Source organism: Zingiber officinale, chromosome 7A (genome assembly GCF_018446385.1).
Source record: "Zingiber officinale cultivar Zhangliang chromosome 7A, Zo_v1.1, whole genome shotgun sequence".
In the NCBI taxonomy this organism is placed as follows: Eukaryota; Viridiplantae; Streptophyta; class Magnoliopsida; order Zingiberales; family Zingiberaceae; genus Zingiber; species Zingiber officinale.
In genome coordinates this window covers 14,790,533-14,934,711 of record NC_055998.1, presented here as the reverse complement: position 1 = coordinate 14,934,711, position 144,179 = coordinate 14,790,533, and the positions used below count along the sequence as shown (strand labels likewise).

The window sequence follows — 144,179 nt, the reverse complement described above, 5'->3', positions numbered from 1 at the left end:
GGGAGCTGTTTAACTCAGGGGGAGAATTTAAATTAAATTGCCTGTTTATTTAAGTGTTGCATATTTTTAACTTAACTTTGAACATTGATTGCCAAACATCAAAAATAGAGAGATTGTTGGTGCAAGTTGCACCAGAATCAAACCTAAGTTTTGATATTGGCAAAGGTTCAAGTTAAGTCTTGTTATAATCTAACAAGTTGACTGAGTGTGTAGGATGTTTACTTAACCGGTAAAGACCTAGTTGAAGGCTAGGTAGGAGAAATCTTAACAGATCGTGGAACCTAGGTGCAAATCCAAGTAGGTCGAGGGAACTCGAAGCTTGGCAGTGTGATCGAGAGGTCTGGAGGACCAAAGATCAAGAGAAAAGTCCTGGGGAGCCGATCAAGGCTGAGTGAAAAGTCCAAACTAGATCTGGAGAATCAAAATTTGGCATGTAGGTTAAGGTAAACAAACTGGAGGAGCGACAGTGAGGTCGAGTTCCCGAAGGGAACAACCTTAGGTCGCTGATCCAACTGAAGAAACCGGGAAGGTTTCCAAGTTGAGATCAAGATAGTTCTACTGTCTTTCTTATTGCTCTTGCTTTATAATATTATTGTTCTAACATCTGTTTTGCAGGAGATTTTTGTCTTAATACTGTTTTGCAGGTCTGGCTGGATCGGTTGATCGAACAGTAGTATCGGTCGATCGAACAGTAGTATCGGTCGACCGAACCAGGCAAAAATCAGAACAACATTAAGATTAGATCAGAACAGATCAAAGTCTGATCAAAGCTTGATCGGTCGACCGAACCAGAGGACCGGTCAATCGATCCATGGTGACTCAGCACTGGCCAGCTCATTAGCACCGATCAACAGGAAAAGGAAAAAGGTTGATCCGTCCACCGTACCAGAGGATCGGTCGACCGATCCAATCAGCATTTACACCATATTAAATGAAGATCTTGGTTGATTTAGACGAATAGGGAAATAGCCTGTTCGGTCGACCGAAAAATGGGTTCGGTCGACCGAAAAACGGGTTCGATCAAACGAACCATTCATGAGCATTTACTGTAAAAGATCAAGCCAGCTTCAGATTCCAAACAGGAAGGAAGGGAGCGGGTTCGGTCGATCGAACAGAGGGATCGGTCGACCGAACAGAGGGATCGGTCGACCGAACCTCCAGTACACCTATAAAAAGTGCTCGAAGTCAGAAGCTCTAAAGAACAATTCTGATCATCAAAAAGGTTCTTTTCTACCTGCTGCTCGTGTTCCAAGCCTTCATCAAGCTAAGCAAGCTACTTCGTTCAAAAGCACCGACCACGCCTCAACTTTTATTTATTACCGTCGGTACATTTCTTATTGCACTTAATTTCATATAAGATAGTAGGGTTGTTACTATCTTATATTCTTGTAACTGTATAATCTGCTTCTTTCTGAAGGATTTCGGAAAGAAGAGTTATAGTGATTTGCCCATCGGTGCGGTCAAGGACCGCGGGCCTTTGAGTAGGAGTCAAGCTAGGCTCTAAACGAAGTAAACAGACTTGTCTATTCTTTTTCGCTGTGCATGACTCTGTTTTTGAAAGATAAAGAAAAGTTTTAAAGCGCGATATGTTGGTGCAGCGGGGACCGGCAAGAGGGGAGTGAATTGCCTGCAAATAAAAGTTACCCTCCTCAAAGCTTTTCAACTCTAAAATAAAGCAACACTTAATAACAGAAAGAGAAGTGAAGACAGAATTTTAACCTGGTTACAACCAAGAGGGTTGTTAATTCAGGGCGATGGAAAGCGCAGTAAGAAACTCCTTCTTTGAAGGCAGAGAAGCCTTTTACACTTTGAGAGCACAGAGGTTGCTTAAACAGTAATTACAGAGTTGAATTTCATTCTGATTTGTTATCTCTAATAGCTACCCGAGACCTCCTTTATATAGGGGTTCTAGAGCTTATCACATAACCTGAACCTTCGAGATCAGGTTTGACTCGAGAGAGATTGGTCGGCCGATCCCCAGGTTCGGTCGACCGAACCTGCTGTACCTGCCCAGTTTTCCATCCAGGTGCAGTCTCTGAGGATCGAGCTTTGGTTCGGTTGACTGATCCTTATGTTTGGTCGACCGATCGGCCAACGGTCTTCAGCTGAGTTGGCCCGATCAATTTGCTCAACTAAGTCTCTGGATTAACTTCGGTTCGGTCGACCGATCAGCTTTACCAACGATCAACTTCTGACGTGGCATTAGCATTGGCGGTTGGCTGTTGATTGAGAGGGGTTCGGTCGACCGATCAGGAGGTTCGGTCGACCGAACCATTAACAAGTCAACTTCCAGTTGACTTGCTCTGGTTCGGCTTCTTTGGGTGATTTCGGCTATTCGGAATAGGCCTCACCCGAACCCAGTTCCCGGCCTTCTCCTCGAGTAGTCTTCCATCCCGGCTTTACGTCCCTCGAACAATGCGCATGTTCTTCACGCCCACCGGGTGTACTCTTCCGTAGCTCTCTCGTCCTTCGGACGCACCGAGCCCGTCGGCTCCCTTCCCGTGTCGTCCTTCTCGCTAGCTGCGTCTTCCGCTCGACTTCCTGTGCTCCTAAGCTCCTGCACACTTAGACACAGGGATCAAACACAAAGCAGGACCTAACCCAAACTTGGTTGATCACATCAAAACTATCACGGGGTTCAACAATCTCCCCCTTTTTGATGTGCATCAACCTAAGTTTAGGTTAGGGTTAAAACAAACAAATAGTAATTTAAAGAAATTACTAAACTAACAAGTCAGGCATAAATTTGCAACTTTAAAATAAATTGCAACATGAAAATTTATACCAAAAAAAATTTTAACTAACTCCCCCTAACTGACCCCTAACTGAACTTATCTTTATTCTCCCCCTTTGATCACAACAAAAAGAATTCAAAGTTAAACAGTTTCTAAGTAAAGATTAAAAAAAAATGAGTTAGGTTTAATTTAAAAAATTTCTAAGTTTTGAAAAATTTTCCAAGTTAAAATGAATTCTCAGAATTTTCAAAAAAAATCTCTAAGGAAATGTTTAAAAACTTTTCAAAGCATTATTTAATTCTAATTTTAATGCTTTAATCAGAAAGTTAATTAAATATTTTTATTTCGATATTTCGGCTTCCAGGTCGTGGCGAGGCACTAGGGCTTCTTGATTATTGGAGCAACAACCACTTCCTTAGACAAAGCTTCCATAAAGAACCTCAATGTTTAATTTTCTCACTATAAGCTTTTAACTAAAAGAGAAATTTAAACCAGTAAAGATTTTGGAACCCAATAAAGGTTCCTACCTACAGGGTTGGTTAAAAACTTAGGGGGTACATAGTTTCTTGGTATTTTCCTAAGTTGACCCTGATGCTTTCTTATGTACCAATTTAATTTTCCATATAACTTTAATTTTGAATGTGGACAAATATTTTTAAAACATGCATCAGTTTTCAATTTTTTAATTTCTAATTTTAAACCTTTATTTTCTGATTTCAAATATTCATTTTCCATTTCTACTTTATCTAATTCTTTAGAAAGAGCTTTATTAAAACGAAAGGACTGTTTAGGGTTTAGGGCACGTACCTTACTTACATCGTCTTGCGATGCTCCCCCTTCATCACAGCTTTCTTCTTCTTCTGTTGTTCCTCCCCCTTTATCTATGCTCATTTCTGAGCTAGACCTTTCTTCTAGATGATGGTTGGCCATCAGTGCTAGTCCCGAGAATTCTTCGACTTCGGATTCGGAGGACGATGAATCATCCCACGTGGCCTTTAGGTTGTATTTGGGTCGAGCTGGCTTCTTACTCTTTTCTTTACTTTTGCTCTTCAGTTTTGGGCAATCATCTTTTATATGTCCTTCTTCGTTACAATTGTAGCAACGAACCACCATTTTCTTTTGCCGGAACTTTTTCGACTGCGATCTAAATTTATTATATTTAAAAAATTTATTAAAATGTCTTACCAGTAGTGTTGCTTCCGATCCGTCGATCGAGGCTTCGGAGTCAGAAATGTTTGTTCTTGCCTTCAAAATGATGTTCTGACTAATCTTTTCTACTCCATTGGGCTCTACAACTCGAGATTCGTGAAGTTTAAAAGTAGAAAACAGATGTTCTAGAGTACTTACCTTGAAATCCTTAGAGATGTAGTACGCATCTACTAAGGAGGCCCACTCGGGAGTTCTCGGGAAGGCGTTGAGCGCATACCGGATCGAGTCCCGGTTCGTTACTTCTTCTCCGAGATTGGTTAGTTGCGTGATCAGCTCTTTGATCCTTGCTTGGAGTTGCACTACCTTTTCGCCTTGGTTCATCTAGAGGTTCGTCAACTGGGTCCGAAGGATGTCGCGCCTTGCTAGCTTCGCTTCGGAAGTACCTTCGTGAAGCTCTAGGAATTTTTCCCAGAGATCTTTCGCGGAGTCATAGCTTCCGATCCGATTTACCTCCTGAAGTGGCAGAACGCTGAGCAGGTGGAACTCAGCCTTTCCGTTGGTGACAAAATCGGCTTGCTCCTTCTTGCTCCACGTGTTTTCTTCTTTATCTTTCGGCGCTGCAAAACCATATTTCATTGTAATAAGAATATCAAAATTCGTTTTAAAGAATACTTCCATTTTTCGCTTCTATGTAGCGAAATCTCCGTCGAACTTTGGGGGGTGAATGTTCGCGCCGGCCATTGTTCTGATCTTTGTGCTTCAGATGGCGGTTCGTCCCTCTGAGACTGTTGGGCTCTGATATCACTTGTTGGTGCAGCGGGAACCGGCAAGAGGGGGGTGAATTGCCTGCAAATAAAAGTTACCCTCCTCAAAGCCTTTCAACTCTAAAATAAAGCAACACTTAATAACAGAAAGAGAAGTGAAGACAGAATTTTAACCTGGTTACAACCAAGAGGGTTGTTAATCCAGGGCGATGGAAAGCGCAGTAAGAAACTCCTTCTTTAAAGGCGGAGAAGCCTTTTACACTTTGAGAGCACAGAGGTTGATTAAACAGTAATTACAGAGTTGAATTTCGTTCTGATTCGTTGTCTCTAATAGCTACCCGAGACCTCCTTTATATAGGGGTTCTAGAGCTTATCACATAACCTGAACCTTCGGGATCAGGTTTGACTCGAGAGGGATCGGTCAACCGATCCCTAGGTTCAGTCGACCGAACCTGCTGTACCTGCCCAGTCTTCCGTCCAGGTGCAGTCTCTGAGGATCGAGCTTTGGTTCGGTCGACCGATTCTTATGTTCGATCGACCGATCGACCAACGGTCTTCAGCTGAGTTGGCCCGATCAATTTGCTCGACTAAGTCTCTGGATTAATTTCGGTTCGGTCGACCGATCAGCTTTACCAATGATCAGCTTCTGACGTGGCATTAGCATTGGCAGTTGGCTGCTGATTGAGAGGGGTTCGGTCGACCGATCAAGAGGTTCGGTCGACCGAACCATTGACAAGTCAACTTTCAGTTGACTTGCTCTGGTTCGGCTTCTTTGGGTGATTTCAGCCATCCGGAATAGGGCTCATCCGAACCCAGTTCCCGACCTTCTCCTCGAGCAGTCTTCCGTCCCGGCTTTACGTCCCTCGAACACCGCGCATGTTCTTCACGCCCACCGGGTGTACTCTTCCGCAGCTCTCTCATCCTTTGGATGCACCGAGCCCGTCAGCTCCCTTCCCGTGCCGTCCTTCTCGCTAGCTGCGTCTTCCGATCGACTTCCTGTGCTCCTAAGCTCCTGCACACTTAGACACAGGGATCAAACACAAAGTATGACCTAACCTAAACTTGGTTGATCACATCAAAACTATCACGGGGTTCAACACGATATTCACCCCCCCCCCTCTATCGCTCGCATCCGATCTATCACTGTTGACCTATGTGCAGATATCAATGAGACTTGTCAGACGCTAAGGACTTATGGGATAAAACTGAACCCCGGCAAGTGTTTGTTCAGCGCAAATAATGGTTGCTTCCTATGCTATATAGTCACTGAGCGGGGCATTAAAGCCAATCCGAGCAAGGTCCAAGCTTTGCAAGACATGCCTCCACCTCGGAACTTGAAGGAAGCTCAAAGGCTGACTGGTTGGATCACGGCGCTATCCAGATTCATATCCAAGTCATCCGATCGGAGCTTGCCATTCTTCAGAGTGCTTTTCCGAGCTACGAAATTCCAATGGGACGCCGAGTGCGACCGGGCGCTAGAAGAGCTGAAGGAATATCTAAACTCCCTGCCTGTACTAGCCAAGCCAGTTGTTGGTGAGCTACTTTGGATTTATCTATCATCCAACGAACATGTCGTTGGATCGGCTCTGGTTAGGAAGAACGGCTAAGAGCAGCAGCCTGTATATTTTTTAAGCCATATATTGAAGGACGCTGAATCTCGGTACACCGGTCTCGAAAAACTAGCGTATCTTTGATTCTCGCCGCTGGAAGGCTTCGTCCTTACTTCCAAGCGTACACAATCATCGTGCTAACTAACAATGCCCTAGTGCGAGTTCTTCTCAACCTAGAAGTATCAGGAAGGCTGATCAAATGAGCGATCGAGCTAAGCGAATTCGACATTCAGTATCAACTCCGAGCGGCAATCAAGGCTCAACCCTTAGCGGATTTCATTATAGAAGTCCAGAGTGACGAGCCAGCGATAACATGGAAGATATATATGGATGACTCGTCCACTCGGCAGGGCAATGGAATCGACATACTGCTTATCTCACCAAGGGAAGATCGGATGCAGTTCTCTATTCAGCTGGACTATCGAGCCACTAATAACGAAGCAGAGTATGAGGCGTTGACAGCCGGCCTACAGGTAGCTCAGCACGTGGGAGTAGTTAAAGTCCTCATCCATTTGGACTGCCAGCTTATCGCCCAACAGCTATCCGAGACATTTGAGATAAGCAACGCTCGGCTAAGGCTCTATGCAAGGCTTTTGAGAAGTTGAAGGCCAACTTCCAAGATGTCATTATACAGAAGATCCTCCGATCGAAGAACAAGGCGACAGATGAGTTAGCGAAACTAGCCAGTTCGTTGACGCCGATCGTCATAGGTCAACTAGTCGAACAAGTCTCGCTTGTGGCACATATCGACCGAATGGAAGGAATAACCCTCCCTAACGATTGGAGGACAACTCTGGCAGAGTTTCTGTGTTCGGGAGCTACACATGCCGATCTGGAAGAAGCCCACTTGTTGAAGAAGAGTGTGGGGCGATTCACCTTGATTGGGGGCCAACTTTACAAGAGAGCCTTCTCCATGCCCCTTCTCAAGTGCATCAGATCGGAAGACGTCGAGTACATTCTACGAGAGGTGCACCAAGGCTCTTGTGGAGGTCATCCGGGTGGTCGTGCATTAGCCCGAAAGATACTCCTGGTCAGATATTTTTGGCTGACCCTCCAAGAGGATGCCACTCTAACGGTGGTCACCTGCCTATCCTGCCAGAAGTATCACAACATGCAGCACCGACCAACCGAGGAAATGAAAGCGTCCACGGTATCATGCCCGTTCGACCGATGGGGCATGGATATCGTTGGGCCTTTCCCCACGGCGACCGGTCAGCATAAATTCCTGCTCGTCGCTGTCGACTACTTCTCAAGTGGGTGGAAGCCGAGCCGCTGGCAAGAATCACCTAGCAAATGGTCATTAAATTCGTTTGGTAGAACATCATTTGCTGATTCGGCATCCCACGTCGACTCGTATCCGACAATGGAAGAAAATTCGCCGGCCAGAAGCTTAGAGAATGGTGTGAGGGCTATGGCATCCAGCAAGCCTTCACCTCGGTAGCCTACCCTCAAGGCAACGGGCAAGCTGAAGTCACCAATCAGGAGATCCTCAGAATTTTGCTCGCTCAGCTCGACAACGTTGGAGGCAGCTAGGTCGACGAGCTCCCAGTGTGTTATGGGCCCTCCGTACAACCCCGAAGGAGGCGACCGGCGTGACCCCCTTCCATTTGGTATACGACGAAGAGGCAGTCGTCCCCATGGAGGTCGAAGTAGAATCCGATCAGGTGCATCTCTACGACGAAGGTAATATTGAACGAAGGCTTATGGAGCTCAACTTAATAGATGAAACGCGGGCGAAAGTAGCAACTCAACTAATGGTGTATCGGCAACGGATGAAACAGAACTACAATCGGAGAGTGATCCCGAGGTGCTTCAAGGTCAACGATCTCGTCTGGAAGAAAGTGAAGTCGGTTGGCGACGTTACCAAGCTTGAGACCCCCATGGGCAAGGCCTTTCAAGGTCGTGTAGAAGCTCTGTTCAGGTGCTTATTATCTGGAGGGTGAAGAGGGAAGGTAGCTCGAGAGGACATGGAGTGTGAATCATCTTCAACCGTGCAAGACTGGATGAGAGGTGCACAAGTGAATACATCAACGGTCGAGTGATGACCTTAAATGTGTGTTTCCATCAACGGTCGAGCGGCAACCTTAAACGCTTGTCTCCATCAACGGTCGAGCGGCAACCTTAAATGTGTGTCTCCATCAATGGTCGAGCGGTGACCTTAAATGCGTGTCTCCACCAACGGTCGAGCGGCAACCATAAACTCTTGTCTCCATTGATGGTTGAGCGACAACCTTAAACGTGCGTCTCCATCAACGGTCGAGCGGTGACCTTAAACATGTGTCTCCATCAACAGTAGAGCGGCGACCTTAAACGCGTGTCTCCACCAACGGTCGAGCAGAGATCTTAAACTATTGTCCCCACCAACGATCGAGTGGCAACCTTAAATGTGAGTCGTCATCAACAGTCGAGCGGCGACCTTAAACCCGAGTTGCCATCAATGGTCGAGCGGCAACCTTAAACCCTTAGCTCAATGAGAGGCAAGCATCAGCTACTCAAAAGCCTAAGTCTTCAAAATACAGTGACCATTCGACACTATTCTTCAAGACATCCCCGGGACCGGTCGGAGGTTTCTAGAATCATGATGGCACTGTACACAAAAAGGATCAGTCGGTTGGATAGAATAATTATGGATGATCAGAGTTACGCGGCCACGGGTTCATGCAATGCTCAAAGAAAAGGGCAGTCGAAAAAACATTCAAGGAGATAAAAATCGTCAGAATGGACGAGCGTTCATTAAGACTTCAAAAATTTTAGACATTTTACAGGGACCCTCGGCCTCACTCAAGGTAGTCCAGGACATCATCCAACAGCGCGACAGTGAGTTTATCCCGACTGATAATGCTTCTAGTCATAGATGTCGGCAGATGGCCACCCTCGTGAAATTGGTCGATCGTCCTATCGATGGCGAGATCAAAAAGGTGCAGAGATCGATCGATGACCTTCTCATTGAAATCATCCAAGCGGAGGTAATTCTTCTTCATGGCCTCAAAGCAGCACTGCTCAGCATCTTGATAGGTCTTCAAGGCCGCTCAGGAGGCCTCTAGTTCATCCTTGGCAGTGGCCAGCGTGGTATCCTTGGCGACGACTTGATCACGAAGGGCAGTTTCTTCTGCTGATCAACTTTTTCGCGTGACCAAGAAGTCCTCAGCTTCCTTGAGCTTTTGGGCGAGGGCATGAGGCTCCTTATTCTTAAACTTGAGGTCTTCGATGGCCCGATTCTTTCGTGCGTTAGCCGACTCGATTTTATTGTCAAAAGTGGTGACCTACTTATTAAGCCGAGCCAACATGGTGGTCTGCCCGAAGCTCTTCTCCCGTTCAACCTCGAGAGTTTATTGCTCTTCTTCGAGTTGGCCTTTCAGACAGGATCACATACCATGATGTCCACAAGAGGTCAGCGTGAGCTCCACATTCTCAGCTTTCCATCTCTTCGACTTTCGGACAAGATCACATAGCATGATAACTTTTATTCATGAATTTCCTTTAAGTGCACCAATTCTTAGATTGAAATATGTTGTAGTTGTTGGATAGGTATGTTAGGTCTAAACTTATTACTAATGTTACATAACAGATTAGGTCAAAAGCTAATTTTATGTTACTAAATTAGATCAAAAATTTATTCTTCTTGTGTTAGTAATATTGAAAATTTTATGCTCATTAAAATACAATATATACGAACAAGGCTTGGATGTATAACAAATTAAAAAATAGATTTATCCAAAATGAATATTTTACTGGAGTTGAAGATTTTATGAGCTTTGCTAAGAGTTATTTAGAATGTATGAATGGTACCGAGTTACATTGTTTGTGTAATCATTCCAAATATAAAAATAAAGTTTTTCATGATGAGGACACTGTGAAAGTACATCTTTATAAAAAAGAATTTGTTTCATATTACTGCAACTTGTATCATCATGGAGAGCCTTATTTTTTAAATCCAATTTGAACTTCAGTTGTTTCTTCATCTATCACAACTGCTCTAGGGGAAACACCATACAATGGCAATGCAATGTAATCAATGGTCCACGACACAATGAATGTAGTTGATCAATCCAGTATAGATAAAATACAACACTTGAAGTTTAACAACTGTATGACATATTAAAGGCTAGTGAAAGAGAAATGTGGGACAACATTCCATCTAGTCATTTCCAACTATCAGCTACCGTAAGATTATTAAACATCAAGAGAAAATATTATTTCTCTGAACAATGTTACGATGACATTTGTCAATTGATATTAGAGTTGCTCCTTGTTGATCACCTAATGACTGATAGTTTCTATAGTTAAAGAAATTAGTGAGGGATTTAGGTTTGCTTGTAGAGAAAATTGATTGTTGCATTAATAACTACATTATATTTTAGAATAAAATTAATTGTTGTAGGGGATCGGTGGTCGGCTAGAAGGGGGGTTGGATAGCTAGGTCACCCCCAATTTGATTGTTTTTCTACAAGGTTAGTGCGTAGCGAAATATACTAAACAAAAACAATGAGATTAGACAAAAAGGAACGCAAACGCTAACACGATTCCTTTACGTGGTTCGGAGATTGCTTGCTCCTACTCCACGGCGTGTCCTTGAGGTGGGTGATCCCTTGATCCTTCGGTGGATCAGTCCCCGGCAATCTTTGACTAGAGCTTACTCCTTCTCGGTGGAGTATAACCTCTCACAAAGCTCTCTTCCTCTTACAAGATGAAGATTTAGATTAGGAGGAAGAGAATGGCTTGGAAGCTTTGGACAATGGCAAAGGAGTGATTTAACAATAATCAGTAACCTCCTTCATGCCCCAAAGCTTCCTATAAATAAGAGGAGAGAGTTGATCAATAAATCAACTCATCTCGGCACCAGTCGATTGGTACTTCTATCAGTTGACTGGTGCTACAGTTAAAGGTAGCCAACGGTTACTTCGCAGTGCTAACGATTTGCCAACGGCTACTTACCAGTCGACTGGTCACTGCTGGCTAAGAGAATAGAATACTTTTGTTCACTCCCAGTCGACTGTATAGTCGATTGGACCAATCGACTGGAACTTCCATCAGTCGACTGGTCCCGGTTACACACTGACACTCATCCTCTTCGGAGTCGCCCTTGAAGCCCTCTTCCTCGGCCTTCATCCCTTAGATGCACCCAAGCCCGCGGCTCCTCTCCGTGCCATCCTTCACGTTACCTTGAAGTCCGCTTCCTTAGGCTTCACTTCGTTGCTCCTCGTCCGCAATCCCTCGGATGCACCATCCTTCACCGATCTCATGGACCCGAGCAATAGGATGAGCTTCCCAAGCTTAACCACACCAAGCTCCTCATGTGTGTTTCACCAAGTCCTGCATGACTCAAACACATATCAAAGTAATATGAAATTTTAACTTAAACTCTTTGACAAACACATCAAAATCTTGATCGTACCGATCAAACTTGGGTCGATTGCACCAACAATCTCCCCTTTTTTGATGTGTAGCAATATGTTTAAGTTAGGCACAGATAATAACTTTGAAAATTATAAGTAATATGTAAACATGAAGCATAAAACCCAAGCTCCCCCTTAACATATGCTCTTAACCATAATTTTTAAGTTTTGCACAAAATAGAGAAATAAAAGTTTCTGACTTAAACCTTCTCATTTCTCCCCCTTTGACACCATCAAAAATTGTACCAAACAAATACATATACCAAGGTATCAATGTGGACTTAAAAATACCCAAAACCAACTCTTGACAGTGCTGGAAAATAGCTACCAATCGACTGCCATTTGTTGCAGTCGATTGGCACATTGCCAATCCGAATTTCAGCATTCTGAAGTCAACTTCAGAAATACATAAAAAATTTTAAAAAATTTAAAAAATCATGAAATTTTAAAATATATTTCTTTTAAGGTCCTCTAACTAGGAAAAATATATTTTCATGAAAATTCATTATATTTTTTAAATTTTGACCAAATCTCAAAAATCTTGAAAACTCTTAAGTTTGTATCAAATTAAACCTTAGTTTTGCAATCATATGTTTCAACATAACTATACCACAGTAAATAATACATAGAGTTATTTTCAAAATATTTAAAATATTCAACTATGATATATGGGCAAGATGTCCATTAATTAAACATTTGCTTTCCCCATAGTTGGCCTATGATCACTAAAAATTGATACATTTCATAACTCATCAAAATGTCATAAGCATAAGTAAATTATTTGTATCATCCTAGTATCTCACATTTATGGTTAGAAAATAATGCAAGTCATTGTCAGATAAAGGTAATCTCTACTTAGCCCTCTTGATCATGAATTTCTAACAAGGCTAAATGCTCCCCCTTAAGGTCTCAAGTCAACTATTTTTCAAGGATTTGAATTATCATTTCAATGGTTGACTAACTCAAAATCCTCTAACCCTTGAGGATTGATTTTGGTACCCAATAGAAATTTTTTCTAATGGGATTAACCAAATATTCCTTGGGGATCCATTTTTTATCTATGATCTTGGTTTTTGATTGCCCCTAGTAAGTAGACAATGGTAGGTCTTTTTATTGTTGGGTTCATTGTATCCTAATCCATTTTTCTTAAAATTTATCCTTGGGCTCTCAATAATCATGTTTAGGATTTTAGAGCCAATTTCAAATTTTCTAAGGGCATTGGTAAGGTATTCTACCTTTTCCCTTAAAGCCTTATTTTCTTCTTCTAAACAATGAATCTTTTGAACTTATGGAAGAAGCATGCATATCATTGTCCTTAGAACACATGGATTCTAATTTTTCTTCAAGACAAATAATATCATTTTTCAAGGACTTATTTTTCCTTTTTACCTTGAACAAATCCTCATTTGTACTTTTAATAATCTTAATTAAAATATGAGGAGGAAGATTGTATACCTCACTTATCGAGACGTTTGAATCCAAAGTTTGACCTTGTTGGTTGCTATCCGAAACATCGTACTGGTTCCCCTGTACAAAAATTTTGTACAAGTCCTGAACCTTTCCTAACAACCTATTGTGTTCTTTAGAAATTAAATTTGGAATCACAAACAGAACTTAACATTATTGATTCCAAATTCAACTTATCTGTTCTTAGAGGTTTAGACTTGGATCACAAACGATGCTTAACATTATTAACCCAAATCCACCCATGTTACAAATTCAATTAAATATTATTTCAGAGATTGTCTTCCAAATTAAACATGGCGAGGCACTAGGCCTTCTTGGTTATGGGAGCATCCACCACTTCCTTGACAAAGTCTTTCAACGAAATTCAATATTTAATCTCCTTATTGTAACCCTAGGTTTAACCACTAAGAACAATCGAATCACAAGATCGAAAAATAAAAGAAATACAAAATCAAATCATAAATTTGAAACCTAGAATCATTAGCCTCTTGTGTTTGGTATTTCAAAATTCATACAAAGAAAACTAGTATGATGCGGAGTAAAACAACTAGTTATATCTTTCTTTGTATCTTATAAACCTCACGATCTTCTATTGTATTCCTCTTCTTATATTGGACGTCGTGTGGGTGATGATCTACCAAGACGAGAATCCATCCAAGCCTTCTTCTTCCTTTCAAGTTTCGGCCACCAACTTTCTCCAAGAGATGATGAAGTTCGGCCACCAACTTTCCTCCAAGGGATGCTAGACAAGAGAACCTCCTTCTCTTCTTCTTCTCCTTCAAGCAACCGGCCATTAATGGATCTCCACACCAATATGCCACCGGCCACCAAGAGGGAAAACAAAGGAGAAGAGAGAAAGAATAAGGGCCAGCCACCACCAAGGAAGAGAGGAGAGGAATAGAAAATGTATTGTTGTGAGGTGAGGCACCTCTACCCTTTCTTTTATATTCCTTGGTCTTGGCAAATAAGGAAAGTTTTAAATATAATTAAAACTTCCTTATATTCCTTGCCAATGATTAAAAAGGAAAGTTTTAAAACAAAAAAAATAAAACTTCCTTTTCTTCTTGTCATGGTCGGCCACATGCTTGTTTTCCAAGCAAGAAAAGATTTTAAACAAAAATTAAAATATCTCTTTTAAAAATCCCTTTCATGGATAGTTCTAAAAGGAACGTTTTATAAATTAAAATATCTCTCTTTAAATCCTTTTATGGATATCTATAAAAGATAAGATTTAAAATAAAACATAGTTTCAAGAAAGGAAAGTTTTATCAAAAAATTAAAATCTTTCTTTCACATTATAGATAACTACAAATAAGGAAATATTTTAAATCTCTCTTTTATTCCTTTGTAGAAAGCAATAAAAGGAAAGATTTTAAAAATTTAAAACTCTCTTTTAAAACTAACATAAAAGGAAAGTTTTCAACAAAATAAAAACTTCCTTTTATTTCCTTTTATGATCGATCTAAAAAAGGAAAGTTTTATATTAAAATCATCCTTTTAAATCCTTTTAATGGATCTCTATAAAAGGAAAGATTTTATAAAATAAAACTTTCTTTTGAATTCAATGTGGCAGGCCACCCTTGCTTGGGCTCTAAGCTAGGGCCGGCCACAACTTGAACCCATCTAACCTTGGTTTGGTCGGCCCTAGCTTGGGCTCCAAGTTTGGCTTGGCCGACCACCTTAAGGTGGGTAAGAAATTGGGTTTGGGTGGATATAAGACTTTATAAATAAGAGACTACAATAGGGACCAAGAGGAGGAATTGGTTTTGGTCTCCCGATGAGCTTGAGCTTCCCATGTTCGCCTACCCAACTCAAGTTCATCAATAATATCTCATTCCACTAAAGAGTTATTATTGCACTACCGCACCAATCCGATATTACTATACGGGCTCCTTCTTATCATGAGTGCATTAATCTTCCTGTATTTAAGATATAGAATGTCCACTAATTAAATGAGTTACTGACAACTCACTTAATTAATATCTAGCTCCAAGAGTAGTACCACTCAACTTCATTGTCATGCCAGACTAGGTCCACCTGTAGGGTTTACATGACAATCCTTATGAGTTCCTCAAGGGGACATCATCAACCTAGATTACTAAGATACAGTTTCATTCTATAATCAACAACACACCATATAAATAATATCATTTCCCAACTTATCGGGTCTATTGATTTAACGAGCTAAATCACACCCTTTGATAAATCAAAGAAATAAATATTAAATATACGTGCTTGTTATTATATCATGATTAATAGCATGCACTTCCATAATAACAGAGGTATTGCTCTTTTATATAGTCAGTATAAAAAGAAACTACCTCAAATGGTCCTACTCAATACACTCATAGTGTACTAGTGTAATTTATTAGTCAAGATAAACTAATACCTAATTACAATACAATCACTCTAATGGTTTGTTCCATTCCATCTTGGTTGTGAGCAGCTGTTTATAATTTATAAGGATCTGATAATATGATTTTCTGTGTGTCTTTTCACACCATGTTATCTATAATATAAATTAAATGGACAACTACACTTAGCATAAATGTAGGCATTTAACCAATGTGATTCTTATATGTTTATACAAAAAACTAGACTTTTAGTATACATTCTAACAGACCTCCCCCTTCACTTGAGCTCCCTTCTTCCTCTTCACTTAAACTCTTACCCTCTTCATTTTCGGATGAGGTGGAGGCAATGTCATCAACTCCCATTAATGCAAAGTGGGAGACATGATGTTCTTCTTCCTTCGATGATGATGGAAAATGAAAATTGATTAAGCTAGTTAATGATTTCATGTAACATATAACAAAATTGAATTATGACATTCAACTCCTTTTGTTTTATTTTTAGTATAAGCTTCGATTACAACCAATACATGGGTGATTAGCGATTCTCCTAAGACCAAAAATATAGTTTTGTCCCTTTTCATATTAACTATATTGCAAGAGTAGGAGACTACATTCATAAATTAAGGAAAAATAGAATAAATTTCATTAAGTAGATTATTAATAAGTAGCTAGTACTTTATATATGTTTTTGACTTGACTATATATTTAAACATCAACTTTTTAAATATGATGTCCTCCTATAATTTCTCTTGTAAAAGTTTTCTAGAAGTATAACCTTATAATTTTTCTGGTTTCAGAACTTTAGGACTTAGTCCCTACAATCATCAATTAGTTAGGTAAGCCTTCTCATTGTAATTTGATTCCATAACTAACTTATGTGAAATGCACCAATTGTACTTCACAATCATATACGTCGCTAGTTATAATTTTCTTTAACTTGCTCTTGTAATCTTTCGATAAGCTTCATGAAAACAATCAGTGTTTTCTAATCTTGACTTGGAATTCTAGAACCAACGTAGGCTCACTGAGCAATTCTAGAAACAAGCACCTCAAGTTGCTCCTGCTACTAAAGGTGGAGAAGATGATGATGATGATATCCCAGAGCTTGTGCCTAGAGAGACATTTGAACAAGTTGCAGAGGAGAAACAAGCTTCATAGATATGGATCATCCAACAAGTTTATACTCTGTTTTCTATGTTATAATTGCTATGTCTTGCAATTTATGATAGTAATCAGAACCAGTTATTTGGTTAGTGATGTGTATAGTTAATTTTGTAAAGCTTAAGATTGTTTAAGAAATTTATTGGGATAAATTTCTTCTTATTGATGTGTACAATTAATTTTTATAAATCTTAGTTAACATAATTTTGTAAATCTTCTTCTTTTGTACAGTTAATTATGTTTAATAAATAGACAATAGTTTTTTTTTACAAAGACAATAATTTTTAACTATTGAAAAAAGTGATTAAAGATAGCAATTCTAAAATATTGTGAAAAAAAACATCTAAAGACAATAGTTTTTAAATGTTGCAAAGCTATTATCTTTAATATTAAAAGACAATAGTTTAAAATTATTGTAAAATTGTTGTCTATCACATTCAAAGACAATGGTTTAAACCTATTGTCATTTGGTCTACTTTTAATGATAGTGTCAATTACAACCGTTTTTAAATTGCAAAGACAACAAATAAAATCCGTTATGTATAATAATGAGCATTTTTGTTATAGTGTCCATTCATTCCTAGGTCTTATTCTGATATAGTGGTAGCTGATTTTAAGATAAATTTTTGAGAAGACCCTAGAATCGAATAGCTGCTCAAACATGTCATCCAAACGGAGAATTTGAAATCTATACTAAACTATAATCTTGTTGATAGCTTGGTTGTCAACACATATACATCATAAAGCTTTTTTTTTTTTTTGCACTAGTAGAGCAGGAACTGTATATGAGCTCATGCTCTCACGGATGTAACCTTTTTCTAGCAATTCCACCTCCTTATGTTGAAATTTTCAACTTAATTTAACTGAGGTGATATGCTGATAGATTAGGCAAACTCGACCTTTGAACAAGATTAATCTAATGTTAGATATCTCTCATAGGTGGTGGGCTAGGAGGAAGATCTTCGGGCATCAATTCAAAACAAAGTCTGCTAGCATTTGTTGTATTTCGGTTGGTAAGACATCATCTTTGGCTATGACATTGTTCTAGCAAGGTAGAAAAGCAGAGACAACATCTCCATGCTCCATCTCATTTAAAAACATAAATATAGAAAAGCAAAGATGTGATCGTTAGGATCTGTCCAAAACATGATGCGTCGTCACACCAAGCGGTGGCCATCTCAAATTATTAAGGCTACCGCATACAACTTATCCGCATTTCTCATTTCTGCGGCCGCTGCAGGCTACCGTCCAGAAAGAGTTATTATCATCAACTCTTCGAACTGAGCGGTTGAGAAGGATGATAATGAAGCATTCAACTTCGATACTCTCTTATATTCTTGGCCTTTCCAGTACTTCTATTTCCCATTAATGGCAAAGTCCCACGCCCTCCCTCTCAACGAGAGAGTTTGTGTCAACAACACTCTCCAACGGCTCTCGGATGTCGTAATCCTCTCCCTCCTCCTCGCCCTCCTCGCCTATCGTCTCGCCTCGCTTCACCGCCATGGAACCACTTGGCTCGTCGCCTTCGTTTGCGAGTCATGGTTTGCCTTCATCTTGTTCCTCTATCTCAATGCCAGATGGAACCGGATCGTTTATAGATCTCACCCCCAGCACTTGGCAAACACGTAAAAAAATCACTAATATCGATCGTCAACTTCTCGATCGGTACCTTCAATAATATAGATCGCACTTTGGATGCAGGTACGGTGATCTTCCAGCCGTGGACATGTTTGTGACCACCGCCGACCCGACGCTGGAGCCTCCGATCATCACCGTCGACACGGTACTCTCCTTGCTGGCCGTGGACTATCCGGTTCACAAGCTTGCTTGCTATGTTTCCGACGACGGATCGTCGCCAGTGACCTTCTTCTCCTTCTCCGAGTCCGTGGAGTTCGCCAAGCTCTGGGTTCCCTTCTGCAAGAAGCATGGCGTGAGAGTGCGAGCGCCTTCCGTTTACTTCTCTACTACTGAACCACATCTGAACTCCTCAGCTGACTTCATCCAAGAGTGGAGGCATGTCAAGGTTTTGATCAATTAATTCCTTAATTAATTAGTGGAAATTAATTTAAATAGATCTTTAATATACTTAATGTTATTGTCGATGTATATGAATTGTTAATCATAGAATGAGTACGAAGAACTAAGTCGAAGAGTTGCATCTGTAAATAATGAGGACCAAATTCCTAATTACCACAGTAACGATGAGTTCAAGGACTTCTTCAAGATCGAGAGCAAGAACCATCCAAGCATAGTCAAGGTATCATATCATGCATATATCTGACGACTTAATTATTATCACTTAATTTCTAATTAAACCGCCATTTATTTAGCTATTTAATTATTTTATATTTGTTTGCCTCATATGAATCACTTAGATTTTATGGGAGAACAAGAAAGGATCAGAACAAGAAGGGATAATGCCACATCTAATTTATGTTGCCAGAGAGAAGAGGCCAGAGCATCCACATCACTACAAGGCAGGAGCCATGAATGTTCTGGTAACTATTAATTAATTGCATAAGATTGAACAATCAAAGATGTTCGAATTAATTAATAGAGCTTAATGATATCTAAATGAAACAAACTCAAATTCTTAAAAACACGAGACCAATTAATTTATTTTAAATTAGATTAATTTAAAACTCAGTAAATTTTGCATCACTCAGTAAACAAGGCAGGAGCCATGAATGTTCTTAAAACTCAGTAAATTTTGCTCTGTTGAAGAACCATATACGTTTACATGCAGTATCTGTTTCAGCTAAACTTACGTTACTGAATGGCAGACAAGGGTGTCAGGCGTGATGACCAATGCACCATTCGTGCTCAACGTCGACTGCGACATGTTCGCCAACAACCCACAAGTCATCCTCCATGCCATGTGTCTGCTCCTTGACTCCCCCGACGAGGTGAACAATAATGCCTTCGCCCAGGCTCCACAGCAGTTTCATAGAGCTCTCAAGGACGATCCCTTCGGAAACCAACTCGTAGTCCTCCAACAGGTCTGCTTGCATCCATCGTAGCTCGAATCATCATATAAACAAAACAATTTAAGTGCCTGCACTGATTCTCATTGTAAGAGATTAATTGCCTTCAATCTTTTCAGTCCCTTGTGCCCGGTATACAAGGTATTCAAGGCCCGTTTTATGCCGGAACACGATGCCTCAAACGGAGAAAAGTCATATATGGCGTCCCACCAAATGCCTCCAGATTTAAGAAGAACGGCGGCAGATTTATTCCTCGACTCCAATTACTGGAATGCCGTTCGAAGGACAATTCAACAGAAATGTTGTCTCGCGAAGAACTTCGGTTGTTCTACGGAAACTCTATGGAATTCATGCATTCGGCCGTTCAAATAACCGCAGGAATCAGTAGTCCTGGATTACCCGGCGACCTTTCCAGTCGTGTTGCAGTAGCTGAAATGGTTGCTTCTTGTTCTTATGAATTCAACACAGCTTGGGGCGATGAGGTATATATGCATTACATCAACAAATTTCATTATAATTTCGATATGCTAATCTCATTGCGTTTTCAGATTGGTTGGGTTTATGGTTCGATGACGGAGGACATCCTGACAGGCCTGAGGTGTCATTCCATGGGATGGAGAACGGTGGCTCTGATGCTGGACCCACCTGCATTCCTCGGCTCTTCCCCCGTAGGCGGTCCGGGGAGCTTGACGCAGTACAAGAGGTGGGCAACAGGCCTTCTCGAGATCCTGGTTAGCAAGAAAAACCCGGTAGTTTCTGTCATCACCAAAGAGCTCATGCTCCGGCAATGTCTCGCGTACTTGATCATACTTGTTTGGGCTGTGAGATCCATCGTCGAGGTCTGCTATGCTCTGCTCCCGGCTTACTGCCTCCTTTCGAACTCCACCTTCTTGCCTAACGTAAGGCACAAGCAGTTTGTTCTGTAATGCATTGCATATATAATTAACAATCCTTGAAATGTTGAAGACATCAGAAGTGGGTTTTGTTGTGGCATTGACTCTTTTTGTGACCTACAACATCTACACATTGGTAGAATACTTCCGCTACGGGTTGTCGGTGAGAGCATGGTGGAATAACCAGAGGATGCAGAGGATTTACTCGTCCGCCGCATGGCTTCTCGGCTTCTTCAGCGTGGTCCTCAAGCTTCTCGGCATCTCGGACACTGTCTTCGAGATCACCCGAAAAGAGCAGCAAAGGCCGGGCGAGGACGTGGACAACCCCGGGCGGTTCACCTTCGACTCGTCACCGGCGTTTGTTCCGGGGACCGCCGTAATGCTGGTCAATCTGTGGGCCTTCGCCGTCGGTTTGCTGCGAGTTCTCCGTACCACCGGCCCTGCCGGAGCAGTCGGACCGGGGATTGGGGAGTTCGTCTGTAGCTGGTGGATCTTGCTCTGCTTTTGGCCTTTCTTGAAGGGGCTCGGCGGGCGTGGGAGGCATGGGATTCCCTGGCCGGTCATTGGCAAGGCAATGGTGATGGTTTGCCTTTTCCTGCAGTTTTACAAAACTGCATGAAATTGTAGCTTTACACTGCATTTCAAATATATTTAAAATAGTACAGCGTTGTATTGATGCTGAATTTTAAATGTTCTTTAATACTCATGTTTATAACCTGTTTAGAAGTTCCTCCATCTAAATAAATCACTTCTCAGCGATCTGTGCATGGGTGAAATTCCTGAAATATACCTATTATTTAAAATGTGAAGAATAATACGATTATTTTTCAAGTAAATGCGAAAAAGATAAAAATGTCAAACCATATGCAAATGTAAAAAAAAGATTTTTTTTTTTTTTTTGTTTTACAGCTTTCGCATTTGGTAAATGAAAAATTAAGAATTTTATTTTTTTTGTTTGCTAAATGTGAAACTAATGTTTTTGCATTTGCTAAATGCGAAATTAATAGTTTCGTATTTACTAAATGCGAAACTATTGTTTTCTGTTCAAAGAAGCATAAACAAATCTTTTTAATAAAATTGATCTTTGATTGTAAAAATAACTGATGAAAGATGATGAGTGTATATTTATTTTAATAAATATCATATAGGAAAAGCTATCATAATATGAGGGGATCAAATTTAGCCTCATACTATATTTTACAAGGACTCCAAAGATTTATTTGAATATTCAAAATAAATCAACTCCTCACCATAATTAGAGCATCTCCAATGCAAGATTTATCAAAGGTTTGTAAAATTTAAAAATCTCATTAAAAAAGCTTTTATGATTGTGTATGTGAGGTTTGGGGTTTTTAATTCAAGAGCATATTTGATTTTTCAAACCTATTTTTTCTCTTGAAGGTGGAGCCAATAATTAATGTGGCTCTTTTAAATAATTTAAAAATAAATTATTTGATGAGCTAATTATAATTTTCAGTTTATAGATAATTAGTAATAATTAAAATTATATATTTTTTTTCTTTTAAAAATAAATATAATTGAGATAAGTTAAAAAATAAATTAACAAATGACTATAATTAAATTAAATTTATAAATAATTAAATATTAAATAAAATGATAAATTATATTAAATTAAAAATTTATTAATTTATTAATTTTTAATTATAAATAAATTAACTTAAAGATTATAATTAATTAAAATATCAAATAAAAACTATATAAAGATATTAAATGAAAAAATTGTATGCAGTTTTTTTTTTAATTGTAGAGAGGATAATAGATTTGTATTGAAATTGATGTAATATGCATGGAGCCATGCAACTACATGTGGAGAGAATTAAAAAAAAAAGCTCACCCAAAGCTTTAACGATTGGAAATGTTTCAATGAGTTTTTATAATGTTGATGTGGCATATTAGAATTCTAAAAAAAAGTTCATTCAAAACTTTAACGATTGGAGATGTCCTTACATTCCAAACACTCAAAACAAAAAATACATACAAACTCTTTAACAAGAACAATACTTCCTTGTAGACTACTAACCCCAAAACAATCAATAAACTCTACAAATAAGAAAAACACATATCATAAAACCTCTTCTTGATAAAGAAAATTCCATCTCTTTTTTCCACGAGCTGCCAAAGAATCCATATTCGTCAACCAAACAGTATCACCAAGTCATCAACCCCTTAAAAGATAGAAAAATTATGAAGTTTTATATCAAATGAATATCCCTTAGAACCTGAAATCTGAACTAAATTAAGAAAAGCACCAAAAAGAATTCCATGCACCTCAAAACAGATACATCATAAAATCTCTATAGCACCAAGATCAAATAACACAAAACAAGAATCCACTAAAATCCAAATAGCATCCAATTCCACACACAAAAGTATCCTGATATCAGCAACAAAAAAAAACCTTAAACCACCAACCCAAACCATCAATATCTCTACAATATCAACTAAAATCTGGAAACATCAAGAAAGTCCCATCAAATTTACCACACAAAACACCACCATATTCAACTTCCAACATCATCATTATTTCCAGCAAATCATAATAAAATCAGCAACAAAAGTGCATATTCAGATAAACGCCCAAGTAAATAAGCACAAGTCTATAGCAGAAATAAAATCCACCACATAAAATATCATAAACCACATAAGAACATTTGCACGTCAACAACTTCCAAGAATTCCTCAGCTTCATCAATATTTGAATCTAAATTTCTTGCAGAATAAAACAATCAGCAACTACATCACATTCATAAAAGACAAATTGCACATAATATCTACAGCAACCCACCCCTATATATTTTTACAAACCTTCCACCGAAATCCCAACCAAAACACCAACAGCAAAGAAAATCTGATCAAAATTAATATATATCCTTGCAAAGAAACCACCGGCAATAAAAGCCAGAACATATAAAGATTTCAGAATTTCATACCATAACATCACCAGCATTAATATATATCCTTGCATATTGTGTGCAATAATATATATCCTTGCATAAGTATCACTAGTAGCACAACGCCAAATTCAGATTCCACCACACCAAAAAGAAATCCATATCCGGCCACTAAAAAATCCATCAAACACACTACACATGAATTTATCCTTCTAACACATTAATGCAAAATCTGCACAAATAATCCGCTACACTAAGGAATGCTTCATGAAGCCAAAACATGATGTCGAGACATTGGGATGTCAAGAGTTAAACGTGAATGTTAGTTATGGTAACTGGTTCATTAGAGTGATTCGTTGTAAGACTTCATATAGTTATCTATAGATATGGATATGTCTGTGAAGCTCTTATTGCATCTCGACTGTAACTTTCCTTCGACTTGAGGTATACAAGTCATCTTGGTCATGGAGACTTATACTTTGACATTTTAAGCAAGTGCTTCATTACGGTGTGGACCCGGAATGATTGGGTATAAGTCAAAATGCCTGAAGATATTTAGATAGCCCACAAAGGATTCACCGCTCCTTGCGAGGAGATGTATATCCTATGGCCACTCGTTAGGATTATTACTGAAAGTCTTTGACCATAGCATCACATGTTAAGAGTACGAGACTCTTGTACACATGTATGAGTAATTTGAATCCGTAGAACAAGGAAGTATTACTTGGGCTAGGTGTGACATAGTCAGTCTAGTGGGGAAAGACACATAGACTATGTCCTGAACCAAGTGGATATAAGACGAGTGAAAGGAATAAGACACAACTCACTGCAGCTGCTGAAGGGTTTAAAATTAGTTCTAAGATCAACTATAATTTTCTAGCTAATTGGGGATCATGATGTACTACTAAGTGTCACTCATGATCGTTCTAGAATTAGGTAGTTAATTATGGATGACCAAGATGAACCGAGAACCTATTGGGTCACACGTACTAACGAGTCTCTAAAAAACGTAAAACAAGTTAAAGAATAGGATTCTTAGATCAAGAGATAAATATTTGATTAGACCATACATAAGACAAATATGACAATATTTGTCATAATAGAAGCGCAGATGAGCTACATCTTTTATGGTAGAGTTGAACCATATTTGGTTTAATCATGAATTAGTTATGAACCAACTTGATTTAGTTGTGAACCAAACCAAGGTTTAATGGGCTAATTTTTAGTTAAGGGATAATGTGTTGGATTTGAGCTTTCTAATCCAACTCATTAAAGAGGATTATATATAAATGTAATTGGGAGAGAATTAGATACAAGTTTCATTATTTGGTTGATTGACTTTTTGAAACCCAATCCTCCTCTCCCTCTCTTCTCTCTCCCACCGCCAACAAGAGGGTTCTCCCTCTTGTTGCCGTGACCACCACAAGGAAGGAAAACTCTCCCTTGTGTGCTTCTCTTCATCTTCCTCTTGATCCCTCTTCTTCGCTCATGGCTAGTAACTTCTGAAGGAGAGGCTTGTACTCACGAAATTATCTTGAGGAGCTTAGTGTGGATACGAATAGAGGTGAGGTTTGACAATATCGCTATGGTTGATACCCTTCTCATTACAGGTCATTCGTAAGGTATACCTAGCATAAATTTGTTGGTCCAGGATGCACCAGAATCGAACCTAAGTTTTAATGTTTTCAAAGGTTCAAGTTAAGTTTTGTTGTGATCTAACAAGTTGAATGAGTGTGCAGGCTGTTTACTCAACCAGAAAAGCCCTAGTCGTAGCTAGGTAGGAAAGACTTAGTAGATCGTGGTGTAACAACCACCCTTTCTTACTACTACTCTCTAAGGGCGACCGTTACCTAACTCCTACTCTACTTACTAGTGTCACTTATGCTATTATTAGCGACACTTAGATTTATCACGGTTCAGAGGGATTCCCACCGAAAAATTCGGCAGAGTCTCCCCTGTACCGGTGACCAAATCCACAATACATAAAAGATATACACAGCCACATGCGGCTGGATCACAATATTCTTCACAACCACGCATTAATAAATCATATTCTAATCAAAAACTAAACTAGCAATAAGAATTAAACTCAAAACTCTCAGAACAAAGCATAACAAGCTACAATGCACTTCAAACTCAAGCATAAACTCATGGTTTCATAATGAAAATAAGGAAAATGAACTAGACATAAACTCTAAATGAATAAGTCTTGCTAGTCCCCTCTGGATCCCTCCATAGTTCAGCCACCACACACATCCATCATCACCACCACCCTGTCGCCTCCCTTCATATCTTAGCTTTTCCTTTATCTGCAGTAGGAGGAAAGAAAACAAGATCTATAAGCGAAAACGCTTAGTAAGTACTAATCTATCTCACAAAACTCGAAATGCATAAATGAAATGCATAAGTACTGAAACTGAAATACTAAAACTATCTGCATATGCTCATGGTATACAGAAAATGAACTAGATACAAATCATACTCAGTATCAAGCAGAATAACAAGAAACTAACTATGTAAACTTAGAATTAAAGAAACTAACCATTCTTATTTATTCTAAGCATGTAACTTGTTTCATTTCTTATATCCTTGTGTTAGAAATTAATCTTTTAATTCCTATCTTTTACTCACTTCTTCTTTCTTTCTTTCTTTCTTAACTTTTCTTTTCTTTGGTTTTCTTTTCTTTGGGCCCAGGCTTAGTACCATCTCATGCGCGTTCCCTAATAGGTTGGGGTTGCGAGCCACCAATCCTAAAAGAGCAGACCTCGGTCTACCAGGGCCAAGACCTCGGAAATGGTCACCTGGATTTGTTTAACGACAAGCTCTTGGATGTCGGGTACTAGCCTCTTGCTTGACTTACTTGTTATCTTTCTTATTATCTTTTATTAAAGATTGTGGGAGTCCTTTAAATATACTTAACAAGTATGGGTGTATAATCAACTAACCATGCTATATAACAGAATAAAACAAGTAACTTAAAGCTTACTGATCATGCTATAAGCTAAACTAAATAAAGCAATTTAAAGCCTTTGAATCATACGGTGAAAACATGGCAAAGGATGCTATTTTAGTGCTTCTAAACATGCTGTAAAATCAAGTATGAAATGATTCTAATCATGCTGTAAAAACAAGTATAGAACGATACTTTAGGGCTGCTAACCCTGCTGTAAGTACATGGCAAGGATGACTACTCTAAGACTTTTAAACATGCTGAAAAATAGAATAAAACATGCTACTTTAATCTTCTACACATGCTATACAAAATAGGCAAAAACATACTACTTTAAACTTTCTAATCATGCTAGAAATAAAGCAAAAGGAAGCTAACTTTGGGCTTTCTAAGTATGCGGTAATAAACAGGTATAGGATGCTACTTTAGTGACTCCATTCATGCTGTAAAAATAGGCAAGGAATGCTACTTTAGGGCTTCTAAACCTGCTATTAAAACATGACAAAGAATACTACTTTAAGGCCTTTAAACCTGCTATACAAAATAAGGTAACATGCTACTTTAAACTTCTTAAACATGCTATAAACGAAGCGTAAAGGAAACTAATTTCTTGGCCTTCTAAGTATGCTGTAAGACAAGTATAGGATGCTACTTAGAAATTCTCATCATGCTGTAATGGAAGCAAAGGAATGCGACTCAGGTTTTATAAGCATGCTGTCCAAAATATTTACTCATCAAACTTAAGTATGTACAACATGACCCTAAAGCAAAGAGGTTCATGAACAACATACGCTCAAGAATAAATGCATACAATTCTAATTAGCACTAAACCATTCTACTTGCTCAATTAGCCTAGATGATACTTGGAGTTCCCTATGCAGGTCACGGCATAAACCCAAACCTCATGTACAGGTCACGGCAGGTATCAAGGCTCCCTGTGCAGGTCTCGGCAGCACTCGGATGGCACCAAAAATCCACCCACTTCAACCCCGCGAGCTCAAATCATGCTATACTTAGGCTTAAAACCGAAATCTACAAACCCTAATGTTAAAGGATGTTGTTCGGCTATGAACAGGGCACGGAAAGGAAACAAAACCGAGCTTACAATTCCACACGGCAAGCAAAATCCGAAAGCAACCATACAAAACGAAGCAACTCCTACCACAGGTGAGAGTAGTACTTACTCTTGTTCTTAGAACTTACAACCGAGAAGGAGGAGGTCTAGGGTTCGAGCGAAGCTCCAAATCTCGGCCTCTTCTCTTGCCCGAGCGTTTGCCTTGCCGAGAGAAGCTTGGTTTGTGAAGAACCCTTGAAGAAGAACGCTCGCCAGCCGCCGGAATGCAGCCCTAATTTCGGCTTCGCCTTCGCCCACGCAACGCCGTCGCTGCCGCACGCGAGAACCAGAGGAAGAAAAGATTTCGGGAGAAAAAGGAAGAATAAAATTAATCCCTTTTCCCTTAACCTTTTATAGCTAGGTCTAATTTTGGATTCCCATTACACTATACCTTAAACTTATTTCTCCTCATACTTGGTTAACAAAGCGTGCGCAGCCTAGTTGGTTGGCTGTATTCGGTTAGGTCGGGTTCGGCCGGAGGTCTTGGGTTCGAGTCTCACCTTCAACGATTTTTGTCAAAACTTCTTTCTTTTTGTAAACCTACTAAACGACCTCTAAAAATTACGTAAAAATATTCTAAAAATTCCTAAAAATCTCTAGAATATTTTAAAAGCATTTCCAAATATTTTTATGGACTTTTAGAACTTGAAATGGGAAAAATTGGGTCGTTACACGTGGAAGCCAGGCAGAAAGTCTAAGTGGGTCGAGAGGACCCGACACTTGACAGGGAAGATCGATAGGTTTGAAGGACCGAAGATCGAGGGAAAGTCCTAGTGGGTTGATCCAATGCTAAGAGGTAAAGTCAAAACTGGTCTGGAGGATCAATGTTTGGAAAGTAGGTTAAGGTAAGTGATACGGATGTCTTATATGGCATAAGAGAGATTACATTGAAGGTGGGGGTATTTTTGTCATTTGGCATGTTAGGGCTTTAAGGCTTTAAGTGGGGAAGCACTGTTCATCCAGAGGGGGGCCAGTTTGTGTGTTTTTCCGTCGCCAAGGAAGAGCTTTCTCCCTCTTCGCCGACACCGACGTCAGCTCCCCTCCTCCTCTCCTCTACCTCCTTTCCTCCGGGCTCTTCACTCTAGCACTGCCACTAGGAAAGGGGGGGAAGGGATCTGCTGTCGCCGCCATGGACCGAGGCAAAGATTTCTTCTTGGTCTCTGGTCGCAGTCGACGCCACCGTCTCCCTCGACGCCTCTCTCCCTCACGTACATCACTGCCCTCCTCATACGGACCACTGTCCGTCGCCTCCCATGCCGCCTCACTCTCACACATGTCGTCTTCGGTGTCGCTCGCCATAGAGGCCTGCCACGCCGGGACCAGACCGCCCCTCTCCCCTCGCCAATGCTGACGCCACTGAGGAGGATCACCGCTGCCTCTAGCGGGCTTTGCCTCCAGTGGGCGCCGCCAGCGGCCACTGCCGCCTCCTCTCGCAGTCATCATCGCTGCCTCCAGCAGCCGCCACCGAGTCCAGCGGCCACTGCCGCCACTTCTAGTGGTTGCTGCCCCCCTCCGATGTCATCTCCAATGACACTCGCTGGTCGACCCACGACCTTCGTCGGTGGTGCAGCGTCATCATTGTTGGCACAGCGCCATCGTCGCTGTTGGCTCTCCTATCACCAGATCCGACCATCCATCGCCGCCGAGCCACCGCTAATCCGTCCTTCGGGCTACTGCTATTGCACTACCTTTGTGATTTGTGTTCTTCCCTGTGTTCTATGTCTCGGCCGTCAAGCCACTGTATTTCATATCTCTATTATGATTGTGAGTTACGGGTATTATCCGGCCTGCGCGGCGTGTCTTGGCCTGTGAGTCACTGTAGTATTCCTGCTTAGGAGCCATCGTCATATTTCGGCTGACATGCCGCCTCTTGGATCCATGCTGCACCGGATTCCATGTCGCCGCCCCAGATCCGGCTCCTTGGCATCCTCACTTTCGTCCACTCTTCAGGGGCGCGACACCTCGACTCGCGTTGCGACCAGCTCATCGATCCACCAGAGGGCGCCCCCCGGGGCCAGGGTACGTCATCGTACTCATCCTACATTTATTTTATTGTTCTACCATTATTCGGGGAGTTCGTGTGCAGCGGTTGGATCTTGCTCTGCTTTTGGTCATTCTTGAAGGGGCTCTTTGGGCGTGGGAGGCATGGGATTCCCTGGCTGCCATTGGCAAGGCAATGGTGATCGTTGGCCTTTTCCTGCAGTTTTACAAAATTGCATGAAATTGTAGCTTTACACTGCATTTCAGATTAGGATTATAAATGAATCAATATAAGTTTGGTGTTCGACCTGATAAGAATTTGTTTATATTCGTTCATATTCGTTCAATATACACAACATTAATTAAATAAACAAGGTTGAACAGTTTGTTAAACTAAACAAACAAGTTTGAACATATATGTGTTCAACTCGTTAATGTTCGTGAACAATGTTCGTAAATAACGTTCGTGAATAATATTCACTAATCATATTCATTAATAAAACTTTTTTCAAAATGCTAAATAAATCATAAAATAAAATAAAACAAATTAATAAGTTTAAATTATCAAGCTCAATAACCAATCAAACAACTAAAGTTTTCAAACAATCAAACAACTAAAGTTTTCAAACAATCAAGCAAGCTGAATTGAGAGCTCGATAACATCTAAACAAACAAACCTTGAACCAAACTCAAGCCAAGCTCGAACCAAGCTCAAGACAGGCTTGAATTGAGAGCTTGATAACATCTAAACAAGTCAAGCTCAAGCCAAGTTTTAAACAAGCTCAAACTCATAAAAAATAAACCAAGCTAAGCTTAAATAATTATTTCTAAAGGTTGATTCATTTTAAGCTCGGCTCGGCTCGGTTACCTTATCAAATAAGTTTGAACATCTCAAAACTAGACTCAGCTCGACTAGTTTACAGCCCTATTTCAAATATATTTAAAGAGTGCAGCATTGTATTAATGCTGAATTTTAAATGTTCTTTAATACTCATGTTTATAACCTGTTTAGAAGTTCCTCCATCTAAATAAATCACTTCTCAGCAATCTGTGGATGAAATTCCTGAAATATACATATTATTTAAAATTGGAGAATAATACAGTTATTTTTGAAGGAGTTACCTATGTGTGCATTTAGTATTTGCAAAATGCAAAACTTAATTAGTTTTGCATTCTGCAAATGCGAAAAGGATGAAAATATTAAGGGGGTGTTTGGTTTGTTTGTATTTTCGTTTTCATTTTTAGAAAATCATATTTTACCATTTTAAAAAAATGATTTTTCTGTATTTTTTGTTTTCTTAGAAAACGCTCTCTTTTTTCTAGAAAACGAACTTAGAAAATGTAAACCAAACACATCTTTCATTTTCTCAGAAAATGAAAATAAAAAACAACATAGAAAATACAAACCAAACGCTCCCTAAGCCTTTTTCACATGTCAAGAAAAGAATTTTTTTTTGTTTTATAGCTTTCGCATTTGCTAAATGTGAAATTAAGAATTTTTTTTTTTGTTAAATGTGAAACTAATGCTTTCGGATTTGCTAAATGCAAAACTAAGAATTTTATTTTTTTTGTTTGCTAAATGCAAAATTAAGGCTTTTGCATTTGCTAAATGCGAAACTATAGCTTTCTGTTCCAAGAAGCATAAACAAATATTTTTAACAGAACTGATCTTGAATTGTAAAAATAGCTGATGAAAAGTGATGAGTAAATTTTTTTTAAAGAAATATCATATATGACAAAAGAACCATAATATGAAGAGGACCAAATCTAACCTCATACAACAGTTTACAAGAACTCCAAAAATTTAATGAATATTCAAAATAAACCAACTCGTCACCATACGTACATTCCAAATACTCAAAACAAGAAAATACTTACAAACTCTTTAACAAGAAAAACACTTCCTTGTAGACTACTAACCCCAAAACAATCAATAAACTCTCCAAATAAGGAAAACTCATATCACAAAATCTCTTCTTGATAAAAAAAAATTCCATCTCTTTTTTCCTTGAGCTACCAAAGAATCCATATTCGTCAACTAAACAGTATCACCAAGTCATCAACCCCTTGAAAGATAGAAAAATTATGAAGTTTTATATCAAATGAATATCCCTTAGAACCTGAAATCTGAACTAAATTAATAAAAGCACCAAAAATAATTCCATGCACCTCAAAACAGATACATCATCAAATCTCCATAGCACCAAGATCATATAACCCAAAACAAGAATCCACTTAAATCCAAATAACATCCAATTCCACACACAAAAGTATCCTGATATCAGCAACAAAAAAAAAACCTTAAACCACCAACCCAAACCATCAATATCTCTACAATATCAACCAAAATCTGGAAACATCAAGAAAGTTCTATCAAATTTACCACACAAAACACCACCACAACATCATCATTATTTCCAGCAAATCATAATAAAATCAGCAACAAAAGTGCATATTCAGATAAACGCCCAAGTAAATAAGCACAAGTCTATAGCAGAAATAAAATCCACCACATAAGAATATTTGCACCTCAACAATTTCAAAGAATTCCTCAACTTCAGTAATATTTGAAACCAAATTTCTTGCAGAATAAAACAATCAGTAACTGCACCACATTTATAAAAGATAAATTGCACATAATATCTACAGCAACCCACCTCTACATATTTTTACAAACCTTCCATCGAAATCCCAACCAAAACACCAACAACAAAGAAAATCTGATCAAAATTAATATATATCCGTGCAAAGAAACCACCGGTAATAAAAGCCAGAACATACAAAGATTTCAGAATTTCATACCATAACATCACCAGCATTAATATATATCCTTGCATATTGTGTGCAATAATATATATCCTTGCATAAATATCACTAGTAGCACAACGCCAAATTTAGATTCCACCACACAAAAAGAAATCTATATCCGGCCACCAAAAAATCCATCAAACACACTACACATGAATTCATCCTTCTAACACATTAATGCAAAATCTGTACAAATAATCCGCTACACTAAGGAATGCTTCATGAAGCCAAAACATGATGCCAAAACTCCATAAAATAGAAAAATTCCTGTAAACAAAAATACTCCACCAAAAACCAAACTTGCACTGCCGAATATAGCCAATCACAAGAACATAGCAACATCACACAGAGAAATAAAATCTCAACACTACAAACAATTGCATAGATCATAAGTATCATGCTTAAAGTCAATATTATGCAACGTGCACACAAATTTAACATCCTGACAAAATCTGCACAAATAATCTACAACCAGCCACAAACAATCTTCCTGAAAAAAAATTCGTAGAACAGAAACTCAACCAGGCTCCATATATCTACTTGAAAATTTAAAGTTAGTCTTATACAACTTAAGAAACACACTACTACCAATTGAAACCATCCAACATAAGTTAGTCTTTTCTCATAATACACTATTGTCCAAATAAAATTTACATTTTGCTAAGTAATAATTAGTGCCCCATCCCTAGCCTCCCATGTGTACCACGACCGATATGTTTCACTATTCTTTTTTGTTTGCGTAGAGCTATGGGGAGATCACCATGATGTTCAACGGTAGCGTCGTTTTGCTCATCCAGCTCCTTATCATTTACTTGCAATTGACTAGATCCACCATTGTGTGCATTATCATTGGTTATGCCAGAATCAAATGTTTGATCAAAAAAGTGAATTGGAGTAATAGGCGATGGACAAACTATGGGGGTCTGGGTTGGTAATGTAGTATTAGAGTGTCTACTGTTGGTACCCTAAGGTTGTTTTGATGTGATCAAATAAATTAAGTTAGGTCCTATTTTATTTAACTCTGTGTCTAAGTGTGCGGGAACTTAGGAACACAAGAAGTCGAGCAAAAGACGTAACTAGCGAGAAGGACGACACGGGAGAGAGCGACGTGCTCGGTGCGTCTGAGGGATGAGGTACTGCGGAAGAGTACGCGGGTGGATGAGAAGGAGGCGCGCAACATTTCTGAGGGACGAGAAGCCGGAGTGGAAGGTTGCTCGAGAAGGCCGGAAGTTGGGTTCGAGTGAGCCCTATTTTGGATGGCCGAAATCACCCAAGCGGATGACTCGGACCGAGGTGAGCAGCACCGGAGCAGAGGTCCTGGACTCATTCCAGACGCCTCGACCCATTCCGGGCTCTCGGAGTCCGGACACCCAAAACGGGTTCAGGCACCCGGGACCTAATTTTATCCACTTTCGAAGTGGATGTTGATCGTTACATCGGGGATAGAATTCTATCCCACTCCAAGCGCCTAGAACTCTTCCAGACGCCCCAACCAAGGCTATAAATACAGCCTTTATCCAGAAGCCAAAAAAAAAGATCAAGCATTCTTGCATTAATACTTGTACACATCTTAGTTTTCTTTTAGCTTCTCATTTTCTGTGCTTACACTACTGTAAAGAGGCTTCTTCGCCTGAAGGAGAAATAAATGTTACTCTATTCCTTAGATTAACAACCTCCCCAATTGTAATCAAGTAAATCCTCTGAACCTCTGTCTTTTTCAATTTATCTTTTATTTATGCAAGTGTTTTTTAAGTCCGAGAAAGGTTTGTTTTGTTTTGTTTGTGCAGGGCTATTCAAACCCCCTTCTAGCCGGCCAATGGGTCCTAACAAGTGGTATCAGAGCTAGGATGCTTCAGGAGGACTAACCGTAGATCGAAGCACCAAATCAATGGCTGGACCGAGCATATACCCACCGAAGTTCGAGGGGAAGTTCGCTAGCTGGAAAAAGTGAATGCAGATATTCTTTAAAACCAACTTTGAATTACTTTTAATAATGAAGTTCGGTTTTGTAGCACCCGAGGGAAAGGAAGAATACCAATGGACGAAGAAAGAGCAGGCCGACTACGTGGTAAACTGTAAAGCAGAATTCCATCTGCTGAGCGTCCTTCCGCCACAAGAAGTTAACCAGATCGGCACCTACAACTCAGCAAAGAAGCTTTGGGAGAAGTTCCTTGAGCTACATGAAGGGACGCCCGAAGCTAAGCTCGCGAGACAGGACTTACTTCGCAACCAGCTCACCAACCTATGATTTGAAAAAGATGAAACGATTGCACAACTTCACTCGAGGATTAAGGATCTCATCACCGGACTTTCGAATTTCAGAGAAAAGGTAAGCAACTGAAATTCACTAAGATACACTCTTAATGCCTTCCTTAGAAATACAAAATGGACATCACTAGTAGATGTCTTCTATATCTCTAAGGAATTAGAATCTATTACCTTAGAAGAATTATTTTTAACTTTTGAAGTGCATGAATCGAGATGTTCAGGTACGAAGGAGCCGAAGCACAACATCGCCTTCAAGGCAATGAGAGACGAACATGAGTCAGAATCCTCTCTCGATGACGAAGAAATGGTAATGATGGTAAGATGTTTTAAAAAGTTATTTAAATCAAGAAAAACTAACCATCCGTAGGGTAGAAAGAAAAAGGACAATCAAATGCTATCACTGCAACGAAAAAAGGCACGTTAAGGACAACTGCCCTAAGCTAAGGAACAAAGATAAGGACAAATGAAAGAAGTCTGTCCAAACGAACAAGTACAAGACTTTAAAGGTGACATTGGACAAAACGTCATCCAAATCGAAGGTTGAGACTTTCTCTGGGCTTGCGTTGATGGTAAGTCATCAAGACGAACACGAAGAAAGCTCTTCCGAAATGAGCATCGAGAGCATCGATGAAGGGGAGTGACATCGGAAGAAAGCAGCAGTTCAGGGGGAGCCACAAAGAACGAGATCGACAAGGTAAGTCAGGTACGATCTCTTCCTCCTGATAAAATGTTTAAATTCGTAAAATTATTATCTAAAGAGTGTTGTAAATTAGAAAAAAAATTAAAGAATTAAAAGTAATTCTAGCAAAATCTTGTCCATTAGAAGATTTTGATAAATTAAAGCTAGAAAATAACAATTTACAAAAAAAAATAAAAAACTTGAAAAATCATACATACACATATAGTACAAGTTTTAGAAGATATAATTTGAATTGGTATTTTAAATATCACAAAGAACAAATTAGGAAAATTTCAAAGAAATATGTTCCTAAAAAATATTTAATTAATTCAGTTGGCTGGAACCTATATTAGGTTCCAAAGTCTTGTTTAACTTGAACTTTAATTAGATTTAGCGCTTTCAGCGAGAAAATTAAACGTTTTAATTTCCTTATGAGACTTTGTCTAGAAAGTGGTTGTTGCTCCAATAACCAAGAAGACCTAGTACTTCGCCACAGTTTGAAAGCCAAATATTGAAATAAAATGTTTAATTGACTAACTGATAAAGCATTAAAATTGAAATTAGATAATGCTTTGAATAATTACTCAATTTTTTTTAGAAAATTCTTAAATTTTTTCTATGCAAATCTGTTCAACTTAAAAAATATCTCATTTTTTTAACTTAAAGTTTTTTAAGTTATTTTATAAACTTGTGCTTTACTAAAATGTATTTTATATGTTGCATAAATTTTTTTAAACTTAGAAGTTGTTTTCCTTAGAAAATTTTTTTCTTACATAGAATTTTTTTTTAAAAGTTTTTTTTAAGTATCAGATTTACTTTATCAAAATTTCTAAAAAAATATTTTTTGAAAATTTGTTTAACTGAGGAAATTATTGATTGTTTCACAAAAATTTTTACTTAGAATTTTTTTAAAAATTATTGTATTTTTAGTGCTATCAAAATTATTTTCAGTATTTTAAAAATCTTGATAAGTTTTTTCAAAAATATTTGAAAATCAGAGTTTTATAAATGTTACCCTTAGATTTTTTTGATACCCCATTTTTTATGTGGTCAAAGGGCGAGAAGGGAGAATTAAGTCTAGAGGATTAAGTCTAGAGGATTAAGTCTAGGAGGAGGTAGCTTAAATTTTTTTTTTTTACTTTTTGCACTTTATTGCAAAATTTAGTGTTCTAAATTTATAGTTGTTTACCCTACCTTAACTTGGGTTGCTCACATCAAAAAGGGGGAGATTGTTGGTACCCGAGATTATTTTGATGTGATCAAACAAGTTAAGTTATGTCCTGTTGTGTTTAATCCTGTGTCTAAGTGTGCAGGAGTATAGGAGCACAGGAAGTTGACCAAAAGACGCAGCTAGTGAGAAGGACGGCATAGGAGAGAGTCGACGAGCTCGGTGCATCTGAGGGACAAGGTGTTGCAGAAGAGTACACGAGTGGACGAGAAGGAGGCGCAAGGCGTTTCCGAGGGACGAGAAGCGGGAGCGAAAGGTTGCTCAAGAAGGCCGGAAATAGGATTCGGGTGAACTCTATTCCAGATGGTCGAAATCACCCAAGCGGAAGACCCGAACTGAGGCGAGCAGCACCGGAGTAGAGGGCCCGGATCGGAAAAAGTCAATCATGTTGACTTTTAGGTTCGGGTGCTCGGACCCATTCCGGGCGCCCGAAACCTAATTTTATCCATTTTCGACGTGGATGTTGACTGTTGCATCAGGGATAGAATTCTATCCCACTCCAGGCACTTGGAACGCTTCCAGGCGCCCCGACCAAGATTATAAATATAGCCTTGGTCCAGAAGACAAAAAAAAATATCAAGTATTCTTGCATCAACACTTGTACACATCTTAGTTTTCTTTTAGCTTCTCATTTTCTGTGTTTACACTGCTGTAAAGAAGCTTCTCCGCCTAAAGGAGAAATTAGTGTTACTTTATTCCTTGGATTAACAACCTCCCCGGTTGTAACCAAGTAAATCCTCTGAGCCTCTATCTTTTTCAGTTTATCTTTTATTTATACAAGTGTTCTTTTAAGTCTGAGAATGGTTTGTTTTGTTTTGTTTGTGTAGGGCTATTCAACCCCCCTTCTAGCCGGCTAACGGGTCCTAACAACTACCATGTTCGAAATTACGTGAAGAACCTCCAAGACCAATATTTGAAAAATGAGATTGAGTAGGTTGAGTTCGACATCTCCTACCACCTTGTCTTCCTCGCTGAACATTATCTATGAATCTCTTGTGTAATTGAACTTTGGTGACCAACTTGTTCAAGTACATGTGAATGCCTAATATCCAAACATTGTTGTCCTCTAGCTTGGTGCATGTAGTGGCTAGCTATGTCTCAAATTTGTGCAAAATATCCAGCATGCCTAGCATCACTGATCGCCATCAAGTCTAATGATGTGTAGAACACTCAGCACATGTTATCCATCTAACAATATATATTAGATGAATTAGTTAGTATGAATATAATAAATGTGAATTAATAGGTACTACTAAAAATGTCAAATACTCAATAGTCTCTCCATCACCTTGAAAGCCATTAGAAGAAAATCGTTGACTTGGATTTGTAATGTATATAACTGTCTGTTGCCAATACCAAGACATATATTCTACAGAGGCATGTATTGGATCATTCAATAACTCGCCATTTTCAACATGGTTAAGTGAATCACACCAATGATCAATGTACTGTTGATGCGTCTCTATCTAACTAGTGTTGGCTCTGCCACTGCGTGTCATTTTATATAATGCAACATGTTTATCTAACAGGCGAGGAATAGGGATCGGTTGATGCATACCAAATTGTCGTAAGACTCTGTTTGGTAAGTGAGCTTCAACAATCTCCCAACATATCAAATAGGTGACAGATCTCCAACATGCTCGACCTCTTGCACAATACGAAGGTAATAATTCAAGAACATGTTCTTCATACAGTAGCCAGATAAACTAAAAAAACTATTGTAGAATTTTTATTTATATGAATGTTAAGAACCAATATTATTATACCATCCTAATAAAAAACATATAGCATATTATCGTTCATTTATACATGATGAGGTTGTAGACTAGCAAATGCATCTCGATAGGCAGGCAAAACATGCATCGAAACTCTAGTCACTCCAAACTCCACATTCCACCTTAAATAAATATGGATGGAAGGTTATTAAACTTAACGCTACATATATAAAAAAATATAAATAAATAATGTAATCCATTGTATTGAAGTAAACGAACCTCGATCCATAAGGGCGAGTGAAATCGACTTCATCAGTGAGTCGGATGGGTTGAATGGTGGGTAACCGTTCCCAAGCCCACAACTAAAAGAAAATAATATATATTAAAAGAATTACAATATAATACAAGATATCATTAAGCTATATTCAATTACTTGCAATAATACTAATGGACTACATATCTCATTCGCCTTTGAATATGACGCTTTGCACAAACGTATATATAAATAGACCAAAATAGCACTCCCCCAACTCATAGATGTACTAACAGACATATCGATCAAATTGATGAGGTGATGCATGTACACAGCGCTACCAAATAAATTAGATAATAAATTACCACCCAACAAATACAAAATATGGACTCTTGCCTGAATAGATGATTCATTTGATGCATTCTCAGGTAGAGGCCTGCAGATGATATCATACAAGCACCTTAGTAGTATTCGATTATTTGATATGGCACCATCCGGAGGAGTAAAACCCATCATAGTCTCACATATATCTATCCACTCCTCTAAAGATTTGTTCATATCAGCAGCACACATAGGAGATCCTATAATTTGGAGGCCCCACAAAACCTCAACATCCTGTAAGGTAATTGTCGCCTCACCAATAGGGAAGTGAAAAGTATGAGTTTCTGGACGCCATCGCTCCACTAGAGCAGTAATAAGACCATGATCGAGTTGGATATATCCATACCGAATGACACCCTCAAACCTAGCGTCTTGTATGTGATGCATTACACGCTCTGGTATATTATCAACATGTCTCCAAAAACTACTATCGCATCTTCTTGCTTTAAGTGGACCATCCTTGATTTTCCCATAAAATAGATCCGAAGATCTATGCTCCTTGTGTAAGAATAACAAGTCTGGTATCAATGGGCCTAGATTTAAATTATAAACTCGAGATGATGTCATTTTAAACACCCTGTAAAATTTAAAAATTAAATAAACAGTATTTGATTTATTCACAACAGCATAAAGAACTGACATTAAACAAACAATATTTGTAATAAAAACAAATAAAGACAAAAGTACAGAGTCTTATACCACAGCAACACCATAAAATAGAGTATAAATAAAGTTGTACAAGATTTCAAATCCCAAATAACATAAATGTATTTGACTTACTGAGATACAATGCAAAATACTAATTCTCATCACATGGTATTCACTTACTGAGATAGATTATATTAAAAAAACATCAACTATCGACTTCATTATCAACCTTGGGGTGTTATTTTGACAATTTCTCCTGTTGTGGCCAGTTTGGTGGCACCTTCCATATCTACGAGGTTCATTAGGGTGCCTCAGATCCATCTCATTTTGAATTTGACTTTCACGTCTCCTACCCCGCCCATGATTGATCAATTTTGAGTAATCTACTTGAATCTCCCAACTTGGATTTGTCCAATAATCCTTATGACGAATAGGATAAAAATTGTCAGAATATTTTGCCATGTAAGTCTTTGTGGTGTGAACTTCATCTACAAGGTCAATAACATTATCCCCTCTATGTTGGAAAATAGCAATTGTATGTGAACATGGAAATCTATGCATTTCCCACTTTCCACATGTGCAATCTTTTTCATAGTAAAGAACTGTGTGTACATGACCACCTTTACCATTCAATTGTCTTGTTGTTACAATCTTGTACATTCCATCTGCATAGTTAAACTCATCAATGTGATGTCCTTGTGCATGTCTTTCAGCCTCCATGAATTTACTCCAATGATGTGGTGGGAGGGTTGGGAACAGTTCTATGAAATGACAGATCAATGCATGTCTTAATTAGCAACAATCTAGCCCCTCACAAAACATTGTTCAAACTCTCAGAAGTGATTGTCGTGAGACATCCCCATCGATGGTTACCATCGTAAGCAAGACGCCACCGCCTTATGTCAATATCTCTCAAATACTATCATACCACTAGATCAAGTGCCATAATCTATCTCCTAAATCTATTGAATTTCCGTCTTTGAGTAGTACTACCAATAGCCCAACAATAATGTTTCAAAGTGACATTCTTAAACTTTGTCATGAAATTACTTTGAACATGTTGAAGGAAAAATCTATGATATGCAATTGGTTCCTTCCATTCCTCTAAATTTGACATAGCATGAATAATATCATGGTGTCTATTAGAAATAACACATAATTATCTATCTTGTGCCACATAATACCTGAATTGTTTAAAAAATCAACACCAACTAGCTATAGTCTCCTCATCTACTATAGCATAAGCAACAGATAATATATGATTGTTAATTTACATCCTTAAAAACAACTATAAGCATCTTTCCTTTATAAGCCCCTCGCAAATGTGTACCATCAACACTGATAACCAGCCTACACATGTGGAATGCATCAATTGCTGGTCCAAATGCCCAAAATATATATATTTGAAGACTTTTACATTTTTAGTGCTACTTGGGTGAGGATGCCACTTAACAATAGTATTGGGATTAGAATGCTCTAAGGTTGCAATATACGAAGGTAGCCCAGCGAAATTACTTTCCCAATTTCCATAAATAATCTCTATGGCTTTTCTCCTCCCATGCCATGCCTTCTTATATGAAACATTAACATGCAATGACTGTTTAATATCAGCCTGGACATTTTTTACAGGATATCCAAGGTTTACATCAATTTGATGGATAATGTGAGACGCAATAATAGCTGAAGTCAAATTTCTATTATTATTACCACTGATGGAGCCAAGACAATTGTGTGTATTCATCCATCGAGTGATTCACCACATCTTATGCGTCTTCTTATGAACTGCACGAATACCAAAGACACGATGACCTATAATTCACAGGCCCACTGTTAGAATCTATGTCTGACGACACCACTTTGCATTTTTCAACCTATGTGTTGATTCTGCTTTCAACTACTTTAAACTCCCGATTTTGATTGATAGACCATAATGTCACGGCTTTCCGCAGTTGAGACTTGCTGTCAAATAGCATTCCTGGCCAAATTTGATTTTTTGATTCACTCCAAATATCAATATGAACATTATCTTCCCGATCTACATTGTCATCGTCATTTTCCTCCCCTATATCATTCATGAAGTGCATCACCCTTTAATTATATGGTGGAATCTCACCACGATTAAGATAAGTATCACAATCACCATCATCAGGAGAGTCATCATCCATAGGAATGCTCAAAATGTCCCCACCATCTTCAGAAGATTGAGAATGAAAATATTCACTACTCCATGCCTCATCATCCAATTGTTCCTCCGGTGGCAATGGAAAAGATATCATGGTATCATACATTGGAGATTCTACATGAGGAAGCTCAACAAAATCTTGAGATGGTAACGGAGGACCCATATTGATGTCTTCACCTATAGTCATCTGAATAACAGGTTCGGATATCAAACTTGGTACATAATTTAGTTCAACAGATCCATTAGAAGATCCAACATGAGACATTGATCTCATAAAGTTATTAAGAACCGCAACTAGCCTCGTGTGTTCGGTTGCCAATAATGCTTCCTATTGGATCGAACTTTGCAGAATTTCTTCCATCTCAACATAGATGTCAGCCCAAAAATCTGTAACTGTCTGGGCCAAATGGAATAAAATTCGTAATGACATATCATTCGTAATAAGGGTGGATCTGAATTTCCCATTTTGTTCATAATCCAAGATGATATTAAACTTAAAATGTTTTCTATCCACACCAACTTATTGACATGCAAATCTCATTTACCAACTTATCACAACTCAATTTAAGTTCAATCACTATGGTAGCGTTAGAGATAGATTGATTATACTTAATTGAACCATTCTCATATTCAATCTTAGATCCCCAAAACAAGCTCACAAGAATTGGACGTTCTAAAGCCATACTAATAAGCCAAACAACCCTAATTACATGGTATATGCAATACATCAGTATATTACCTTATGAACTATTATTTTAAAAAAAGGAAGATTTTTTAGGCCATAAAACTCACTGTTGTTAAGCTGGAGAAGAAGGCCATGACAGTTTAAGGTTTAGGCGCTTCGGCATGGCTAGATCGGACAGCTCATGGGGCGAGCGAGCACCACAAGAAGAAGAAGAAGGAGGAGGAGGAGGCTATGGTTTAGGGTTCAGACGCTTCGACATGGCTTGATCGGACAGCTCATGGGGTGGGCGGGCACTGTGAGAAAAAGGAGGAGAGGCAGTAGCAACGACGGTTTAGAGTTTATTAGGTGTGTGTATGAGACATGAGAGAAACTCAAAACTCACATTTTGTAATTACCATAATATAGATAATAAATATTTTCTATCAATATTCATGAAAATTATATAAATAACAAATTACAGCTTTTGCATTTAAGAAATGTGAAAGCTGTAAAAATTTTTTAAAAAATCTTTTTTTGGGACGCCTGCTATTTCCATCTAGTTTCACATTTGAAGAATGTGAAACTTTATTAAGTTTCGCATTTTGCAAATGTGAAACACGCACAAAGGTAACTTCTCTAAAAACAAACACATTGTTCTCCACATTTTAAATAATTGGTATATTTTAGGAATTTTTCCCGGTCTATGACGGTTTATGATACAATATGTTATGGATGGCTTCCAAGATAATACAGGATCAATATAATGGTCAAGTTGATATGGTAGTTAAAATTAAAGGGAGGTGACAGTTAGGGTGTACGTAGCTGGATAATTACTCACCTATGAGACTTAGATCCTTACTCTTCAAGGGTCAAGATCCCAACATAAGGTTGATCGGCCACAGTGTCGGTCGAATCTTAGGGACTCAGCTCCTCACTTATAGTTGAGGCACTCAGCATACAGACGGTTAACCATAGTGTCAGTCGGACCTTCGCTCAGTTCCTCACTCCAAAGGGGCAAGGCCCCCAGTATATATCTGCCTGGTCCTAGAGTCAATCGGATCGCCAGACCCAACATAAGGCCGCCAAGCCCTAAAGCCAATCGGACCTTCTGAGGCTGACCTCCCCACTTCTTCTGTACAAGTCTCTCAGCATATATATGTCTAGCCATAGAGTCGGTCAGACCTCCAAACTTAGTTTATCACTTCTCCTATATAAGTCTCTCAGCATATATCCGCCCAGCCCCAGAGTCGGTTAGATCTCTAGACTCAATTCCCCACTTCTCTTGTACAAGTCTCTCAACATATACTTGTCTGGCCCCAGAACTAGTCAGACATCCAGACTCAGTTCCTCACTTCTCTTGTGCAAATCTCTCAGCATATATTCGCTGGCCCTAGAGCCGGCCAGACCTCAAGACTCAATTCTTCATATCTCTTGGGTACGACTCCCAGCATATATCTGCCTGGCCTCATAGCTAGTCAGACCTCCAGACTTAGTTCCTAATCTCTCCTAGGCATGAATTCTAGCATATATTCACTCAGTCCCAAAATCGGTCAGACCTCTAGAGTCAGTTCCTCCTTCTCCTGTACAAGTCTCTCAGCATATATCCGTCCGACCCCAGAGCTAGTCAGACCTCCAGACTCAGTTCCCCACTTCCCATGTGCAAGTTTCTCAACATATATCCGCTCGTCCCTAGAGTCAGTCAGACCTCCAAACTCAGTTCCCCACTTCTCTTATGTAAGTCTCTCAACAAAAATATGCTCGGCCCTAGAGCCAGCCAAGCCTCCAAACTCAGTTCCTCATCTCTCTTGAACGTGGATCTCGACATATATCCACCCAACCCCAGAATCTGTCAAACCTCCGGACTCAATTATGTTGGTGCAATTAGCATCAATGGTCAAACTTGTGTTTTGATGAATGATAAATGGTTAAAGTTAGGTTCTATATGATCTGATATTTTTATCAAGTGTGCAGGAATTGATGGATTTAGAGGACCTAACACCAGACTGAAATCTAGCTAGTTCTATGGACCTGATAGTTAGTAAGAAGTCTAGATAGGTTAAGGAGTGACCCGATATCTGGCTGGAAGTCTAGCTGAGTTTACGAGACCTGATAGCTGACGAAAGTCTAATTGGGTCTACAAACCTAACAACTGGTGGGAAGACCTGGTAGATCAAAAGATAAGTCAAGGATGGCAAATGTTAAGTGAGGTAAGTCACTGGAGAAAAGTGATCCAGTGAGCACGAGTGTTGATGGGACTGTAGGCGTTAGTCCAGTTTATGTCCATTTTGAAAACCTAAACTGAGATCATGACTAGATCCTGTTCTTAGAAAAACTGGATCTTATTAATAATACTATTATATATTGTGCTAACTTTGTTTTACAGGTTCCACTTTATTTTTGGACTAATTCCTTTTTACAGGGTTAAATGGTAAAAATCAGCTTCAGATGAACAGTGTCGGAGGCACCTCGGATCCACGTATAAAGAGCCGTGGATAGGGTGGAGGCGCCCTTGAAGAGATAAGGTTTGTGAATAAGGTTTCGTGGTGCGAAGGCACTCTAGAGGTGTTGGAGGTGCCTCTGAGACACATTAGAGGCACCTTAGAAGAGCTTGGAGGCGCCCTCGTATGGATAGGAATCGAAGCTCATGGAACTGATTGAGTCTGAAATTTTTGAGATTAGATTTTAGCTTGGTGGCACCCTCCACAGCTAATAAAAGAAGGGTTCGGACAACATTGAAGACATACCTTCCACCTGAGCTACTATGACTCTTCTATTGCACCGAACACACCCTACTACTGCTGTATTATTATTCCGAGACATTCGACCATTGTCAGCATACCAACACCGACACATGAGCCCATTCAGACTCTACACTTCTAACTATTGATAATGCTTTAATATTTTTTTACATATTTCATACTTGCAAAAGTAAAGTGTACGCTGTTACACTTTCCCATTTTTTATACTTGTATTCGATTCTCTCTTTTGGCAGTTTTGGAAGACGTTTATAGTAGATTGCCCATCGATATGATCTGAGGGATCATGGGTTTTGGAGTAGGAGTCGATGAAGGCTCCAAACCAAGTAACTCCTCATGTTTGGGTTTCTTTGTTCATTAGTACTTTTAATTCCACAACACACTCACTTTTTCCTTGTTTTGAAAAAGATAATCATTTTTAAAAATAACATGATTCACCCTCCTCTCATGTGCCTCGATCCTATAAGTGGTATCAGAGCAAGTTATGCTTTAAGTTGGTACAACTACTAATCGAACAGGAGGGTTCTCTTATTTTCTTTTTCTTTAAGCCTCGTTCAATTTTAAGCTTTTCGATCTAGTTCAAATTGGTGTAATAACCTCTTTTGGACACATTTTCTCGTTGCAATATACTCTGAGTTGGTGCAACACCAATCGAGTTTTCTTATTTTTTTCATCTCCCACACTACTAATCTAAAACCTAGTCTTGGGATTTCTTTATTAGTTTGTTTTATATGTGCAAGGTTCTATTTCAAGTGACCCAAAATGAAGGTTACAGTACTGCTCACCCTCTACTTTTTAGCGGGGATGATTTTCCCTACTAGAAGAAAAGAATGGAGGTATATCTGAAGATTGATATCGATCAATGGTTCACCATTCGATGAAGATACAAGGCGCTAATAGACGAAGCAACAAAAGTACCTCTCAACCTAGAAAATTAGAACCCAAAGATGAAGAAGAAGGCACAAATTGAGTTCAAAGCTGTAAACACTCTTCAATGTGGACTAACCAAAGAAGAACATAACTCGGTCAGACCGTTCGAGAATGCCAAGGAACTCTGGGAAAATTGATCGAGCTACACGAAGACACAAGATCAAGGAAAAATAATCTGTTTAATATTAAAATGCAAGATGGAAAAATAGTGAATCAACTACATGCAAGGATCAAGGATATCCTCAATAGGCTTCACCTGATCAGCCACCAACTGGAGAATAGAGACATTATAAGGTACGCCCTAAACTCGTTTCATTGATATACATTATGGGCATCTATCATGGATGTTTATAAAGTTTATAGGAATCTTTCAAAATTAAAATTAGATGAGTTATTTTGTAAACTTGAACTCCACGAACATACTAATTCAAAACAGGTCGAGAAAGGTATGACTTTTCTTGCAGATTCTTCAAAAAAGGGAAAGACCAAGCACAAACCTAAGTCTGAATCTAACCTTGACTCAGATGAAGAGGAGCAGCTTGTGAACATGGTAAGGAAGATATTTACCAGAAAGAAGAAGGACTTCAGCAAGAAAGACCTTCAAAAGATGATCAAGCCAAACTCCAACAAGTCAAGTATCATTTTCTCCGGATGAAACAAAATGTGGCACTACAAGCACGAGTGTTCAAATCTCAAGAAGGACAAGCTGAAGAAATTCAAGAAGAAGAAGAAGGCTCTAAGGCGACTTGGGATGAGTCATCCTCGGAGGAATCGGACAACGGTGAACTATGAAGAACAACTACCTTGTTGGTTGCTACTCGAAAAACCTAGAGGTTTCACTGTACAAAGGTCTGAACCTTTTCCTAGCTACCATGTGTTCTTTTAAATTAAATTTTGGATCGCCTGCGGAACTTAACACGTTTGATCCAAAACTTAATCTATTTGTTCTTTTAGGTTTTGACTTGGATCTCCTGCGGAACTTAACATGTTCGACCCAAGTCACCTTAAGTTATTAATTCCATTAAATATTAATTTCCATAATTGGTTCCCAGTACTGACGTGGCGAGGCACATGGCCTTCTTGGATATGGGAGCAACCACCACCGACTAGACAAAACCTTTTATAGAAATCTAATATTTAATTTCCTAAAATAACTTTAGGTTAACCAAAAAGAACAATCAAATCACAAGGAAAAAAAAAACAAAAGAACACAACTTCGAAAAACATATTCGAAATACTAGAACGTAAGCCTCTTGTATTTGGTATTATTTCCATAAATAACTAGCATGATGCGGAAAAGAAAAATTACTAGTTATACCTTCTAGAAAGACCTCTTGATCTTCTACCGTATTCCTCTTCTAACCTCGGACGTTGTGTGGGCAACGATCTTCCGAGATGAGAAACCACCAACCACCTTCTTCTCCTCCCAGCTAGGTTCGGCCAACAATAAGGAAGCTTCACCAAGGAAGAAGATCAAAACACCAACCAAGCTCCAAGAGATGATAGCTTTCTCTCCTTCTTCTTCTTCTTCTCCAAGTAGTATCCGGCCATCAAAAGAGCTCCAAGGGGAGAGAGAGGTTCGGCCACCACAAGAAGAAGAGAGGGAGAGGATGATGGCCGGCCACATCAAGGAACAAAAGAGGGAGAGAAATAATAGAGGTTGTCACTCATGAAGGCACCCTCACCCCTTCTTTTATATTCCTTGGCCTAAGCAAATTAGGAAATTTAATTACAATAAAATTTCCTTAATTTCCTTGACATGATTTAATTGAGAAAACTAAAATAAAATTTCCCCAATTAAATTCTAATGGTCGGCCACATCATGAAATCAAATTAGACAAGTTTCAATCAACAATTAAAACTTCCTAATTTGTTTCCGAAAATTTTAAAATTAAAATTTCTCTTCAAAATCTCTTCATGGTTGATAAAAAGAAATTTCCATAATTTTAATTTTACAACATGTGAATAATTTTTAAAGAGAAAATAAAATATCTCACCAATCTACAAATAAGGAAAGAGATCTAATCTCTTTCTTTAATCTTTTGTAGATCTTTTACAAGAGAGATAATTTAATTTTAATTCTCTTTAATCAATTATATCTTCCACATAATAAAAATTAAAATTAAAATTCTTTTTTAATTTAATTTGGTCGACCCCTCTAGCTTGGGTTCAAGCTAGGGCCGGCCACCCCAATTTATACCTAGGTCGGCCCTAGCTTGGTTCCCAAGCTAGCTTGGCCGGCCCCCTTTAGGTGGGTATAGAAGGTGGGTATAGAAGGTGGGTATAGGTGGGTATAGTACTCTATAAATAAGAGGCTACGATAGGGACCGAGAGGAGGAATTGGTTTTGGTCTCCCGATAAAATTAAGCATCCCGTGTTCGCCCCGAACACACAACTTAATTTTATCAATAATAATTCATTCCACTAGAGAACTATTATTGAACTACCGCACCAATCCCAAATTACATTTTTGGGCTCCTTCTTATTATGAGTGTGTTAGTCTCCCTGTGTTTAAGATATCGAATGTCCACTAATTAAGTGAGTTACTGACAACTCATTTAATTAATATCTTAGTCCAAGAGTAGTACCACTCAACCTTATCATAATGTCAGACTAGGTCCACCTGCAGGGTTTAATATGACAATCCTTATAAGCTCCTCTTGAGGACATTATCAACCTAGTATCTCTAGGACACAGTTTCCTTCTATAATCAACAATACACACTATAAGTGATGTCATTTCCCAACTTATCGGGCTTATTGATTCATCGAACTAAATCTCACCCATTGATAAATTAAAGAAATAAATATCAAATATATGTGCTTGTTATTATATTAGGATTAAGAGCACACACTTCCATAATAACTGAGGTCTTTGTTTCTTTATAAAGTCAGTATAAAAGAAACGACCTCAAATGGTCCTACTCAATACACTCTAAGTGTACTAGTGTAATTATACAGTCAAGATAAACTGATACCTAATTACACTACGACCTTCTAATGGTTTGTTCCTTTCCATTTTGGTCGTGAGCTACTGTTTATAATTTATAAGGTACTGATAACATCATCTTCTGCATGTGGCACCACATACTATGTTATCTACAGTATAAATTAATTGAACAACTACATTTATCACAAATGTAGACATTTGACCAATGTGATTCTTATTTCTAGATAAATATTTTATAACAAAAGCTAGGCTTTTAGTATACATTCTAACATACCTCACACTCATGGCAATTATACTTGAGTCAGAAAGTGAGTCAGAACAAGAAGATGAGTCTGAGTATGAGTCAAGCCACGAGTTCGTACTCATTTCTGAAGTTCTAACAAGGTAAATTCTAACTTAACTGCTAAATTTTTTTAAAATTATTTTATGCATGAATAAAAAATTAACTAAACATGAAAATGAAATTAACCTACTCCTTAAGAAAATCAACACCTTAAGGAACAACAAAACTCCAAAATTGAAAATCCTAATTTAACTCAAGTTGAAAGACTTGAGAAAGAAAATTCTAATCTAAAAACCAAAATAACTAATTTAAAATAAATATTTAAAAAATTCACCACTAGATACAAGTACCTAGATATGATACTTAGATTTCAACGAGTTGTGTACAATAAATCCAAACTCGGATATAAGTCTAGCTCGATAAATAAAACTTTTATTTCATTAATAGCAAATACTAAAAAATCAACTAAAGCATAAGTTTCAAAATCTTGTCTAACCAAGAAAGTAGTGTCAAACCAATATTGCATACCTAAAAGTGAAATCCACTATCTAAAATCAAATCAAAACTTAAGCTCTAATAAATTTAACCAAAACTTAAACTCTAATAAATCAAAACCAATCTTAAAATTCAACCCTAACAAATTAAATCCAAACTCAAGCTATAATCAAATTTACTACAACTTTAAAATAAATCAACATAAACCTAAACTTAAAGCAAACCCCAAGTTCGATAATTTAGGGGGAGACACCAAATTAGTTGGCACTTCTAAAATAATAGTCTACCTAGTTGGGTAACTAGGTCTAGACTATAAAAATAATTTATCTCTTGTCCAACAATAGTACCAAGGTAGAGCAAGATAATAGTACGTTAGGAAAACTTGGTCTAGGGAGTCAAGTTAGGTAAGGCGTACCCCTCTTGGTCTACTTAGTTAAGTGGAACTAACTGAAGCTATCTCGCCACATTCTAGACTAGTTAGACTAGGGTTTCTCAGTAAGTTGATCGAATAAATAATTTCATTAAAAGACTTTGTCTTTGAATGTAGTCGTTGCTCTGATACCTAAGAAGGCCCCTGTGCTTCGTCGCTGCCTGGAAGCTAATTTTTAAAATATTTATTTAATTAACTAACGGTCAAACCTAAATCTAACACAAAGTCAAATTATCTTCCAAACTTAACTAATTTTTCTCACAAAATTATAGGATACCTTGGTTGAATAATTTGTTGGTGCGGGAAGCATCCGACGATCGAACCCAAGTTTTGATAATGGCAAAGGGTTCAAAGTTAAGTCTTGTTGTCATCTAACATGTTGAATGAGTGTTTCAGGAAAGTCCTAACTGCGGTTAGGCAAAGGTGAAAACCCTAGGGGGTGGTAACCCTAGGTCCTAGGGGCGATAACCCTAGGTGGAGGAAAGTCCTAGCTGCGGTTAGGCAAAGGGAAAACCCTAGGGGGTGGTAACCCTATGTGGAAAGCCTTGGCAGGTCGATGGCTTCAGGCAAAAGTCCTAGGGGGTGGTAACCCTAGGTGGAAAGTCCTGGTGTCGAGAACCAGGTGAAAGACTGGACTAGCCGGGGAAGCGGATGTCCAGCAGAAAGTCCGGAAGCATCGAGTGCTGAGCAAAAGTCCAGTTGATCTGGAGGATCGACTGGCAACAGGTAAATCTCCTGAGTGGAGTAGGTGAGGACGCGTTCCCCGTAGAGGGAACAGTAGGCGTCGGGTCGACCTAGGGTTTCTAGTTGGAAATCCAAAGTCAGACTCGGACAGTCTGGAGACTGTCTATACTTCATTTATCATGTTTATTGTGCTAACTTTGTGCTGCAGGATAGTGTTTAGGACTAACGTATCTTGCAGGTGCAAAGGAGCAACCTAAAGCCTCGGATGAACAGTGTCCGAGGCGCCTCCATGGAGCTTGGAGGCGCCTCGGGTGCAATAGCTTGAAGCAGGCAGAAGGCGCCTTGGAAGGTGCCTTGAGAGGGATATAAGGCGCCTTGAATGGATGAAATTCGACCAGGTCAGTTTTGATCCACGCGGAAGACCAGGCAGCATGGAGGCGCCTTGAACAGCCTTCAAGGCGCCTTGAACACCCTTTATAAGGGGGTTTCGACCAGCACTTCAATGAATCAAGTTTGAGGCTTTCCTTCTTCAACGTGCTGCTAACAAAATCATTCCGAAGCGCTGCTACAACATTCCGACGACCCGAAGCTCTGCTTTCTTCTTCTTTAAGTTGTCGGTATAACTTTATTATACTTTCTTTGTAAGAAGCTTGTAATTCTTATCGAGATTATAGTTGTTGCCCACCGGAAGCGATCAAGGATCGCGGGCCTTCGAGTAGGAGTCGATCAAGGCTCCGAACGAAGTAAAAATCCTCCTGTCTCTGTGTGCTTGTTTTGTTTTATTCCGCTGCTTAATTACTCCGATAATTCTTACGTTTCCGATAATCGAACAAAATAGCCACGAGCGCTATTCACCCCCCCTCTAGCGCGGTCTCGATCCAACATAATTACACTAGGGTGAGATGATTAGATTTAAATAAAAATTAAATTCAAATTATAATTCAAATTAAATTAACATAAAATTAAAATTAAGATTAAATTAAAATTCAAATTAAATTAACATAAAATTAAAATTAAATTAAACATAAAATTAAATTAAATTAAGATTAATTCAAATTCAAATTAAATCAAAATAAAGTTAAATTTAAACTTTAAACTTAATTTAAAGTTAATCAAACTTAATTAAACTAACTTAATTAAACCAAAGATTAATTTTGACTCCTACCTTTTGTAAGAATCCAAGTGGATATTAGATAGCGGTTGTTGACTGAGGATCACACTAAATTCATCGAACTAAAACATAAAATCCTAGGAATGGTTACCTTTGGAAATAACAACAAGCTTAAGGTAATTAAAATAGGTAACATTGAATCCGATTTCTTTATTCACAAAATATTACTTGTTGAAAATTTCAAATTCAATTTGGTTAGCATTAGTCAAGTGTGTGATTTTGACTATAATGTTAGGTTCTTATCATCTAAATGTTTAATTAAACACATAAAAAACCTAACATAAAATTAAAAAGATTTAGGCATAATAATATTTATATAATTAACCTAGCTAGCTCCTCACTTAAATGTCACTTGACACTAAAAGAGGAAACCTGGCTTGACATAGAAGATTGTCCCATACACACTTTAGGAATATCATAAAATTAAATGGGTTAGTTAGAGGTTTATCAAAATTACCTAACCTTGAGTCAACTATTTGTAATGCTTGTCAACAATGAAAATAAACCAAATTAACTCATAAACTGACTAATCAAACTTAAACCAATTCTATACTAGAATTACTACATTTAAATTTATTTAACTAACATGGAGTATAAGTCAATTAATGGCAGCCTATATTGCTTAGTAATAATTGATGACAATTCAAGATTTACCTGGATAAAATTATTAAGAAGTAAAGATGAAATATTTGAAATATTTAGTAATTTTTGTAAATAAACTGAAAATAAAAAAAATAAAAAATTAAAAGAATTAGGAACAATAATGGTGAAAATTTTAAAAATCATAAGTTTACACAATTTTGTTTAGAAAATGGCTATCACTAAGAATTTTCATGTCCTAAAACATGTCAATAAAATGGAGTAGTTGAAAAAAAATAGGATACTATAAGAAGCCACTAGAACAATGTTTAATGAATATCAACTACCCAAATACCTCTGGGCTAAAGTTGTGGTTGGATCGTCAGCACATGAGAAGGGGGGTGTGAATCACATGATTTTAAAATCATTCTTTTCTTTTTGAAATACCGAGTTTGCAATAGAAATAAAACTAAGAATAAAAATAAGATGACAACAAAAAAAGGCACACACTAACACAAGTAATTTTTTTACTTAGTTCAAAACCTTCGACGACTCCTACTCCAAGGCCTACACTCGTTGAGTACTTTTGTTGGGCAATCACTATCAGTTTAAAAATTTGAGTTACAAAATCTGAGTACACAAATTGTAAAATAAATGGTTACCAACAATAAGAAAGTATGAAAGAACTCCTTAATCATCGGTTGTCGGAGTAGCTTTTCAGGATCACCGGAGCCTTCTCGGAGCAGCGCGCAAACACGAAAGTTGTAGCAAATATTGTACATAAGCTGCTAGTCGAACCCTCCTTTTATAGCCCCATCCGGGCGCCTAGATCCCCTCCTCGGTGCCTAGACTGTGCTAACATGATGAACTCTCGTTGAAACTTCATCTTCAAAGTTTATCCATATCCGGGCGCCCGAACTCCATCGAGACGCTTAGACCGCTGACGTGGATTGGCCAATCTATTGGATCGCGTTGGTCGGCTAGAAGGGGGGTTGAATAGCCTTGCAAAAATAAAAAAGCACAATCCTTCTCGAACTTTCTTAAACTAACACTTGCATAAAATAGATAAGCAGAAAGTAAAAGAAGAGGCTCACAAAGGTTTGACTTGGTTACAACCGGAGAGGTTGTTAATCCTAGGAAAGTATCGCACTAGTACTCCTTCAGGCGGAGAAGCCTCTTACAGCAATGACACACAAAGAAATAGAAGCTAAACTACAACTGGAAGTGCACAAGTGTTAGAATACACAATTTCTTGTTCGTTGAAAGCTTCTGGACCAAGACTGTATTTATAGCCTTGGTCGGGGCACCCCGAAGGGTTCCAGGTGCCCTGGGGGATAAAATTCTATCCCGTATGCACGGATCGTGCTTTGATCGTGATCTGGATGAAATTCTGGTCTGGACGCCTCGGACTGTTCCGGGCGCCCGGAATGGTTCCGGGCGCCCGGGACCCCAAAGTCAACCTATGTTACTTTTTCGGTCTAGGCCCTTTGCTCCGGTTCCGCCCGCCTCGGTCCGGGTCTTCTGCTCAGGTTCTGTTCGCTTGGGTGATCTCTGCTATCCGAAATAGGACTCACCTAAACCCAACTTTCGGTCTTCTCGAGCAGGCTTCCGCTCCAACTTCTCATCCCTCGGAATCGTCGTGTGCTTCCTTCTCGTCCGCTAGCGTACTCATCCACAGTCTTCGTCCCTCGATCGTACCCTGTGCCGACCTTCTCGCTAGTTGTGTCTCTTGCTCCCTGAGCAGTCTTCTGCTCTGGCTTCTCGTCCCTCGGAACCACTGCACGCTTTCTTCTCGTCTGCCGGTGTACTCTTCAGCAGCGGCTCGTCCCTCGGACGCACCGCGTGTCGTCCTTCTCGCTAGCTGTGTCTTCCGCTCGACTACCTGTGCTCCTAAGCTCCTGCACACTTAGACACAATGTTAAAAACTGACAGGATCTAACTTAACTTGTTAATCATACCAAAACAATCTTGGGGTTCCAATAATCTCCCCCTTTTTGATGTGAGCAACCCAAGTTAAGCTAGGGTTAATAGACATAAAAAATAAAAAAACTAATACTATAATAAAGTATAAAAAGATAGAAAAAAATTATAGGTCTACCTCCCCCTAAACTTATTATTTTCCTTCTCCCCCTTTGATCACATAAAAAATGGGGTTACGAGAAAAAATCTAAGGGTTAAAACACGGGAAGCTTAATTTCATCGGGAGACCAAAACCAATTCCTCCTCTCGGTCCCTATCGTAGCCTCTTATTTATAAAGTGTTATACTCACTCATACCCACCTTCTTACCCACCTTAAGGTGGCCGGCAAAGCTTAGCTTGGAGCCCAAGCTAGGGTCGGCCAAACCAAGGTAAAAGGTGGTCGGCCCTAGCTTGAACTCAAGCTTGGTGTGGCCGGCCAAATCAAATTAAAAGGATTTTATTTTATTAAAAAAATTTTTATGTGAAAGTTATGATTTTAAAAGAGAGTTTAAAATGTAAATCTTTCCTTTTATAGTTTTCTGCAAAAGATTAAGAGAAAGGTTTGATATCTTTCCTTATTTGTAGTTAAAAGGAAGATTTTAATTTTTGATAAAACTTTCCTTTTTGTAACCATGTTCATGATTTAAAAGAGAGCTTTAAAAATTATAAATCTTTCCTTTATAGTTTTCTACAAAAGATTAAGAGAAGGATTAGATATCTTTCCTTATTTATAGATTGAAAGGATATTTTAATTTTAGAGAAAACTTTTCTTTTTGTAAATCATCCACATGTTTGAATAGAGAGATTTTAATTTATAAAATTTCCTTTTATAACCTACCATGAAGGGAAAATTTATAGTGAAATTTTTATTTTAAAAATTTCCGGAAACAAATAAGGAAGTTTTAATTTTGTGTTTAAAACTTGCCTAAATTGGAGCTCTTAAGGTGGCTGGCCATAGAAGGGGTTAAAAGGAATTTTTATTAAATTTTCCTTATTAACCAATAGAAAGGAAAATAAAGGGAATTTTAATTATAATTAAATTTCCTTATTTGCCATGACCAAGGATTATAAAAGAGAGGGTAAGGGTGCCTTCATAGGTGACAACTCTCTTCTATTTTTCCTCTCTCTTTTCTTCCTTGGTAGTGGTCGGTCATATGATCTCTCCATCTCCTCCTTTTCTTCCTCCTTAGTGGCCAAACCTCATCAACCTCTAGGAGCTTGTTTTGGTGGTCGGATCTAGCTTGGAGAAGAAGAAGAAGAAGGAGGAGGTTTTGTTTCCTAGTTTTCCCTTGGAGCTTGGTTGGTGGCCGAGATTTATAATCTCTTGGAGAAGGATTGCTTGGCCGAATCTTGGTAGAAGGAAGAAGAAGGGCTTGGATGGTTCTCATCTCGGTAGATCGTTATCCACACAATGTCCGGGATAAGAAGAGGAATACGGTAGAAGATCAAGAGGTTATTGCTTACAAAAAAAAGTATAACTAGTAATTGTTTTCCGCATCATACTAGTTTTCTTTGTATGAATTCCAAACACAAGAGTCTAGTGATTCTAGATTTTCTGATTAGATATTCGAAGTTGTGTTTCTTTTATTTTGTTTTTTCGAATTTGTGATTCGATTGTTCTTTTTGGTTAAACCTAGAGTTATATAAGAAAATTAAATATTAGGTTTCTTTAAAAGGCTTTGTCTAGACGGTGGTGGATGATCTCATACCCAAGAAGACCTAGTGCCTCGCCATGCAGTCCTGGAAGCCAATTATAGAAATTAATATTTAGGGAGTGTTTGGTTAAATGATGGGAATGACTATGGGTATGGGTTTGATAGTAGGGTGGAATGGGAATAGGAATGGAAATGAAACGTATCAAGTTATATGGGTTTGGTTGATTCCCATAAATCTGGTAATCATTCCCAAAATGTGATTCCCAAACTCATAATCCAAACACTATCTTCTACTATCATTTCATTCCCTCATTCCCAAACTCATCAACCAAACACCCCCTTAATTGAATTTATAACATAGGTGGATTTGGATCAATAATGTTAAACATCATTTACGATCCAAGTCTAAACCATTAAGAACAGATAAGTTAAATTTAGAATCAATAATGTTAAGTTCCGTTTGTGATTCCGAATTTAATTTCTAAAAAACACAATAGGTTGTTAGGAAAGGTTCGACACTTGTACAAAATTTTTGTACAATGGAACCGGTACGATCTTCCTAGGACCAACCAACACCGGTAATTTTCTCGGTTTCAGATTCTTCTGACGATGGCTCAATGCCCATCGAGGAGTCGGCTTTAACCTCAATTGGTTCTTCGTATAGTTTCAAGAACTTTTCCCAAAGTTCTTTTGTGCTTTTGTATTTTCCGACTCTGTCGAGATCCTTGGCAAGTAGTACGCTTAAAAGGCAAGACTCAGCCTTACCGTTTGTTATGAATTTGTCCCATTGCTCGTCAATCCATTGATGCTCTTCAAGTTGTTTTCCTTCTTTGCTTTTGGGCATATCAAAACCATATGTCATTATTAATAACAAATTAAAATCAGTTTTAAAATAAACCTCCATCCGTCGCTTCCAAAAAGTGAACTCCCCCTCGAACGTTGGTGGGTAGATGTTCATTCCAGACATCTCATTGCTTCAGTCAGTGGTTAGTCCTTCTGAGGCGTCCTTGCTCTGATACCACTTGTTGGATCGCATTGGCCGGCTAGAAGGGGGGTTGAATAGCCCTACAAAAACAAAAAGCACAACTCTTCTCGAACTTTCTTAAACTAACACTTACATAAAATAGATAAGCAAAGAGTAAAAGAAGAGGCTCACAAAGGTTTGACTTGGTTACAACCGGGGAGGTTGTTAATCCAAGGAAAGTGTCGCACTAGTACTCCTTCAGGCGGAGAAGCCTCTTACAGCAATGACACACAAAGAAATAGAAACTAAACTACAACTGGAAGCGCACAAGTGTTAGAATACATAATTTCTTGTTTGTTGAAAGCTTCTGGAGCAAGGCTGTATTTATAGCCTTGATCGGGGCGCCCCGAAGGGTTCCAGGCGCCTTTGGGGGGATAAAATTTTATCCCCTACGCACGGATAGTAGTTTGACCGTGATCTGGATGAAATTTTGGTTCGGGCGCCTGGGACCCCAAAGTCAACCTATGTTGACTTTTTTGGTCCGGGCCCTTCGCTCCGGTTCCCCCCGCCTCGGTCTGGGTCTTCTGCTCTGATTCTGTTCGCTTGGGCGATCTCTGCCATCCGGAATAGGGCTCACCCAAACCCAACTTCCGGTCTTCTCGAGCAGGCTTCCGCTCCGACTTCTCATCCCTCAGAATCATCGCGTGCTTCCTTCTCGTCCGCCAGCATACTCATCTGTAGTCTTCGTCCCTCGGTCGCACCCCGTGCCGACCTTCTCGCTAACTGCATCTCTTGCTCCCTGAGCAATCTTTCGCTTCGGCTTCTCGTCCCTCGAAACCACCGCATGCTTCATTCTCGTCCGCCGGTGTACTTTTCCATAGCGGCTCGTCCCTCAGACGCACCGCGTGCCGTCCTTCTCGCCAACTACGTCTTCCGCTCGACTACCTGTGCTCTTAAGCTCATGCACACTTAGACACAAGGTTAAAAATCGACAAGACCTAACTTAACTTGTTGATCACCCCAAAACAATCTTGGGGTTCCAACATAATCGTCATGTTCCAAATTATCTTCTGGATGAACTTTGCTGGTCTAGGCACCTGTGCATGCTCTAAGCGCTTGACCATCCTAGTGCCTACTTGGTCTCCCTTGAAGCTCCTTATCGAGGCCGTCGGAGCAACTCTGAGCGCCTAGACCTCCAGGCGCCTAGATCTCCAAGCACCCGGACAAGCTTTGAGCACCTAGAGCTCTATTTTCTAGTCGCTTCTTGCTTTCATTCACCTATACCATAGAGTTAGAAAGACAAATGATGCATGCCCGCAAGTGCATGGGTGTTGTCAAGTAATAAAAGATTATCAATCTCACAAGAACTACTTATAAGCACTAATAATTCCTCACGACGAATTAGCTAAACAATCGAGGGTTGAGAGTTATGTACTAAGAGAGGAGAAGTAAAGTGAGAAGAGAAAGAGAAAGAGGAAAGGTATTGGAGAACTTGGCTTGAGAAATGTTCCAGGGGTTCGGTTTTATTGTGATGTTAATCGAAGTAGCATGGATCACCTATCGCCTATCCTCTATTCCTATGGACTTGAGGAAGTTAGATTCATATTGTACACTACTGAAAGAAATCCTATGAAGTCAGGTAACGAGATACCCCTATCACTAGGGCTCCTCGGTCATAAATCACAAGAACACACTAGCACTCATTAACATAGAAATAAAAACTACAATTATGTCCAATTCTCTACTTCCATGTGGAGAATTACTTCTTCTTTCAAGGTAATGCTATAGACGTCCAATAACAGGATAGCCTTGTTACTATGGCCCCTCGATCATAGATTTAGGGCATTCCCTCTATGAGATGAACAATTCTACATAAATATTCAATCAAGCATGTGAATTTAGCTCAAGAACAATTCATACACATTAGATAAAATAGATACAAAGCATAGCAATGTCATATAGATAGAAAATTGGCATATCCATGAGTTCTTACATCAATCCACATCACAATTACTCCCTTAATCCTAGAACATCAGATCTACTCCATAACACAGAGGAAAGAATCCAAAGACATAAGAATTAAAAGCATCCAAACCTAAACTACAAGAAGAAGGGAGAGGAAGCTTATTCGATGCATTGAGTAATCTTTGGATCCAATCCTTGCTCCTGGAGTTGATGAGATGATGAAAATGGCTTTGGATCGATAAACGGAGGGTAGAGAAGGTGTAGATCGAAACCAAGATTAATCTCCCAAAGGGAGAACCTTCCTCCCCTTAGAAAGGGGAAGGGACCCCTTTAAATAGTGTTGGGCACAGGCCTGGCACAACTCGTGCCATCGTCGTGTGCCATCCACATGGTCAACCTCTGCTTGGCCTCTAGTCAGGTAGCATGACCGTGTGGATTCACACTGTCACAATCTTCTTGTCCTCTAGAAATCTCGCACGGCCGTGTGAGATCACACAGCCATGCTCTTCTTGCTCTCTAGAGATCTCACACAGCCATGTGATGTAGGATCGAAAAACGCTAGAGGGGAGGGGTGAATAGCACTCGTGGCTAATTCGTTCATTTCGTAAGTACGCAACGGAAATAAGAGAGGCAAACAAAACACAAACACCAAGGATTTACTTGGTTCGGAGCTTGTGGCGACTCCTATTACAAGACCCGCACGTAAAAGTACTTTCGATGGGCAATCACTATAGCTTCAGAAAATTACAACTTTAAATTACAATATTAATGCACTAACTAAAAGTATACCGACAAATAAGGCAGGAGAAATAAAGGCTTCCGATTGTCAGAGTCGAGTTACGACTTTGTCGGATCATCCTTTGAGTAGCACACGGAAGAAGGATTGTAAGTTTATGTTATCTTCCTACTGCTACTTGGACCAGGCTTAAATAGCCTATTGAGGGCGCCTCCAACCTCCATAGGAGGCGCCTTCAAGCCAAGGGTTATCCCCTTTTCCATGATGCCGATAACCTCCCCCTAGGTTAAAGTTGACCAGTTTGACTAAGCTTGAATTGGCTCAAACTTGAGTCTTGATGTCTAAGTTTTGATGTTTGACAGTATACGAAGATTGCTGGTGCAATTGTCTATTTGGGAGATTGATGGTCAAAGGTTGACCATAAGTCAAGTAGGTCAAGGTTGACCGAATATTTGATTGGGAAAGTCTTGGTGAGTGAAGTCAAACAGATGGAAAGCCCTAGTGAGTGAAGCCATGTAAATGGAAAATCCTAGTGAATGAAGCTAGATAGATAGAAAGTTCTGGTAAGTGAAGCCATGCATATGGGAAGTCTCGATCAGTGAAGTCGGGCAGTGAGTAAGTCCTGATGAGTGAAACCGTGTAGTTAAAAATTCAGGTGAATCAAAAGTTGACCAGACACCTAGTATTTGAAAGTTCAAATGGGTCATGAATAACTGAACACTTGGCACGAGAAGAAAAGTCTAAGTAGGTCAAATGATTGGCCGGACACTTAGTGGAGAAGTCCCAACTGGTCAAGGGTGACCAGATGCTAGGTAATGAGGAGTTCAAACATGCCACGGTTGATCGGATGTTGGGCAAGGAATCCTAGAACTCATTTAGGAGCTAGGGTTGCCAAATAGATTAGGGCAATCGATTTAGCATATCTTAAATGATTAAGCTTTAGCTTAATCGCTTAAGGCTCAAAATCGCGAGAATAGAAGGGTGTTGAATCGCTTAGAGTAAGTGATTCAGCAGGCCATAAGCGATTAAGGCAATTGCTTAAGAAACCTTCTGTTTAAAATAGAAGTTGAGGTAAGTGATTAAGAACGGCGTTTCTCGCGATCGAGCATAAGGGAGCGGAATCAATCAAGCTAATCGATTCATCCCTTCTTAAGCGATCAGGGTGATCGCTTAAGGTTCTTTCTGTGAAGAAATAGAAAGGTTGGTAAGCTATTAAGCAAAGTTGCTTAATTACTTACGTCCTTGTAGCAATCAAATAGAAAGGAGCATAATCGATTAGGGTAATCGATCATGCCTTGCTTAAGAGATTGGGGCACTCGCTTAAGATTCGAAAATATGGTCATTCTATAGGTTCAAATTGAGTTGCTGACGTGGTAAGCAATTAGGAGAATGCCTAATCGATTATGGTGCCCAAAGAAGCCCTAGAAAAGGGTTTTCGTTGTAGTTGTTCATGAGATTCTTCTCTCCACTTCTTCATGACAACTCATCGCCAGTTCTTGGGAGCTTAGGGTTGAAGTGTTGTTGCATTTCCAAACTTACAAGAGACTTCTACATCAACAAGAGATTAGGCAAGAAGAGGTTTTTCACTTGTAATCTTGTATTTACTTCTTACATTGTATTATATTCTTGTTGAGTGTGTTGAGAGTGTTGTATGAAGTTTCTCCACCTTTGGAGTGTTTCTGAAAAGGAGTGTTTTTTATAGTGGAGAGTGTGCTCATGTGTGCATCCTTGGATTAGTCACTTCGTTGAGGTGGATACTAAGTAAATCCTTTATATTAGCATTGGTGGAGTATTTGTTGGAGCAATCTGGGTACCCTAGGTTTTGATGTTTGGGCAAAGGTTTAAGTTAGGTTTATTATTGTATTTGATATGCATTGTGAGTGTGCAGGATACAGGTACAACAAGGAAAGTCCAAGGGTGAGTCTTGGCGGTATAAGTCCAAGCATGTAGTCTTGGCGACGTAAGTCCAAGTGTGACTTGGCAATGGATGAAGTCCCGGAGGCGTGACCTCTTGGAAAAGGAAGACCCGACAACAATGACAAGGCTGATGGAAGCTCCAGAAGGCAAGACGTGAAGGATGGGGAGGCATCCGAGGGACGCAAGACTGATGGAGGAGGCTAGAAGGCTAGGTCTAGGTTGGTCGGGCGAGAACGAGTGCTGAGTGAATGTACTCAGGGTAAAATCCCAAAATTAGGGTTTACTGTAGCAGCACTGTAGAGTCACTGTAGCAGTACTGTAGTAGTCGACTGGTGGTTTCATCAGTCGACTGGTGTAGTCGACTAGTGCAGTCGACTGGTGCAGTCGACTGGTAGCGAACAGAGGGTTGGTATCGAGCCGTTGGGCTGCAACGGTCAAATTTCCACGAAGGACAGTCGACTGCATGTTTTGGCAGTCGACTGGTAGGCGGAGTTTTCTAACCCGTGGCCTATATAACCAAGCATTGGAAGCTTGGTTGAAGTTGACGAAATTAGTGGTGGTTAACCCTAATTAGAGTCTCCTAGTGCACAAGTGATCTAGCGTGCTTGTACAAGGTTGTGGCGAGGTTTCTCCACTCACAAGGAGCTACACGAGCTAGCCGGAGGTTTTCCGGGGAGTCATCCACCGACGGATCGGGATCGTCCACCTTACGGACAGCCGTGGAGTAGGAGCTTCATCTCCGAACCACGTTAAACAACGTGTCATTGGGTTTGCTTCTTGTTTATTGTTTTCTAAGGTTAGCTTTGATTTTGTTTGTTAGTATTTTTGTTTCCGCTGTGCACTAACAAGCGTAGGAAGCGACGATTTGGGTGAGACGCTATTCACCCCCCCCTAGCGAACGTCAAGGTCTCAATAAGTGGTATCAGAGCGAGGCCGCTCTTCTACGGACTAACCGCTGATGTGCGTAGATTATATACTCTTTTATGCATGTTTTTACGCACATTTACATACTTTGAGCATGCTTGATCTATGTATTTTTATACTTCCAGCTTTCCTTTTAGCATATTTACTCTTTTGGTTCGGAGATCTGCTTTTTGTGCATTTTCTATACACAGGAGTCGATTTGGTGAAGAATCTACATCTTTGGGCATGCATTGGAGGAAACGAAGGGAGAAAGCACCGGGCCGTGTACCTCACACGGCCCTGCACTCGTATGGAGCTCGGGTCGTGTGGAGTTTGGCACCAACAGAAGAGGAAGATGACATGGCCGTGTGAACCTCGCACGGCCGTGTCAAGATTTGAAGCCAACCAGAGCAGAAGCCTTACAGGGCCGTGTGGATCTACACGGCCGTGTGAGACTTCCAGAGACCAAGCAGGCTGTGTGGAGTCACACGGCCGTGCAGCTTTGGCAGAGAGGGAACTGGACATGGCCGTGTGAATCTCACACGGCCGTGTCATGGGGCCGTGTGGCGCCCGATTCCCTCCTCTATTTAAACCCTTCTTCATGAATTGAAAGGGGATCTCTCCCCCTTTGGGAGAAAGCAAGATTTGGTGGTATCCTCCCAATCTTGGGAGGATTTCTGGGCGATTCAAGGGGAGATCTCGACGATTTTGACTCCGGAGCGAGGATTGGATCCGAAGACGAGGCTTCTTCGTAGATAAGTTTTCTCTTTCCCCCTCTTCTTGTTTTCTTGGATTGGGGATTCAAGGAATGCTTGTAATCTCTATTTCTTCGGGTTTTCTTCCTCGATTCATGGAGTAGATCTTGTATTCTAGGATTAAGGGAGTATTTGTATGATGGATTGATGTAATCTCTTATGGATTTGCCATTTTCTTGTTTCAATGACATTATCTTACTTGTATCAATTAGATTTTGAATGATTGATGGTGATTTGTGCTTAATTCTCATTCTTGATTGATTGTTTGGATTTCTTATGGGCTTTGTAAAGATAAACTCTCACTCGATCATCCGAGGGATCCACGTGACAGGTGCAAGCCCGTGTAAGGACGTTTGAGAGATAATCTTGAAGAGGAAATAGGGATATTCAAGAGAGTAGGATGGATTTTATGATTAATTTCTTGTATCTTGATAGATTAATGAGTCGTGGGCTTCTACGTTGATATCCGAGGAAGGCATAGTAATAGGTGCACTTCTGTGTAAGGACAACATAGGTTCATGTCTAATTAATCCTATTTAGATACATTTCTCAGTCCTTAGCCGGTTGTCTATTGCAAGAGGGAACCGGCAACTTTCTACATGTTTGGCAATTGAGGGATAAGAATTGGTGAACCATTTACATTCAAGAAATCTTACAAAGAAACCGAAACTCCTAGAATCTTCCTTTATCATAACCCAAAACTCTAAACTCTTGTTTGTTGATCTTTAATATTAGATTTGTTTACCTTTACTTTGCTTTTGAAACGATTGGATAGTTGTTTAGCTAATTCGCATTGAGACATTTCTAGTGCTTATTCCAGTCCCTGTGGATACGATAATCTTTTATATTACTTGCGACATTTCCGTACACTTGCGGAGAGTAACAAGTTTTTGGCGCCGTTGCCGGGGACTGCGCTATAACATTAGGAATTATCAATTGAGTTAGACTAAACATAACATTTGTTTTCCTTTCATATTGCATAGTTGTAACTAATCATTAGATTTCTGTTTTTTTTTTTAGTTTCTTGTATAACTTTTACTTCTTGTTAATTCTTTTAATACAAATTCAATTCTACATTTTTTATTCTTCTAATTTTCTTTTTGTGTTGAATTGCTATCTGCTATCTTGTTCTTGTGTATGCGAAGATCTAACTTTGCAGGGGAATTCTTTCCTTTTGACCCTGAGATTGATAGAACTTTCCATAAAAGAAGAATTCTGCAAAGGCAAATCGAAGAACAAGAATATCTAAACATGGTGTGCAAGTCACTAGGAGATTATGGAGCTCCGAAGTCTGCAAAACAAATGGGAGCAATTGTTTACCCTAACATACAAGCAAGAAATTTTATACTCAAACCATCTTTTGTTTCCATGGTTCAGAAAACTCAGTTTGGAGGATTAGAGATTGAAAATCCTTATTCCCATTTGATGGAGTTTTATAGATATTGTTGTACTTTGAAATATGAAGAAGTTTCATCTGATATTATTCAGCTGCTTGCTTTTCCTTTTAGTCTGAAGGGTGCTGCAAAAAGATGGTACAATTCTCTAAAGTCTCAAAGTATCAGAACATGGGATGAGTTAGAGCAAAAATTCTTGACCAATATTTCCCTCCAAGGAAAACTACTTATTTGAGAAGTCAAATTTTAAATTTTAAGCAATTGGATGGAGAAAAATTGTACCAAGCCTGGGAAAGATATTCTTCTCTTCTGCAGTTATGTCCACATCATGGAATTGAGAAATGGTTAATTATGCATTTGTTCTATGTTGGGCTTTCTTTCTCAAATAAGAATCAACTGGATTTAGCATCTGGAGGATCATTTTTGAAAAAAAGTCTAGAAGAAACTTTTGAGATAGTTGGCAGAATCACGCAAAATTCCAATGATTGGGCAGAGCAAGATAGTTCATTCTTGACAATGGATATCATTAGAGGAAAGGATGATGTTGAAAAAGGTCTTATCTTGAATCAAAGTGATTTCCAAACATTATTTCCTTGGTGTTGTGCATCATTGTCAAAAGCATTTGGTGAAAAAGCATTTTCAACAGAAAAGGGGGTATGTCTTGGTGATCATAAGGAGGAAGATCTGTCTTTAGACAATGAAGAGTTGTTAGAAGAAAGCTTGGCTGAGGAGGAGACTATGTTGATAGAACAAGAGCCAGTTTTTCCAGAAATAGTACCACTTCAACTTGAACTTAAACCATTACCCTCAAATCTTAAGTATGAATTTCTTGGGCCGAATTCTACTTATCCAGTTATAATTAGTGCTCAGTTAAATGAGTTTGAAACAAAGAGACTGTTGGATGAGTTAAGGTTGCATAGAAAGGCCATTGGATATACAATAGATGATATAAAAGGGATTAGTCCATCTCTCTGTATGCATAGAATTTTACTTGAAGAGGGGTACAAGAACTCAATTGAGCATCAAAGGAGATTAAATCCAAATTTAAAAGAGGTAGTAAAGAAGGAAGTGATTAAACTACTTGATGTGGGGATTATTTACCCAATTTCGGATAGTGCATGGGTGAGTCCAGTCCACGTGGTTCCAAAAAAAGGAGGAATGACTGTTATCAAGAATGAAGAAGATAAGCTAATTTCAACACGAACAGTGACGGGGTGGCGAATGTGCATTGATTATCGGAAGTTGAATAAAGAAACAAGGAAGGATCATTTCCCTTTACCATTTATTGATGAAATGCTTGAAAGATTGGCTAAACATTCTTATTTTTGTTACTTGGATGGATATTCTGGTTTTTTTCAGATTCCGATTCATCCTCAAGACCAGGAGAAGACTACTTTTACTTGTCCTTATGGTACCTTTGCCTATCGTCGGATGCCATTTGGGCTTTGTAATGCTCCAGCCACTTTTCAGAGGTGCATGATGGCAGTTTTTTCAGATTTAATAGAGAAAATTATGGAGGTTTTCATGGATGACTTCTCAGTTTATGGGAATGACTTTGATTCTTGTTTGTCAAATCTTTCTACTGTTCTAAAAAGGTGTGAAGATACAAACCTAGTGTTGAACTGGGAAAAATGTCATTTTATGGTTAAGGAAGGGATAGTTTTGGGGCATAAAATTTCAGAGCGTGGTATTGAGGTAGATCCAGCAAAAGTGGAAGTAATTGACAAATTACTCCCACCCATCAATATAAAAGGAGTTAGGAGTTTTTTAGGACATGCTGGCTTCTATAGACGCTTTATTAAGGATTTTTCAAAGATTTCCAAGCCATTAACTAATCTGTTGATTAAAGATGTTGAGTTTTGTTTTGATAGCGAATGTATTGAAGCCTTCAATAAAATTAAGAGTGCTCTTACAATAGCTCCAGTCATTCAAGCACCTGATTGGGATCTTCCTTTTGAAATAATGTGTGATGCTAGTGATTTTGCTGTAGGAGCAGTTTTGGGACAGCGAAGAAATAAGATTTTGCATGCGATCCATTATGCAAGTAAAACACTTGATGCAGCCCAAGTAAACTATTCTACTACGGAAAAGGAATTATTGGCAGTGGTATTTGCTATTGATAAATTTAGATCTTATCTAGTGGGATCAAGAGTAATAGTATATACTGATCATGCAGCTATCCGGTATCTACTTGGAAAGAAGGACGCTAAACCTAGGTTAATCAGGTGGATTTTACTTTTGTAAGAGTTCAACCTTGAGATTTGGGATAAGAAAGGAGCTGAAAATGTAGTAGCGGATCATTTGTCTAGAATATCTCAAAAGTCAGAAAATGAGGTGGATGTTGATTTGCCTATTGATGACATATTCCCGGATGAACACTTACTAGCCTTATCAAGTGTGAAAACTCCTTGGTATGCAGATTTTGTGAATTTCCTTGCTAGTGGAGTGTTACCTCCGGTTTTTTCTCATCAACAAAGGAAAAAGTTTTTTCAGAAGTTAAGAATTATGTTTGGGATGAACCTCTCCTGTACAAGAAATGCAATGATGTGATTTATCGAAGATGTATACCTGAAGAAGAGGTTAGAGATATTTTGTTTCATTGCCATTCTTCATCCTATGGAGGACATCTGGGTAGTTCAAAAACGATTACGAAAATTCTTCAAGCAGGATTTTATTGGCCAACCTTATTCAAGGATGCTAAGTTGTTTGTTCAATCCTGTGACCAATGTCAGAGAACTGGGAATATAACTAGAAGAAATGAAACGATGTTAAATTACATTCTTGAGGTTGAGTTATTTGATGTTTGGGGAATTGATTTCATGGGACCTTTCCCTCTTTCATATGGGAATAGGTATATTCTTGTGGCAGTAGATTATGTGTCCAAATGGGTAGAAGCGGTGGCATCTCCTACGTGCGATGCGAGAACGGTTATAAAATTATTTAGGAGTATTATCTTTCCAAGATTTGGGGTGCCAAAGGCAGTCATTAGTGATGGAGGATCACATTTTATAGAGAAACAGTTTGAAAACTTACTTAGAAGATATGGAGTGAAGCATAAAGTAGCAACACCTTATCATCCTCAGACTAATGGGCAAGCTGAGATATCTAACCGAGAAATTAAGTCCATATTGGAAAAGACTGTATCTACTTCAAGGAAGGATTGGGCGTTGAAACTAGATGATGCTTTATGGGCATATCGAACTGCTTATAAAACTCCTATAGGGATGACCCCATTTCGATTAGTTTATGGTAAGCCTTGCCATCTTCCAGTTGAACTAGAATATAAGGCTTATTGGGCAATTGCAAATTTGAATATGGATTTAAAAGAAGCAGGGGAGAAAAGGAAGCTTCAGTTGAACGAACTTGATGAATTAAGGATGGATGCATATGAGCATGCTAAATCTTACAAAGAAAGGACAAAGAAATGGCACGATCAACACATTCTTCGTAAAGACTTTAATGTGGGAGATTTGGTTTTGTTGTTCAATTCAAAATTAAAACTTTTTCCTGGGAAGCTTAAGTCAAGGTGGACGGGTCCATATGAGGTAAAGAAGGTTTATCCTTTTGGAGCTGTAGATATTTGGAACAAAGATTTTGGGATAATTAAGGTAAATGGTCAACGACTGAAAAAATATATTCATGGCACGAAAATAGAAGAGGTACAAAGGTTGTATTTTGCTGAACCTCACCCTCCAGATTGAATTCTTTTAGCTAGTATAAATTCATTTTGTTGGTTTTTACTTGTTTTTGATTTTTGTTTTCAGGATTAGATGCAAAACAAAGCCCGGCCGTGTGCTATACACGGCCTGGCAAAGGTTGCAGGGAAGGGAAGTGCTGGGGCAGTGCCACCCAAACACGGCCGTGTAAAGAATCTCGAGGAGAAAGATGAATAGGTCGTGTCCCCAACACGGCCGTGCGAAGAAACCCGTGAAAGAAGATGTTTAGGCTGTGTCTCAGACACAGCCCGTGTCTGGAATCCAGAGAAGAAAGGGAAGGGGGCCGTGTCCCAGACACGACCGTTCGATGAGAAATGATCATGGCCGTGTGATATCACACGGCCTGATCCACATCTTCTTAAGGAATTAGGGCACGGGGTGGGGGCGGCACACGGCCATGTACCGCCGCTTGCTCCTTTTCCCTACCTCCCCATTTCTAAAGGATTGAATTACTTCCTCCAATTTTTCCTTCTCATTCTTCTTTAGGAGATTAGATTTTCTTCCATGGAAAATGTGATTGAGGAGACTTCGGCCATAAGAAAAGGGAAGGAGAAGGTGGTTGCAAGAAAGGAGAGGAATGTTTGCTTTAAAGGTATTTCTAATGACTTTGGTATTGTTTTCTCTAGTGATGAGCAACGGTTTAGATATTTGTCTTTATGTAAACGACCTCTTTTAGGCACTAGGTTTCTTGATGTTGAAACTTTAGAAACTTTGGGGTTTAAGGATGATTTAGTTTGGCTATTTGAAAGGATAGGATGGAGTGGTTTAGTGAACATGAGATATCCTACTTATCCTAGAATTGTTCTTGAATTTTTAAGCTCAATAGAAGTTGATAATGTTCAAGGAGGGGGGAAGTGTAAATTCCGGTTGTTTAATGAAAATTATGAATGGACGTTGGGAGATTTTAATACTTGTTATGAGTTGCCAAAGAATGATGTGTGTGTGATTTTGCCCCAATTTGAGAATTCACGTTTCTGGCAACAAATTTCTGAACAACCGTTATTTGATCCTCATAATTCCAGAGTTTGCCAAATTATCAATCCTATTTTTAAATATGCTTATTTGGTCATGAAAAACACCATATTTGGAAGGGAAGACAAAGAGGGATCGGTAAGACTTGTAGACTTGTATTGTTTGTGGGCAATGGTCGAAAATGTTCCAATTAATTCTGATTATTTCTTTCTTAGACATTTGGCAAAATTAGGGAAATCAAATTCTACCACACCTATTATTTTGGAGGGATTACTTACTCAATTGGCCTTAGTATTAGGATGTGATTTGAGTGAGTTAGAGGTGGTGGAGAGTTTTTGTACGTTGGATTTCAATTCATGTTTAGCAATGAAAATGATTAAGCATGAAGAGCATGGATTTAGTTTAGTCATTAAAAATGGTTTCCCTTTAAAATTGCCCAATCATGATTTTACTACAATTCATAATAAAGAGAATTGGTGTTTAAAGTTAGCTAGGCAACAATCTAGAGCCTTGTCAACTTTTACTCAAAAAAATGTTTCTAAGGGTAACCAAGAGATTCATAGTTTTATGTTTCAAGAACTTAATTCTGCTTTAAAGAATATTCATAGTGATTTAGATTCAACTAATGAATTTCTTGAAGATAAGAAGCTTATGGAGGAGGAACTATTCAAAAAGCTACAAGATTGTTTCAAGAGCGAAAGAGAATTGTGTGATAAGATTTCTAAAATGATGAATGCTTATAGGGCTAAAATGGAATTTCATGAAGATCTTAGAGGTTGTATGAGATTTGTGCAGGATGATATTGATAAATTGTTTGAATATCATAATTTTTTCAGAAACGAAGTTAAATGGTTTGTTAAGGATTTTGCATCTTCCTTCCCTGATTTTCCTGATCTTCCACCTCCTCCACCATACTGATTTCATCGGGACGATGAAAAGTTTAAGTCTGGGGGGGTGTCATGTATTGTTTAGTTTAGTTTTCAGTTTTTAGTTTTTGATTAGTTTTTCATGTTGGTTCTTATTTTCTTTGCTTGTTGCTTTATTTTGCTTGTTTTTGAAATAATCATGGCAAAAAAAAAAATTTGAGAACATCAAATCTTCACTTATATGCTTTCTTGGATTCAAGTGAAATGTTAGCACGATTATTGTCTCGATTCATGATGTTCGCATGATGCAACTAGTAAACTTTGTGTAGTTCTTTTTTCTATCTTGGGAAGCATTAATAAGCTAAGAATCTTATGGTGATGAGTTTTAGTTTTGGTTCAACCTTAAGGATTTTATCTTCACTACACTTGTGCTTGATGCTTGAATAGTTGATGTCATTGAAATAGTCATGATTCATCTTGTTTGCTTAGTACTTGGTTTCCATGGTGATCTCTCAACTTTCATTTTGGTTACTGGATGAGGCTCAAATCATTAAAGCTCATTTAGAAAAATCAAAATATCCCAACATGTGTGCTAAAAGTACATTTGTGAATAAGTTTTGCACAATGCAAACACTTATAAAAAAAATAAAAAAAATAAAAATAAAAAAAATAAAAAAAATAAAAAAAAAATGAACAATAAGGGATATAAAAAACAGTTGTCATGAGTGGAATCTAGCAAGTCACCCCTTTGAGACCGAGTTAGGTTACTGGGGAAATGACTGTTTAGTTTCTCTTGAGATTGAGCACACCTTTGAGACCTTGGGTTAGTTGAGAAATATGAACCAAGTGAACGGTAAGTAAGTGTCTATCACTGGTTACTTGTCTTTCACTGGAAACATTAGGAATTCAAATTTGATGACGACTTGACTAGGACATGGATTGAAACTTGAAGGGTGTTGAGTTACTTTTACACTGCGCACAAGATTCTTATGCTTGAACCATACTTTACTTGTTTCCATGATCAAGCTTGTTAATGAAACTTTTTGATAGAGTTAGGAAAGTGCACTGGGTTTTATGAATGTGTTGTAGAACATATGAATTTAGACTGCAGCATTTTGCTTGAGGACAAGCAAAGGTTTAAGTCTGGGGGTGTGATGTGCGTAGATTATATACTCTTTTATGCATGTTTTTACGCACATTTACATACTTTGAGCATGCTTGATCTATGCATTTTTATACTTCCAGCTTTCCTTTTAGCATATTTACTCTTTTGGTTCGGAGATCTGCTTTTTGTGCATTTTCTGTACACAGGAGTCGATTTGGTGAAGAATCTACATCTTTGGGCATGCATTGGAGGAAACGAAGGGAGAAAGCACCGGGCCGTGTACCTCACACGACCCTGCACTGGTATGGAGCTCGGGCCGTGTGGAGTTTGGCACCAACAGAAGAGGAAGATGACATGGTCGTGTGAACCTCGCACGACCGTGTCAAGATTTGAAGCCAACCAGAGCAGAAGCCTTACAGGGCCGTGTGGATCTACACGGCCGTGTGAGACTTCCAGAGACCAAGCAGGCTGTGGCCGTGTGCACCACACGGCCGTGTAGCATTTCCAGAGAGCAGAAGGGTTCTGGCCGTGTGGAGTCACACGGCCGTGCAGCTTTGGCAGAGAGGGAACTGGACATGGCCGTGTGAATCTCACACGGCCGTGTCACGGGGCCGTGTGGCGCCCGATTCCCTCCTCTATTTAAACCCTTCTTCATGAATTGAAAGGGGATCTCTCCCCCTTTGGGAGAAAGCAAGATTTGGTGGTATCCTCCCAATCTTGGGAGGATTTCTGGGCGATTCTAAGGGAGATCTCGACGATTTCGACTCCGGAGCGAGGATTGGATCCGAAGACAAGGCTTCTTCGTAGATAAGTTTTCTCTTTCCTCCTCTTCTTGTTTTCTTGGATTGGGGATTCAAGGAATGCTTGTAATCTCTATTTCTTCGGGTTTTCTTCCTCGATTCATGGAGTAGATCTTGTATTCTAGGATTAAGGGAGTATTTGTATGATGGATTGATGTAATCTCTTATGGATTTGCCATTTTCTTGTTTCAATAACATTATCTTGCTTGTATCAATTAGATCTTAAATGATTGATGGTGATTTGTGCTTAATTCTCATTCTTGATTGATTGTTTGGATTTCTTATGGACTTTGTAAAGATAAACTCTCACTCGATCATCCGAGGGATCCACGTGACAGGTGCAAGCCCGTGTAAGGACGTTTGAGAGATAATCTTGAAGAGGAAATAGGGATATTCAAGAGAGTAGGATGAATTTTATGATTAGCTTCTTGTATCTTGATAGATTAATGAGTCGTGGGCTTCTACGTTGATATCCGAGGAAGGCATAGTAATAGGTGCACTTCTGTGTAAGGACAACATAGGTTCATGTCTAATTAATCCTATTTAGATACATTTCTCAGTCCTTAGCCGGTTGTCTATTGCAAGAGGGAACCGGCAACTTTCTACATGTTTGGCAATTGAGGGATAAGAATTGGTGAACCATTTACATTCAAGAAATCTTACAAAGAAATCGAAACTCCTAGAATCTTCCTTTATCATAACCCAAAACTCTAAACTCTTGTTTGTTGATCTTTAATATTAGATTTGTTTACCTTTACTTTGCTTTTGAAACGATTGGATAGTTGTTTAGCTAATTCGCATTGAGACATTTCTAGTGCTTATTCCAGTCCCTGTGGATACGATAATCTTTTATATTACTTGCGACATTTCCGTACACTTGCGGAGAGTAACAACCGCCAAGAGAGCAAGAAGCTAGAGGAAGAAGAAGATGGAGTCCGAAGGACTGCTCGGATGGGATATCCGAATTCCACCTCCGTACGACAAAGAAGACTTCAATTATTGGAGGAAGCGGTTGGAGACATGGTTCCAAATGGATTGGAATTAATGGGTTGTCTTGAGTGACCCATTTGAAGCTCCTACGGACAAGAAGGGTAAACGTCTCCGACCTCGGCATTGGACTGAAGAGCAACGAGAGCAATCGGAGGCGGACAAGGAGGTAACGAGAATTTTGCATAATTTACTACCTTCTAATATTTTGTTGAGTGTAGGTGAAACCACAAATGCAAGTGATCTTTGGAAAAAGATCATTGCCTATCATGAAGACCCTATAAAAATCCAAGGAGTGGAAGAGCCCAAGGAAAATGGCTCATTGGTCCAAGAAGAGAAGGACCAATCCGATGTTGACAAGAGGTCAACATTCGAGGAGGAAAAGGAAGAGGTGGAAGAGGAGAGATCTTCCACATCCTCAAGAGATGAAGAAGTGGAAGAGTCCACATCTTCAAGTGAAGAGGAAGAAGAGAAATCCGAGGAAGAGGAGATCTTGGAAGCTCAACCCTCTACTTCAACTACCAAGAAGAGCACAAAGGACCACATCAAATGTTTTGAGTGTGGTAAGATGGAGCACTACAAGAGTAGGTGTCCTTCGCTCAAGAAGGTAAAGAAGGTAAACCCTAAACTCACTAAAGTTAATTTAGAAACTAATGTGAGTTGTAGGAAGAAGAAGAAGGAGAAGAAGCACATTAGGTGCTTTACATGTGGTGAGTGGGGTCACTACCACACAAAGTGCCCAAGGAGAGGAGAGCTCAAGAAATTGGCGCACTTGAAGAAGTGGGAGAAGAAGGGAGCTTCCAAGGTAAAAACCAAGGTATCATTTAATGAATCCATTCCGTTGACACATGATAAAAAGCATGCTAGAAATAACTCTTATCATCTTAATGCTATATATCATGAGAATAGGAGGCATGATAACCTTAAGGATAAATATATTCCTCCTTATGCTAGATTTACCACACCTAAGGTTAGGAAGGTAAATAACAACTTAGGCAATAACACCAAGGATTTTAAATATAAGCCTAAAAATAGAAATGCTCAAAGATTAAATGAAAACCCAAAATCTAGGGATTTATGGAGTGAAAATCAAGTCTTGAGGACAAGACTTGATAATTTAGGAAGGACCTTAGCAAGAATGGAAAACATGCTTAGGGGTCAAAATGAGCATAACCTAGGAAAAGTTAGACAAGAGCCATCCAATGGCGATAGGGGTTTGGGATACAAACCTAAAGCCAAGAAGGATGTGACTTCTTTTCATAGGGTTCCATATAACTATGGGGTCAACCCTAGGTGTAGAGGTCAAGTCAAAGATACTAGGGAAGGAATCCCTAAGAGTACTTTTGACAAGACAAATATGACTAAGACTTCTAAGAAGTCTAACAAAGTCACAAAGAAGGTCGCAAGGGAGGTCATCCCTAAAGTTGATCTAGTAAAGGTGACTAAGGCTCCAAAAAGACCTAATAAAGTCACAAAGAAGGTTACAAGGGAAGTTATTCCTAGAAGTGATCTAGTAGAGGTGACCAAGGCTTCTAAAAAGCCTAGAAAGGTTCTTAGGAAGGTATCTAGGGAAGTCATCCCTAGTGAGTACCTAGAGCATCCAAGGAGCACCAATAGGTTGTGGGTTCCTAGGAGCATATTCTCTACACCCTAAATAGATTTAGAGAGTGTCAACTCCAATTCGAAGGGTATTTAACCCAAACTTGTTAAAGTTGACACTTGAGAGCATTTTCAAGGTTATTGTTAACCTTTGAAAATGAAAAGGATTGTAGGGTTACTCTTTGAAAGAGTAATATATGTGTCAAAATTTGAGGAGTTAAATATAATTTAAATTGACACACTAGAGAGAAGCAAAAGTAATGTCAAATTTGGAATTCGACATTTTCTTATGGAATTAAGGGAAATGCAAACCTTAATCCAAATTGTCACTCTTGGAAAGAGTAACATGTGCCAAATCTTAAGGAATTATGTTTGAATTAAATTGGCACAATGTGGAAAAACATAAGAAATACCAAATTGGGGTTTTGGTATCTTCTTAGGATAATTAAAGGAAAATCTAGGCCTTAATGTAAGATGTTTACTCTTTGGAAGAGTAAAATGTGTTAAACTTTAAGGTTTTGAACTTAATTTAAATTGACACATTTAGAAAAGGATAAGAAATGTCAAGTTGGAGTTTTGACATTTACTTAGAAGGTTAAAGGTGAATCTAAGTTTTAATTTGATTTCATTTACTCTTGGAAAAAGTAAAATGTGTCATACTTTGAGGAATTTGTTTAACTTAAAATGGCACAAATTTAGAAAGAAATTAAGGAAATGTCAAGTTGGGGTTTGACATTTTCTTGATAAAATTAGGCAATCTAGGGTTAAATTTTGAGTTAGCTAGGGTTAAGAATACTTAGATAGGTAATCTAGGTAAATTTTATTTATGCTAACTTGCCATGATTGTTTGCCCATCATATGTCATGACATCATATTTAGCATTCACATTTTATTATGAAAAATACAAAAATACCATGTCATGTCATACATATATCATGTAGCTATAACATGCTTTGCTTTTGAAAATTACTTATTTTGATGTATGTCATTAATCATCATGAAGTATGTCAATTTCCTTGTAATTAAGGACAAAAGACATTTATTATGTATGGAAGTGTTCCAACAAGAGGGATCATATCAAGTGACATCCTAGATGGATGATCATGATTTTTACAATGCCTAGACAGAGATGCATGATCCCCTAGTTTAGGGCAAGACCAAATATACATCTCACAAAGAATTATAAGGTGACTTGTATGTATTTTAATACACGTTAGATACAAGTGAGATGTTAAGATGGTGAACAAAACTCAAGATGATGATCTAGTGCATCTTGTTGAGTTTTAGGTTCATCAAAACACATAGTTATGTGTCTTCCAATCATTGAGAAAGCTAATATACAAGTCATGTGCATTGAGCCCAAAGAACGTGGTTGGATATTGGTTTTGAAAATGATTTCAAAATACTTTTGAAAAACCTTGGTGAAGACTATCTTTTGATAGTAATCATCATTGAAAAATTAGACACAAATTAGGAGAAAACATTGAAGTTTTCAAGAGTTTTCAAATTTGTGTCAATCTTTGAAAATAGGAAGTATTTTCATAGAAAACTATTTTTCCCTGATAAAGTATACCCTAAATAATGTTTACATGAGTTTTCATGATGAAAACAAGTATGGATTGGTTAAGAAAAACCAAAGTGAAGTTTCGGTTGAGGTTTAGTTTCATTATTGAATTTTGAACCTCCAAACTTCGAGTTTTGGTTTTCCTAATTATTTAGGAACCCCAAGTCATTGTTGGTGCAATGATGGAAGTTTGACCATATTTTTAGGGGGAGTTACGCTTTGGAAACATAAAAATCTTTTCCAAGACCAAAAGGAGGTCAAGTGTTAAGGTAGCACATGACATTGGTATGAGAGGTGTTACCAAGGACAAGGGAGAGTCATCCAAGGCCAATAAGAAGGAATATGCTAGGGTAACATATAATTATAGCAAGGATGAGGTGTCCAAGATTAAGGACAAGAAGAAATTAATCAAAGACAAGGTGTCTAAGGTTAAGAAGGTGAGTTTTGTAGGCCAAGTATCACCCGAGGTGCACTGAAGTGGCCTAGCCATAGTGGATGAGTCACCAAGGGAGGTGACTAAGGTTAAGATTCCTAAGGTTAGGAAGAGCCTTTGGGACCCATGGTAGATGGGTTATCAAATGTGCCAAGTGGTTAGGAGACGAACTTAAGTCTCTAACATAGTGGGTTGGCACAATTGAGTTGAGTTTCATGCATAGAAATATGAATTGGGTTCATATTGCATGAAAATTAGTTTTTGATGTATAGATGCCATATAAACTAATGCTAGTGATGCATTATGGTTTAGTATGGGCAGATACATCTAGAGGAAGTCAAAACTAGGACTTTAGGTCAAGGTTTAATTGAACCATTTAGCTAGTTTTGAATTTTGTGTCAATCTTGGGATCTGTGATAGATATATTTATATATATATTTTTCCCAAGTAGATATTGATATAATAGACCTCTCCACAAAATTTGGGAATTTTTGGAGGTCTGTGGAATTTCTGGCGCATTTCTGAAGTTGGCCAGAAAAGGTTGATTTTTTCATGAATAGTGTACCAATCGACTGATACAGTTACCAGTCGACTGGTAACACTGTTCACGAGCACAGAATGTCTCTGTAAGCTCGTTTTCATGGGGGCAGTCGACTGGTACTTCTTGCAGTCAACTGATACGGTCTGAAAATATTTTTCAAGCATTAGAAAATGACCAAAAGAGTGGTGAACATGTATGTAATCTTATGGGGGATTAATACATGATGTTTATGGTCATTAGAGGTCAAAGAGTCCAATAATTGAGATATTGTTGGAGCTCTTTTTGATGTATGGCAAAGGGGGAGAAGTTTAGGTTTAAGTAGGAAACTTACATACCTTTGCAAGAAATCCTAGCTCAAGGGGGAGCTTAGGTGAAGGGGGAGCGATTGCTCATTTATTAGCAAAAGGGGAGAAGTTTACCTTTGCAAGAAATCCTAGCTCAAGGGGGAGCTTAGGTTCCATGATTTATGCATGTGTAGATTACATATATTTATTTGCATATGTATTGCTATATTGTTTCCCTAACTTAAACGGGTTGCCAAACATCAAAAAGGGGGAGATTGTTGGAGCAATCTGGGTACCCTAGGTTTTGATGTTTGGGCAAAGGTTTAAGTTAGGTTTATTGTTGTATTTGATATGCATTGTGAGTGTGCAGGATACAGGTACAACAAGGAAAGTCCAAGGGTGAGTCTTGGCGGTATAAGTCCAAGCATGTAGTCTTGGCAACGTAAGTCCAAGTGTGACTTGGCAATGGATGAAGTCCCGGAGGCGTGACCTCTTGGCAAAGGAAGACCCGACAATAATGACAAGGCCGATGAAAGCTCCAGAAGGCAAGACGTGAAGGATGGGGAGGCATCCGAGGGACGCAAGGCTGATGGAGGAGGCTAGAAGGCTAGGTCTAGGTTGGTCGGGCGAGAACGAGTGCTGAGTGAATGTACTCGGGGTAAAATCCCAAAATTAGGGTTTACTGTAGCAGTACTGTAGCAGTCGACTGGTGGTTTCATCAGTCGACTGGTGCAGTCGACTGGTAGCGAACAGAGGGTTGGTATCGAGCCGTTGGGCTGCAACGGTCGAATTTCCACGAAGGGCAGTCGACTGCATGTTTTGGCAGTCGACTGGTAGGCGGAGTTTTCTAACCCGTGGCCTATATAACCAAGCATTGGAAGCTTGGTTGAAGTTGACGAAATTAGTGGTGGTTAACCCTAATTAGAGTCTCCTAGTGCCCAAGTGATCTAGCGTGCTTGTACAAGGTTGTGGCGAGGTTTCTCCACCCACAAGGAGCTACACGAGCTAGCCGGAGGTTTTCCAGGGAGTCATCCACCGACGGATCGGGATCGTCCACCTTACGGACAGCCGTGGAGTAGGAGCTTCATCTCCGAACCACGTTAAACAACGTGTCATTGGGTTTGCTTCTTGTTTATTGTTTTCTACGGTTAGCTTTGATTTTGTTTGTTAGTATTTTTATTTCCGTTGTGCACTAACAAGCGTAGGAAGCGACGATTTAGGTGAGACGCTATTCACCCCCCCTCTAGCGAACGTCAAGGTCCCAACAAGTGGTATCAGAGCGAGGCCGCTCTTCTACGGACTAACCGCCAAGAGAGCAAGAAGCTAGAGGAAGAAGAAGATGGAGTCCGAAGGACCGCTCGGATGGGATATCCGAATTCCACCTCCGTACGACAAAGAAGACTTCAATTATTGGAGGAAGCGGTTGGAGACATGGTTCTAAATGGATTGGAATCAATGGGTTGTCTTGAGTGACCCATTTGAAGCTCCTACGGACAAGAAGGGTAAACGCCTCCGACCTCGGCATTGGACCGAAGAGCAACGAGAGCAATCGGAGGCGGACAAGGAGGTAACGAGAATTTTGCATAATTTACTACCTTCTAATATTTTGTTGAGTGTAGGTGAAACCACAAATGCAAGTGATCTTTGGAAAAAGATCATTGCCTATCATGAAGACCCTATAAAAATCCAAGGAGTGGAAGAGCCCAAGGAAAATGGCTCATTGGTCCAAGAAGAGAAGGACCAATCCGATGTTGACAAGAGGTCAACATTCGAGGAGGAAAAGGAAGAGGTGGAAGAGGAGAGATCTTCCACATCCTTAAGAGATGAAGAAGTGGAAGAGTCCACATCTTCAAGTGAAGAGGAAGAAGAGAAATCCGAGGAAGAGGAGATCTTGGAAGCTCAACCCTCTACTTCAACTACCAAGAAGAGCACAAAGGACCACATCAAATGTTTTGAGTGTGGTAAGATGGAGCACTACAAGAGTAGGTGTCCTTCGCTCAAGAAGGTAAAGAAGGTAAACTCTAAACTCACTAAAGTTAATTTAGAAATTAATGTGAGTTGTAGGAAGAAGAAGAAGGAGAAGAAGCACATTAGGTGCTTTACATGTGGTGAGTGGGGTCACTACCACACAAAGTGCCCAAGGAGAGGAGAGCTCAAGAAATTGGCGCACTTGAAGAAGTGGGAGAAGAAGGGAGCTTCCAAGGTAAAAACCAAGGTATCATTTAATGAATCCATTCCGTTGACACATGATAAAAAGCATGCTAGAAATAACTCTTATCATCTTAATGCTATATATCATGAGAATAGGAGGCATGATAACCTTAAGGATAAATATATTCCTCCTTATGCTAGATTTACCACACCTAAGGTTAGGAAGGTAAATAACAACTTAGGCAATAACACCAAGGATTTTAGATATAAGCCTAAAAATAGAAATGCTCAAAGATTAAATGAAAACCCAAAATCTAGGGATTTATGGAGTGAAAATCAAGTCTTGAGGACAAGACTTGATAATTTAGGAAGGACCTTAGCAAGAATGGAAAACATGCTTAGGGGTCAAAATGAGCATAACCTAGGAAAAGTTAGACAAGAGTCATCCAATGGCGAGATATCATCGAAGAAGCGAGCAAGCTATTGTATGACTTTGATTAGATCTGTCTTCGTTGTCTGGATATGATGTTCTTAAAATGACTCTAAACAAAAATATCTTGTATGGTAAGAGTAATGCATCGAAGCCAACTATACGAATAAAACACCGGTCAATTGAACAAATGTGGCGAAAAAGAAGTATATTTTTTACTCTTCCTTTTTCGGAGTTTAATTTGATCATACATAATTTGGATCCCATGCTTATTGAAAAAAATATTTGTGACAATATCCTTGATACACTTTTAAATGATCCAACCAAGAGCAAAGATAATGTTGACGAGTGCAGAGCTTTAAAAATTTTAGGCATTATGAAACAATTATGGCTGCAAAAACAACTAGATGGTACTTATTATTTTCCAACTGCTTGTTATTCTTTGAGTAAACCTGAAAAGAAAATATTTTGTTCAATTATTAAAGCTATTCGTGTCCCTGATGGTATGTCATCTGACATTTCAAAGTGTATTAATGTTGGACGTTGTAGAATATAATTATGGGATTAAAAAGTCATGATTATCATGTCATTATGGAATATTTCTTTCCAATTGCTCTTTGTCGAGTGTTGTAAAAAAAAACTAGTTGCGCCATTAATCATTTTGTGTGAATATTTTAAGAGAGTGTGTGGAAAGTCCTTAAGAGAAGATGAGTTACAGAAAACTGAAGAAGGGGTTATATCTTTTTTCATGATAATGGTGCATTTGATGATACATTTAGCATACAAGGCAAGAGTAGCCAGGTCAGTACATTAACGATGGATGTATCCGGACTCAGTTCCTCATCTCTCCTGGGCGCGGCTTCCAACATATATCCGCTCAGCCCTAGAGCAGATCAGACTACCAAACTCAATTCCTCACCTCTCCTGGGTGTGGCTCCCAGTTACATCTGCCCAACCTTAGAGTCGGTCGGATCTCCTCTAGGAGACAACATTATTAGATAATCGTAACAACCTGTAAGAGAATAACAGCTATTTATCAGAGAATATTCTCTTATTCTGACATATACATGCAATGGAACCTTCCTCTGACTAGAGTAGGGCTACTGTACATACTTTATCATCTGACATATTTTGACATCAGACATTCTCTAACGACTCATTACTACAGAAGTTATGAGAGTCAATATAAAAAGGGGTCCTCTCCGTTGGCTAGGTACACTCACATACACGCGCATCTACACTACTGTTCGCCTTCTTTCACCTTTTTCGCTAGTACTACTGTTATGACTTAAGCATCGAAGTACCTGTGCTAAGGACCCCCTCTCTGGCTCGATAACTAACACTTTCAATCTTCTCTTAGTTCCTATTTTTGTTGCATAGGTTCATCCGCATCACCAGGTTTTCATCTTCTCCCTATCAATACTGAAGTCATCAAATTAACGTATCATGTTTCTCGCATTCGGACCGAATTAATTTGAATGACCTAAACTGCTCTAAAATTGACACACCAGGCTCGTCTCTTTTTTCAATGCATCTCTATTGGTAAGTGATGCAAAACACTGGCAATAGACTTACAATTAGTAAGAAAGGCAATTCTCATAATCAACTACAGTTACAAATGACCCATATGTACGTGATTGGGACAACACAAGATCTGAAGATTTGGTGCAGAAGAATTAGGCAAGCAAAGAATTCAGCTTATCATTTGGTGCACATGCATGGGACTCGAGATGGATCAGCTTTACCTTGATGAAAAAAAATAAAGTTCCTAATGATGAAGAAGATTCATTTAACCAGAAAAAAGGATGATGACTGATGAATGCATAAAGCAGTAAAAGAGGTCACAGCCTAACTTTCTTAGGGGAACGTCTCATCTCACACATGTGGCCTTTGGGGAAAAAAAAGTATCACCTAACTGACATTTCAAGGTCAAAAATATGGTCCTGAAGAGATAGCAAAACCAGGCATGTTGTGAGGATATTAAAGCAAAAAGTTGCAAAAGAGGAGGAATTAGTACTATCAAGATCGACCTTGTAGTAACAAATCTATGGGTATTGGATAGCATAGCCAATTAACAACTGCTGAATCCATATCTATCAATCTTTATGCCAACTTTTTCAGCATTATCTTAATCAGAATTCACGTCAACTTGTTCCAAGATTAAACATGAACAAGAATTATACTTTTATTTTGAGATCGGTGTCATCGGCTTCCTTTTATACCTTGGTCAATGTTCGAATAGTCCATGTCTCCGATCCTTCCACGTTCTTTGCTTATCCCAACACCCCCAAAATGTCTAGAACGAATAGGGCCAAAGGAATCAGAGTTGCCAAGCTTAGGGAATCGGAAGTGACATAACAGGGGAGGTCAGGAGAGACCGAACTGAGGAGCTCGGGATGACCGAGCTGAAAGAGTCGGATGGATCGAGTTGGAGGAATAGGGTGAACTGAGCTACAGGAGCCGAATGGACAAGCTAGAGGGGTCTGGCCTTGACTAGGGTCTGTTTTAACTCGATCTGATCTCCTAGACTTATACCTCCGCTTGACTCTTAGATTGAGCGTCTTGACATTTGACTTGCACCACACATGGGCTCTTATGTCCGCCACGTCACCTTCTATTTCATTTGATATCAAACTAGCACTTCAATGATTCACTTATGTTAGTGCGCAATAGTTAAAGAGCGATGATGCCTTAGGATTTATGGAACTAATTATCATTGATGAAGTGGAAGTCTTGGAAATGATGACTTATGAAATGAAGCTTTGCATGCCTTGTCCACTTTCACTTGTTAAAACAATAGCTTGGATAGTAATGATCCACGGGTTACTTTCAATTCATTGGTTTAATCGGAGTCACTCTCTTTTCTTTTCCTTTGACTTGTTTTTAACAAATTTAATAAATAATTACATTTAGACAGAGTGAAGGGAAGCATGATTGCTCTCACCCACCGCACTCGTTATTAAATTGTGCTAAGATCACTTTAAGCAAAGATTGGATGGATCGTTAGAAGCTAGAAGATGCATGAATATTAAGATAAGAATGGCTGCCTCCTGGTTGAGCTCCTTAAACTCTGTTCTGTCCAATCAATAAGGATTTAGGATCCCCCTGTTCCCCACTGCTTAATCTAATGGTGTCAGCCAGTTGTAACATGTGTGCACTCATGATGTGAGGCACTTCCCTCATCTCCAAATGCAATCATTCAGCCCATTTCTGAGAACCTGTTCTTTCCTGCAATTCTAGGTTAAGTCATCTTAACCCATCTCTGCTTGTCGCACAAGCTTCCATTTGTTGCAGTCATGAGATCTTCTGTTCTACATGTATATATACTATTTCTACATCAATTTCATTCGTTTACGTATATGAGAGGCTAACTTATACGACCATAGATTGGTCCATGACTCACCATGGCTAGCTTTGGTGGGGCAAGCCGCTCGTGTGCTGCCTCAAGGCCTCGGCCCCAGCCTCCACTATGAGAAAGGAAAAAAGTTGAAGGAAAAGTTTGGAGAAGATTCTTTATAATCACTGGAGATATCTCACAGCTACCGATTACTACAAACCATAGGAAGAAAAAGAGAGAGAGAGAGAGAGAGAGCATGGCTTCTGAGAAGGTGGAGACCATCATCGCCGGGAATTACGTCGAGATGGAGACTGAAGGCGGCGAGGCAAAAGCCTCCAAGAGCAAGCTCTCAAGATACCTCTGGCATGGGGGTTCTGTCTACGATGCTTGGTTCAGCTGTGCTTCCAACCAGGTTTGCGTATAGGAATGCGCGCATTCATTCATCTTGTCTCTTTGCTTTGTTCTCATGTGGTTTTGATTAATTCAGGTAGCTCAAGTGCTGCTCACACTGCCATATTCCTTCTCCCAGCTGGGGATGCTCTCGGGCGTCCTGTTTCAGCTGTTTTATGGGCTGATGGGGAGCTGGACTGCATACCTTATCAGTGTGCTCTATGTGGAGTACAGAACGAGGAAGGAAAGGGAGAAGGTGGACTTCAGGAACCATGTCATTCAGGTGATTCGATTGATATGATAAGAGAAAGGAAAAAAATCAACCCATGCATAAATCTGAAATTAATTCTTAAAAACGTCAATAAATTAATATGGTTTCAATTTCTCTTCAGTGGTTCGAAGTGCTCGACGGGCTTCTGGGGAAGCACTGGAGGAACGCCGGTCTATTCTTCAACTGCACGTTCCTTCTTTTTGGTTCAGTGATTCAGTTAATAGCATGTGCAAGGTACTTATGCAAATGAACCTAGCTACAACAAATGCTAGCTTCTCCTAACTAATTATCTCTAGTGTTAAATGATCTGCTGCTGTTTTAATTTGCAGCAACATTTACTACATTAATGATAATCTCGACAAGAGAACCTGGACCTACGTATTTGGGGCATGCTGTGCCACAACAGTTTTCATCCCTTCCTTCCACAATTACAGAATCTGGTCCTTCCTAGGCCTCATGATGACCACCTTTACCGCATGGTATCTAGCAATAGCTGCCTTGATCCATGGCCAGGTTTGTAATTAGCCACTAAGCATGCACCTACCCTTCTTATTAATTTCTCATCCTCTAGAGAATGTTTTGATCTATTTCAAGGTGGAAGGTGTCGTCCATTCAGGTCCGACCACGATGGTACTATACTTCACAGGTGCTACTAACATTCTCTACACTTTTGGAGGCCATGCTGTCACAGTGTGAGACAATTATTTTAATCCCTTCCGACCAACGAATTGTTTTTCTATATATATATATATATATAAACCTCTTCGTACTAACTGTTTAGATTTTTGATTCTGCAGAGAGATCATGCATGCCATGTGGAAGCCACAGAAGTTTAAGCTTGTGTACCTGTTTGCCACACTTTATGTGCTAACTCTCACCCTTCCATCAGCAGCTGCCATGTACTGGGCCTTCGGGGACATGCTCCTCAATCATTCTAATGCCTTCTCCTTGCTTCCGAGGACTGGTTTCAGGGACACTGCTGTCATTCTCATGCTCATCCATCAGGTAATTAATCAACTAAACACATTGCAACACTTCCATATTTATCATTTTAACGTTGCTTATATGTATAATATGCTCATGCACATGCAGTTTATAACCTTCGGATTCGCGTGCACGCCTCTTTATTTCGTGTGGGAGAAGGCGATCGGCATGCACGAGACGAAGAGCGTGTTGAAGCGGGCACTGGCGAGGCTCCCCGTGGTGATTCCCATATGGTTCCTAGCGATCGTATTCCCCTTCTTTGGCCCCATCAACTCCACCGTCGGCTCCCTTCTCGTTAGCTTCACGGTCTACATCATCCCTGCCATGGCTCACATGATCACCTTCGCTCCGGCTTCAGCAAGAGAGGTGTCTAAATTTGCTAGACAAAGTTTCAGTTTTGTTTAATTCGCTTTGAGTGTGCTAATTCTCTGCCATGGCGATTAACTGTTCGACAGAATGCCGTGGAGAGGCCTCCGTCTTTTCTAGGAGGCTGGGTGGGTCACTACTGCGTCAACGTGTTCGTGGCGGTGTGGGTGCTGGTCGTTGGGTTTGGGTTTGGAGGGTGGGCGAGCATGATCAACTTCGTGCACCAGGTGGACACATTTGGCCTCTTCACCAAGTGCTACCAGTGCCCTCCCAGGCGCTGATCATGCAAATCAATCGATTGATGCTACTTAACTCTCTGCCTGTTAAGTTTGAGGGAATTATGGGAATGAATTTGTGCCTGTGCGTCTGCAAGTGCCATTTAATTTACTTATGATTAATTAGCTTGTATATGTTTTTTTTTATGGAGGCACAAATTGATAAAAAAAAAAATTTAAAAAAAATCCATTACTTTTGTTTCTCCTTTTTGGTCCCGAGTTCAAGTTAAGAATATATATTGAAACTTTTGCATAGCATTGGACCAGAAGCTATGGCATGCTGCATGTAAATCTGTAATGAGAGATCTCATATCTTGTAGCAATAGAAGAGTGGAAGGGCATGATGCCAAATCTACGAACTATTTGTAGCTAACCGTCATGTGGTGAAAAGAGATCTTATCCTCCGTTCTGTCCTTAGCCAAATGCCACTGTCTACTCAGGGTAGGGCAGAGAGACAATCAAAATGGGAGCTGTCAAAGCTCCATCTTGTCCCACTTTTTGTAATCTCGTCCGTTCTTTAACGTCCTCGTCTTGGTGGAGAATTTAAAATAGGCTCATTGATTCAGTAATAATTTTGGGCGAAGGTATCGATTCATTGTCCGAGCAGCTAGCTAGCGTGCACATGGAGATGGAGGCCCTTTCAGTCACTTCATTTCATCGTCTTCTTGTCGCCATCAGAATCTATCGTGTGTTCGAGATAAGTATGGAGGTCTGATGTGGAAGAAGGTTGCGAACGGACTCCTTTGTCTTCTAGGTCGAATCTGTTCCTAGCTAGCTAATCTGTTGGGTTTTCTTTAGAAAATTAATTCGCATAATTACTGTAAAAGCAAAAGCTTTTCGTGAGGAACTTAAACTGTCGTTACGTGGTACGTGGAATTGTTTGATTGCGTGTGACTGTATGGGCACGGTGATGCCCCTGATTGGAAGCAATTCAGCTCCATATCGATGTCCATATTGACTTGTCGTTTTGCAGTATGAAGTTTGCTGAGAAATTTAATCATGACGAGACTCTTGATTTCGAATTGCTCACACTTTGGAATCTAACTATTTTGAGGTGCATTCCGCGATCGAATAAAATGAGGGTCTGACAAATTGGACGTGATGGCCTTTATTAGACAGATCTGTGGACAAATCTGATTTGGATCTGTTTTAGTCAGATGAATCCATGTGAGTAATGCCAATCTAATCCGAGTGGGATCTAACCCCTGAGCTCGGTACAATGGTAAAATCTTCAAGGGATAAAAGAAATCAAAATTTTAATTTTAATAGGAAAGAATATATATTCTAAAAGTCAACCTTTAAATCTATTTTTTTTTTTTGGTAGTGAAGGATATCTGAATTATTAGTATTTTATTAATTTGGTTTGACTTCAAATAAGAACATTTTAATTGAAGGATCATCAAATTGGGAATATAGGTTAGATGATGGTCGAATTTAATCGAGAATCAAATTTGATTATGATCATTAATGCGATCGGATCGGTTCGTTGGATTCGGATCGTGATCAGTATGGGATCCGTTTTAAATCTTGCCCTCTTCTTCCTTCGACGCCAAGGGATGCGGTTGTCTTCCGAGTTCCAGCGACGGCATCACGGCAGCGCGAAAGAAGCAATGAGGGGATCGAGGAAATTGTACGCTTGGGGAGCGGCCATCGTTATTTTCGTCGTTTTGATGATCGTTACTCCGGCGATCCCTCAGTCTCAGGAATACCATGACTTCGCCGATCAACGCGAGTTGTTCCTCGGTAGCACCCACTCCAAACTTAGGGTTTTTGTTGGCATCGGATTTCTTGGTTTAGCGCAGCTCTAATTTTCTTGGAAATCTTATTTACTACTGAATTTCCACAGCCAAGTCCTTGTTTATACCAAAGAAGTAATTTTGTTTTCAGTTTCAATTCTATTTTTAGAATTGTGTTCATTAACTTACATCTTATTTATTTAAGTTCGTTGTCTTGATTTATTTTTAGTAGTGTGTGGTTCATGGAAGACTTTCAGCAGTTCGTTTTAAGTTAAAAATGGAAGTTAAACTTAACCTAAACGTTCTTTGATGTGACCTTACTTTGTTCCAAGCTATGACATTTAATTTGTTCTACATTAGATCTTCGATGCATGTGAGTTTGGATTATAAAATGTGTTGGAATTTTTGTAGGGTCTTTTCTCTTCTGTAGCTATTTTTGCTTTTTGTTTGAGCTTAAAGATTTATGTTAAAACTTGACACAGTGAACACTAAGGTTTGAAAGAGTTTTGGCATAGCTTCTCAGTAAGCAACATGGCGAAATGAGGCAAATTTCACATGCAAACTGATTTCTTGAGAATTCTTTTGGCACACATTTGGTTTTAGAAGAGATTTCAAATAGGTTCTCAACAGGGTACATAGTATAGCCAGGGAAATTCAATATTGGCATGCACTTGGTCCTGAAAGAGTTTTCAGATAGTGCCTCAATAAGTGACGTGGTGAAACCAGGGCCAATTCACATGAAAAACTAATTTCTTAGAATTCGTATGGCACACTAGATCATACAGCTTCAAATAATGTTCTCACAGGATTATTGCATAAATACCAGATTTTATAAGAATGTCTAATCTGATCACGACATTGATGGGTAAGTGACCTGGCTAAGTATTTGATGATGGCATGCTAAGAACATTTCTTTGGACAGAAAAAAAAGTGATCTAGGATTTGTTAGCAGTGTGCCTGCTTTCACAGTTCTATATAGTCCCTGGATTTCTAGTACCATTGTTGAATTTCTGATTCTTAACTTCATGTTTACTAGATTGATTTTAATTACTGACTTTTTGTCTGTGTCCTTATTACAGGAATACCCAACACATTAAATGTGATTTCGAACATTCCTTTTCTCTTTATTGGGATTGCTGGGTTTATACTTTGCTTTCACAGGAACTACTTTAAGTTAAGGTGGTGATTTGATACTTGGTCATAACAATTGCATACAGCTAGTGTCTTCAATTATCCCGTTCATTTTTTTGACAGATTGGAGGGTGAGACCTGGGGTTGGTCAATCTTCTTTCTTGGTGTGGCAGCTGTTGCATTTGGTTCTTCCTATTACCACCTCAAGCCAAATGATGCTACTCTTGTTTGGGATCGCTTACCTGTTAGTTTCTTTTCATTCCTTCATTTCTATTTCTTATGAATATTACTATGATTTTATTTTGATGCATAGAAGATGCCCTACTAGTTACTGACAGATGAGGTTACAAAATCTTTTCTCAGAGCAACTATTGTCCTTTTTTTTTCTTATGCATTCTAGTTGGATTTGTTGGAGTAATTTTTGAGAATCTTACTTCTTGGGTGTCTAATCCAATGTCAAAGTAAAGCTCTACTTCGATGAAGTTATTTGTTTGTCTCCTTATTTCATGCAACCTTGTAAAGTTGTTCTGTGTTTATGTCTTTCTATGAGCCTTTTAAAGTTAAGTTTGGAATTTCTAATCTGCTCCATTGATAGCGTCCCTAGTTTGTTTAGGATTAACTTTGGCTCACATATTTAGCTTTCAAAAAAAAAAATTTGCAGTAAATATTAGACACACACTTCCTTTCCAAATGCAACTCAGTAACTTTAACCCATTAACCTCAAGGGGCATACTACCTCTGTTCTGATCCTATCCCTGGGCAAGATCATTTTCAAATCTCATATCACAACTTCATCAAAAGCACATATATCACAACATCAAAAGCACCTGGAGAAATGGCTTGCAGTGTTGGAAGAAGCAAACAGGTGGAACCTTTATGCCAACTAGAGTAAGCAGCTACCATAGTCCTTCCACTGGTTGCCAGCAACAGTTTGATGCTATTGCTCTGACCACTACTACTATGGTGTGTACTTTTTGAATCTCTCGGTTATGCATTTGGAAAGGGTGTTTGAATAATCCATCCTGCTCAAGTTAAATTGCAATATTATATTGTTCATTGGAAAGGGCATTCAAATATAAGTTGACCTCTGGAAGGGATCATCAATTAGTTAGCTCACTTGGCAAGGTTGTGTTCTTTCTGGTGTCACCAAATAATGTTAAATACCCTAAAGATCTGGATTTTAACTCTTTCAAGATCCTGACTTTGTTAATATCTAGACTTACTAATTCTCTCTTCCATATCTATATTCTTCCCCTTATTCTTCTTCCTTTTATCTTTCTCCTTTGTACTCATCCTGCATCATTAGGGCTATGAGAGGAAGAGAGCTTGTGCCATTCTAGTGACAAGGGTAATGGGAAAAAGTGTGTTTAAAGATGCAGCAGCCAGAGACATGGATTAGTTGAAGGTGGTAGGCTGAAGCTGCAGAAGTTGCAAGCACATCCATAGGCAAGGATAAGAATACTAGTGACAGGAGATGTGTAGGCAAAGCCTCTGATACAAATTCATGTCAAAATATCTGAAGACAAATTTATCTTATTCCTTAGAAAACCCATATAGGGGTTATGGGTGCACATACAAAACCATGTTGTCTAAATTTTGAACACTTCATTGTCTCCAACATTGAACTTGGATTCTTTCTCATGGATTTTTTTATGATAGACTCAATGTCCTTGTAGATATTGTGCAAGTAATATATTCAAGGTTTAAAGAACTGGAACCAGTTTCTCTCACTCTCTTTTTCTATTTCTTGCTCTCTATATATGTACATATAAATTAATTGATTTTCTTTCCTGTTAATATAGGATCAGTAACTACAAGTCAGCAGACTCAATGCCATTTTTCATGATTGCCCCCTGAGTAATGAACTCAGAACTAAACCCATGCTAGTGTCTGTTGACCTTGTGATGTGTAAATCAGTGATTATGAGTAATCATGAACTGAATAAACAATGATAATAACTAAGTTGAACATCCTTTTAAAATCTTTACAAAATTTTGGACAATTGATTGAGTTTTAATATCATATATAAAATTAACTGCACATTTGCTTGGTATAATTGAATTGATTATATTAATTTATTTTTTAAAAATTAAATTCGAGAAATATACTTTGAATTATAGATAATATTATATTGAGTTTATATTCCTAAGTATATTTTAGATAATAAGCTTAATGGTTAAACTGCTAATGTATGTTATGCTTGTAGATAATACTGGTTTATTTCTGTTGTACCCTTTTCTAATGTGGCACACCACACCAACCTGTGTTTTGGCCTTTTGATGGCATATTGTTAGTTTGTCTTCTTGCAAGTGCATCCTATTTAATAAGTCCACTATATTTTTTCCATTTTTCTCTCAGTGTGAGCATGGATGTTAAAGGCTATTGTTACTTGTAAATTTACAATCTTTGATAACCCAGATGGCTGTTGCTTTCACATCTATCATGGCCATTTTCATCATTGAGAGGGTTGATGAGAAGACTGGAACAACATCAATTGCACCACTCGTTATTGCGGGTATATTCAGCATCTTATATTGGAGGTAAGCTTGTTATTACCACATTTCTTTTCTTAACCATTTTATTTTTTGTTCTTTACAAACAATCTATGGAATAGCATCATCCACCTTCCTTAACATGTCCAATATATACAGATTTTTTGATGATTTGCGGCCATATGCGCTTGTTCAGTTCCTTCCTTGTATCATTATTCCTTTGATGGCTATACTGATTCCACCAATGTATACACATTCATCATACTGGTTATGGGCAGCAGGTCAGTGTTTGGCTTTTTGTTGAATTCTATTATGATATCCTTTTTATATAGTTGCTAGGGAAATCAGCAATCTTGCAACAGAGTGTTAGCAACCTAAAAAAAAGGGAATTTTGCACAAAATCCATTTTGCCATCTGGCAAAACCACTCCACTGGCACCAAAATTCAGCACGAACGAATATATTCTGCCAGAATCATTACCAACCTAAAAAACTGAAATATTACTAACCTCTGATTTTAGTTGGTTTTATGTTCTGAAATCGACATTGAATTGTCCAAAATGCGAATTCTTTGTATGAGTGAGCATTAACAATTTCTAACAGATTCTAGACAAGATCCTACTCACTCTCAAATTATAAGAAAAGCTTTGGGGACCAAGTAGAATTGTTTTCACCACTGAAATAGTGGCTACTTTGTTTTCCTTTTTTAATTTTCAAAGGAAAAAAAATATTGACTGTCAGACGTGCAGCATTTTATCTTTTGGCGAAAGTGGAAGAAGCTGAGGATAAGCAGATCTACAATTTTACGCATCAAACTCTCAGTGGACACACCCTTAAGCATCTATTTGCTGCAATGGTTCCTGTTTTCTTGGCACTCATGCTTGCCAAGCGAGAAATTGAACCTGACAGGTAAAATTTTCTGAATATTGTTTCTTTATGTGAGTGCTAATCTTGATTTTTTCATCCTAACTGAGACCCATGAAAAATCATTATGTGAGATGTTTTATTTCTTTTTTATGTGAATAATCAAAGCTCTGAAGAGGAGCACAGAAGCCTAAATAGTTTTCCCGATGAGTACGAACAGAATATTCAAAATGAACCTGTTTATTGTATTATTAGCTTTTTGACATTGTTTTCTTCCACTGATCACATGCTGTAACACCAGCGAACGTCTATTTTCCAGCCGTGCTTGATTCTCGTATATCCATATGACATTTTTTTATATGGTGCAGGACGAGTTTGCTTCACAAATGGAGGGTTCAATGGATTACAATAAGAAACAAGCAGTTTAAAGCTGAAAGCATTGAATGTGAATACTCTTCAGTTACTACAACAGACGTTTAATTTTCTCGATATATTTGTCACTGATGCAAAGTTTGCCGTGTGTAAGATAAGTTATATTAACCTCACCAAAAATGTATTTGAAACATATTTGCAGTCAAAATTTTGCAATATAGACAAACTTTATTTTTTAATTGTTGATAGAAAGTGTGGAAATGAGCTAAAACGCTTTGTTGGGGGAAAATGTAAAGTTTATGGCGCAAAAGTTTCTGTTTAAGATGAAATATTAAAAGGCAGATTGAGAGAATTTGCATATACAGTTTGTTCTAAGTGTTAACTTTAAAATAATTTTTTAATGTTTCAATAAATATAACATGAATTTTTAACTTTGATAATACATATGTGTGCACTTCCAATTTTATAATAAATGTAACACATTATCGGTATAATATGTTATATGACATTTTATAATATATTGCATAATATTTCTTTAAAAAATTAGATAGTATTTTTTTTAGTTAGTAGTTGATACTATAGTTTAAAACAGATTAGGTAAAATGTTTAGTTAATAACATGTTGAATTTATTAAAATTATAAATTCCTAGTACATTTATTAAAATATTTAAAAAATTATACTCAATTTGAATAACTGTTTTATAAAAAATAGGACAAATTGTAAAAATCTCAAAGAGTCTTGTAATACAAAACATTCTATGGATGTTCAAGTGATTGAGAAAAAAAAATAAAGAAGAAATATTTTCACTCCTCTCGTTTTTCTTCTTTTCTTGCCAATCCTCTCACAGAAAGATTGAGACGTTCATCCCATGTAAAATCCTTGACAAAAGGAAAGAGGAAACAGTGCAATAAGCAAATAACATTCTCTGCAAGCTTACTCAAGAAACTACTGACAAAATGTTCATTCAAAACGATTCTTAGAGTCTGATAAACTCATTAGAGAAAAGATAAATTCTTTCTCAGTCTCTAAACCTTCTATAACGATATCACCTCATACACAATTTTAGAATAAACTGTCAATCACACTTATGATTTTCTTAAGTAGTTTTTAAGGCATCGCCCAGATTAAAATTTATGTTGTTTCTCATGGTCCTCCTTCCGAGACCTCCGTTTCCAACTCCATTGCCTTTTCTCATCATTGCTGAGAATTCATTGTAATCTATTTGGCCATCCTACAAAGCAACATGTGTAAAGTTTAATGTCGTTCTACCGATACTATGACAGATCAACCACAATGTAAGAAGCCAAATTTTAGTGAACTGAATTACTATAGAGAATTTTTGCATCCAAGGGCAAAACGAAGCGAGGATTGTAAAAGACTCACATTATCTTGATCAACTTCTTTGATCATCTCGTCAAGGTGAACATCATCAAGACCAAATTCTTTGCATGCTTGTGAAAGTTCATCGAGAGTTATGTAACCACTTCCGTCTTTGTCAAAATAAGAGAATGCTGCCATTAGATTCTCGTCTCTCTCCAGCTTATTCATGTGAACTGTGGCTGCAAGAAATTCACCGTAGTCTATTGTGCCATTTTTGTCAATATCAGCCTACAATTTCCAGATGATCAAACAAATTAAAATTTAGATTTTTTTTTTTCAATAATCGATGCAGCCTTGGAGAAATAGAACGGTACAACAGCATTGACCAATCTTACCGCATCCATAAGTGCTTGTATCTCCGATTCCATAAGTTCCGATCCCACTCTTCTTAAGCCTTCTTTCAGTTCATCAAAGGTTATGGTTCCACTGTTATCTGTATCAATCATTTTGAACAACTCTTTAAGACCACCAATCTCTTCTTCGGAGAGGCTTTCTGCAATAACCTGAAAAATGAAGAAATGCATAGTTGAGGAAACATACAAGTTTTAGGAACACCGAGATTTGTAGACATTCTCAACCATGGTTGCATGTTCTCGCCCTAAAACATTCAATCTTAATTATTTGGACTCGGTACTTCCTTGGCACATTGGATGCACTTAACAAGTACACCCATCTGGCAAGGTATGAGACACTAAGACAATTCAACTTCCACCATAAGAGGTTGTGTACAAAATTGAGTTTTAAACAGGTAGAGTGTGACGATAAAAACAAAAATGAAGTGACACTACAGTTGCACAGTTCAGACTTACATGCAAATCACCACAATCTTCCACAACAATTTCTGTTATAACACATCAACGAATCACAATTGGCGGAACCGAACTGAGCAATGCATTTCAGACACAATAAAGATTCATCTTGCAGAAATAATAATTGCTAAGGAAATGCAGTAATAAAAACCTCTGGAAATAATACTACTACATCAAAGCCGTCACATATGTGAAAGGTAGAATCATAATTCGGTAAGATAAACGTCTCACAAAGTATTTTTCGTTCTTTTCTTTTTCTAGCAGAAGTCGAGTTTCAACCATTGCATTTTAAGAACATCCAAGTGTAGTTACACTCACATCAATAAAGATGTCACATATGTGATGAAGTATATTGCATTCTAAGATAACTATGCTTGCTACGAGCTTGTATAACTACAAACAACCCCCCCCCCCCCCCACTTGCCTTCTTAGTCACCGTGATTTACCTCCTCCGTATTAGTCCTGGAGCACTGGGGGCAAGCGCTTCGCCTTTTGCCACTTGTATAGCTATAAAACATTATTTGGATACAGTGTGTATCAACCATTTCTTTTACTAGTTGCTACGAGCCATTAGAGAATGGACTTCAAAGATCCTAAATCAATATCTGTCAGAGCAACTATGGCCTGAAAACTTTTACGAAGGATCCATGCATATTCATTAATTGTGCTAATACAAAATCATATCTTTAGATATAGAAGTAGTAACAGGTCATTTAATGTTAAAAAAGCTGGGGACTAATATTGTAAACTCCACTGGGTTATTAGAAAGAGATTAATTACGAACAAAATCCATAAATATTAGAAATCCTCCTTGAACACAAAAAACATTAAACACTGAAAAAACAAGTGAATTCACAAGTGTATATACAATCTTCTACAACTCTAAAAGCATTACTTTCTCCCCACATTTTTATCAAGACCCATAGACTCTGGTAACTATATGGTATTCAGCATCTCCAATAAAATATTTTAACTAGCTGGGAAAAAGAAAATCTTATCAATATAATCTCAAGAAGATTACCCTTAAAGCCATCTTCTTAAGTTTGTTCATTGCAGAGAACTGCTTAAGACGTGAAAGCACAGCAGAGTCCAAGGGTCTATCAGGTGCAACTTTGTCATCAACAATCCATGGGTGAGCTGGAAGAAGAAACTTCATGTCAGTACAGAACTGAAGCCATTCTTGAAAGTGTGAATACATAGAAAAAAACTCAAGATCAAAATACTAACAAAGAACTTGATGTGCTGTAAATCTCTTCGTTGGGTCTCTATTAAGCATATTTCTTATTAGATCCTTTGCGCTATCAGAAATACCAGGCCATGGTTGAGATTCAAAATCCAGACGACCTTGTAATATCTGTCTGAAAATCCCTGCTTCAGTTTCTGAAAGTGACAAAAAGTGCAATAAGGTAATTTGTTATCTCAAACAATAAGTAGATTCAGACTTTGGATATTAGCTTGATAAAACCAAAAATCAACATCAATAATTATGCACCTGCCCAGAAAGGTGGAACTCCACTCAACAGAATGTATAAGATGACACCAGCACTCCACACATCTGCTTCTGGTCCATAAAGCTTCCGCAGTACCTCAGGTGCAACATAATACGGACTTCCAACAACATCGGAGAAGGTATCACCTGCAAAGTTCCAGAACAATCAGCTTACAAAAAAAATGTTAGTAGAGAGGTCAAGTTTGATAATGCAATGATCTTTGATGACAATAGCTACCGACTTTATGGTCAAACCAACCATCCTCAAGTTGTATTCACAATCAACTCATTGAATATTAACACTGCTGCAGAATATTAATTAATATAAGCTTAAGTATTGTGTTGCTTTGTCTAGCTACCAATTAATCTTTCATGCTTTCTGTGCCTATACACACAGGTGTCCTTAAACACCGTTCATAAAATCCACAGTTTGACTAACCAGTCTAGTCATGGCAAAAAGCAGGTGTATGGTTCAATAAACATATTGATGCAGACACACAAGTATGTTATATAAAAAAAGAAACAAGATATTCTAGCTGGCATACAAGCATTCTACATATGCACTCTCATAAAGGAGACAGAAAAGAAAAAAAATAGTTGGACAAAGAAATGTGAAAAAGAAAAGAAGACAAATGAAAGTGAAAAGAAGAGGACAGAAAGAGAAAAGTAATGGGAAAAAGACAAAGCAAAAGATGATCATGCCACCACATATTTTGCATCAATTGCTTTTATATGACTATCATTTCAATCTCCACCTCTCAACTGTTATCTCTGCCACTTCAGCCTGTTCAGTGTCACTACCATGTGCACTTCTATAATAGTTCTCTGGCTCGCTTAGTTCTGCCCCTCTATAAACGAACTGTTTAAATTTTGGTAAGAGACATGGCAAAGTTTCTTACTCATGCAAAATTTTTAATATAGCTCAATTTGGCTTTCACACATCAATCAGATAGTAGACTGAGGTGATATATCAAACTATATCAGAAGGAGATTTTACAAGTATCATAAAAGAGAGTTTGCATCCTACAAAGTTTGACGGACACCTCAATCTAAAGCAAGTAAAATATGAATTTGGATCAGTTTTACCTTATGAAATTCAGTGTAAAAGGAAATTCAATCTGCACAGATATACTCTCTATCTTATAAGTTCAAAGTTGGTACGATTTCAATGACGGGAAATGTTCCGTGTAAATAACCAATCCCATATAATTTGGTCTTCTTTGGGGGGTTCCATTATATTGTATGCTTGCAATGAAACAAGTTCCTCAAACTAAAATTTTCACTATGCTAGCCATGAAACAAGTTCCTAAAACTAAACTTTCACTGCTAGTCCAAAGATATTCATCATTCACCATTTGTCAGTACGCTTTACTACTGTCTTAAACTATCTCAACAAGGCCTTCCTACTTCACCAATATATATTTTTAACTCACACGTTATAAATCCAAAATCTCACATATGACTGGGATTTTAAGTCTTATATTTTCATGCATGCAAGTGTTGCAGCACTGATGCAAACCTGAAGATATAGCATCCCCTTTGATAGAACAAAGGAAGAAAATGTTCATTCGTGACCCCTATGGAGGATAATTACAGAACTAGTATGCAAGAAAAATTGAACGAAATGATAGCAAAAAATCAATATCAATATGGCAAAAAGAGCAGTCAAATGAGCATGGATGCTCACAGTTCAAAGCCACAAAAGTGCAACCATTGAAAATCCATAACCATGTCTTAATGAAAATATGAATATGTGATATAAGAATGGGTAAGACCAATTGCTTAAAAGGCCTTACAGCCATTTCTCCATGTATGCTCATCTAATATCTTACAAGAGTATAGAAAATTTCATCAGAGACTTAAACTTAGTGCAAAGTTCTCATGTTCCAGAAATAAAAAAGTAAAAAAAGTACCAATTGGGTTGAACAACATGGACAGTATCTGTGTTAGAAAGACGAAATAGAATGCATAATTAATCATTGACGAGAGTAAGGAGATAAGGAAATAGAAATCTTATCTCGAAGAAGAACAGACCTGGCTTATAAAATATGGATAGCCCAAAATCCGTCGCTTTAAGTGCCGCATCCTCATCGGAGCTGGAAAACAGGAAGTTCTCTGGCTTGAGATCGCGATGCATCACCCCGAGCGAGTGGCACGCCTCTACGACTCCCACGATGGTCTTGATCAACTGCGCCGCTTTCCTCTCGCTGTAATGCCCCTTCTGGATGATCCTGTCGAAGAGCTCTCCGCCCGCGCACAGCTCCATCACCAGGTGCACGAAAAGCGCGTCCTCGTAGGTGCCCTTGATCCTGACCACATTAGCGTGCTCCGAGAGGTGGTGCATGATCTGGATCTCGCGCCACACGTCCTCGTAATCCTCGCGGCAGATGAGCTTGCGCTTGGGAATGGACTTGCACGCATACTCCTTGCCATCGTTCTTGTCGATGCACAGGTACGTGGTGCCGAACTGCCCCTGCCCTAGCTTCTTGCCGATGCGGTATTGGTCCCGGAGGTTGGGGGTCTTGTACGGGAGGACGGAGGTGGGCTTAGAGGAGCGATGGGGAGGGGGATTGACCGACGACTGGCTCATCGGTGATGGTAATAGTTGCAAAGTCCAGATCTTGGGCCCTGAAGGCTGATTCCTACACAGAAAGATTGTATTTTTACAGGGTCTTCATCACCAAAATCCCATCTTCATCATTTTTCTCTTCGAGTTCCGACGATTGTGAGCTATTCCTGCAAGATTTGAAGCAGATAAAGGCAGAGGAACAGAATAGATTGAGATGACTGGGAAGAAGCCAGGAAGGAAAGGGGAGGAAGAGACCAAGGAACTAGCGGAGTCAAGTCAAGAAAAGAACAGAGAACGGGTCATCCTCTCTGCTCCAATCGGCGACAAGAGCATGAAAAATTTGTAATTATTACTTCTAATAGTTCCTTTCTTTCTGCCTGCCTGCCATATTTCCATACTATAGAAATACTCTCCTATAAATGAATTTGAAAAAGGGAAGAAAAGACGATAATCATCCCATTCTCCTGTCTTCCACTGTTCCACGTCCATCACATGCTTTCTCTCTGCCTCTCTTCTTTTAGCCCCAGGTCTCCCTTGTAAGCCATGGGACCTGGTTCCTAAGCAAACATATTAAGCATAGAAAATTTTCATCAGACAGATGCTGAATATTGTAATTTTCCCCAATATTATCTTTTTAATTCTATATAAATTTACTTTTTAATATGGCGAATTGATCGTCTTTTTAGTTGTTTTTTAAAATAGCTTACGTAGAAAATTTATTTAAAATAAAATATAAAATGTCTTTTAGTGACTCTTTTGAATTGGTAATTGTTATGTAAAAATCATACCATAAAATGATTTACAAGATAATGCATTTAGATTTTTGGAGAGAAGTTAGTAACCAAAAAATTCATAATAAGACATGAAGTGATTAATTTAAATCTTTTAGAATATTTAGATAAGATATAGAATTAGTCATTTAATGATATCTTCAATATTGTCAAACCTGCCCTTTCGCCATTAGAGGCAGCAAAAGTCGTTGACTTCGTATCTCTTTTTTGAAAATTCTATTTGACTTTTTATTTTAATGCATGTGGTAGATGATGAAATAATTAGTGGTGTTCATATGAGTTCATAATGGAGTCGTGATGGCCACGTTTATATGCACATATTCAATGAATAATTAATAAGTTTCTTAATATAATAAACTAGGTGTGTGTGATGCTAGGTATGTTGTTTGACATGTCGCTACCACACAAACAAATATCTAAATAGATCACTTCAAACATGAAGGCACGTAAGATAATAGGACTTTTATTTTAATGAAATATTTTAATTTATTTTTTGATAAAAGATTGTTTTATTTTCAGCAAAATAAAAAAAAACTAGCTGGTATGGCTCAGTAAAAAGTTTTTGAAAAAAAAAATCTCGTTGTTTTTTTTTAAAAAAAAAAATCTTCGGTGCATATTCATTTTTTAAGTTTAAATTTAAAGTATTTTGAGAGTAGAATAGGATGTTAATAATAGAAAAACTAATTTGTTATTATACAAATATAGATTATATTAGGTGTGTGTGATGCTAGGTATGTTGTTTGACATGTGACATGTCGCTACCACACAAACAAATATCTAAATAGATCACTTCAAACATGAAGGCACGTAAGATAATAGGACTTTTATTTTAATGAAATATTTTAATTTATTTTTTGATAAAAGATTGTTTTATTTTCAGCAAAATTAAAAAAAAACTAGCTGGTATGGCTCAGTAAAAAGTTTTTGAAAAAAAAAATCTCGTTGCTTTTTTTTAAAAAAAAAAATCTTCGGTGCATATTCATTTTTTAAGTTTAAATTTAAAGTATTTTGAGAGTAGAATAGGATGTTAATAATAGAAAAACTAATTTGTTATTATACAAATATAGATTATATTAATTAGAAAAAAAATTATTTTTAGTATTAAATAATTCTCACTGTCGATTAGATAAATTGATTCTGACTGTAGAATGTTAAAAATAAAATTTTAAAAATGAATAATCTTAAAAATACAAATTAAAACAACTCCCATTATATAATAATTACTACTTTACAATAAATATATTATAAAAATAAGAAATTCTATTTTACAAAAAGAAGATTATTTGCTTCACACCTCATTTTCTTGGAATCCTTACCGAAGCGCCCTAGCACCATCTTCAGTGCCACTGCATCAGCAGCATCCCTCTCAATGCACTATCCTGGGCAGCGATGGACGCCGGTGCCCTGTTCCTCCCCACAAGCTTTCCAATTCCAATGTCCGGTCCCCCGAGATTGGTGGTGAAGGCTTTCCAACATCGAAAATGGCGCCTTAGCGCCAGTCAGGTCACCGATCTGGAGTTGGACATAACCGAGTCGGGAGAGGAGCGAAGGGTTCGATGGATCCTGCAGCCGAACCAACGCGAGAGCCGCCTCGAACTCCCGGTGGACGAAGCGGTTGCCGCAGAGGACAGCTATCACGAACGCCTCCCTGCGGCGCCATAGATCTGCAGATGCGGTAGTGATCTCCTCCCAGATCTCGGATTGAACGAGGTCGTAAAGGGCGTAGAGGCGGTCGACGGTGACGGATCTGGTACCGAGGCGCTGGGGAAGGTCACTCAGCGTGGAGGAAGCGGAGGGCGAATGGGATCATTGAACCAGAACGTCCGGGGTAGAAGAAGCGTACGACTGGAAGCGGAAGCGAGGGGAATCCAGAGGGGCGTCGAGGGAGTCGATCTCGGCGGCGGCGGCGGCGTCGCAGAACCGACGGAGCTAGGAGAGGGCGAGGGCGGAGACAGCGAGACAAATGAGGCGGTGGTGAGGAAGGAGGACATGGCTTCGGGGTGCTACGGCGACGGAGGCAAAAGAAGGCGAGTGCGGATGGCACGTCATAACCAACAGTAGCATAATGAGGCCATCGATACACAGCTCGATTTTATTAACGATGGAGATGCCATAAATGTTTCACATATAGAACTCCAGAGCATTAACAGACATTTTGAAGTCGGAAAGGTCACAAGATGAGTAGTGAATTCCAACAAAGAATGGTGTGAAGCTGACCTCAATTGAGTATCAGGCAGCCCACGAAGCTGACCTCTTTATCAAAGGCTTCTTCCCTTTGTCCTCTTCGAGGGAGATCATTCCAAGATGAGAAGGATCCTCGAGCATCATTTTCGCCACCAAGTAGCCGGCGATAGACCATGTCTGAAACTTCCTTGCTTGCTTGCCGATGAATCTTCCAAGCTTTCCGTCGTAGTATTCTGCCCAGCCGTCCTTTGAAAGCCTGTTCTCCACGAGCTCAATGGCTCTCATTGCAATCTGTGGCCTGCCGGTCTTGATGCAGGCTGCAGTGAGTAGCCATAGAAGCACTGCAACAAGCAGCATACCATGAAAAGGAATCGTACTGTCCAACAAAACGAGGAAAAGCATTTCAACTAACCCGGCCAAGATCCTCCATTATGATAACTCCATCTTGTGTTTTTAGGATCACACCCTGTCACAATTCTCCACTCATGGCCTTCTATAGCAGGATAAGATATCTTTAAGGGCATTTCACCAACCAGTTCCTCCCATCTCTCTTCAATGAGATCCATAATGGCGACTGATTGCTCTGGTGTAGCAAGGGATGATAATATGGCAATGCAATTTCCAAGGGCAAACCATCGGAAGTCCATTCTTGCAGGGCTGACATTTCCAACAAAGTAACCGCCGCGAGAAGGCATGAAATCGAATATCCAATCTGGGATTGACTCAGGAATGACATTGAACTTATTCACAGCAGTATGAGAGTATTCTTCAGTCTTGTAGCGGTATATATCATTTAATTGTTGGAAATCCAGCCAAAAGTAACTCCTCATGTGATACCCTAAGGCATGCAAACGCTGTACGATTCTCTCTATAAATTCTTTGCCTTCTGCATCAGGTTTAAGCATGGCTAATGCACATCTAAGAGCCATGAAAAAGAGGGCTTGAATTTCTATGGGATAACCGTACACACCCTAAATTTTTCAAAAAAGAAGCAATATTAATCAGAAAGGAACAATTTCATGATTTAGATAACAGATACAGTTAACAATCATTGCAATAGTAGAACAAACTGTGCAATCAGCTTCAGTAATGAAACTTTGTGATATAAACTGTACATTCTACCTAGTGGTATTGGAAACTTTGTTTTGGCACATTTTGACCAATTGCCAGATGATATCAAACACTACAGGATTCAGTAATCGGTATGACATTAGGTATGTCAGAGTGGTAGAGTACATTGTTATATAAGTTTATATTTCCATTGATTTGATTCAGACTTGTACAAAAGATTAGAACCATGATGTATATTTCCATTGATTAGGCTTCAAGCTCCAGTACACGCAAAGCCTATTGCTCCTATGATAAAATACCAGAGAAGAAACTTAAAGCAGCATAATATTTCTGTAAAGGTAATGTCATTAAGACTTTGGTTATGTAACTTGTACAACTAAGTCTGACCTTGCACCAGATGAATATTATAAGTTCATTCAACATGATTGTGCTATAATATCATGAAATTCTACCTTCTTTTTATCAGCTGCCCTTTGTGCAACATACTGATCGTGTAGTTACACATATATTAAGTTTTGTAGTTGGAGTACTTGTTGAACTTACCATCCTACGATCTATCATTGAGCACCCATCAGCACATAATAAGGTAGGGAATGTGTCAAATCCCTCCGAGAGACATAAAGATAACATAAGCCTCATCCCTCTCTGGCATTCTTGTGTTTCTGCTAAAGACACATCTCCAGTAGATTTTGTATAGGCTCGAAGAAGAATAATCCACCAAAAACCAGAATCAACGGGTGCAACCCTACCAATTGCACTCTCACCAAAATCTGCTATCAGTGTTTCACTTTTCCTAACAGGGTCATGTTTCACCTTGAAGCTTGCTGGTAAGACCCCTTCCCCAATCTTGAATCGATCAATTTTCTTTTCCCAACTCTGGAGGAGGAGCGTCTTCAACAGAAAGTTTTTAACTATCTCGGGCTCGCCATTTATAAGGAAAGCCAAAGCACTTGGCACAAAATCGCGCACAAAGACCTAAATACAACAATATTAACAGATATTGAAAAAAGGATTATGTTACCAACAAAACTGTCCATTTAACAAACAAGGGATTAACCGATAGTGTCTTCTTCGGTTTAATTCAAACAGAATCCTGAAGAGAGTAAAATTCAAGAAGATTCTATCGAGTTGACAGTTTAGGAAGGTTAGGTGAAGGTTTTGAATCCAACAAAACAAAGTCAAAGGAGGCATTTTTTTTTAATCTAATGGAATATTTGTTCAACCATGTACCTGGTCATAGTTAAGGACTTCCTCCGAGGAATGATCAAGGGCAGCTATGGTCCCAACAGGCTGCCCACGAAAGAGCACGATGGACCTTCGGAGAGCATCCCATGCCTCTGCGATCATCGGATGTGGCTCAAACCAGTCACGAGGCGACGAGGTTGGTATTTCCGAGAATGTCCTTCCGGCAGCAGGGGAACACATGTCATCCACCAACCGGAGATTGCTCGTGAGCTCGCTGAATGACCGCTCATCGAATGACAGCTTTCGCTCTATCTTAATCCTCGGCCGGTCCAGCAACCTCGACAGGTGGTCGAAGTCGTCGGCCTCCGCCATGGAGCAGAGCGGCTCCACTCTCCAGAGACCTGCCTCGTGCGTCCCGTCCATTTCCTCGATCATTGTCACGAAAATCCTTCTCAAATGAATATCAAACTCCTCACATAAATTCTCTCAAAAATCCATTTAAGCAGAGTAAAACTATTTTGCACATTAGTTGAAATTTCTAGACGAGGTGCATGGTGGATTGTGTAATCGCACAGTAGTTCAAATGTGAGAAAGAACGCAAACAAAAGAGCTCCAAATAGGCTGGGACTTCTTGGAATAAAAGGGTGCGTATGATTTGCGACCGCATAAAAAATTCTCATATTTTTCATTCCAGGAGATGGCAAAACTCCATTGGAACAGATTAAAGAGGCGTAAGAGCATAAACATCCAAAAAAAGGAGCATCATTTATTTGAATATATGCATAATAACAAAAAGTGAACCAGGAACCAAAAATTGGAGAAGAAACGAAAAAAAACAAATAAAAAAATCAGCAACGGTGAGAGAGGGCAGTCACCTGTGTGGACCTGGTATTTCGAGATGGCTAATGAGATCGAGGGTAGTAGAAGAACAAGAGGACGGCGGGGCGGCGGAGGCAACGGCGAGCAGCTGAAAAGAAGCGAAGAGAAAGGAAGGGGAAAAAAAGAAGCAGCATTGGGGTAGGTCGGTACTTATAGCCGAGGAGGCGAGCTAAATGGTTGCCAATGGCCACCTTCCTCAGCCGGTAGGTCCTTGGCGTGTTCGTCGAGGAGGCCGCGTGATGCATGGTTGGTGGGTTAATCTTATTTTAAATGTTTGTTGTGACGGCTATAATTTCGTGTAATTATCACGTGGCAAGCATTAGTTTAGCTACTCAATATCAAGAGATTGAAGCGAAGAGAGATATTCAAACCCCCCTGCGAGGCCACTATTAATATTTATTTAATTATGAGCTACTTAATTGGAAAAATAATTATTGCTAGTAGTGAAGGCTTAATCAAGGCATCAGAGCGTCGCCAGCGATCTCCGCCCCTGCGACGGCAGCCATGGAGGCAGCGGATGGTGGCGGCGTCGGGCGAGGGGGCGGGGTGTGTGCGGTCTCAGCGTTGCAGTAGCTGACGAAAGATGTTGCTCTCCTGGATCGTGAAGCCGAGGCTGGAGAACATGGAAGTCCAGCAGGCAGCACTGCAGTGGTGGGTGATGACGCGGATGGCGCGGCAGCAGTCGAGGCTAAGCCGCTAAAGTACGACGATCCCAGTTCAGGAAGAACAGCACGATCTCGTTGGTGCACCACCGCAGCTCCAGCAACGACTTCCAGCAATATTGTACCGGCCCACCGCTTCCGGCGAGCTCTGCGGTAAGGCGCGCCGCCTCCAGTTCGGCGGCGCGGTAGAGCTCCAGCAGCATAAGCATGCCGACGCGGCCGCTGCCCACCTGCCCATTGCTTCAGGTCCAGCTGTCAACGCGCTTTTGACACTCCAGAGAGGAAAAAATGCATGCGCTCTCTAGCTGCTTTCATTCAAGACACGGACTTGCCCACGTAGGCATTATTGGGTTCGGGTGACTCTACCTTGCGGGTTTATTTACAATCCAATAAAATCCGACCCGTAATTCTCATTCGCTGCAAGGGATCAAACCCGAGAGAGGATAGGCCCCCTCTCGCCGAGCCCAAACGCGGTGTCGTTGGAAGAGAAAGACTTGTCGGAGATCTTCTCCGCATCGGATGCTGCTGCCATCTCACGTCTACGGCGAGCAAGGTGAAGATCTCATCCTGCGCTCTGCATAAAGCTGACACTAGGAAGGAAATCTCTCTTTATTTTTTCGCCTCCCCCTTTCTCTTACTCATCCTTGACCTTGTATTCTCCCCTCCATTCAGTTCTTCGCAGATCCATGCACACATGTGCCAATCCTAGTTATTTTCCCGTCAATGCCCCTCCTCTCACCCCCTGCATCTTTATCTGATGCTCGCTCTGGGGAATTTTGGTTTTCGATTGTCGCGATCTTCTGATTTAATTTACCATCTTAGTCAGATGGCCGTTACAGAGATCTCCTATATGTTGCATTGTTATAGGAGATTTTGTTTGAGGTTTCTGTCTCAAGATCGATTATTCCAAACAGCAATTTTGGTTGCAACAAAGCTTTTGCGTATTATTAATAGTTTTTCGTTTGCTTCATGTCATATCGCAATGTGTTTTTAATCTGCATTTTATTATCATCTTTCGTTTTTTGAGATTCTTCTTGTGCGTGCAGAATAATATAGAATTGATGCACCAGTTGAGAAGAGGTGATCAGTTTCCAAGAGTGTTCTGAGATGACTCCCGCTCGAGACCCCTTTTACATTGTTAAGGAAGAAATTCAGGCATCGGTAAGTTGTTACTATTTGATTACTTTTGTTATGAATTAAGTTTGGTTGCTTGATTAAGGTTATAATATAGTTTTAATTTTTTTCCCCCTCCATAATTAACATAACAGATAAAGAGAATTCTGTCTGACGTTCAGATTAGTTGAGACCCCAGTGATCAATCCATCATATGGATAAGGAAGACAATCATAATTTTGAGAGTATTTGACATCTGTAGACAACATGATTCTTAAAGGTTGGGTACAGATGCTTGATTAGGTTAAGGAACTTGCAGTTAGTTGCATGGAAATCATGTGCTGGTTGAAGCACTTTCCTTTGTGAAATATCGAGTAGGATATGCAAATCAAATAGCATAATAAATATCTTTTTGTTATCGTTTTAATTAGGGTTGCAAGGGATGCAATAGTACTATCAAACTTCTAATTCTGTTTTTGGCCAATCAAACTCATTATGGATGTGATAGTGAAGTTCTTCTGCATTTTTGATGAATTTTAGCAGAGTCATACTCTTGGACTTTTTGGGATCATGCTCATCATGAGGCATTAGTTTGAAGTTTGAAGTATAGGTTTGCTATATCTTTTTTATGAACTAATTGAAGAAATTTCAACTTTAGTAAAGTTCAGGATATCATAAATAGCTTAACTAGATTTGATCAATGAGTAATCACAGTGTTTGAAATGCTTTTAGATGCTAATTTTAGATATTTGGATCTATTGTTCAATATGAAGTAGGCCTTTAATGAAGTTATCAGTGATAGGACAAAGAATGAGTGGTTGAAACAGAGACAAGTTCTGCAGTCTTATGTGATTGTTGTGTGCCCTTTAGTCTAGAAAGAAAATATAAGACAGTGACACAATCTACAGCCTTATTGTATGGGTTAGTTGTTAAGAAGTGACACAACCTACAGCCCTACTGTATGGGTTAGTTGTTAAGAAGTAACAAGGTCAAAAATTAATAAATAATATCGTAGAGATGAGAGTGGTATGATGGATGTGTAGGGTTACTATATTTTTTTTTATAAAAGAAAGAGCACATGCATGAGAATAATTTGTGGTAGCTTGAATAGACGTAAAGTTAAAGAAAATTAATTTGAAGGTGTATAGGGTATCGGTATACCAAATGACAATTGGTTTAATTGATTCGAATATTATAGAGAGAATATCCTTGTGTAGATCTTGGGAATAAAATCCATGTAGTAAGTCCAAATACAGGAGCAAACATGGGATGTGGAGGATATCATTCATTTGTCAAATGCTAGGTTGAGTTTTGAGTACATATTTACAAATTCTTTGTTCTGAACCATTGTTCCCAGATTGCAACCTATTGAGTGACCAGATGCCTCTTCTATGCTTCAAAAGTTATGTTCGACGTAGTAGGGTAATAAGGCTCAGGGCAGTTAGTGATTACTCTATATTTTGTTACTAAGATATTTCCTTAGAGTAGTATCTTGATATATACAAATAAGTTGAAAATTTGTTTCAGTGAGGACCAACAGGGATAGAATCTTGTGTCAAGTAATTTTTCCAGATTGAATTAATACCGCCTTATACTGGATACAAATCATGATAGCATTGCCCAATGATATGATTGGTGCCGGTTGTGCTGACGAATAAGCGGTAACTCAGTTCTCACTTCAATCTAATAAGTGACAGAGAAATGAGACTGTCGAAAGGCAATCCAATGAGAAATATGAAGTGGATAACAAATGGAAAATTCAATAAGAAAATGTAAGTGTGTAATTGAATAAGAAACACAGAGAAGAGAACAATAGAGATAGAAAGACATTAATGAAACCAGAGGGAGATGAACTGGGTGGCAACAATTGGATCATCTAAAAGACTGGTATCATCACTAAACCTAGATTTGAAATTTGTGTCATGTTTTAGAAAGAAAATAGAACCTTGATTAAAGTTGATTGGTTCCAAAATATCTATAACATAATAAGGCTTGCATGAAAACGAATTTTATTATTGCAACGATAGTTGTCATGTTTTTTTCTGAGCATGAAGCTTCTTTATTCTTTTAAAAGAATATGACCTTTGTTTGACATTCTACTCGTTACATGGAAAAGATATATCAATGTACATTTCTTTACCAGCCCTGAGTAATTTTTTCACAAAATATGTAGGTTAAATTCTATGGCACATTGCAAAAACTTTCTATAACCAACTTTTAGGAAATTTTCCTGAATCATTTCATCTAGATCTGTTCTCTTTTTGCAGATCGATAAGTTGCAATCTACTTTTAAGCAATGGGAACAAGCACCATTAGATATTGGCGAGCGTGTACATCTTACCAAAGAGCTCCTTTCCAGTTGTGAAAGCATTGAGTGGCAGGTCTGTATGGGCAAGAATGCACTTATAAAGTGAATTCTTACCATAATAAAACATATGGACGACAAAAGAAAAATTTTGTAAAAAAGGGGAAAATTGTTATTTTTTCAGGCAATGTGTATTTCCAATTTATATTATTTTATATGCTTCTTAATTGGCCAATTTTTATTTTCACTTATAGTTTGACATTTTTATTTTATTTTGAAAAGGTTGATGAATTGGACAAGGCAATTGCAGTTGCTGTGAAGGATCCAGCTCGTTACAGTCTTGATGTGATTGAACTTGAAAGACGTAGAAAGTGGACCACCACTTCTCGTCATCAGGCATGGACATGTTCTCTCTTCTACTTTAACATGTTGAACTAAGCTCACTTTCATCATTCTTTGTTTATCTTGAAGGCTGCTTCCATATACTGTGTTTCAGTTTGAGATCTTGTTGTATCTATATTTTTAACATCTTAGTTATGTAGTCTTGACTATACAATCACTGTCATGTTTATTCCTGAATTTTATATTTAAATAAACTAACGAATTTAATCATTATCTAGGTTCTAACTATATTGACTAATGGATTTAGTTCTTATGTAGGTTTTTAACATCAGGAGAACAGTGCAAGCTGAAAGCAAGGGCTCACTTGCTCCTAATCTAAATGGTGCTCACCATGAATTAATGAGGCATCCAAATGATTACAATTCCAAGGCAGGGAGATCAGATTCTGACACCGATGACTTCATATCTTCAGAATCAGATAGGCAGCTACTTTTAATGAAGTAATATTTTCACTTAAATTTGTCTGCTCTCTGAGAGGTTATCTAGATGTCGATTAGTCAAAGGTTTAATTTTGTATTTCTTTTCGGGTAAATCATATGCACCGCCCTTTGAGTTGGAAGGTATTTTATGTACCCCATTTGATTGAGATGAGGAACTAAAATAGTGTTTTTTGGAATTAGAGGGGCTACACTGAATATTCGAAAAGACCAATTATGTAGATATAATTCACCCTTTTTGGATTCCCCCACCCCTCCTAAAGTTTAGGCATAGAATGATATGTAGCTGGTTCTACAGTTTCACATCTGTCTTACCATGTGTTGTATTCTTTATGAATTTTTAACCTTTATATTATTTTTTACCCAATATGGTTTTGTATTCCAAGAAGATGCCAAAGTCTTATAAGATAGTTGTCCTTGTGTGGCATCCTATTTAGTTTCACATGGTGAGTTACGGACTAATATCAATTTAGAAATGTGAAGTGGCTTAGATTTAAGTATCTTGGACTAATGGTTGAATTTGACAATGTTAGTTTTTTCATCTAAGTCGGTTCGGTTGTGACAATTGGGATCAGAACGGACCTACTCGTAAGCATGATGAGGTGTTGAAGAGGCTTACCTGCATAATGATATTGCCACCATTAGGCTTCATGTGCCACTGATCAGGATGATTCTCAGCTATGAGTTGGACTTAGGTTTTGACACAGTGCAAGCCTTGAGTAGGGAGATCACAATACTCCAGTTTTTTCCCACATTGTGAGTTGTGAGCTAATAAAAAAAATATATAATTTTAAATAAATGAGTTATAATTAACAACTTGATGGATGAATTCTCTCATCTCAATGGGGCATGACACGTAGTCCTTGAGTAATTACCCTTTAATGTTCATGTGAAGTTGTACTATATTTTTCAAGGGCTTGGGAAGATGCTGCAGAAAAAAAGATGCTGCAAGTACACTTATTCATATGGTTGCTATTTTTTCTAAGACTGAGCATTGGCTGCATAAATAGGACATAGAGATTACTGGAGTCATTTTAAAGATGATTTAGGATCCACCTTAACATCATTGTCTTTTGAATTTTTCTTTTTTAGTAATTTTCAATTAGTACTATTAAGCAAATAATATTTATTACATGACAACATAGATGATTCCAAGTTATCCTTCAGGCAACAGGATGAGGAGCTTGATGAACTCAGTGCTAGTGTTCAGAGGATAGGTGGCATCGGCCTTACTATACATGATGAACTAGTTGGACAGGTAAGGTTGAAATGATATTATGCTGCTCTGTCCTATGATGATAGAGAATGAGTTTATAGAACACTTCCCAACCAATTTGATAAAGCTTACTGGATGTCATTAACTCGTCCTCTAAGAAATAAAATTTCTTTTATCCAATATTAGGATAGAAGCCTAGAAAAACAATCTATGTTCATTTACAGAAGATGTTTTTTTAATCTAGTTAGGCTTGTTTCATTAGGTTTAATTTAGAGCAATTATTTGAAACATAATTTTTTATGTTCTCATTGCCTATTCGTTTGAAGAAGAGATGGACTTTGTGTTGCATAGGTCCATTTGTAAATGAACACAACATGGGAAAAGAAAACATGTATTACTAGTCATGATATGATTTTGCAGCATGACGTGGTAGAAACATTCTCTAGAACTAGAAGAAATTCTACTGACATAAAAGATTAACTTGCTTCTGATGAGATAATAAATGTCCTTTGCCGTTCTATCATCCTCATCTGATTCCTAACAGATTCCAACAAATGATTTGCATTATTGTTAAATTCCATAATTCCATCTGTGATGTAGGAAAGGATTTTGGATGATTTGAGTTTGGAGATGGAGACCACATCGAACAGGCTCGACTTTGTTCAGGTTAGCATTTCAGAACTTGTTGGATTGCTTTATAATTTGCAAACTTTTCTCTGATGATTGGGCCTTCATTTAGTATATTGTAATGCGTAGAATTCTTGGTGCCTTTACGACTGAAACCATAGCTACTTTTACTTCTGATATAAACAAACCTTTGTATTTCAATATGATAGAGCTTTTACTGTCACTGAAAGGTGGATTTTATTCATCCTTTAGCTTTTCATATGAGACCCCTAATGTAGGGCACCTTTTTCCGATGCAGAAAAAAGTTGCTGTGGTGATGAAGAAGGCTGGTGCGAAGGGTCAATTCATGATGATAGGGTTTTTGATTGTGCTCTTCATCATTCTTTTTGTGTTGGTGTTTTTCACATAGTAGACATACAGATGCAGCCACCATTACCATTGGTTTCCCTTGTTCCACGGACGAGTTTGACAAATCGAAATGGCAGTCGCACTTATCCTCCAGAATTTGTTTCAAAACAAACTGCAAAAGGTTGTTTCTCTCGGTTGTCGTCGACGTTAGATTTATATAGTCATGTATATTTGCGTTCTCTATTTTATTTCATACATGAGTTTGAGACTATTACTGCAATCATTCTGGCTTTATCTCGTTAATATGTCACTGGCATCTTCATCTACCATGTGCGGTGTGATAGAAAACTAAGACCTCGACCCATGGATATGATTCATTTAGAAAGTTCATACTGCACCGTGGATCAATATCTCAAACTCGGAACCAACAAAGTTTCTCCAGTTTCATGAAAATTTGTAATTTATTTTTAACCAGTAAATAGTTGATATATATATATATATATATATATATATATATATATATATATATATATATATATAGTTAGTTAGTTAGTTAATTTTATTATGCTGTCCATCTTAATCACACGTCCCGTGAACATTTAGTGTAATTAATTTTTTTTATTACTTTTTTGGTTTAGTTATCTCAACTAGATTTTATCTTTGTAATCCTAATTTAGGAGTTGATTTATAGTATTAAGCAAAAAACATAAGATGATGAATATACTCATAGGTGATTGAGACTAAATCCAGACATTTGGAAGTTTGTCCAAATGGTTTGATTCACTTTTCTCGATCGAGACATTTGAATGGATTTTTGGATGTCTAGATTTACATTCAGTCGTTCATGAGTGTGCAGGATAAGGATGTATAAGGTATATTATACACTGTAATATTCTATTGTGGACTTTTCATTGTGCATCTATGTGCGACATTGGTCTTAGTGTCTAGATTCATTCAGTCAATTTTTTTTTATTTTATTTTGAAATATATTATATGTATTTAGGGTTTAAGATTTTAAAAGTTGAGTTATAATGGATTTGAGTCAATAAGATTTTTTTCTTTAGGGTTCAGATTTTCCTGTTAAGTTATAGTATTCAGGATTATAAATTTTAAATGCTCATAGGATATATTATATGTATTTAGGGTTTAAGATTTTAAAATTTAAGAATTGTGTTATAATATATTTAAGCTAATAAAATTTTCTTTCTTAATTATAGTGTTCAGAATTAAAAATTTTAGATGTTTAATAAAAATTGAATCCTAAGGATCCGGATTGAATCCACGCACCCGGCTGGTTATGGCGTGCATAGGCGTGCGGCATTTCATCTGCAGTAGAACACTCCGAGATATATATAATGAATTTATCCATACCGTGATCGCAGCATCGGCGAATCTCTTGCTCGCTCTACGTTACTTTGCTTTCTCCGACCTCGAGTCATAAAGCTCGCCTTTCGGGCCCGATTGAATACTTTGGCACGAGGAAAGGCACCTCGAACTCACTGTCTTACACACGGAAATGGACGCCACCTTCACTCCACACGAATACAAACAAACACCCTACTATCTCGCACGCCTTCCTGTGCCGGTCCTCACCTTTTGGCTATGCAGTCAAACCGGGATCGATCTCTCCGAATTATTAGACTAATTAAATGAATGATTAAAGTAATCATTGCGCAATTAGTCTGTCCTTTTGGCCCTTTCCAACCTTTTCCTCTCCATCGAAATTCTACCACAGAGAGCAGCTCGGTTATCGAAGCCTCCCGTGCCCTGGCCCCTCTCCTCTCCTCTCCTGTTCCCCACTCAAGCTGCCTCACTGTAAAGTCTGGTGCGGTGCCACTAAAGCGCTGCTCTCGCTTCAAATTAAGCTTCGGTTGCTCTGTCGACGCACAGTCCACAGAATGGAGCTCATTGCCGCCGTTCCCTACCTTCTCTTCCTCCTCTTTCAAGCCTCTCAAGCAGCCGACGTTGTGCTGGCCCCAGAATCCTCGCCGGACTTCCCGTCATTCCCTGCTCCGGCGCCCACTTCCGGAGCCGACGTCGCGGCGCCTCCTGTGCTAAGGGCTCCGACGACCTCCGGCCCTGCTCCGACGCCGTGGGTGGACTCGGGGCCTTTGGAGCCCAAGGAAAAATCGACCCCGGCGAGCGCTCCTTCGTCGGAGACGGGAGGCTCGATCCCGTTCATCAGCAGCAGCCCGGCGGTGCCACTTCCGGTGGGAGAGACCGATACGGCCACCATCCTGCCATTCCCGACGCCGGGTTCGCAGAACCGGGTGCGCAACTTTGCTCTCCTTTTTATTTTTTTGTTCGTAAAGTAAAAGACGACGACGATGATGATTGAGAGGTGAAATTGCGTTGGGCAGGCGGTGGGGATGGCGTCGTCGTGCGAGGCAGTGGGCGTGCCGTCGCTGATGCTGTCCATCATTCCCGCCTTTGCTTCGCTTTGCCTTGCCCTCGTGGTCGTGGGCTGACGCCGACTCCTCCGGCCGCTTTTCGTAGCGCGAGCAAAGCAGGAACTTGTGTAGTTTCTTTTTATTTTATTTTATTTTTTTCCTCCTTTTAAATCTCCTTTTTTGTTGCTTTTATTCTGCTTTATTGGTGCGACTGGAATTATTCAAAGCTACTTCTGCTTTAGTTCTTCCTACAAAGTTGGATTAATCACAGTCGTTCTGCAGTATCGTCGCCGTAATTACTTGGACCACTTGATCGGAGAGAAAATGCCAAAGTTTTTTTGTGGCATTTCAGCCATTTCCAACAGTTAAGCTACCAATTTTTGTATGCAGTCGTGTGCCATTAATCAAAAATCATATAAATTGATCTAAAATCAACCGAATTGATAAAGATCCATGTTCCCCTACATATTATTAGAAATTTTTTTATTAATTAATTAAAATTTTAAAATTCTTTCACATTTTAAAATTGATAATATTATGAATAGAAAAAATTTTATAAATATTTTGAGCTGACGATATTAGAAAATATATATTTTTAAATTTTTTTATTAAAAATAAATATAAAATTAAATTAATTTTTTATAAAGAAAATCCGTTATAATAATCTACTGGAATTTATTTTTATCAATTTTAATATATGATATAAAGAAACGGAGCCACGTATCTTAGGTAAGTTAAAATATGAAAATAATTTATATTATTATCTTAAATTCAATTATTTGAACTTACAAAATGAGTGTTTTTATTTTAAGTCAAATGATCAATTGATCTGGGCTTTTAAAATTTCATTTTTGATAAAAAAAAAATCAACTGATTTGATTAATTTTTTATTTAGCTTTTTTTAATTGTTCAATACACAGGGAAATCATCCGAAGAAGTATTCAAATTCCTTTCGTTTTTTTGCAGTCGATTAATAATCTGATCCTATTTTCATAACTAAGGATTCATTTATCTACATGTTTACTGTCTACATCTTGCACAAATATATTTAACATATAATTGAATTCTATCCAGAAAGTTTTTCTTTACTGATCCAATGACTTATCAATGACCAGTTTGCTATCAATTTGCTCACACGACAATTTAGAGCATTATTTGTTCTTATCACAAACCCAGTTTAACTCGATTCTAAACAGACTTGATTGGATCAATTAAAACAGCATCAATAAGACCAACGTTATAAAAGATGATTATATTCATCCCAAATGCCTTTCATAGTCTATTCCCAAGTTATATAAACAAAGATAAATCACGAGATTAAACTTGTAACCCAAATTAGATAGGAAATGAGAGGGATTTTTTTTTTCCGAGAACATATATCTATCAGAAATTAATTCCTTATCCCATTATAATAAGTCTGTCATCCCTCTAATCAACTAGACATCCCATGAGACCCAACAGATGGTAGGTAACGTTGTCGAAAGCAGCACTTGCACACCCGGATTTCAACACAATCAGCCTAATCAAACTACCTGATCTCATCCAGCAAAAATAGCTTCTTAGATTGATGCTATTACAGATTTGGTATGGCTTAACTACCATGAACCATAATTTCAAGTCCTAAGAAAAAAGATTTACCGTCATGCAAAAAAAAACACCTCTATATAAGTTAATACACTTGATGCCGGTTCAAGTAATTCCTCTATAAAGCTCATTCTTTGGTTCACATTAATAACTTCAGATGACATTCAATAAAAAGAACCTGTATGGGATTCTCATCTGTTGACAATTATAAATTGTGCCAGAAGCAGCAAAATAATTGGCCGATATTGAATGGCACAGGTCCAAGCCAAATACTCAGTAGCCGAACTAAATCCATGGCTCGGAGTTAATAATGTGAGCACTGAATGTTGGATCTGTTTATTGTCTAGATGAATCTTCTTTAACTTGCTAACTTTGAATTTCCAGATTTCTTCAGACTACCCAGTATGCTATCAACCAACTTTTCCTTGTCATCTTTTGAATCTGAAACAAAACTAAATCTTTTACGGAATCGTAATTTTGGCTTAACATCATTCAGGTTCTCGGGTTTATCCTTGGAGCAATCCACGAGGACAGCAGCATCCCCAACTTGTTCTGTTTCACAACCATCTTTGCTACTTTCTCTTTGACCACCTTCCTGATTAGCTCTAGCTTGTTCATTGTGATTGACTCCTTTACAACCCTGAGCTTGTGACTTCTCACCGCCTTCCTTGTTACCATACCATGAATCAAGAATTTGAATAAGAGAGCTTTCCTCCCTACATCTTCCAGATTTCCCTTCAGGATCCTGCAATTGAGGTGTATTAACATCTTCTGGATCAGAAAATTCATCATCAGAAAGAGATGCTTCATCATAGGTTAACTCTTTATCCTTAATTGGAGCAGCAGTAAGATCCCCGCATGCAACTGTCTCATGCACAGGGCCCAGCTCCTCCCATGCACAGTCATCAGCAGCAGTTTCCGGATCAGTGCTGTTACTAGTATCGACTTTATCATCTTGTGTTGGTTGATTTGTAAAGCTGGAATCTGAGAGGAATCTTTCAGCAGGGAGTACAAAATTGGATTCTATCCTCACCCCAGGCATTATCTCTAACAATGAAGCAAGCTTGGGATAGCCAAGTGTTTGACAACTCAAAACATAACTATACTTCTGTAGAAAAGCTGGTTTGAATGTGCTCATGAGGAAACCATCAGGATATTCATCAAAAAGCTCAATCAAGAGCTTTCTGCAATCAGATAGTATTTTTTCTCGACTAGGAGATGATTTTGTTTTCTTATGATTGTCATCACTTAAACAAGCTGCAATCAAACTCTGCAGATCTGGATATCCATAGGAGGAAGGAACAACTTTTATGCTGAATATGCTCTCAAACATCTTTTCTAAATCTTCAGGTTGTAGGTCCTCCTTACTTCTATAGGCTTTCTGAAACCAAGCTTTGAACTCAACGAAGTTTTGAGGTTGATTAGCAGACGTGGTTTCAGTAAATGAACTCCCCATCAAACCAGACTTATGATCAGATGTTTTCTGCTCAGGCTGTCTCTGTGTGCTAGCTTTTGATATTTTTGCAGTGAAAAGAGAACTTAAACCATTAGAATTATAGGAATGTGACGTGACGCACTTCTGTTCATCAAAGGTAAGCTTAAAAGGGAACGTCTGAAAAATTGACACGTTGATCCATTTCTTCTCGGTAATCATCAAATTTACCAGATCAAGAAGTTGGGCTTTTGAGAGATCTTTAAGGACCCAAGGACCTTCCTTCTGTAACCCATGTACCACTTGTTCCCTGAATTAAACAATAACGCCATAGCCAAATAAAGATTCAATATGACAAATTAATTTACTAAATACTCTCCAGAAGATTTATATGGGCTTTAGAAGATTGTTACAAAGAAATGTTAGAATTATCCCCAAGTCCTGTACAAGTATGAATGCCACAGTATTTCCCTAAAAATATAAAAAGTTAGCAGAATCGTTCTTTCTTGAAACTAATACGAAGTATAAAATATGGAAGGGGAGGGGGACTAGAAAACATAGACCAACCTCAGGTTTCCAGAATTGCAAGATTATAGATTCCAGAATGGTATGAGCAATAAAATAATGGTACTAGCCTGTGTGGTGCTATTTTATTTGCTTTCCCTCTAAGTGGTTCTAGCAGTCCTAGGCAGTCATGAAATTGTTGTTTATGAGATGATTTTAGTGTGATAAGATGAAAAATTCAGTATTGTTAAAAGGTTAAAGAGTCACTGGTTTGACAAAATACAAAGTAGAATAAAAGAATTTGTAAAATTTTATTTCATCAAGGTTAGATATGATAAATCTGATGGTTTGCATGATAATTTAGGACAAAATAGAAACGCTTATTAAAGCTCACTAAACTGCCAAAATTTTCTAAAATCCATATAAACTTGTTAGAACCTTTAGTGCTTCAAAAACCATCAAGTAACTAATGTTGTAAGCCAATTCAGAACTTCTATAGAGGCTTCCATTTTAAGAAATATGCCAACAAGAATATCATGACCTCAATCCACAACCATAATGACTTAGATCAACAATCTAACAATTCAAACATAAAGCTCCCAAAGACTGGGTTTGGATTTGATCAAATCCCAGTTCAAATTGACTGAATTATGCCCAAATATCAATACACGGGAACACAGAACAAAAATAAATGGTTCCATAATCTTAATCCTGAAAAGCAAAGGCTTGCTAAATAAGCATATTTAACAAGCATAACCAATAAAACCAAAATCCCCATGATGGAAAAGATGAAACTCCAAAATCAATATTCTATTGAGCAAATACTATAATGTTACATAAATTCTTAAATTACTCCAAAAGACAACTGACAGATACCTATTATGTGAAACTTATAGGTACCCTAAACAGTCCGTGCCTTCATTCATAGATTGAAGATATGCTAGCCAACTGATTATTTAGTTGTATTATCAATGTATCCTTGCATGAAAAGGAAAATTTTATATTCATCTGTAAAGCTGGTGTCATCAACCGTCTCTATCCCAACTACATGGATCTCATCCATCCATGGAGCTCTATGCAGGACTACATGAGTACTATTGAAATCAATTAACACCTTTACTAGATTTTTTGTTTTTTCTAAACAAAATGTAAACCATGGGACTGAATAATTTGTACAGTCAATAGGAGACGCATGGTTGAATGTGTGACCGTAAAAGCAATCATTATTAAAAAATGATATTGCTAATGATTCATGTGAGAAATAAATGGGTCTACTTACACATTACTAGTTACTAATACAATGTGAAGCTTCGATGTTTAAATACACATGATTTGTAATATCTTGTCCATAATTAAACACTATCTTTACTTGGTAATTCTATGTCTATCCTTCTCACGGCAGCAAAGCAGCATAGCATACTCCTTGTGCAGTACTCCACCCTCTCCTCATTGCAGCACACTCCCTTGTCCGCATCTCCCAACTCTACATTTGCTTAACCAACTCATCATGAAAGACTCTTTATCCAACTATTTGCTTATTCATGAACTTGTTTTGAATAATTAATGTTCTTCATTAAATATATATGTTAAACATTTTTATTATAAATTCAATTATTTTAATCCATTTTCAAAATCAACAACATAACATATGTGCTATGCAGTGAGTCAATTGCTTGCCACCTAAAACACCTTTTAAAAGCTTAATCACCTTATTTTATTTTATCCTAAAATTCTGAAGTGCCAACTTAAAGAATTCAAGATGGAAAAATTGTTGTCCAGTCTTGATAATTATCACAATGTTGTTCAACCACATTTGGAAATGTCACAAAAAACAACTCCCTCCAATATGTAGGCCTCTGCACTTAGCTCATGCATCTGCAGCATGCACATCTTCATTTGAAATTGTTCCTTATATTGTTGACGAGATTGTGAAAATGATGTATGTGGTTATAGAAATAGGCTGGAATCCATTTTCATCTTATATAGAATGTATGTGGTTAAACAACAGTGAACGAGCAAAAATTGTACAAACAATGCATTCAGACATTATAATGGAAAAATAGTAATGATGAAATTTGAATAGCTTTCTAACAATGAATGTGCTTCTGTATAAGAAAATGAAATAAACGACGTAGACTTACCTTGTTCTTGATTTTGAGATAAGCTCAGCTCCCTTTGAAGTGAGCAAAAATGACTCTAGAGCATCCCAAAAGTATCCTTTTGAGAAAACATCAAGAGGTGGTGTCTGATTAACAATAGTACACTTATTGATAACCTCCTTTCCTGGTTCAAGAACAGCTTCCTGGTCTTTCTCAGATTTCTTAGACCACCATCCTGCAATTCTCTTGAAGAAGTTCTGTTTTGTCTCAGGATGAAAGGTTTGCATGTCAGAATGACCAGTAGTCTTATCAGTTTCAGGTGATTCACTAACTTCCCTAAAAATTTTGCTAGGACTAAACTTATTCTTCCAGTTTGTCTTCTTGTCTTCACATTTTAATTTCTCAATTACATCACAGGTTGGTTCTGCCTCACCAGAATCCTTATTAGAGGTAGAATCCAGACCAGAAATGCTAGCAATTCTCCCAGCTGGAAGATTAGTACTAGGATGATTCATAAGTACCCAGATCCTTTGCAGAAATCTGCTTTCAAATATGTTTTTTCTTTGCTTGGAAGTGGAAACATCATGATTGGCTTCAGCATTATTCTCTTTAGCACACAAAGAAGATGGCTCCTTGAGTTGCTGAAACCTGAAAAAATATCTCTTAAAATTTTGAAATACTCCCCCCTCATTCACACCATACTGCCTATGGGTATGGGAGGACCTCTTATTATTATCTGAGTCAATCTCTTCCTGGTTAGCAGGACTATCAGGTGTAAGGGGTGTATGACCCACATCATTGTTTGGAGCCACAGAGATTGACTTCCCATCCTGTTTTGGAGTATGGCTCACCTCTCCAACACTCTGATCAAAATCCTGAGTAGTTTTAGATCGCATTGGAGACGAATCTGCTGCTTTAAAATGCCTACTGACCACAAGCGGTTGACCTTCAAGACTTGTACTGGGTATGAACTTCAAAATGCTTGGCATTGATGTGAGAATGTGGGAAAACTTCTTATAACCAAAGAAATCCCTATCTACATTCACATTAATCCTTTTGAGCTCATTTCGTAAATCTGACATGTTGATCCCTTCAGGATATGAGTGCAGAATTTGCCGGATTGCATTGACAAAAACCTTCGGAATTGGGCGAGGCTTACTTTCAGCACTTAGTTCCACAGATTCCTCGCCTTTTCCATTAGCTAGTTCCATTTCAGAGAAAGGATCATCCAAGGCATTTTTGTGATGTCCGTACCAAGAACCATATAAACCGTCTGGTGGGTGGTTGAAATGCTTGGCAGTTGCATTATTTCCCTTAACTAAACAAGCCCAGGACCACATCATGGTGGCAGCACTGCAGAGAACAGCCGGGGTAGATTCCCTGCTGGCAAGCAGTATGTTATAGTTGCTCATCCTTAAGCGATGGAGGATGTTTGCAAAATCCTTGTCACCAGATATCAAAAAGAAATGAACAGGAGGTGGGTTTTGTGAAATCCAATAGACAAGATCGGCCATAAAGGACCTATCTGAGCTGTTTTTCCCGCCTATGAAACAAAAGTTCTAGATTTTTAACACACTAAAGATATATCTTTATGAAATCTAATAGACAAGGTTGACAAAAAAAAATTATCTTAACTGATAGTTCAACTTCATCAATGCACTAAAGATATTAGACAACTACTACAAAAACAATTAGATGAAAATTCACGATCAGCTTAGAATTTTTGCAGAAAAAATATAAGAAAACTAAACAATCCAAGCCTTTTGCATACGACTAACTGAGTACATTTTGTCTAAAATCATAAATTTTAAATGGGAAGGAAAAACAAGTAGGTTTACAAGCCGTTCTTAGGCTTTAGAATTAACAAATTTTTTCAAGAAATAGAATAAAAAGTCTAACTAATAGGAGTAACATTCCCATGCTTGAACTGTAATTTTCTTGTATACCACTTATGCTCCAAAAGCATTTTATCCTTGAACACAATAACTTCAATAAATAAGAGACACCTGATAAAATTCATCCTTCAAAAACAATTAGAGCTCTCCAGCTATGAAAACCAGAACCAACGCTAAGACAAAACTCATAGGCAATAGTAAAGAGAAAACTTGATTGCAGAAACCAAATATGAGCAAAGAAAATGAACCAACCACGCGGTACATGGGTGAGACAGACCCCAGTGGAGGTGAGAGCTTCCTGAGAGGTCCGCGAGAGCTGCAAAGCGTCACCGAATGCAGTAATAGTGACCGGACCCTTGATTCCATTGGAACGCAGCGCCGAAGTGATCCGCTGCGCCACCAGGAAAACATTGACGCCAGCAGGTATGCTGCAGTTCTCGAAGTCCCACCAAACCGCGACCTTCACGTCCCTGCCATCCTCCTCGTGATGCTTCTTCGAGGAAGACGAAAAAGAATGGGTAGGACAGGAAGCTCGAGGCAGTCGCGGAGGGAGGTCCGGCCTCCGCGGAAGCGCTGCGCCGCCGGCGACCGAGTGGATGAGGAGGAGGGAAACACGAAGAGGGGAGAGAGGAGAAGGCGAGTAGAAATGAACGGGGGATACAAATCGAAAAATCCGGGTGTTCATTGATATAACGGAAGGATTAAGGCTCGGCTTGTGCGCCGCCAGCTAACTGCAGTAGTCCGGCGGCCGCAGAGGCAGAGCTGCAGCCAGGCACTGGATCGGCTGAGAACCAGAAGAGGGTTTTTAAGTTGAAATCTTCAAAACCCTCGATTGGAAGCTCGAACATATGTCACGTGTCTCTCACGTGATGTTGTAATAATTTGAACAATCCAATTATCGAGAAAAAAGAAATTTTATAAATATTTTTAATGCTAATTTTATCAGAACCACTAAAACATAAATCCTAAAATCTGTGACATACATCCTAATATCAATGATATTGTTGTTGTTGTTATTGTACATCAAAACTTAGATATGGTAAATTTATAAAAAATATTTTAATGAGGCACGTAATTAAAAAAATATTGTATGAGCTGGGTTTATTATTTTTTTTACTAAAAAATAATTTTTTAAAAAAGAATTGAGCAAGGGTTTAATTACAATATAAAGAGTAAGGTAAAATTTAAAAAGTACGTTAGTCTTTTAGAAATTTTATAATTTTAAGTGGGCCATCAATAAAAAAAACGGAATATTTTTTATTTAAATTTTTCATGAAAGAAAAAGAAAAAATATTAAAAAAATATTATATATATAATACATTTATAATTTTTTTTTTTATTTGTCTAACTCGAGCTCCTTACACTGAAATACTATTAAAAATAGAAGTTGAACTTGAACTTGAAGGGATTCCTGAAATAATAAAAAATAATTTTTTATTTCATCGAAGGAAGCAGAACTTGAACTTGAAGGGATTCCTGAAAATAGAAGTTGAACAACAGAAAAATCGGTTGTGTTTGTGAGGGCTGAGGAAGATTCTTCGCACCATGAAACTGGAGAGATCGTATTTCAGTAGCATGGGAGATGAAAGTGCATTTTGATTCACCTAATCTTCCACCCTTTCTAAGCCATCCGCCCAAGTAAACAACAGGATCACCATCCATCCGCCCAAGGCAGCTTTTGAACCTCCCTTCTAGAAAGTAAATATAAAAAATAACAGTTTACCGTACCTATTATACCGATATATTTATGAAATTTTCAATATTAGTATTTAAAGATGTGAAGCTGAAAAGCTAGGAATTTGTTAGTTCTACTAATTAAATGAAGACTTCGCTTTTATCTATAAAATAAATAAAACTAGGAGTGAGGTTTTTAGTGTTGACCCTCTAATGCTCAAGTTGATGGGTTTGAAAATGAGAGAATAGAATGATAGTAAAAGATAGTTTTTGAATTATGAGTTTGGGAATGACAATTTGGGAATGATTTCTAAATTTATGGGAATCAACCAAACCTATATAATTAGGTAGGTTTCATTCTCATTCTACCTTACTATCAAACATATACCCATAGTCATTCCTATCATTTAACCAAACACCACCTTAGAAACAGAAGAAGAGGGATCGAAAATAATAGGGACAGAGATGAATCCTTTCCTTTCTTCATATCTAGTATATTTTTTTATACCTATTTTAGTGACCCTTCATATGCCTCTGTTTATTGATATTAATTGCAGACACAAGATATCTTTGTATTGCCTTCTCCGCATTTAATGATAGATGGAGCGTTCTCTTTTATTTTCTCTTTCTCTTATTAAGTATCCGTCTTTTCCTCTTTTATTATATCGGTTCATTACACTGTCAACGACATACCTCGAGTAGGATGAGTGGCTCGCTCGACCCACTCTCCTGCCGATCGGGTTGACCAGACGTTGTTTTATCCAGACGGCCGACCAAACAGTAGTTCCTCCGATCAGCCTATATAGCCCCCTCTCGCTCAGGCGACGCGGTTGAGCCTCTAAGCCTTGATGTTGACCGTTTTGACTTTGACCTTCACCATGGGTGTTGACCCGTGCTAGGTGGGCTCCTCCTTTCTGCCGCATCACAAGCCTCCCCTTCAAATCTAGTCGAATGAGGCTGCAAGTCCGACTGATTGGACAAGAAGATATGTCTTCAACGACTATAACCTCCCCAACACAAGCCTCCCCTTCAACCTCCTGTCTCCGTCTCTGGGCTCTGGTACATGTCCATCGAGTCCAGGTTTGACAGAGGTGATACTGAGAGTTTGAGAGTTGCCTTTGAAATTCCCTCTAATTATCAAATCGGTCTTCCTTCGGCTTTTGACCACCCGAAAGAGCCGCCTCCAGATTTTGTATGCTTCTTTAGGGATCAATTCACCGTCAGTCTGCGGTTTCCGATCCACCCTTTCTTCTCTGTCGTTTGTAAATATTTTCGTATTTCTCTCCATCAACTAGTGTCGAACTCCTTTCGGCTGCTGTGTGGGGTCATCATTCTGTTCCGCCTGCACAACATTCCTTTTACTTCTTGGCTCTTCCACTATTTCTATTATCCCAAATTGTCTTACCAGGGGACTTTTCTCTTCCAAGCCCGAGTGGGCCTAGTCTTCTTTGACAAGATATCGACCTCCAATAAACATTGGAAGGACTACTATTTTTCTATTCGCTTTCTTGAGCGGCCGGACTTTTCGACCAACTGGCAATTAGAGGTGTCGCACCCTCCCAAGCTCAACAAATACAAGAGCCGATCGAACTACCTCCATGCAGCTTCCAACTTGGCCGGTCAAAAATACCATATCCATAAGTTGTTGTTGGAGGGCATCCTCAACATGTTTTGCCTGAGCCCAATCTGCACAAGGCTTCCATCCAGCCTAGGTATGCTCTTTCTTTTCCTCAACCTTTGAATCTAACTGATTTTTCTTCCTTCTGTGCAACTCGAATCATGTTGTGAGCATGTCTGGCCGGAAAGTGTAAGCTTGTGAATGTAGACATCAACGTTGTGGTCGTGGCCAAGCTGGAGAGTCGCGGTCTGCAGCCGGTCGGTTCCAACGAGAATCGGCTCGGTGAGGAGGAGGGAACTCAAGTGATAGGGAGCGGTGCTAGAGGAAGTCGACTAGTCGCGAGCGATGCGGCAGCTGCAACAACGAATCTTTTGCATGAACAACCCTCCATGGTCCCGATAGCGGTCGCTTTGGAGTTGGTGACTTCCAATGAGCCCCTGCGACACCGCAAGAGGCGGCAAGTGGAAGGGGGTTCCTCTTGGTCTGCGACTTCCACCTTGCATACTCCAACACCGATCATCTCTCATCCCCCTTCCGAGCTGGGAGAAACCTCCGCGCCTGCTCTCGATCAAGGAGTCACTGTTCTCCCAGGCTCTATATCTTTCGACCGGACATCATCACTGTTCAGTCTGCCTGAGAGATTAATAGTTGCACCACTAGTCGCCTTCATGCCACTCCCTTTGCCGATGGCACAAGTGTCCCGCATTCAACTAGTGGCATCGCCTCATTCGGCTGGCAGAGCAACATCAGCCCCCACCCACTCCGAGCGGTCGATGCCACATAACAACAGTCATTCATCTGCCTATGGATGAGTAGCATGCCTCAGACAGTGCCGAATCCCGATCTCCTGAGCACCAAATAATTATCTAGAGGTCGCTCGTCCAGATATGAGTCGACGCTAGGGCTCGTGCGGCAGTTATACCTTTGGGAGCAATCGCCGACAGTCATAACCATATGTTCACTGGGGGAGCATTTTACTTGTATTGATCTATTTCCGCTTGGCTCTAATACTTTTCTGGGTTCCTTGCAGTATTAGATAGAGAGTCTGGCCATGTGCCAAAGGGTCGCATTTTTAAAGTAGGAAGTCAAGCAACTGCGTGCACCGAGTGGCCAATCGTCTGCTTCCCAGGCACAGCTGGAGCAGATGAGTGCTGAGATGACTCAACTAAGAGTCGACCTGAGTAAGAGCTCCGAGCAGTTGGAGGCGGAGAAGAGCAAAGGCACCGAGCAGGCTGCACAATTGGCTCGCCTGGATAAATAGGTCAGCTCCTTCGAGTCCAAGCTCAACTTGGCCAACACCAGGAAACTCCGGGCCATCGAGGACTTGGATATCAAAAACAAGGAGTTTTGGTGTGTTGGCTCAGAAACTAAAGGATACAGAAGCGTCTCTGGACGTCGAACGGGAGGGTAGGTTAGCCAATCAGTCTGCAACAAAGACCTAATTCGATGCCAAGATGAAGCGCTGGCCAAGTTAAAGGAAGAGTTGAAGGCCTCCCGAGCAGCCTTAGAGACTTATTAGGGAGCTGAGTCGAGCAGGTTCGATCTCATGAAGTAGGCCTACATCTGCTCAGACACTTTTAATGACAAGGTAGCCGATCAGACACTCCGTCTATTCGACCTTGCTATCGACGGGACGCTCAATCAACTGAAGGAAAGAGACTATCTCCCGTCTATTCTGACAAGCAAGGTCATTAGTCGAGACAAACTGACTGAGTCGCTGCCTGATGATGTTTTGGATTTTTTGGAGTGAGTCTATGAGAGTTTTGCTTCTGTAGTTTTTTGAAGTATCAATAAATGATCGTTCATCTGGCATTATTTTCTTTTGTCCTTTTCTCGTCGTTCGACCTTTTCAGTTTTGACTTGCATTTAGTTCATGCGTTGTCGCGCAAACTCGAGTGAAACTGAGTTGCTTATACCCCCAAGTGTGGCTTCGTGATCTTTCGATCGACAACGGGCTATCTGTTTTCATAGTCGATCGATCAGTTTTGAATTTAAGGTCGTCACTCGACCGTTTATGGTCACAAGGGTTTAAGGTCGTCGCTCGACCGTTAGTGAAGACTAGGGTTTAAGGTCGTCATTTAACCGTTGATGGCGACCAGAGTTTAAGGTTGTCGTTCGCCCGTTGACGGAGACAAGAGTTTAAGGTCACTGCTCTACCGTTGATGGAGACAAGGGTTTAAAGTTTCCGCTCGACCGTTGATAGAGACAAGGGTTTAAGGTTGTCGCTTGACTGTTGAAGGAGACAAGAGTTTAAGGTCGTCGCTCAACCGTTTATGGCAACAAGGGTTTAAGGTCATCGCTTGACTGTTGATGGCGACAAAGGTTTAAGGTCGTTGCTCGACTATTGATGACGACAAGGATTTAAGGTTACCGCTTGGCCGTTGGTGAAGACTGGGGTTTATAATTGCCGCTCGACTTTTAACTTTATCGTTCGACTCAAGAGTCTAGAAAACTTTTATCGTTTATTCATGTATGTCTACATCCAAAAGGCATATACACAAGTACATTTATATTTGCTCACACACCTCTCACCCCGCCCTGTAGGGTTAGAGATGATTTTCACTCCATGGTCGCTCAAGCCATTTTCTGTCTTCGTCTTCCAAATAGCATGCCCCCGAATGAAGTTTCTGTACGACCTTGTTGTTGTGGACCGTTGGTTGTCGGCTATTAAAGGGGTTGAATATCCCTACAAAATAAAAATACGTTTCTCAAACTTTCTAAGATAACACTTGTATAAATACTTAAAAACTGAACTTAAAAGAAAAGAGACACCGGAGTTTACTTGATTACAACTGGGGAGGTTGTTAATTCAAGGAAGATGATCGCACTAAATTCTCCTTCAGGCGGAGAAGCCTCTTTTTACAGCAGTGTAAGCACAAAAATAAGGAAGCTAAACAAAACAATAGAAGCGCACAAGTGTTGTAACAATTGCTTGTTGAATTAAAATTAATGAAAATCTTCTGGATCAAGGCTGTATCTATAGCCTTGGTCGGGGCACTTAGAAGCGTTCCAGGCGCCTGAGGAGGATAAAGTTTTATCCCCTTCACAACGGATCGCGATCAAACATGATTCGATCAAAATCGGGTTTCGGGCGCATGGAATCGCTCCGGGCGCACGGACTGGTCCGGGCGCCCAGATTGTGTCCGGGAGCCCGGACCACTAAAGTCAACATAGTTAACTTTTGGTCCGGGCCCTCTGCTCCGGTGTTGCTCGCCTCGGTTCGGCTCTTCCGCTCCGGCTCCGCTCGCTTGGGTGATTTCGACCAACCGAAATAAGGCTCACCTGAACCCAATTTCAGCTTTCTCGAGCAACCTTCCGCTCCGGCTTCTCGCCCTCAGAAACATCGCGCGCTTCTTTCACGTCCGCCTGCGTACTCTTCTGCAGCACCTCGTCCCTCGGATGCACCGAACACGTCTACTCTCTCTCGTGTCATCCTTCTCGCTAGCTGTGTCTTTTGCTCGACTTCCTATGCTCCTAAGCTCTTGCACACTTAGACACATGGTTAAAAACACCACAGGACCTAACCTAACTTGGTTGATCACATTAAAACAACCTTGGGATTCCAACAATCTCCTCTTTTTTGATGTGAGCAACCCAAGTTAAGATAGGGTAAAAAGACATAAAATTAAAAGAATAAATTCTGCAATAAAGTCCAAAAATAAAAATTATAATCTACCTCCCCCTAGACTTAATCTTTTCCTTCTCCCCCTTTGATCACATAAAAAATGGGGTATCAAGAAAAATCTAAGGGTACTAAAAAACTTTGAAAAAGTTTTGAAAATTATTTTGTTATCACAAAACATTTACAATAATTCTAGAAACCTTAAAAAAAATTTAAGTAAAAAATTTCAATAAAAATATTTTTGACTATTTTTTTTGATAATTTTCTAAGAGAAAACAAATTCAAGCCGAAAAACTTTTCCAAAAAAAATCTAAGTTAGATATTTTGCAAAAATATTTTTGAGACATTTCCAAGTAAGAAAAATATTTGAAATTTTTTTTAAAGCATTAACTAATCCTAATTTAATGTTTTATCAGTTAGTCAATTAAATATTTTATTTCAATGTTTCAGCTTCCAAGCTATGGCGAGGCACTATGCCTTCTTGGTTATTGGATCATTAACCACTTCTAGATAAAAGCTCATAGAGAAATTAAATATTTTAAAAAACTCTCTGAAAGCCCTAAAATTTTCAATTAAGATAAGACTTTGGAACCTAGTAAATTCCTTCCGACTGAGTTAACTAGTAATTTCTTTGGAATGTATTTCTTAAAAAGTTTTCTAATTTATCCTTTGTGATATCTAAAGTACCAATTTAGACTGTTAAATTTTCTATAACTTGTATTAGATGAGCATGCAAGATTTTTTAAGTTATTTATTTCTTTTTATAAATTATCATTTTCTAATTTTACTTTGTCAAACTCTTCTAACAAGCAAGATTTAGCTAGAATTAATTTTAAATTTTTAATCTCTTTTTCTAATTTACCGCAATCTTTAGTTAATACTTTAACAAACTTAAATAATTTATCAGGAGGAAGAGATCATACCTAAGTTACCTTGTCGACCTAGTTATCCGTGGCTCCCCCTGAACTGCTGCTTTTTTCCGATATAGCTCCCCCTTCATCAATGCTCATTTCGGACGAGCTTGAATCGTAGTCCTCGTCTTGATGACTTGCCATTAATGCAAGTCCGAAGAAGACCTCGATTTTCGATTCTGATGACGTATTGTCTCATGTCGCTTTTAGTGTCTTGAACCTTTTTGTTTGGACATGCTTCTTTCCTTTGTCCTTGTCCTTGTTCCTTAGCTTGAGGCAGTTGTCTTTCACGTGCCCTTCTTCGTTGCAATAGTAGCATTTGATCGTCATTTTCTTTCTACCCTGCTGATGGTTAGTTTTACTTGAATTAAACAACTTTTTAAAACGCCTTACCATCATTACCATTTCCTCGTCGTCGAGAGAAGATTCTGACTCATGTTTGTCTCTCGCTGCCTTGAGGGCGATGTTGTGCTTCGGCTCCTTCGTACTTGCACATTTCGATTCATGCACTTCAAATCAGTGACGTTCTCTTGTCACTCAAGAAGACCACTCCCTCCATTTGGTCGATGTGCGCCACCAATGAGACTTGTTTGATTGGCTGGCTGATCACGATTGGTGATAATGAGTTAGCTAACTTAGTCAGTTCATCTACTGCTTGATTGTCCAATCGGGAGATCTTCTGTATAGTGAACTCTTGAAAATTTACCTTCATCTTCTCGAAAGCTAGCTAATCTTGAACACCCCTGATAGTTGTTGGGCGGATAACTGAGAGTCTGAGTGAATGAGGACTTTTGTGGCTCCGACATGTCGCGCTACCTGTAAGCCGGGTATCAAGGCTTCATACTCAGCTTCATTGTTGGTGGTCCGATAATCCAGCCAAACAGAAAGTTGCATCCGATTTTCCTGTGGTGAAATAAGCAAAATGTCGATCCCGCTGCCTTGTCGAGTGGGTGAACCATCGACATATATTCTCCAAGTTGTTGTTGGCTCAGTGTTCTGGAACTCCATGATGAAAACAGCAAAGGCATGAGCTTTGATTGTCATTCGGGATTAATACTAGATATCAAACTCACTTAGTTCAACTGTCCATTTGATTAGCCGTCCGGACGCTTCTCGATTGGGAGGACTCTTCCCAAGGTACTATTAGTCATGACAATGATTGGATGAGCCAGGAAGTGCGGGCGGAGTCTCTGAGTGGCAAGCACCAAAGAGTAAGCTAATTTTTCCATACCAGTGTAGCGGGATTTGACGTCTTTCAATATATGGCTTAAAAAGTACACGGGTTGTTTCTCATGGTAATTCTGCTCGACTAATGTCGAGCCAACCGCATACTCTGTGGATGACAAATAGATCTAAAGCAGCTCCCCAGCGCTCGACTTAGCTAACACAGGTAAAGTGTTTATGTACTCCTTGAGATCCTCTAACGCTCGGTCTCAATCCATGCCCCACTGGACTTTTGTCGCTCGGTGCAGCACCTTGAAGAACGATAGGCTCCGGTCAGATGACTTGGATATGAATCTGGACAATGTTGTAATCCATTCGGTCAGCCGTTGGGCCTCCTTTAAACTACATGGCGGAGGCATGTCTTGCAGCGCCTTTACCTTGCTCTAATTTGCCTCGATACCCCATTCGGTGGTGATATATATGAGGAAGTGTCCACTCTTAGCGCCGAGCAGACACTTGCTCGGGTTTAGCTTCATGCCGTATGCTCTCAAGGTTTGGCATGTCTCTTCGATATCTGCACACAGATCAGCAGCTCAGACTGACTTTATTAATATGTCATCGACGTATACCTCCAAGTTGCGGTCGATCTGCTTCTGAAACACCTTGTTCATGAGTCTTTGGTAGGTGGCAGTGGCACCGACGTTCTTTAGTCCGAACGACATGACGTTGTAGCAGAATGTTCCATCAACCGTGATAAAGTTCACTTTTTCTTGATCTTCTTTGGCGAGCGACACTTGGTAATAGCTTGATATGCGTCGAGTATGCAGATCATCTCGCAACCCGTTGTAGAGTCCATCATCTGGTCTATCCAGGGCAGTGGATAGAAATCCTTCGGGCACGTCTTATTCAAGTCACGGAAGTCGATATACACTCGTCATTTGTTGCCTGGCTTGGAGACCAACACGACATTAGTGATCCAACTCGGGAACTAGACTTTCCAGATGTGGCCGCCCTCGAGTAATTTCTCAATTTCTGCCCGAATGATCAGATTCTGCTTTGCGCTGAAGTCCTTTTTCCGCAACTTCACGGGCCAGGCATTGTTAGAGTAGGTGCCCTGCAAAGCCAACTGTTGGCCAAGGATTTATTGACTCTTGTAAATAAACAACTTTTATTTTAATATAATTCAATTCAGTTTGACATTACTTTATCTTTATACTCATGCTATATGCATAGATAAAGTTCTTGAATATACTATAGTGAGATGTGGTAGTACATATGATGGTCATCATGAAATACATCAATATTCACCGTATATTCTAAATTTACTTCTAGTCAATTGGGTCGCATAATAAACAAGGATAAAATGTTGTTTGAGCTAGAGACTAGCATCTGTGATGCAGTGTACCATGCTTCATTGGTAAGGACATAGAGATGTTCAAACATACAGATGGGTGATCATATGATGAGTTCATCGAACATCCTTCACATAGGCTTTCCAAGTGGTTATCATTTATCGAATGGATAAGTCTTTGGTTATGGTTGTACACTAGTAGTCCTTATGACCCGGGACAACACTGAGACTCTATGGGTGTGTTTGGTTCAAGTCATCATGTATAACCTTGGTTATGTGATTACCAGGTAATCACATAACCAAGGTTATAGGGAATAAAACATAACCAAATGTTGTTTGGTTCAACTTAGGTAATGCAACAAAAACTTGTTTGTTTGAAGGTTTTAATGAATACCCTAGTTTAATATTTTACCGTATTACCCTCAGTTACAAAATCAACTATACATAATAATAATAATAATATTATTATTATTATTATTTATTATTATTATTATTTATTTATTTATTTTTTAATGTTTTTTTACTTTTCTTTTTCCTGTATATTTTTTTATTTTTTATGTGTTTTTTTATTTTTTAATGTTTTTATGTTTTTATATTTTTATATTATTTATATTTATATTTTTTTATTTTTTTACATTTTTTAAATTTTAAATTTTATTTATTTATTTTATTTTTAATTTTATTTTTATTTTTAAAATTTTTATAATTTTTTTAAATTTTTAAAAACAATTTAATTTTAAATTTTTATAAAATTTTTTTATTTTTTTTTAATTTTTAATTTTTTAACATTTTTTAACATTTTTAAAATTTTTATTTTTTATTTTTTTAAAATTTTTATTTAAAAATAAATAAATTTTTAAATTTTTTTTTATTTTTTTACATTTTTTAAATATTTTTTTACATTTTTTTTTTCATGTTTTTTCTTGTCGGAGGGTATTTTTGGTAAAAAAAATTCGTTAACCCCGGAATCAACAAAAACCTTAGTTTTCTGAGGTTTTCCGATTCCGGGCTGCATGACCCTTTTGCTGACGTGTCGGACATGGAACATTACTTGGGAATCATCGAATACCTAAACCAAACAAGGTTTTTGTTGATAACCTTGGATGGATAACCAAGGTTATCAAGAATAACCCCGAACCAAACACACCCTATATGCTGGGGTTCCACTTTGACTCATTTACCAACTCTAATAGGGTCATCAGGTGGTGAGATTGGGTGTAGTAACGAAACATATAAGAGTCAGTATATTGTAGTCGGGGATTCACCACACACCCATAGGTGTGGATATCCTATGTAATATATTGTTTTATAGTGAATGAAGTCTCTGATCAGAGTTGTAAGATGTACTTTAGGAAAGGAGTTTCCTAGTTACACATGTGATATTACTATAATATATATCACATGGTTGTCAAATCAATATACAATCCTCGATGTACCAATAGTTGTATATTCGACCGAGATATATGAGATAAAGGGACCAGACTGTATGTTAACCATAATCGACTGGTTTTTGCATGCACTATTTAGTGATACCTAGAGAATCATGGGGCGGTGCTGCTAGACGCTTTTACCATAATTCATTGGGTGTTAATCAAAATTAGTTTTGACGTTTTATAATTAATGAGTTAATCATATGATGAGACTATTAAGGGTATGTCCGAATAAAGGACAAGTATAGTCCTAAATCATAAAGAGTTGTGAACCTATGTCTAGTTGTATCCCTAAACCATTGAGGGTCACAAGTATTGGTTTCCATATTTCCCGTTGAGAAAGTCAAATTCAAGTAGTTGAATTTGGCGAATAAAATTTGATGTGATCAAACAGTGTATCGACAAATAAAGTTTGATATGATCAAATATTAGATTGATTTACAATCAATAGAAACAAGAAGAGTGGAAGAGTTCCATATAAATTCTATAAATTAGATTTATATTATTGTAATAACGAGCAAATACGTTTGTCATGTCAGCGATATTAAATTATTGATATGATTACAATAGACTTATATTATTGGGTTCTATAAAAGTTCTAAAAATTCAATAGATAAAAATGGAAAAGTTATTCGGCTTTAAAAATTTAAGCCAATACATTAAATATTACATCATAAAATAAAAAAAAAAAATCATTTCAACGTGATGAGACCCAGGAAAGAAAAAAAAAAAATTAAAGAACAATAATTAAATTTCCTTATCCCTTTTCCTCCCCTTTCCCACCTCGCCACATTCACCACTTTCTCCACTCCACTCATCCACGTTTTCCATTTTCTCCTCTCCCTCCACGTTTTTTTTTCTTCCTTCTCTTGTTGACATTTTCATTTGAGAGTTGAGTGGTGAGTCTCTTATGACAAAGGGCTTCGTTTGTTGAAAAAGCAGAGTTCGGCGGTAACATTTTAGAGAGCTTATTCTTGAAAAATTCGGACAGAATTTTTCCTCTTTCTCCTTGGAGTTTTGAAAGCCATATCCTATATTCTCCTTGAGAGTTTTCAGCCGCCACTTCCAGAGAAGAAGATAGAGATCTTCTTCACTCTTTTCCATCGAAAAGTTCAATATCCTTATTTGTTATTTCTCCTCTTCGAGAAGCATTATCGGTGCCCACCTTCTTGCAGAATTTCGGAAGGTGCAGCTCCTTGTTGAGAGCTATTAGATAACCCCTTGTGAAGAGGTAATTGGGTAGTCCGTTCCTCATCTTTGAGGAAGTCATTTTGATTATCTCAACGAAAAACTACACCTAATCTCTAATGTGATCAAGTGTTGGAAAGTAGACTCCGATCATGGACCGGATTAGACGAAGAAAGTACGAGCTCATGACAACAACGAAGAGCTATTTTGCTACAACCAGAATAGTTGGAGTCATCCCCAAACATAGGTTGTTTGGAAGGTATGTTTATGCTTGTACTATGAGTCATATGTATGTTAATGCATGTTAATAGTTTTATTTATGTTATGCTTAAATGATCTAATATGTTTATTTTAGATAGTTTAGCATGTATAAATAAAATGATTAAATTAGCATTATATAAATCAATCACATGATAATGTATCTTTGTTATGCTTTTAGGATCTTACTTATATGGTTAGATTGTAATGCAAGCTTAGATAAAGATCATGCTTATGTTTGTTTTGAAAATCATACGAACATTCCTTTGATTTAATTGTTAAATCATAAATAAAATTTTAAATTTCTGCTGTGCATAGGAGTGTAGAAACATGATAACCGAATTTCGAATTCGGTTCCAACAGGCATATGATCGAATATGAAGTTCGTGCTGGGCGACGCTCGGCGAGATCCCGGGGAGCTCGTGGGTCGACCAGGCGAACACGTCATGATTTCGCCTGAGGCAAGCGGACAGTTCCACCTTTTTCTCACTCTCTAGATTGGCGGCAATGAAGGTTGTCACATCCGACCGGTTTGGGTGAATCTGTGTTTCTTCTTTTTCTTCATAAATCATCATAGGGGACTTCTTAATGATGGCGTTCACCTCTAGGCGCGGGTTTTTCTGAGTGATCCTTGCTTCTAATCTGACAATCTCGATGTAACATCGCCGAGCAACCAATTGGTCACCTTTGACTTCTCCTACCTGTCATCCACTGGAAACTTAATCTTTTGGCAGTAGATGGGCACCACCGCTTGGAACTCATTTAGGGCCAGTAGGCCTAATATAACGTTGTATGCTGACGGTGCGTCTACCACATGAAGTTTGTGGTCTTTGTCCTCTTCAAGGGCTCCTCGCCTGAAATGGCTAGCTTGGTCTGGTCGATTGACAACACTTCGTTGCCTGTGAAGCCGTAGAGTGGGGTTATCATTGGCAATAGTTTACTCCAATCGATTTGCAACTGATCGAATACCTTTTTGTATATGATGTTCACCGAGCTGCCTGTATCAACAAAAGTTTGATAGATTGTATAATTAGTAATTACCGCTCGGATGATCAGTGCATCATCGTGAGGGATCTCTATTCCCTCTAAGTATTTAGGGGCGAAGCTGATTTCAGGTCCTTCAGCTTTCTCCTTGCTGCAGCCAACAACGTGTATCTCGAGTCGCCTAGCATACGGCTTCCTTGCTCGGTTAGAATCTCCACCGATTAGTCCTCCTGCGATCATACCTATCTCCCCTTGAGCAGTGTTACTCTGATTCTCTTCCTCCCATGCCAATGGTTTGTTCCGCTCGGCGAAGCATCGAGCAGGACTTCGAATGTTCCGACGCTGAGGATGATGATGGCGTGGTTTGGGCGTTGTCCTTTCTCCCTCCCTTCGGACGGTTGATCGGCGCCTTGTCGCCGATCAGGTGATGGTGATTGATGGTGATATCTGTTGGTGCAACATCCTTTAGGTCAAGGTTGACCTGGTTGACCAAGCTTGAGTCTTGGTTTGGGTTTCGATGTTTGACAATGCAAGGTTGATTGAAGAAGAGTCAAGTAGGTCAAGGATGACCGGATACTTGACTGGGAAGTCCTAGTGAGTGAAGCTAGGCAGGAGGAAAATCCTGGTGAGTGAAGCCAGGTGAAAGACCTAGTGAGTGAAGCTAGGCAATTGGGAAGTCCTAGTGAGTGAAGCTAGGCAGGAGGAAAATCCTGGTGAGTGAAGTCAGGTGAAAGACCTAGTGAGTGAAGCTAGGCAATTGAGAAAGTCCTGGTGAGTGAAGCCAGGCAAGAGAAATCCAAATGGGTCAAGGTTGACCAGACATCTGGTGAGAGTCCAAGTAGGTCAAAGGGATTGACCGGATACTTGGCACGAGAAAGAAAAGTCCAAGTAGGTCAGAGGGACTGACCGGATACTTGGCAAGAAGAGAAAAGTCCAAGTGGGTCAAAGGGATTGACCAGACACTTGGTGAGAGAGTCCTAGCTGGTCAAGGGTGACCGGATGCTAGGTCTTATGTACCAACAAGTCATGGTTGACTAGATGTTGGTTTAGGGGGCTTTAGACTTGGTTTTGGGCAAAAACCAAGATCTGGATTGATCAGCCGATTGATCCAGCAGGTTTGGATTGATCCGTGGATTGATCCAGCAGGTTTGGATTGATCCGTGGATCGATCCAGCAGATCTGGATCGATCAGTGGATCGATCCAGAAGATCTGGATCGATCCGCCGATCGATCCGGTGAGTCCCCACGAACAGAACCCCTCTGGATCGATCCGTGGATCTATCCAGAGGTCCCAATCGATCAGTGGATCGATTGGGACGCTGCTGCTTCGCGCGATAAGCGCTGGATCGATCCGTGGATCGATCCAGGCATTTTTCCAGAGCACAGAGGCGCTCTGGATCGATTCGTGGATCGATCCAGGCATTTTTCCAGAGCATAGAGGCGCTCTGGATCGATCCGTGGATCGATCCAAAGCCTCCCCGATCGATTGGGAGCAATCCAATCGATTGGGATTCGACCGTTGGCGTCGTTTATAGCTGTTGGCGTGCGATTTCTTCAGTAGAACTTCACCGATTCATTTCAGATCTTCACCAGCTCCTCCACAACTCTTCTCAAGCTCGAGATCGCCAGTTCTTGAAGGTTCTTAGAGGCTCTTCCAAGTCAAGAGGCGGATCAAAGCAAGAAGAAGAAACTAGGGTTAGGGTTTGTGCACTCATTGTAAGCTTGTAAGCTTGTATTTCTTTACTACCCTTTCTTCTTCTTGTATTGAGTCTTGTAGGGCTTCTCCGCCCTTGGTAGTTACCATAAAGGAGAGTTTCATTAGTGGAGGGTGCGTGCGTTGTGTGGATCCTTGGATTAGTCACCTCCCTTGGAGGTGGATACCAAGTAAAATCCAAGTGTTAGCGTATTTGTATTTGTTTCTTTGTATTTCCGCTGCGCATCCTTGAAGAAACAAGCAACGCTGAGCAACGAGCACGCGAAGAGCTATTCACCCCCCTAGGTTAACCGCTAAGAACAATCAAATCACAAGGAAAAGAAAAAACAAAAGAACACAACTTCGAAAACTAATTCGAAAAATTAGAATCGCATGCCTCTTGTATTTGGTATTTTTACAAAGAAACAAAACTAACATGATGCGAAAAACAATTATTAGTTATACCTTTCTTTGTGAATAATGACCTCTTGATCTTCTACCGTATTCTTCTTCTAATCTCGGACGTTGTGTGGGCAACGATCTTCCGAGACGAGAACCACCTAACACCTTCTTCTTCTTCCTTCAAGTTTCGGCCAAGCACAAAACCTCCAAAGGATGAAGAACCTTTTCCACCAACCAAGCTCCAAGGGATGCAAGCTTCCTCTTCTTCTTCTCCAAGCTAGGATCCGGCCACTACTTGATCTCCAAGAGGAAGAGGAGGTTCGGCCACAAAGATGGAGAGAAGAGAAAAGGGAGAGGCCGGCCACACCAAGGAAGAAAAGAGGGAGAAATAGAATAGAGGTTGTGTCAATGAAGGCACCCAAACCCCCTCTTTTATAATCCTTAGCCTTAGCAAATAAGGAAAATTGAATAAAACCTTCCTTAATTCTTTTGCCATTGAAAAGGAAAATTTTAATTAATTAAAATTAAAATCCTTTTCTTAATGCATATGTCCGGCCACATCAAACAAGCAAACTAGAAAAATTTTCGCTAGAAAAATTAAAGCTTCCTAATTTGCTTCCGGAAAAATTTTAAAATAAAATTTCTCTTTAATAATCCCTTCATGGTTGATGCTATAAAAAGAAATTTCTATAATTTTAAAATTTATCTTTTCAACATGTGGATGATTTATAAATAAGGAAAGCTTTTACCAAAATTAAAATCAACCTTTTAATCTACAAATAAGGAAAGAGATTTAACTATTCTCTTAATCTTTTGTAGAATCTTATAAAAGGAAATATTTTAATTTTTAAACTCTCTTTTAAATCATGTATTCCACATAAGAAAAAATTTAAAATTAAAATTCCTTTTCTATTTTTAATGGCCGACCACACATAGGTTGAACCCATGCTTGGGCCGGCCACAATCAATCCCATCTAAACATGGTTTGGTCGACCCTTGCTTGGGCTCTAAGCAAAGCTTGGCCGGCCCCTTTTAGATGGGTACGAAGGTGGGTATAGGTGGATATAGTATTCTATAATTAAGAGGCTACGATAGGGACCGAGAGGAGGAATTGGTTTTGGTCTCCCGATAAAATTAAGCATCCCGTGTTCGCCCCGAACACAACTTAATTTTATCAATAATAATTCATTCCACTAGAGAACTATTATTGAACTACCGCACCAATTCCAAATTATATTTTTGGGCTTCTTCTTATTATGAGTGTGTTAGTCTCCCTGTGTTTAAGATAATGAATGTTCACTAATTAAATGAGTTACTGACAACTCACTTAATTAATATCTTAGTCCAAGAGTAGTACCACTCAACCTTATCATCATGTCGGACTAAGTCCACCTGCAAGGTTTAACATGACAATCCTTATGAGCTCCTCTTGGGAACATTCTCAACCTAGATTACTATGACACAGTTTCCTTCTATAATCAACAACACACACTATAAGTGATATCATTTCCCAACTTATCGGGCTTATTGATTTATCGAACTAAATCTCACCCATTGATAAATTAAAGAAATAAATATCAAATATATGTGCTTGTTATTATATTAGGATTAAGAGCACACACTTCCATAATAACTGAGATCTTTGTTCCTTTATAAAGTCAGTATAAAAAGAAACGACCTCTAATGGTCCTACTCAATACACTCTAAGTGTACTAGTGTAATTATATAGTTAAGATAAACTAATACCTAATTACACTACGACCTTCCAATGGTTTGTTCCTTTCCATCTTGGTCGTGAGCTACTGTTTATAATTTATAAGATACTGATAACATGATCCTCTGTGTGTGACACCACACACCATGTTATCTACAATATAAATTAATTGAACAACTACATTTATCATAAATGTAGACATTTGACCAATGTGATTCTTATTTCTAGATAAATGTTTATACCAAAAGCTAGACTTTTAGTATACATCTTAACAAGTGAATAAAATTTCGTTTCGTGCCGGGCGGAACGGGCGAAACTTACCGTTTCGCCTGCGCACCGAAACCAGCACCGGACGAGCGACAATTTCGTCGCGTCGTGCATCACGCGCCAGGAGGAGTCGCGCGCGCACCAGAAATCGTCGCCGGAAGCTTCACAGCGCCTGAAGCGCGTCGCGGGCGTCGGAGGAGTTGCGATGCGACGTTGCTAGTGATGCCGAAAATGTCACGGACGCTTCTGGCGCTGCCGGAAGCGTCGCCGGACTCCTCCGGTGCCGCCGGAGGTGTCGCCGGACGCCTCCGGTGCCGTCGGAGGCGTCCACGGGACGTCGATGGCGTCACGGGCGCGGGCGTGGGCGCTGGATCGCGGGGCAGGGAAGCACTGTGCAAAATTACAATTTAAATAAATTAAACAATTCCCATTTAATTGTGATATTTTAAAGGGGCTTTTTTAAATCCTAATTAAATTATCCCAATAAAATATAAAAAATATATTTAAAATTTTTAAAAAATAATTAATTTTATTAAATAAGATTCTGAAATTCTTTTTACTATTTTAAAATTTTTAAAAATTCTAAAAAAAATTAAAATTTTTTATAAAAATTCTATTAAATCAAATTTATATTCTTATATATATATTTTAATTATTTTATATTTTTTACTGATTTAATGTTTAAATAAAATTACCGAAACTGTATCGGCACGGCACGATACGATACCGAAACCGTATCGTTCCGGTCTCGGACCGAAACCTCGGCACGGGTCGAAATTTTAAACCTTGATCTTAACACAAAGTCCCTTGGCAGACTCCGAATGAGTGATCGGAAGAACTCTCCTTCAATGAGCTCTTGGGTGAAGGTGCTCACCAACACGTCCAAAGAGATTGTCGGGATGTCCATCGCCACCTGATTAAATCGCTGAATATAGGCCCTTAACGCTTCTTGGGCCCCTACTTTAGTGAGAATAGATTTATACTCATCTTCTAATGGTGGCGACTGCTAGAAAGTGATGCAGGAAGGTCGCTCGGAAATCCTTGAAGCTGTGGATCGAGCTGCTCGGCATCCGCTTGAACAAGCGTTGCACCGATCCAAATAGCGTGGTGAGGAAGACTCAGCATTTCACCCCATCCGTGTATTGGTGAAGTGTGGTCGTGTTATCAAACTTGGCTAAGTAGTTATCGAGGTCGGTCGCTCCATTATATTCCCCGATCGTCAATGGGGTGTAATATTTTGACAGAGGGTCATTTAAAATCCCCTCCTAAAACTGCTGATTGGCTCGCTCGGACAAATTATCCTCTCTGGGTGCCTTCCTTTTCCTTGTTTCTTGAGCAAGTGTCTCATCCAAGGAAGATCTCCGGTCTCTATCCGCTCGAGCCCGCTCTTCTGCTGGAGTCCATAACGACGCTCGGTGTAAGGGGACCGGGGCATGAGGTACTTCCCTATAGTTGCCGATCAGCCTCTTGTTCGGGTCCGGAATGGAAAGCTGTTCCATTCGGTTCCCTCACTTAGCCTAGCGACCTGCTATGGAGGCTGCAGGCTCCTGCGCTTGGCGATCGGCCAACGCCTGTTATTGCTATTGCTCCAATACCTTTGTCACTCGAGCCTGCATTAGTACGTCAAGATCCTCTTACGTTAGCGTCACTATTGTGAGTTGTCTAGCATCTTCCATCTTCTCATTCGGATGCAGGCTACATTCCCACAGATGACGCCAAAATGTTCCTATCTGAAGGCGTGAAGCTGGAAAGTCGAGGATGTGTCAGTTTCGTTGACTGATGAAGACCTCTCTCTTATCTGCAAAACAAACCAAACCAGGGAAGGAGTCCCTGACGTTGGCCCTCCGACGCTCAAGTTAGAAACAGAAGAAAAAGAATAAAAAATAATAGGGATATAGATGAATCCTTTCCTTTCTTCATACCTAGCATATTCTTTTATACCTGTTTTAGTGACCCTTCATATGCCTCTGTTTAATTATATTAATTGCAGACAGAAGACATCTTTGTCTTGGCTTCTCCTCATTTAATGATAGATGGAGTATTCTCTTTTATTTTCTCTTCCCCTTATTAACCGTCTTTTCTTCTTTTATTATATTGGTTCATTACACTGTCAACGACATACCTCGAGCCGGACGGGTGGCTCGCTCGACCCACTCTTCTGTCGGTCGGATTGACTGGACGTTGTTTCATCCAGACGGCCGACCGGACAGCGGTTCCTCCGATCGGCCTACATAGGCCCCTCTTGCTCGGGCGACGTAGTTGAGCCTCTGAGCTCTGATGTTGAGCATTTTGACTTTGACCTTCACAATAACCATTTACCCGTGTTAGGTGGGCTCTTCCACCCGTGCCCAGTGGGCACTGAATTTCCTAAACTTAAAGCTTAATTAGTTAAGTTAACTAATTTAAACCTAAATCTTAATTAAACAAATAATTTTTAAAACTATAATATAATTAACTTAAACTAAAAACTGAATCAAAGTGAATTAAACTCGAAACATGAATTCGAATTTAATATTAGGAACCTATGAAGTAAACTAGGAATGTTAGACAAGGACACTTATTATAAAATAAAATTTTAAGTGAATTACAAATTCTAGAAAAATTATTTACTTATATTTTCAAAAAAATTCTCATTTCTATAGTGTTGCAAAATTATTTTGGCCTTAGTCTAGATCGAACTCATATAAAGCATGATCCTATAGATCTAGGAAATGAGCATCTCACAAATACACTAGGTCTACCTTCATTATATATTCAAGAACTTAGAATGACGTGAAATACGTAGTATAGGATCGGAAAGACACTAGAAGGGGGGGGGGTGAATAGTGATTGTTAAAAATCGATAGCGAATTAATAACAAGTATGCAGTGGAAGAAAAGAAAATAGAGAAGCCAAGCGTTAATACAAGTTAGTTTTCCTTGGTTTTGACGACTCAGCCTTCGACGACTCCTACTCCAAGGCCCGCACTCGACGAGTGCTTTCATTAGGCAATCCACTATTAGTTCGTAAATGTATTACATGAATTGGTTACAATAACTGAAAAGAATAATGTTATTAATACAAAAAAGAAATCTGACAGACACTTCGTTCTTCGAACTCCAGAGCAACCTTTCGGTGTTGTCGGAGTCTTTTCGGAGAAGCACGTAAGAGAGAAACTTACAGTAGTTGTTGTGCTAAAGCTCCTGGTCGAAGACCTTTAAATAGGTCCATTTCGGGCTCCTAGAGCTCCTTCGGGTGCCTAGACCACATGGTTTTGCTAGTCGATGCACTCCACATCATCTTGTGGATGATTTTGGTGGTTCGGGCGCTCAGATTGCCAGGGAGCCCGCGGCAGTCTCCAGACCGAGCTGGTCTGGGTGCCTGGACCCCCCCCTTTTTCAGCACTTCTTCTCTTGTAAAAAAGGATTAGTCATAGGCAATAAAAATAGGTTCATCATGCAAAATAGAGTTAGTACAACTTAATAGATAGGAGTAGTAATTAGATCTTGTCTCTTCGAGACTAGGATCTAATCAAGAACTTAACTTAGGGTTCCTAAATGGACCTAAGTTGGATCGACGTCTACAGTTCCCTTAACGGGGAACGTATCCTCACTGGATCTCTCCTTCAGTTGCTTACCTTAACTTACCAACAGCAGCCACTTGACTTGCCTTTGACCCATCAGGTCTTCCCGCCAGTTATCAGGTTCGCAAACCCAACTAGGCTTCGGCCTGTTGTCAGGTCCCATAGACCCAACTAGATATCCCACCATATATAGGGCCCCGCGGACCTATCTGGACTTCCCACCAGCTATCAGATCCAACGAACCTAGCTGGATTTCAATCTAGTGTCAGGTCCTTCAGACCAGTCAACTCCTGCACACTTGGTAGAAAGGTTAGACACACACTACATCTAACTTTAACCTATTAGTCATACATCAAAACCAGATTATTAGTGCAACCTGCACCAACATGTAAGCCTTTTGCCTAGACTTCATATGCTTATATCAATGCATCAAAACAAGTCTGGGCTATAAATACAATAATACATTGATCAAGTTAAGTAGTC

General features: G+C 38.9%; 8 protein-coding genes across 9 annotated transcripts; 5 read left to right on the top strand and 3 right to left on the bottom strand.

The window, feature by feature from the left end:
* The first annotated feature begins 17,876 nt into the window (after positions 1 to 17,876).
* LOC122001016 (cellulose synthase-like protein H1) lies at positions 17,877 to 21,226 on the top strand. The gene is made up of 8 exons (XM_042555551.1): positions 17,877 to 18,261; positions 18,338 to 18,659; positions 18,762 to 18,893; positions 19,012 to 19,134; positions 19,420 to 19,635; positions 19,740 to 20,102; positions 20,169 to 20,519; positions 20,587 to 21,226. The coding sequence occupies exons 1-8, from the start codon at positions 18,005 to 18,007 to the stop codon at positions 21,130 to 21,132; spliced, it is 2,310 nt and encodes a 769-aa protein (XP_042411485.1). The 5' UTR covers positions 17,877 to 18,004; the 3' UTR covers positions 21,133 to 21,226.
* A 62,566-nt stretch (positions 21,227 to 83,792) lies between these two features.
* LOC122001015 (auxin transporter-like protein 3) lies at positions 83,793 to 86,015 on the top strand. Its single transcript, XM_042555549.1, has 8 exons — positions 83,793 to 84,018; positions 84,094 to 84,279; positions 84,389 to 84,501; positions 84,597 to 84,780; positions 84,862 to 84,959; positions 85,065 to 85,272; positions 85,360 to 85,617; positions 85,707 to 86,015. Exons 1-8 carry the CDS (start codon positions 83,863 to 83,865, stop codon positions 85,896 to 85,898), a joined length of 1,395 nt encoding a protein of 464 aa, XP_042411483.1. The 5' UTR covers positions 83,793 to 83,862; the 3' UTR covers positions 85,899 to 86,015.
* A 1,409-nt stretch (positions 86,016 to 87,424) lies between these two features.
* Positions 87,425 to 92,725, top strand: LOC122001014. Its single transcript, XM_042555548.1, has 7 exons — positions 87,425 to 87,635; positions 88,708 to 88,807; positions 88,883 to 89,003; positions 91,178 to 91,299; positions 91,411 to 91,532; positions 92,000 to 92,159; positions 92,483 to 92,725. Exons 1-7 carry the CDS (start codon positions 87,449 to 87,451, stop codon positions 92,592 to 92,594), a joined length of 924 nt encoding a protein of 307 aa, XP_042411482.1. The 5' UTR covers positions 87,425 to 87,448; the 3' UTR covers positions 92,595 to 92,725.
* A 670-nt stretch (positions 92,726 to 93,395) lies between these two features.
* LOC122001011 (calcium-dependent protein kinase 24-like) lies at positions 93,396 to 99,130 on the bottom strand. 2 transcript variants are annotated; one of them, XM_042555546.1, is made up of 8 exons: positions 98,990 to 99,130; positions 98,200 to 98,901; positions 96,169 to 96,312; positions 95,904 to 96,056; positions 95,698 to 95,813; positions 94,203 to 94,370; positions 93,871 to 94,095; positions 93,396 to 93,718 (listed from the first exon to the last, which is right to left on the bottom strand). In XM_042555546.1, exons 2-8 carry the CDS (start codon positions 98,753 to 98,755, stop codon positions 93,584 to 93,586), a joined length of 1,497 nt encoding a protein of 498 aa, XP_042411480.1. In that variant the 5' UTR covers positions 98,756 to 98,901; positions 98,990 to 99,130; the 3' UTR covers positions 93,396 to 93,583. The 2 variants fall into 2 exon arrangements, with proteins under 2 accessions (XP_042411480.1, XP_042411479.1); XM_042555545.1 differs by having other exon boundaries at positions 98,200 to 99,081.
* Positions 99,131 to 100,736: 1,606 nt separating this feature from the next.
* On the bottom strand, positions 100,737 to 104,512 carry LOC122001013 (probable alkaline/neutral invertase D). Its single transcript, XM_042555547.1, has 4 exons — positions 104,011 to 104,512; positions 103,324 to 103,755; positions 102,122 to 102,680; positions 100,737 to 102,050 (listed from the first exon to the last, which is right to left on the bottom strand). Exons 1-4 carry the CDS (start codon positions 104,398 to 104,400, stop codon positions 101,755 to 101,757), a joined length of 1,677 nt encoding a protein of 558 aa, XP_042411481.1. The 5' UTR covers positions 104,401 to 104,512; the 3' UTR covers positions 100,737 to 101,754.
* A 1,392-nt stretch (positions 104,513 to 105,904) lies between these two features.
* Positions 105,905 to 112,259, top strand: LOC122001010 (syntaxin-61-like). The gene is made up of 8 exons (XM_042555544.1): positions 105,905 to 106,059; positions 106,553 to 106,667; positions 108,887 to 109,000; positions 109,207 to 109,320; positions 109,585 to 109,766; positions 110,931 to 111,021; positions 111,580 to 111,645; positions 111,905 to 112,259. Exons 2-8 carry the CDS (start codon positions 106,614 to 106,616, stop codon positions 112,013 to 112,015), a joined length of 732 nt encoding a protein of 243 aa, XP_042411478.1. The 5' UTR covers positions 105,905 to 106,059; positions 106,553 to 106,613; the 3' UTR covers positions 112,016 to 112,259.
* A 1,437-nt stretch (positions 112,260 to 113,696) lies between these two features.
* On the top strand, positions 113,697 to 114,585 carry LOC121999936 (predicted GPI-anchored protein 58). Its single transcript, XM_042554548.1, has 2 exons — positions 113,697 to 114,224; positions 114,315 to 114,585. Exons 1-2 carry the CDS (start codon positions 113,853 to 113,855, stop codon positions 114,420 to 114,422), a joined length of 480 nt encoding a protein of 159 aa, XP_042410482.1. The 5' UTR covers positions 113,697 to 113,852; the 3' UTR covers positions 114,423 to 114,585.
* Positions 114,586 to 116,038: 1,453 nt separating this feature from the next.
* LOC122001009 lies at positions 116,039 to 122,640 on the bottom strand. Its single transcript, XM_042555543.1, has 3 exons — positions 122,111 to 122,640; positions 120,006 to 121,506; positions 116,039 to 117,670 (listed from the first exon to the last, which is right to left on the bottom strand). Exons 1-3 carry the CDS (start codon positions 122,541 to 122,543, stop codon positions 116,287 to 116,289), a joined length of 3,318 nt encoding a protein of 1,105 aa, XP_042411477.1. The 5' UTR covers positions 122,544 to 122,640; the 3' UTR covers positions 116,039 to 116,286.
* Between the last annotated feature and the right edge of the window lie 21,539 nt (positions 122,641 to 144,179).

Coding starts and splice junctions, on each gene's coding strand:
- LOC122001016 (XM_042555551.1), top strand. CDS start 18,005: ATGGCAAAGTCCCACGCCCTCCCTCTCAACGAGAGAGTTTGTGTCAAC. Junction 18,262..18,337: donor CCCCAGCACTTGGCAAACAC/GTAAAAAAATCA, acceptor CTTTGGATGCAG/GTACGGTGATCTTCCAGCCG. Junction 18,660..18,761: donor AAGAGTGGAGGCATGTCAAG/GTTTTGATCAAT, acceptor TGTTAATCATAG/AATGAGTACGAAGAACTAAG.
- LOC122001015 (XM_042555549.1), top strand. CDS start 83,863: ATGGCTTCTGAGAAGGTGGAGACCATCATCGCCGGGAATTACGTCGAG. Junction 84,280..84,388: donor TCAGGAACCATGTCATTCAG/GTGATTCGATTG, acceptor ATTTCTCTTCAG/TGGTTCGAAGTGCTCGACGG. Junction 85,618..85,706: donor CTCCGGCTTCAGCAAGAGAG/GTGTCTAAATTT, acceptor ACTGTTCGACAG/AATGCCGTGGAGAGGCCTCC.
- LOC122001014 (XM_042555548.1), top strand. CDS start 87,449: ATGCGGTTGTCTTCCGAGTTCCAGCGACGGCATCACGGCAGCGCGAAA. Junction 91,300..91,410: donor TTCAGCATCTTATATTGGAG/GTAAGCTTGTTA, acceptor CAATATATACAG/ATTTTTTGATGATTTGCGGC. Junction 92,160..92,482: donor CGAGAAATTGAACCTGACAG/GTAAAATTTTCT, acceptor TATATGGTGCAG/GACGAGTTTGCTTCACAAAT.
- LOC122001011 (XM_042555546.1), bottom strand. CDS start 98,755: ATGAGCCAGTCGTCGGTCAATCCCCCTCCCCATCGCTCCTCTAAGCCC. Junction 96,057..96,168: donor AGTTCCACCTTTCTGGGCAG/GTGCATAATTAT, acceptor TGTCACTTTCAG/AAACTGAAGCAGGGATTTTC. Junction 95,814..95,903: donor TACAGCACATCAAGTTCTTT/GTTAGTATTTTG, acceptor TTCTTCTTCCAG/CTCACCCATGGATTGTTGAT.
- LOC122001013 (XM_042555547.1), bottom strand. CDS start 104,400: ATGATCGAGGAAATGGACGGGACGCACGAGGCAGGTCTCTGGAGAGTG. Junction 103,756..104,010: donor AAGTCCTTAACTATGACCAG/GTACATGGTTGA, acceptor TGTTGTATTTAG/GTCTTTGTGCGCGATTTTGT. Junction 102,051..102,121: donor TAATGGAGGATCTTGGCCGG/GTTAGTTGAAAT, acceptor TGCTTGTTGCAG/TGCTTCTATGGCTACTCACT.
- LOC122001010 (XM_042555544.1), top strand. CDS start 106,614: ATGACTCCCGCTCGAGACCCCTTTTACATTGTTAAGGAAGAAATTCAG. Junction 109,767..110,930: donor AGGCAGCTACTTTTAATGAA/GTAATATTTTCA, acceptor GTTATCCTTCAG/GCAACAGGATGAGGAGCTTG. Junction 111,646..111,904: donor ACAGGCTCGACTTTGTTCAG/GTTAGCATTTCA, acceptor TTTCCGATGCAG/AAAAAAGTTGCTGTGGTGAT.
- LOC121999936 (XM_042554548.1), top strand. CDS start 113,853: ATGGAGCTCATTGCCGCCGTTCCCTACCTTCTCTTCCTCCTCTTTCAA. Junction 114,225..114,314: donor CGCCGGGTTCGCAGAACCGG/GTGCGCAACTTT, acceptor TGCGTTGGGCAG/GCGGTGGGGATGGCGTCGTC.
- LOC122001009 (XM_042555543.1), bottom strand. CDS start 122,543: ATGAACACCCGGATTTTTCGATTTGTATCCCCCGTTCATTTCTACTCG. Junction 121,507..122,110: donor TCTCACCCATGTACCGCGTG/GTTGGTTCATTT, acceptor TTTGTTTCATAG/GCGGGAAAAACAGCTCAGAT. Junction 117,671..120,005: donor ATCTCAAAATCAAGAACAAG/GTAAGTCTACGT, acceptor TGTTTAATTCAG/GGAACAAGTGGTACATGGGT.